The 105,062-nt window shown below is 36.7% G+C and overlaps 1 protein-coding gene across 1 annotated transcript; it reads left to right on the top strand.

Annotated features, from left to right (window-relative positions):
- The first annotated feature begins 18,523 nt into the window (after positions 1-18,523).
- LOC145994992 (TWiK family of potassium channels protein 7-like) lies at positions 18,524-88,501 on the top strand. Its single transcript, XM_083131525.1, has 8 exons — positions 18,524-18,638; positions 42,474-42,637; positions 56,715-56,859; positions 57,614-57,752; positions 67,344-67,470; positions 70,901-71,064; positions 86,460-86,530; positions 88,172-88,501. Exons 1-8 carry the CDS (start codon positions 18,524-18,526, stop codon positions 88,474-88,476), a joined length of 1,230 nt encoding a protein of 409 aa, XP_082987651.1. The 3' UTR covers positions 88,477-88,501.
- The last annotated feature ends 16,561 nt before the right edge of the window (positions 88,502-105,062 follow it).

Consider the following 105,062-nt stretch of genomic DNA (forward strand, 5'->3'; position numbering starts at 1 on the left):
AACGATCTCTCGACAGATGACGTCGTGGAAGGAATTGTTGCGATCAACACTGCTAATTTATATATTTCCGTAAACCCACCCACTAGATTCGTGCCCAGTAGATAATTTACAATCTCAATTGGTGTTTTCTCTGATCCTTCAGTGGAAGCATACCAAACATAAAGTTCATTCTGTAGTTTCGTTAAATTAAACAGACTGCCATAAATTCCCTGCAATTTATGTACGAGATGGTGAGGAAAGTTTTCTCTTTTATTGAAGTTGCCCCGTTTTGTGGGATTTAGTAAATCAAAATATTGCAATTTTTCAAATGATGCCAATCTAATTGTTATCTGGTTGCTGATATTATCAATGATTTCAAAGTAAAGCCTCCGGCAGTGGTCTTTCTGTGATTCGTTGTTCAGTCGCCTCCTTTTCATTTCAACAACCTCTTCCTCTTCTATTGCACCAGTTATAGAATTCCATAGTGTTTCGAAATTCTCCCTTTCCTTTTGCAGCTGTTGTTGAAATTCAGTTATTTTATTACTGCAATACAAAATATCAACATTTTTAGACTGCAATATACTGAATAATACGTCTGAAAAGGCAATCAAGTTGGATAAAGCCTTTATTAAAAATATGTTTTCGAAATCCTTCAGGAAGCTAGAAAATCCTCTTGAAGTCATTGCAGTCAAATGATCGAAGTCTCCACTTTCACTAACATGTTGAAAAAACATAAGCAGTGTTTCTCTGTTGTCATTGACTGTCCACACTAGCCTAGAGGTAAAATTCCATCTGGTAGGAGCTAATGACGGGAGCTTTCTGGACATGAAAGCAGAAAGTTCGTGTAACCTCTTTGGGGAATGAGAGAAAAACGTAGGCAGTGATTTAAGACCACAAAAGAACACCTTAAGCTCTTTGTTACATTCTAACGATTGTTGCAGCACCAAGTTCATGACATGAGCATAACAATGCGTAAAAAAAGCTGTCGGATACTTTTCCAAAACTTTGCTTTGAAGGCCATTCAAATGGCCACTCATTACCGAAGATCCATCGTATGTCTGGGCAATTAATTTATCCCCACACTTATATTTATCCACTATTTCAGCCACGTGACTAAAAAGAGCTCCTGCAGTTTTATCGGCGCTCATGTCATGAAATCCAAGAAATCTTTCAATGACTTTTTTCTGAGGCCAAAAAAAACGTAACACGGTTGACGCCTGAGGTTTATTGCTAATATCTGATGTTTCATCGACCATGATAGCCACAAAGTCTGTGTTTTGAATTTCATTATAGATTTCATCTCTCAGAACATCCGAAACTGAATTTATTAAATCATTTTGAATGCCTGCCGAAGTACCGCGAAAAACTGTAGAATTTAATAAATGTTCTTTTAATGAGGGATCGAACTCGGCACTTTCCATGTAATTGCCCTTATTTAGAGATTCTGCATTTTCCTCATGGCCTCGGAATGGCAGTTCTTGCTTTGCTAAATAGCAGACGGCGTTAATCAACCTCTTTGATATTTCCCTGTTCTTTTTTACTTTTTCATTGTGTAGCTCTATTTCAGCTTTTCGTTTAGTATCCAAAAGAACGTCAATTCTAGTAGGAGTAACAACAAAACTACTAAATTTAAAGGAACTAGAAAGATGCAATTCAGACTCACTGTGTTTTTTCGCTGCAGTATTGAGATGATTCAAATCCGCATGCTCTTGATAATTCCAAACATTTTTTTAGTCGAGAATAATAAACATGTCCAACAGTAAAATTTATTCACCACATCACACCCGCAAAGCCAGTCTGAAATTTCATAGAGTTCTTTTCGAAAATGTCTCTCAAAACCTTTTCCAGCAACATTTTTTCCTTTAACACATGTTGACATCGTGAGATTCGGACATGGTCGACCATTGTCGATCACTTGTTGCTTCTCTGAATACGAAAGCGAAGAAAAGGATTTATTTAAATACTTTTGCACAACACTTTCACTATTCTCCATCTTAAAATAATCACATCACTTCACACCACACGTTTAAAAAATAATGCACAACAATCACGAGCAAAACAACGCGGAACGCGGGGTGAATGAAAGACAAACCGTTGGGAACAAATACAACGCCTTGAGAAGCTAACCAGTGCTAACCATGCTCGTGGGTGGCAGGGTGCGCATGCGCGGTCATGCTATGTTTTGGCAGTGGTAAGACGTTGGATTTCCTCGCAACGCCCTGCCCGTCACAGACCGATCTGCCTGCCTGACAACAACTGCGCGCTGCGCCGTGTTCGAACACTACCGGCCGCTCGAAACTGAGAATTAAAGAAAAACGTTCAAAATCGTAATTTATAAAAGTACAGATACTTTCTTCTTTATTTCATTTTCCTTTGGGCGTTAACACACGACTTACACACCCAGAGAAATCGCCACTGGTTGATGTACATTAAATCCGGATATCATCTATAACGTGCCGCTTCGGTTGTCCAAATTTCATGTAGATCCGTCGACGGGAAACGAAGATGTTTCATAAAGTCGATTTTCGTACAGGTGCAACGTAAAGAATAAACCTTGTTGACGATCATTGTCGTGACTCAGAACCTGTCCCTCAACTCTCGTTGTCTCGCTCGAATTTCATTTTCACAACAGATACTTATGAACTATTCAAATGACAAAACCATATCTCACGCCTTACATAAGTCATATTATGATTAATTATACATAATGAAAAATATTGAACAGTGATTTACATGTTATTGAATACCGTGACAAACCTACCAAAATGATGGCACGTGAGTATTTTGTCAATGGAGGGAAAAGTTACCGTATTCCCTTATCAGACTTGAAGATGCTAGCCTTCTCAATATGTAAAGGGTGTCTCAGAAATATTTTCGTTTTTTGAAACTATTAAAATAAATACTTAAATTTTTTGTATAATGATAAATGTATTATCAAAAGAAAGCTTCAACATCAAATTTTTATTTGTGAAAAGAGTATTGGACAAATGGTGACCGTTCATGTTTTCACATTCAATTATTCTTAAACTAAAGTTCCTCAAACTAACTAACAATGATATAAATGGTCTGCACCGCTGGTGTCAAATCGGGACTTCTCGGTGGCCAGTTAATGCGCTTGGGACGTCTCTCATTCCTGCCCAGGTTAAAATGATGCCGGTACAAACAACGCACAACAACATAAGAATCATTATTTTCATAAAACGCACGAACACAAGAAGCACGTTTCTGCCCCGCAAAGCGCTCCATGGCAACTAAAGATTAACAATGTTGCAAAGTGTTTGCGATCTATCTCATTTCTCCGTAATGTGCGAATTGCCCCAGAGGGCGGATTCAAAAACGAAAATATTTCTGAGACACCCCTTATATATCCAGTAGTATATTTAATGCTATTATAAACTCAACAAATGATGAGCACTCCTCCAGCAGATTTGCTTACACTTAAAACAAGCTCAACATGCCCATATGAGCTTTTTGCTCTAGTGTAGAACCCTGCCTAATCCAAGATTTTTGTAAAAAAGCCCTCATGGATTCCATGAGAAAGGAAGAGCCCCTCGGATTGATGTACCTATACTTACAAAAGGTACTTCTGTGAGATTGTTGTCCATAAACTTGTCAAAAATATGCCCCTCTTGATATTTTTTTTGGCCACACTTAAAACTATGCTAAGACACACACACACACATATTTACTTCTTGTTTAAGTTCAATTGGATACCAGGTTCAAATTGTATATTAAAACAATGTAATTCTTCTAGAATTGCTCCGTGACTCTCTCATTTCTTACATCATAAACATATGATTTTTCTCCTATGAGAATAACACTACATATGGTGTCATCAGGTAATGCCTCATGAAATTCACAGATAATTTTAATGTTTGTTCTGTCATTTACCACAACCTGTTTCCTTTTTGAAGTGTTAATTACAAACATGGGTCTCTGTGCCTTGAATTCATCTGGTGTGTAGTACATGTCAGTATTGCCAATTGTAGAAAACAGTAAACAAAATTTGCTTGTTTTAGAGATATTCCAAAAATATTTGATAAGCAACAACAACAGGGCCATCTATGTGCAAATGTCTGAACTCGGTGAACACTTGGGAACAAATCAACTTTTTTCAATACTACATTATTTTATACCCTCTCTGTTAGTAATAGGGAATGGTAGTAAGCATTAGACAAAGTACTTTGGAGCCGAATATGCCTTTCTTAAGACGTCGTATATTGCTAAAATATCTTCAATTCACATATTTCTCATACCGCCATATCTTGTTCTATTAGGCCTCTTCAAGAAAATTGCCAATTAGTGAAAATTAATTGAGCACAACAGCAAAAGAGGTGCTATTGGGGCAAGCATACAATGATATGGGGATATGTGAATTGTTGGTTTCTTCGATTCAGATAAATGGATCGAATTGAAACTGGGATATTTTGCATTTTTTTATACAAAATCTGATATTTGTCACATCTAGCTTATTTGTTGTAATCCACTCTTATTTAGGGTCGGGCCTATACCTGTCACAGCTTGTTATACAAAAATCAATACACATGGCATTAGGTCAGTGCCTTCTGGGACATGCATGTTTGTGCAGGTATTTGTGCTAGGTCAGTGCCTCTGAAGGCCGCTGCTTTCTTCTCAAGACCCAGTTCTCAACCGGCCTGGGAATCAATATATTGATTTGTTCTATTGCCTTCAGCAATTGCCTTAATGGATTAGTTCCTGCGAGCGCCAGGGCATGGCGTGCAGTGTTGATTGCATGTACACCCAGCAGAGAAACGGGAGGTACGCACAGGAGAAAATACTCCAGCTATGCAGTTTTTTGTCTGTACTGAACCCAACTGATTAAGCATAGAGATTAGATTTAAAACCCAGGAAATTTTATATAAATACCAAAGCCAGAAATATTAACACACACACACACACACACACACACACACACACACACACGCACACACAGCACAGTGTTGAACCCAACTGATCCAGCATAGAATTTTGAATTGAAACCCGGGAAATTGTATATAATAAACAACAACAAAAATGCCGAATCAAAAATATTGTAATCAATGCAATAAGAATATATCCAGCCCCAATTGGGCCAGGCACCAAAGGAATTGTAACCCAGACAAACACAGAACTCCCACAAAAATTTGCCCCAAATGCCATAGAAAATATAACATGCAATACTTCACATATACACATAAAGATACTTGTTCTGCACAGTCATCAACATTGCCCCCACAACCATCCACATCTGGTCTGAAAAGGAAGCATGAAGCACCTCTTAATGCCAGAGCAGCAAAGCAGCCACGCTTTGAACCCATCCATAGCAGTTTTAATGCCCAATTAAGAGATTATCGGTTTGTATCAGAGCCAAGATGTGGTATTCAGAATTTTTTGAGCAGTGTAAATCCTGATCTGCAGGCAATTCTCAATGCACAAAATGGCTCTTATAAGCTGTCCCTCAAATTGTATACACAATATAAGAAACCAAACGGCACAAAATTTACACAGCCCCACATAACAGCAACTGTACCGGTATATTCAAATGCAAATTCAGACACAATAATAAGCAGGTTGATAGATCAATTGAATATCAAACACTCTGAATTTGAGGCAAAAGAGTCTGGATGGAGCCTATGCGGCTCTCCACACAAGTTATATGTTAATATTTCTGAATTCACTCCATTACAAGGATCTACATATCTGCCATTACCTGCCAATATTAAAAACAGAAGAGCCGTGGTTAATATAGAAAATACTGACCAGAAATGCTTTTTGTGGTGTATATTAGCTGCTTTGTACCCAGTTTCAAGGAATCCTCAGAGAATAAGTTATTACAAACAACATGAACATGATTTTGACGATGCAATGGAGGGTTTGGAATATCCAATGTTAGTTCAGAATATTGATAAATTTGAAAAAAAGGCCCGGGATATCAATGGCAAACAATTATCTATTAATGTATATATTTGCTCCACTGGCAATTGCTTGATAGCACCTCTCGGAATCAGTTCATTTGATGATGAATCTGCTGTTCCGATTGATTTGCTCTTAATTGAAGGGGATGATACACATCATTACACTCTGATACATAATCTTGAAGCTTTAGTGAGAACACAACTAGACAAATCTAATAGAATATTTAAGTTGTGCAGAAGATGTTTAACTGTACTTGATGGTCAAAAAATGGTGAATGGGGTTCAGGAAAAAAATGCAGAAATTGCCAAAAACAAGTTAATTGAACATCTGAAATATTGTGGCAACCATAAACCTGTTCATATGGTGATGCCTAATCCAAGTGAAAATGCCAAATTCAAAAAATTTGAAGCCTTGTTGGAACACCCAGCATATATAGTCTGTGATTTTGAATCAAATCTCAAACCTCTTGCATTCTGCAATCCAGATCCTGAAGAATCTTCTATTACACCATACCAGCTACATGAACCTTCCAGCTTTTGTTATGTGGTTGTACAGGATGGTGTTGTTAGTAAAGAATATTCATACATGGGGCCAGATGCCATCAAAATATTTGCACATAGAATAGAAAATGAGTGCCGTGACATAGCATCTAACATCTTATTAAAATCAAAGCCTATCTTGCCTTTAACAGAGAAACAGATTGAAGATTTCAACAATGCAGAAAAATGCCCGGTATGTGATTCTGAATTTTCAGATACAAATATCAAGGTGAAACACCATTCTCATACAGATGGTAAATTCTTAATGGCCCTGTGTAATAGCTGTAATATTAAGATCAAGAGACCAAAATTTGTCCCCATATTTTGCCATGGAGCATCCAATTATGATTTCCATCATCTGATCAGATATGAGGGGTTTGAGAAGCAGAATTTAAATATTTTAGCTGAAAATGATGAAAAATATATATCTATTAGCAAAATCATTAAAGTTAATGGTGTTCCTATTCACATAAGATTTCTTGATTCTTACAGATTTTTATCTGCTAGCCTGGATACACTGACCACTCAATTATCTGATGATCAATTCAAAATCACACGTGCATTGTTTCCAAATCAGGACCTGAAATTAATTAGGCGGAAGGGTGTATATCCATATGATTATGTCACAGATTTTTCTAAATTTGATGAATGTTCTTTGCCTCCACAACATGAGTTTTACAACAAAATCAGAGGTTCTGGAATCACTGATGAGGATTATCACCATGCCCAATTGGTGTGGAACAATTTAAAATGCCAGACATTTGGTGAATATCACATGGCATATTTGAAACTTGATGTAACCCTCTTTGCTGATATAATGCAGGCATTCAGAAAATCTTGCATGCAAAATTATGGACTGGACCCAGTGTATTTTTACAGTGCCCCGGGCCTAGCATGGTCTGCAATGTTTTTAAACACTAAAATGCATTTGGATCTTATCCAGGATCAAGATATGTATCTGTTTATGGAGGAAAATATAAAAGGAGGTATGGTGCAATGTTCTCAGAGATATGCCAGAGCAAATAACAAATATATGCCTGATTATAATCCAGCACGGCCATCAAATTATATATTGTATGTGGATGCAAACAGCCTCTATGGTCATGCCATGATGCAAAAACTGCCATATGCAGGGCTTGAATGGGTTGAAGATTTTAATATTGAGGATCTTAAGGACTTTGATGATAGTAATTATGGCCTATTCTTAGAGGTTGATCTGACAATTCCTGATGATTTGCACAATAAATTTTCTGATCTGCCCCCAATTCCTGAGGTTCAGTGCTCACCTGGCTCTAAACAGAAGAAGCTCATGATGACACTGGAGCCAAAACAGGGCTATGTCTTATATTACAAAAACCTCCAGTTCCTAATGAATCATGGTGTTCAAGTGACCAAAGTTGGAAAAGTTTTGAGATTCAAACACTCAGAATGGTTGAAACCATACATTGATACAAACACGGAGCTTCGAACATCTGCAAACAGCCAATTTGATAAGGCCTTGTTTAAATTGATGGTAAATTCTGTATATGGCAAAACAATTGAAAATGTCAGAAAACATACTGATGTTAAAATAATTACTGACCCCAGCCGGAGCAAAAAATTGGTTGCAAAGCCTAATTTCAATTACAGAAGAATTTATGATGAAAATATGGCACTTTTCAACATGAAGAAAACAAAAATTAAGTTTGATAAACCTATTTATGTAGGGGCTGCAATATTGGATTTGGCCAAATCACATATGTTAACATTGTATTATGATGTGTTGAAACCTTTTTATGGTGATAATATAAAATTGATGTACATGGACACGGATAGTTTTATTCTTGATATTAAAACAGAAGATGTTTATCAAGATATGACACAGCCTGAATTGTTTAAATATTTTGACACCAGTGAATTGCCAGGCCATCTGAATATTCAACCCCACAACAAAAAGGTGCCCGGCAAGTTAAAAGATGAGACACTTGGTGATGTTATTGTGGAATTTGCTGGGTTAAGTGCCAAGATGTACAGTTTTAAAACATGTAGTGGTGTTGCTGCCAAAAAGGCCAAGGGTATTGGCAAAGTAGCTGTGGAAAAAGAGCTCCAATTTGAAGATTATAAAAATTGTCTCAAATTTCTGAATTTAATCAGAACATCAGAATCCAGAATCCAGAGTGTGGATCACTTATTGACTTCAAATGTTGTAAGAAAAGTGGCTCTGGACCCACATGATGATAAGAGATGCATTTTATCATGTGGCATTCATACTTTACCATGGGGTCATTGTGATTTGAAAAATGGCAATCAATGCCCAATTACAGAGCATGATTTGAAATAAATAAACATGCCTATGAACTTATTTGGGTTCAAAAAACAGGCTATTATGGACCTGCCAACACCACAAGCCTCTCCTGATATAATATCTAAACTGAGTGGCTTGTTAATTATTCATCTGAACAGCATATTTACAGATGTTGATGATGAAACAGGCAAAATATTGTACATATTTAACAATAATTTAAATCATTACCAATTACCTGTAGGTGGGCAATTGCAATTTATTACAACCCCTGAGGGTGATGTTAAAATTTCAGTAGGGAGAAATATTTACAGAATTAAGCACTCAAACATGGTTTCTGGCACTGTTTATACTGTTTCTGCTGGTGACTGCTTATATATTGAGGTCCCTGGATCCTATGACAAGCTTATACCTTTTTTTATAGAATTAAGAATCAGATACTCTATAATAAATAACTACTAAACAAAATGCCTAATGATATATTTGGCCATACAAGACATGAAGATCACAGTGATGAGATTCTGATGCTTGATGTCAGAGTCAAGAAATTAAGAAGTGATTTACAAGCTTTACAAACCACACTCAATGCCAGTCTTCAATTAGAAATTACAAATTTACAATCACAATGCATGGACCCTCTTCTTAAAATTGATTCTGAACTCAAATTGCTGCTTCAGAAATATACTGATTTGGCCACATTGGATAATTTTCAAAGTTTGGAAGAGGCTGTAGCAGCTCTTCAAGCCAAATTTAAGACCCAGGCCACCAATTCTGAGCAATTGAAACAACAATTAGAGGAGCAGATAAATAATGTCCAGGCACAGCTCCAAACAATTGTCAAAAGCATAAAATCACAAGAAGATTTTGATCTAGTGATTTCCACTCTAAAGGAACAGATTCAGTCACTCCAAATACCTAATCTGGACCCTCTGAACAATGCCATAGCCGAGGTTAAAGAAAAAATTGAGACACTTGAAAATTTTATGAACAATTTGCCATCTTCTGATGCTTTGAATGCAATAACTCGGAGTGTAGCAAATATTAAGCTGCAACTTGAAACATATGAAGATTTTGGAAAAATTCAAAGTTCCATAACCCATCTTGAAGGTACAATAGCAGCAGTGCAAAGTGATTTGGCAAATGTACTCGAATCCCGATTGCCTGGGATTGTAGATACCCTTGTCAGTGTCCAGCAACAAATCACAAAGCTTGAAAACCTCAACACTGAATCTGAACTATCTCATTTTCATCACTTGATAGATGATATCCAAACAAAACTTGAAATTTTACAACAATCCACACCCTCTCAGGCAGATATAGCTTTGCTCCAAAATGCTATGCAAAATGTGGCTGATGCTTCTGAATTACACAATGTGAAATTGGCACTTGAATCTTTGCAAAATACAGTATCAAATCTTCCTACATCACAGGAACTTAAAAATATTAAGAGAGCAGTGAATAGGATATTGAAATCAGAAGATATCAAGAATATCCAGGCAGAGATCAAACATCTCACTCAGACAGTGGCCACTCTACCAACCAATCAACATATTAATGAATTGCATGCCCTGTTTGAGGATATCAGAAGACAGGTCCATGATCTTACAGCTCAAAATTCAAAATTGGCAATTGTTGAAAATTTGCAACAAATTGTAGCTAATATCAAGCAGCAGCTAGGGACCATGGAATCCAATCAAGCAAATGCTCTGTCTGTTTTTGCCACCCAGCTACAAGAAATTGTGCAGCAATACAAGAGACTTGCTGTTGACATAAAAATCAAGCCAGGCCATGATGATGTTGTTAGAACCATCAATGAGCATCTTGAATCTGTAACAAGCAGATTGCTCACAGCAGAAATGGAAATAACAAGCATAATCGAGAATCCAAAACATACAGTAATTCTTGAATTGTACAGCATCCCCAACAAAGAATATGATTCTCCATTTACACCAGGAGGCAAAATATATATGCTGTCCCCTGCACAGTTTTATTACCAATTTTTTGTTGGGGGCACATTGAGACCAATCAAGATCAAATATTGGCTACAGCCACAGGCACATCACTACCCTACCTTATCAATAACAAATGCTGATAACAAAGTGAAAATCACCAGTGTAGAATTGGAGGATTTTACAGACCCCAATACATTAGAAACAGCCTATACTGAAGATGATGGCACTCTGGAATTTAAAATACAGATAGGGGACAAATTATATTTAGAAAATCCTGCAGTATCAGCTGCTGAACACCCCATAGTTGCAATATTCTTGTTTACATATTATGTCTAGACAAATTATTGTTGATGAATTACACAGACAGGCCCGACATAATTTTAAGAGACTCCCAGTAGTCACAAAGGGCATAGATGATTTATGGCAGAGCGACTTGATTGAAATGGCAAGTGGACAGTTGAAAAACTTAGACAAAATCAACAAGGGCTACAAGTATCTACTCACTGTAATAGACACATTTTCAAAATTTGCCTGGGCTGTGCCACTCAAATCCAAGACTGGAAAATGTGTTACAGAAGCCATCAGGACAATCATCAATCAGAGTGGAAGATCCCCGCGCTATTTGCAAACAGATAATGGCAAAGAATTTTATAATTCAGTGTTTCAACAATTTATTAAAAGCCAGGCAATAAAACATTATTCGAGTTACAGTGATCTCAAGGCCTCAATTGTAGAGAGATTCAACAGAACCTTAAAAAATCTTATGTATAAACAATTTACCCTTCAAGGTAATTATAAATGGATTAATATTCTTCCAGAACTTCTACATAAATATAACAACTCTGTCCATTCCACAATCAACATGAAACCCTCTGAAGTAACTTCATCTGATGAGCAGAAATTGATCAGCACTGTTTATTATCCTAGATATCAGCCAACAACAAGAAAGGCCAAATACAAGGTGGTGGATCAAGTAAGAATCAGCAAATATAAGCACTTATTCAAGAGAGGCTTTACAAGAAACTGGAGCACTGAATTATTTACAGTGGTTCAAGTTAAACCTGGGACCCTTAACACATATATAATAAAGGATCACCGAGGAGAAATTCTCAAAGGCAGGTTTTATGAACAAGAGCTCAGCAAAACTAAACAGCCTGACACATATCTCATAGAAAAAATTATCCGCAGAAAAGGCAACAAGTTGCTTGTCAAATGGCTAGGACTTCCAGAACACAGCTGGATCGATGCAAACAAAATAATAATATGAGCACCTGGGATGTTATAAAGAGGCTGCCAGAACCTGAACAGCAGAATAAAAGAAACGGCAAATTGCTACCTGATAATATTAGGTGTCTTATTGTTGGGCCATCTGCTTGTGGTAAAACTACACTAATAGTTGATAATTTTTTATTGGCACCCAACTGGTTAGACTGGAAAAACAGGCACTTGTATATCTTCTCTAAGAGCTTGGAACAATTAAAATATCAGCAGCTGATGAAGCTATATGATGGATTGGATATTGCCACTTTTGAACCAGATGTTAAGCCACTTCATGACTGTCTCGATAATTCTGTTGTTGTGTTTGATGACATTATACTGGATAATCAAAACAAGGTTAGGAATTTCTTTACACAGGGCCGGCACAAAAACATTGATTGCTTCTACCTGGCACAGACTTTTTCAAAAATACCGAAGCAACTGATCCGGGACAACAGCAATTTTATATGTGTGTTTCATCAAGACCATACCAACCTCAAACACATACATGATGAATATGTAGGTGGGGACTTGAGCTGCAATGATTTTTCCAAGTTTTGCAGTAAGTGCTGGAGCCAGGACAGTTATGGGTTTGTCACAATTGATATGACAAGAACACCTAATAGTGGCAAATACAGAAATAAAATCAACAATTTTCTAGACGTAGAGACGTATATAAATAAACATGAAAAGGCCAATTATTGATGATCTTAAATTAAGAGATTATCTTGTAAAAAGATTTAAGGGATGGAAATCAGAGAACCGTGGAATTTATGAAAAACATAAACAAACAGAACAGCCTGTAATTGATGCTATTAATAATTTAGGTAAGAATATCAAAACTGTTACAGAGCAGAATCAAAATTTGCTCACAGAGCTTGTACCTGTAGCTGCTAGGAACATATTAGATTATCCACTCACCCCACTTTCCAGTATTCATACACCTAGTCCTATTGCTCCTAGAAGAATTGAGGCTAGTCAGGATCCTATTGAATTGGGTCTTCTTGCTCAAAAATATTTAACCACACCTAAAGACAATAAAGATGAGGTGTTTGGCTTATATGCTGACACAGAGCTTGATGGCAGCATCATACATAGAATTGGCAATTTCAGAGTAACATTTATGGGAGATGATATAATTGTATATTCAGAATCTCGACTTGGAGAAAAGGGTGCTTTTGTTAAGTACACCGGAACGCCTGGATTGTGGGAACTGATGACCAGGAAAAGACCTGGCAGCTATACAGATCAGGATTATGAGGATTACAAAGAAATATTAATAAAATCAGATGCTCTATACCAGAACAATGATCCCACACAAAAAAGAGTCAAGTCTAGCAGTGGGGCAAAATACAACAATTTAATCAAGCCCATATGGTCACAGATCAAGACTGGCAGTGGAATCAAACAATACAACACCCTGCCTAAAGAATTTGTGTGGGTTGATGATGTCAGGAAACTTGTAGATAGGTTATTGGTGATAGCTGGGGAGGAAAATGCTGGGAACCACAATTTTTACAATGAAAAGGTTGGAATTATGGACATGATAAGCACAAAATTGTCTAATTTTATAGTGAATGACACTAAGGGGATTGGATATCTCATAAAAATTATTAATACTCTACCACCTAAATTTTGGAATATTTCTGAGGGTCGGGGCCTTGTTAATGACATTATAAACAAGCTGCCATTTGAACTACACATTCCAGGCTATCAGTATTGTGGTCCAGGCACAAAATTGGATCATAGATTAAACAGAGGTGATCCTGGTGTCAATCCCCTAGATGCTGCTTGTAGAGACCATGACATAGCATACAACACACATTCTGATCTTGACAAGAGACATGTTGCAGACAAGAAATTAGAAGAGGCTGCATTTGGCAGATTTGTAAGCAAAGATGCTTCTTTAAGTGAAAAAATTGCAGCATTGGGAACCACCATAGCTATGAGCACCAAACAAAAACTGGGGTGAGGGTTGTGAATATGTATATAATAAACCTACAATGAAGGCCAAGGGTGTTATGTATCAGGTACCTTATGCAGGTCTCAAATCTCTTAAAACTATTGACAGTCTTTTGACCAAAAAGCAGCGCAAGAAAAAAAATTCTTGTCTTGCAAAGGGGCATGGTATGAAATTGTTACTTAGTACCCCCCAATTAAAAAAATTACAGCAATCAAGAAAAAAATCACATGTGGGGGGATTTATATTTACCATCCCTGCCATCTTAGCTGCTCTCGGGGCTGTGGGGAGCTTGGCAGGAGGATCAGCTGCCATAGCAAAAACAGTAATAGATGCCAAGAAGAATAGGGCAGAATTAGATGAATTGAAGCGCCACAACCTGGCAATGGAGAAACAGGGCAAAGGTGTTAAGAGAGCCATGAATAAGTTTAAAAAAAACAAGAGCCGCTTACAAACCAAGATATTGAAGCTTTAATCAAGCCACTGGGCATCAAACATTTTAGAGGTGTGTACATGTCTGATTCTTTACCAGAACAACCACTCAACAAAGAGTGTGGCATTGTTAATTTGGATAAGTACAAAAATCAGGGCACTCACTGGATCTGTTATCTTAAATATTTAAACAATCAGGCATTTGTGTTTGATTCATTTGGAGGTGTTCCACCTGAAAATTTAGTAAAATATCTAAAATCAGCTAATGTTTATTACAATAATGCCCGTGTTCAAAACTTCAAAGATGTTAATTGCGGACATTTGTGTTTATCTGTTCTTAGATATATGTCTCAAATAAATAAACCATCAATTGAAGATTTTCAAAAAGCCTTGTGGTATCTGAAACATCATGGGGGTATTCCATCTCACCAGCCAAAATTCAATATTGAAACTCAAATTGCATGATGACATTGTGTATCCCAAAACAATAGCTCTCAGAGCACTTTATGGCATGTACCTAATCCCTAATATTACACACCATAACAACAAAATTGCAGTAGGGGATGAAAAAATTGTTATTACTCCAGGGCAATATAATCTCTCCACTCTAAATGCTCAATTACCCAGAGGTATAGTGTTAAGTCAAAATTCTGTCACTCACAGAGTAGAGATTGTATCTGCCACAGAAACAGTGGATCTGGCTACTATAGGAGAGCTGTTAGGATTTGAGAACAACACAAAACTTGAAGCAGGCATCAAACACACTGCTATGAATATACCTAAATTCTTGGCCATAGAGACTCTAAATATTCACTGTAATGTAGCAGAGGGTATGATCACCAAATCAAATGGCATAGGCACTCACAAACAAACAGGCATTATTGCAACATTCAAACCTAATTCTGAATTCATGGAGCCTATTATCTACAATCCATCCCCAACATTATATTTTCCTGTGTGCCATAATAGAATAGATTATATTGAATTGATGGTCACTAATGAAAAAGAAGAATTAGTTGATTTTGCTGGAGCCACAACAACTGCAATCATAGAGATTAACATTTAAATAAAAATACATACAAGAAGAAAATGGAAAATATTGAGAGTTATGAGCTACAATCATTCCCCCCAAACAGGAGGACATTTGCAAATTTAAATCAACCCAACACAGAAATTGAGGTTGATCTTGATGTAGGGGATGGCTTTATACACCCTCACAGAGCAGATCTATACATCAAATTTGATGTTGTAAAGCTCGATGGTGCAGATTATCCGGCAAATTCTAATATAAGATTGGTTGATAATTTTGTGCCGCATCTATTCTCTGAAATTGAGATCAGAAAGCATGGCGTTGTTATAAACAGAGTAGATTATCCCGGAATTACCTCCACAGCTTTGGCCACATTAAAATTATCCAAAACCGAGGCTTCATACTACAAAATCGGTGGATTTGAGGCTGGTGATAAGATTTTATCTAAAAACCACACTGTGCTGTTCCCCATGCGCCTGTTGCCAGGATTCTTCTCAGATTACAAAGATATTATGTGGAAGGGTGGGTTAAGAATCACATTTAGAAGAGCTGCAAATGATAACAATGCTTTGATGAGGTACAGTGCAATAAACCCTACAGGAGAAGCTCTGCCCAATACCCTACCAGATGCAGGCAAATGCATTATTCAGACTATGGAGTTAAGAATCCCTGTTGTTGAGTATGAAGCCAGTTATGCTCTTAAATACAAAGCTGATATAATAAAAAATCCACAGATTCCTCTACAATTTTATACATATCAATGTGTACAGAAGCCCGCATCTGGTTCTTATTATGAATTTGATGCCACAAATTCATTCTCCAGCATACAATTTGACATGCCTGATTTTGTAGTGGTACTGTTTCAGACTGGAAGACACAACAATCAGGAAAAAAATTCAAGTAAATTTGATAGCTGCAACATCAAGAACATATATCTTAAAAATGGCAGAAATGAGGTATTTCCTAGAGAGAATTACAATTTAGACATGTCCAAGAATGATTTTCTTAAATTATATGAAGCCTTTACATCCTTCAAAAGAGTCACTACTGGCAATACTGACATGTACTACACACCAGATGAATTCAAGGCACAGAGACCCATGTTTGTAATTAACACTTCAAAAAGGAAACAGGTTGTGGTAAATGACAGAACAAACATTAAAATTATCTGTGAATTTCATGAGGCTTTACCTGATGACACCATATGTAGTGTTATTCTCATAGGAGAAAAATCATATGTTTATGATGTAAGAAATGAGAGAGTCACGGAGCAATTCTAGAAGAATTACATTGTTTTAATATACAATTTGAACCTGGTATCCAATTGAACTTAAACAAGAAGTAAATATGTGTGTGTGTGTGTCTTAGCATAGTTTTAAGTGTGGCCAAAAAAAATATCAAGAGGGGCATATTTTTGACAAGTTTATGGACAACAATCTCACAGAAGTACCTTTTGTAAGTATAGGTACATCAATCCGAGGGGCTCTTCCTTTCTCATGGAATCCATGAGGGCTTTTTTACAAAAATCTTGGATTAGGCAGGGTTCTACACTAGAGCAAAAAGCTCATATGGGCATGTTGAGCTTGTTTTAAGTGTAAGCAAATCTGCTGGAGGAGTGCTCATCATTTGTTGAGTTTATAATAGCATTAAATATACTACTATATCCCATTTGCTATTTTTATTCTCCAAAAACAACAGAGGTTGATGAAAACCTGAATAAAATATGGAACACAACAAGAAACTGGTGTTATAAATGACAGAAATATTCTGATTTCGTACTGTATACCTACTCCTACTGGTCTTCATACAGTGTATAGCAGTAGGCCATTATAATTTGACACACGCGGCAGATGTACTGTGTAGAAATTTAAGTGAAAAATGCAGGTCCAGATCAAGTTTTCATCGAGCCTGCAACTTTTGCCTTAATTGTATACAGTAGGCCATCGTTTAAAAAAAAAAAATATCGAATGATTTCTCAAGATCTAAAAGTGTTACGCAGGATGCTTTCGAAGCTTTAAAGTGGTTGTACACTCACCTCAACTAATACTCCGGCAGTTAGTTTCTTTATACAGCATATTTGCAGAAGATGCAATCGATGGATGCAATTCAATCTACAGGTGTATCAATATACGCTTACGCTGTATAAAACACACCTTATTACTAACTTCGTTGATCCTGTATAGCGTGTTCGAAAAGTCACGCAACCGAGATTTTGAACGTCCGTAACTTTTTCGCAAAAAGTGATAGAGGCATGAAGCTTACACTGGATATTAACTCTGTCTATGTGGATGGCCGCTGTGGAGTCGTTTGCAAAAAGTGTCTCGAACCAAGTGCTTCAGAAATAATAATAATATAAATGTTTATAGTTAATATATTAATATAATTTACATGTATATTCATAATATGTAAATTAATTAATATTGTTGTTGTTGTTATTATATGAACAGTAAAAAGACGCTAGAAGAATAGAGGTATAACAGTAGATACATATTCATTATCTAGCAGACCTGGCAAGGAAATTACTGTCAAAAAGTTTTAAAAAAGAATATTTGTTGAATAACAAAAATATGTTAGGTCCATTTGATGAAAAGTAAAGTTCCTGATTAATAATTTATACATATTATTACATATAGTAGTGTGCATAAATATTTGGTACTGTCATTTAGAGCCTTATGATCTCAAACTAAACATTGGCTTCGTGTAAGTTGGACGGATTTAAACAACGCTCGATTGCAAAATAAATGCTAAGCAAGAATATTTTGCTTATTTAATTTTATTAAATTACTTGTAAAAGCCGTTTAGGGTGAATCCTTTGGACCCTGCTAACACGTCCTTGAGGCTTTACTTTCTTTTTTTGGTGCCATTGAGAAGACAAGTGAAGGGCACAGACAAGATCGAAGAATCATTACCGTTGCCATTTCGAATGAGGGAATCCATACTTTCCTTAACCACTGATTTGTTTCCGTGAGGCTCGCTCTATGGCGACTACAAAAACAGCACTCATTGCCCTGACAGCGTCGTCGTGTTTTGACTCGTCGCCCAGCGCCAGTTGCCATAGAATGCCGACGCTTATCGGCCGCTTTCGTGCATTCGACGCTAGATCCGTGACGTGACAAGGCGCCGGTGTGCGAGTGGTGCTTCAGCAAATGGATTCGTGACAGACTCGAGAGGTTGAAAATGGATTCCGAAGCACCTGCTGCACCGAAGAAGAAATCATGCTTCAAAGTGTTGATCAAGTACCTCTTCTCCCATATTGGTCTTTTCATTCTTGTGTGTCTGTATGGAGTTTTGGGTAAGTGTAAATTAAGGTTGCGATAAATGACACAATTTTTTTTACAGCCGACCTACGTGGCGGAGTGTTTAGCATCGGGCTACGATGCCAGGTGTCCCGGCATAGGCGAAACTTGAGACCTAACTTTGAGGGGTCAGAATCGAACTTGGAGCTTAACTTTTGGGAGTGGGGGAGGGGGCAGAATAAAAAAAAAAGCGGATAAAAATATCATCCAGGACTAATTTCATAACTGTTACCTTTCCAAAATCATAAAAGCTACCTTGCTCTCAGTTTCCAGGAGGCTAAAAAGTACCATTAACTTGTAAATTTTCATAAACCTGAAAATTGTGTGGGATCAAGTGTGGGACGCCTATGGGTCCCGGGATAGAATCCAGGCTTGGGTGCTCCTTGTGAGTGTCCCTTCATCAATTTCATAATATCATCACTCATCCTCATCGTCGCGATTAGCCAAAAGTGGCGGAAAAACATGTCAAAACCATTTTTCCGTTGGATGAAATGTTACCTGGGCATTATCCATTGTCATAAAATTTGTTAACGTATGTTTTGAAGTCCACTTTATGCTCAGATAGGATAATAGGGACTGAACCTCAAGTTCAAAGTGGGATCAAACCTAGGACCCCTTGATTACCACTACAGCATCGGAAAGGGGCCGCATTATTCATTGCCTAGCGCTTTTACGTATTATAGCATAACTTCGAGAGAGCACATCTTACCTTGTCTTTTGATGAATATATTTGTTTTAGCCAGTGTAAGGTTGAAACCTACGATTATACTTGTAGTTTACTATAAAACCTGGCCCTAAGCAACTACTCTATGGCATCCGTCTTCCTTGTGCAGAACCTACTTCTACTTCTACTTTTGTTATTTTACGCAGGCCTTATGGATAGGGTATTGGTAATTCTAGTGCCTTGTTATCAAGAGCTCCCAGGCTCGATACCTGATGGAGGCACGTAATGGGTTTGTATCCCAATTTAAACTGAAGGTCCACTCCTAATTAGCCTGTCTGCGTATATCGTTTTTTCTGCCACTTTTTTGGCCAATCGTAACGCTGAGGATGAGTGATGATCAGATGAAATTGATGAAGGGACCCTCACATAGTACACCCCTATCGAGGCCGGCACTCTTAACACATGCAAAAGTCGACCAGCCTCAATGCAAAACCCTAATGTGGGTATAGAAAATAGGTTATAAATATTAGGGTATGTCACGATTCTAGAAAAGCACATACGCACAAATGTTCACCTAATTAGAAGCATACTTAGGTATAAGGTCTAGGTATATTCCTGCATAGAGGGGCATTTATCCTGCCCCGTTAAACAACGAAAATTGTCCACTTATTCTTCACTCTCCAGTATTATTTATAAACCCTTTTTTATCCTGGTATGTAAGTGGTGACTGCTGAAACTCAAGTTTCAACCTCACTTCCAAATATTACCCCCCTGTAAACTGCATCACTGGAGGCCAACAAGGTTCTGGTGTCCGGGCCTACAGTCAGTATAATCCTCTGTACTTCTGTGTTGTCCTGTGTTTTTTCCTTATATGTGCAGAGTGCCCCTTTACAGCCTCAGCTTTTAACGTGGGCAAGGAGATTTTGGTCCTTAGAGAGACGTGTTCATTTTAGTTATGGTAAGAGACTTGGTCCCGCAGAATGATATGAGGCAAATAGCCTAAGTGCTGATGCACCCACAATTTTTGTTTCAATCAATCAATCGAATGATGATAGGAATCTGCATTTGCTTTCTTACTAGCTTATACGAGGGTCACTATTTATATTTTGAGCCTTGGCAACACTGATTAAAGTTAGGCGCGATTTGACGTTTGCACGGAATCGTCTGGCATTATTGACCATTACGTACTTCAAATGTTTTGTCAATAGCTTCATTTGTGTTGTTTATGTTGCCTTGGAGATTGCGCGACAACAATAAAATGGAATTAACTCGTGAACATTTTCGTGCGATGATTTTTTACGATTTTCGACGTGGATTATCAAGACAAGAGTGCATCGATCAACTTACTTCCACATTTGGCGATGAAGCCCCATCCTTTGCCACTGTGAAACTCTGGAATAACTAATTTAATCGTGGCCGCCATTCGCTCACCGACGAGATTCGCGAAGGTCGTCCAAAATCAGTTGTTGTTCAAGAAAACATTGATGCTGTGCAACCTAATACTGCAAGATCGTCATGTGACATACTGTGAGATTGAGGCAACCATAAAAATTAGTTCCACCAGCATATATAAAATATTACATGATCATTTAGCTGTGAGAAAGGTATGTTCTCGTTGGATCCCACACAATTTGACAAAAACTCAAAAAGACGCTCGCGTCAATTGGTACAAACAAATGCTCAATAAATACAATCGTGGTGCTTCAAAAGACGTATATAACAGGTGACGAATCATGGATATATGCATATGAGCCGGAACGTAAACAGCAGTCGACTGTATGGGTGTTTCAAGATGAACCCAATCCAACAAAAGTTGTTCGCGCTCGAAGCACATCGAAACAAATGGTCGCCTGTTTTTTCTGGAAAACTGGTCATGTGGCAACTGTGCCTTTAGAGGAACGTAGAACGGTCAACTCTGAATGGTACACAACAATTTGTTTGCCAGAGGTCTTCGGTCAAATACGGAAAACAAACAAACGCCGTCGGATCATTCTTCATCAAGAAAATGCCAGCTGTCACACATCTCGTCTAACAACCGACTTTATGAACAGTCAAAAAATCGAATTGATGGGTCATCCGCCGTACAGTCCTGATTTGGCACCCAATGACTTCTTCTTGTTCCCGAATGTCAAGAATAAATTGCGTGGACAACGATTTTCGTTGGCGGAAGATGCCGTTGATGCGTTCAAAAACCATATTATTTATTTAATTGTAGTTGTCTCCAACAGAGAAAGCTTCTCCAATTATGGGAGACTTGCATACAGTTTAAATATACATACATAATTAATAATATATAAAAACACACATACACACAAATAAAGAGATACTTCACACAAATAGATATTTACAAGACAAAACAATACAAAGCCATACCTACACTCATAATAAATGGTAACAATATACCTCACCCATGATATATATACATGTTCAGAAATCCCTAGATGTCTGCACTTACAAGACAATAATTTCTATAATTTCTTGCGCAAACCATAATGATTGAAATTTTGTCTTGCAAACATTCAGGGAGTACAAAACAATACAAAGCCCTACATACACTCATAGTAAATGATAACAAATAAATACCTCACCTATAACATATATTTATATTCAGAAATCCCAAATATTTGCACTTATAAGACAATAATTTCTATAATTTCTTGTGTAAAACATAATGATTGCAACTTTGTTCTATAAATATTCAGGGAATACGAAAAGTCTAACTCATTATCTATCATTGATAACTTATTGTACAAATCTAACATTTGCTGTAACGGAGAGTTTTGATACTTCTTAGTTTTAGCCATTTGACAATTCAGCAAGTTTCTATTTCGAAGATGACAACATGTAGTATTAAAAGATATTTTGCTTAAAATTTGAGCATTATCAATAAGACCATTAATTATTTTATACAAAAATAACTGTTGCATAAAAATTCTCCTTGACCTTAATGATGGCATGTCGATTTCTCGTTGAAGTGTATTGGTAGATAACATTTTAACATTACAATTCTTACCATGTTTTTTGGAATACAAATAACGTTGAAAGCGTTTTTGTATTTGTTCTATTTTTTCTATATATATTTTAGCTATTGGTGACCAGATTATAGATACATATTCCAAGGTACTCCTTCTTGAGGTGTCTCAAGAAGATTGGAAAAACTGCTTTGACAAATGGTTCGAACGAATGCAAAAGTGTATTGACCATAAAGGAGAATACTTCGAAAACAATAAAGCAGTTTTCAATGCCAAATTCCTGTTTTTTCATTGTTAAGCTCAAAATATAAATAGTGACCCTCGTAGTTTTACATCTTTTCTACCAAACATAGAAAAAACAAAAACCTAAAATTCCAAAGGGTGGGTTTCAGAATCAACTTGGAGCTCTACGTTAGGGGAAGGACAATTTAACACATTCAAGAGAGGCACATTTTTTTACTGGGTGGAACAAAAATTGATTGATTGATTGATTTGTTGTTTTAAGTCGACTTTATGCACAGATAAGCTAATCGATAATGGACATACAGTTTAAAGTGGGATACGAACCACTATGTGCCTCCACCTTGATTACAAGGCGACGACGTGACCATGAAAATCTACCATACACTGTTAGAATTTACCGTACAGTTTACAATATTCTACCGTTAAAATTTAAGTCTGCGTGTTTACAATAACAGCACGCTTAATTTAAATTTGAATCTTTTATCATGCTTTAAATAGATAATGATTATAAATTACAGTTGCGTGCATCATACATATATTTTTAAAACTGAATTATCATTAATTTGGCTATGCAATGGACATTAATACGTTAAAAAAGGCCATAGTCATTTTCTTTTACAGTAGTTGGATAGCAGAGAAAATTGACGGTTTTACAGTGTATGAGACGAACTTGCCTGTCAGTCGTGCCAATTACCGGCATTTCAGAAACTACCACACCTACAAAGACTGAGAAGTATTAAGATTTCAGTGCTGAAAGTAAGTGTATCCCAAGTTTCAAATTCTTGCTCATAGAAGCACCACTAAGTTTGTGCTACAACAGCTAAACATTTAAAGTAATTTAAATGTGCCTTTTCTCTCGAAATTTGTCTTGAATTGAGTTATGTCACTTGCGCTATGATCACCTCTTATATAGGAGGAAGAGCGAGACCATGTGCGGTGGTCAATCACTGCACAGCCCAAACGGCGGCCCTGTCATTTGGTCTCAAGCAAAAGTCAATCCGGTATTGACAAGGTATACTAATTACACAAGTATACTCGTGCAGGAAAATATTGAACAATTCGAATTTTTCCCTTAGCATGCGTGTTTCAGCCTAAGCACGTCAGATCGGACAATAAAATGACATAGATCGTCTAAGTGATCCTTCGAGGACGAGTGGGCATTTAATATATGATACGTGTAGAATGTTCATGTGGGTGGGCGTGGTCACTGTGGCTACTGAAGCTTCAAGCTGTCAGGTCTCTGTAGCTTCACGCCTAGCAAATGCAATTCCTCGAATAATGTATACAATGACGTTTCAGCGGCACGTGCTAAGTTAATATCGAAGCTCTGGAAGGGTAAAAATAGATATTCCGTAATTGGCACCTTCATGTGGTATTTTTCTAGTTCTCATAGGCCTATTGTATATTTGTTTATTTTGAATAGTATTTTTGCGCCTACGTATGTATGTGGGATCTCCCGGATGGCATAGTGGTAACGTCGTCGCCTTGTAATCAAGGGGTTCCAGGTTTGATACCCGGTGGAGACACATAATGATTCGGATCTCACTTTTAAATGTAGGTCCAGTCCCAATTAGCCTTACTATGCTTTAAGTGGACTCAAAACACCACCTCAACCAATCAACCTATGTATGCGTTAATTAAATATATAGCATTGTACTCTACTTTTCGCGACAGATACGTGGAAGCTAGAACTAACTATGCAGGAATACCGAGAGCAATGTAGACCTCCCCGACGACGTAGTGGTAACGTCGCTACCTTATAATCAAGGACAAAGTGGCTGTACATACTGGTTCGGATCTCACTTTAAACTGTAGGTCCAATCACGAATAGACTAACTGTGCATTACGTGGATTTAAACTCAAAACAAAACCAAGAGACACACATACGTATAAAATAACTAACAAGTAGTAGAAGAAGTAAGGTAAAAGCAGCTCAAACTCCCCACATACTTAATGCGCCATGCTACTTGGCTGGACTGGACTCCAGTGAACACGAATGTTGAAAATGTAAAATTGGTCTATTAATACTCTCCCAAGTGAAATCTACGGGTATTTAAATACACCAAGAACTAACAAGGACCTCTAACTCGAGATATCGATCCTCGTGTTATATATTAGTGGAAGTTAAGTTATGGAGCCATGAGCTGAAACAGCCATAAATATTCAAATGATATATATATTGTTGTTATGGTAACTTTTTAATTTTTTGTACATGTGTTATGGAGTTAAATATAAAAATGTTCGAACCCAAGTGTTTCATTGAATACAGTGGATGTGCATGAAGATTTTTACATAGTATATACAGACGCATCAAAGTTCGCAACTGGTAACACTGGAGCTGCAATGTATTGCAATAATCTAATGGAATACAAAATCTACCCATTATCAGCAGAATTTTCAATATTCACGGCGGAAGCGTTTGCTATTCGTCAAGCTGCAACTGTCCCCGGTGTGGAGCAGTTTGTCGCAATATTTTAAATTAAAAATAACTTTTCAAATGTTACTTAACAAAATTAGTCTATTAACCAAATTTTACAGTCACTATAGTAACGAATAATAAACAAAATAACATCAAAATTAAACAGAGTAGCACAACAGAATTTTCTTCATTCTTTTCAGATTATGCTCACAACTAAATAACAAAATATAATTGTAAAATGTCTTTGAATTAAAGAACTGTTGCAATAGCCTCCTCCTCCGGTTGAAAACGTTGACATCATACTTTGATGTAGAAATACGTATATTTTTCAAACTTAACATCTTCAATGTATCATCTTCACTTCTTCTTTTACTCCTTTGGCAGCAATCTCATTCTTTTCACATCTTCTTTACTGCCATCTTCAGTAGATTTCTTCTTTACTGCAATCTCATTACCATTACTATTTCATAACCATCTTATGTCCATTTAAAAATGTTTTATTCTTCACGAGTGCACTTCTTCCTTTTGAAACTACATGTGCAAATGAAGCCATTCAATAAAAATGCGAACCACATTACATTCAACTTACATTATATATATATTCCTTCTTATCATTCTTCTAGAGAGACACTTTGTATAATTATCCCTATGTTATTCGTGTCAACACTCTTCCTCAATACATTGACATACACCATACTGATGAGAATAGAAGCCAAACATAAGTTCTTACATAAAAGATAATATGATGATCAACAGAACAGAGATAATAAATTCATGCTGGTTTACACATGATAATAAAATACATAATGCAAACAACTGAACTCGTTTTTGCACAAAATTACAACAAATTCAACCCTTATGTAAAATTAAAACATAAATCAGTATTTCTTAACAACTCCTTTCTTTTCTCCTCCGAACAATTAAAAGGTTTAATGTTTTCTAGGTTTTGTCTACCTTTTGTTCCCTTTCCATCTAGAGAAACTACAGTCGCACAATTGTTTCTTACTTCTATTACCAAGAATGGGCCAATAAACAAATCATACAATTTGTAGATAGTTTTGTTTAAAGCAGAGCTCTTAGCATGATTTTTAATCATGATTAAATCTCCTTTGACAATATTTTTAGTACCAGAGCTTGTTTGAACACCTTTAGAATTTCTTCGATGTTTAAGTTTTTCTTTTAGCTCCAAGTATTTTGCCTTCCAGGATAATTCTTCAATATTCTCAGGCCAATCGACAATATTAGTTATATTATCTTTAACTTGATCGTGTAAAAATAGTTCCGCAGGTGTAAAACCAATAGATTCAGAATATGAATTGTTCAACAATTTGACAACGTTTGTCAAACATTTAGCCCAAGATTTATGATTATCCTTGCAAAATAACCTCAGTAAACGCACAATCTCTTTATTGTAGCGTTCGATTGGATTAGCGTGTGGTGAATATGGCGAAGTAAAAATATGCTTGATGTTCTTGGAGGTAATAAAACTTCGCCACTCCTTAGATTTAAATTGTGAACCATTATCACTTAATATAATTAGACATGCAGGATAATGATGAAAATACGATTGGTTTAGTTTATTGATAATTTCCATAGATGAAGCTTTACGCAAAGGATAAACCATAATAAACTTACTTGCAAGATCCACTATACTTAGTATATATTGATAACCTTGAGAAGCTGGTAACGGACCAATCAAATCTAATGAAAGGAATTGATGTATTTTAGGAGTTAATATGTGAAGATCTTCTCGTGTGATACGTTGCACTCTCTGCTTTGACTTGGCACATTCAAGACAATTTCTCAGATATAATTTAATGCTGGCTTTCATGTTTGGCCAAAAGAAAAATTTTGAACACTTTCTGAAGGTTTTTGAATAACCAAAATGTCCACATAAATCATGATGATCATACAGTACCTTTTCCACAGCTTTTTTAGGTACAAATATTCTCCAGTGTTCAGACGCAATAGATTTATAGAATAAGATATCTTCATGCATTCTAAAATGTCCTCTGATTTCGAACTTAGAATCTCCTTTGTTTATCGCAATTCTTAACTTTTGACACTGCTCATCGTTCTGTTGAGATTGTACCCAATATTGTGGAGTATCTTGGGATAGGAGATCGATATTTGTATTATTAACGTAGAGTTTCGATGTGAATAAATCTCCCTGTGACCTTGCAGGATATCTGCTTAAGGCATCAGCCACAATATTGGTAGAACCTTGAATATGTTCAACAGTAAAATCAAAACTTTGAAGTTTTAATGCCCAGCGGTTTAGTCTTGGGTTTAAACTTCTAGCCGACTGCAGCCATGAAAGTGACTGATGGTCACAATGAATAACAAATGTTCTTCCACTAAGATAAACACTAAACTTTTCTACTGAAAAGAGGATAGCAAGACATTCAATCTCATGAGTTGAATAAGTTAATTCTGTACCACGCAATACTCTACTAACATATTGTATTACTAACGTTTCATCTTCATCTGATAACTGCCATAAAACTCCTCCAATTCCAACTTTGCTTCCATCAGTGTTAAGATGGAAAATTTTACTAAAATCCGGTTGAGCTAATACATCAGGAGATGTAACTAGCTGTTTCAAATCATTAAAAGCTTGGTGATGATTCTCCTTCCAGTCCCACTTGTTATTTGATTTTAGTAAATCATACAAAGGAGCAGCTATCATTGCAAATTTGTGAACAAATTTTCTCCTCCAATTTACTATTCCTAAAAATTTCCTTAGAGCCTTCTTGTTTTGAGGAACTGGAAAATCCATGATTGCTTGGTTCCTTTCAGGATCAATATGAATGGTTTCTCCAGAAATCACATGGCCTAGGAAATGTATTTCAGTTTGGAAGAACTTGCATTTCGACAATTTAATAGACATATTAGCTGTCTTCAGAGTTGATAAAACATAACGTAAATGTTCTAAGTGGTTTTGAATTGATGGAGAGAAAATTAAAATATCATCAATATAAACAATCAGGAAAGAATTTGTATGATTGCCAAATATTTTATGCATTCTATCAACGAACACACTCACGGCACTTTTGATTCCAAAAGGCAAAAAATGGAACTCCATCAAAATACCTCTATAAGAAAATGCCGTAAACTTAAACGACCTTGGTGTCAAAGGAATCTGAAAATAACCGCAACTAAGGTCAATAGATGTGAAGTATTTTGCTCCCTTCAATCTTTGTATAATTCCGAGATAGGCTCTACCTGTGTCATCGGAGAAATTACGTGTTGGTTTAATTTACGGAAGTCGACCACTGGTCTCCATAAACCTCCCGCCTTTGGGACTATGTGGAGTGGATTCCTATAGGGAGATGTGCTTTCTTGTATAACGCCCCACTGTTGCCATTTTAACTCTCTTTCCATATCATCCCGTCTAGCATAAGGAACAGGGTAAGTGGGTGCTATTATTGGCACATCAGTATCCAATTGTATATCGTAAGCTTCCACATTTGCTTTTTTAGGTCTGTCAGAAAATAAAACTTGGTATTCGAGAAGAAGATGAAATAACTGATCCAAACAATCAGATGGAAGAGTATTGTTCATGTACGCTGCACGCCGAATATCTTCCTCCGAAGCGATGTCAGATGTTCCTTCAATTTGTGAAGTGGTTGAAATTGGTAATTTGCAAGAACGTACTATTCCCTTCATTGACGGAAGACTTTCTTCAGATTGCACTAAAAACGGAGTAATTATTTCCTGACCTAATGAATTCGAAAGCATGACGGTTGCGTTGCTGTAATTTATAATCGCCTTATATTGCCACAAAAACGGCGAACCCAGAATTAAATCAGCGTGTAACTGTTTAACAATATACAGTCCCATGTGGAAAAACTCATTTGCTATTTGAACTGTTACATATTTGAAACCCATTACCTTTATACGTTGATCTCCTGCAAAGCAAGCCAATTGTATTCCTTCTAATTGTTCCAATTTTGCTCCTGGTATAATTGAACTTAGAATTGTCCAGATTTTATAATCTAATAAATTACACTGACTTCCAGTATCAATTAAACAATTTAAAGACAGATCCGCAATTTTACCTTGTATTTCTGGATTCTCAATTTTTGGTATTGGAGTACCGTTTTCTGACATAATCCACTCTGGTTCAGAATCGTACCATTCTAATAAAAATGCTACAGATAAAACTTTATCTCTGGTAACGCCTAAAGATTTAATTTTATTATAATCCTTCAGACATTCCTTAACATGTACTAAATAAGGGTTATTAACTCTACCATCCAGCTCCTTTGCATTTATTTGTGGCAAGGTAAATCGGAGCATATCACCCTGCCTTAGTTGTTTAAGTAGTTAGAAGAATGTGCACTTGTGGTAGTAGTAGCAGTCGGAGTTAGGTGTTCCATATTTGCAGAATTACGCTGCAAGTTGGTGATGCCTACTGTAACACTATTTTCCTGTGAACTATGAGATGCATTACCATACTCTATTGGTTGTTCATTGTAATTTCCAGTTCTACTATATCTTCTGTTATCAGATGTTGGGGTATTGCCAAGTCTGAAATTCGAATTATTTACGTTATTATTAATTCTTTCAGACCTTACAAACTGCCTTCTTGAGGGATTGCGTTCAAATCTTCTGGGAGATGGGCGATGATTTACATTGATTCCTGCATTTTCGGTCTGTGTTGTAGAATCATAAGAATTCCGCTCCACATTTACTTGCCTGACGAAGTATTTTGGTCTGTCGAAACTTCTCTTCTTATTAGCCTTGTCATCAGAATCTGTATTATCACCGGGCAAAGATAAACTTTTATTCTTTTCGCTCGAATACAAATCAATAGTCCTTAATTTCTGCGTCAGTTGCTTAAGATCTGTAATGTTATGGCAGCCCACATTCTTTGAAATTGACTCAGGTAGCTGTTTCAAAATCATCCGTATTACTTCAACTTTGTTTGGAGTTTCCACAAGGTTACAATAAGCAGAATACGTTTTTAAAGCGTATGCTTCCAATGACAAACCTGAAGCTGGGTTGTATTTTCTTGATCGTAACAATGTCAACTGACTTTCTAATAACTCATTAGATGCAAACTGATCAAGAAATTTATGTACAAAGTCCTCATAAGAAATGAAACTCTTCTTTTCACTGTTGAACCAGTAAGCGCCTACGTTATAAAAACACTTACGAATTATACATAATTTATACTTGGGACGAACACCAATTATGTTTAACATTGTAGTTAGTTGTTCGATAAATTCTCTAGCAGACTGTTTTGAAACATCTCCTCCAAAACGTGGCAATTGACTAAGTTCACTAACTCGTGAAAATCTATTAGAGCATGTATCAGACTGATTATAAGAATTCCATGTAGAATCATTATTCAGCCACATCGGGTTATAAGTACAGTTTGTTCTAGTACAAGGTCTATGATTTACATTTAAGCCATCAGGAAACTGATCATGGATTAAGGAATGACATGTACTTTGACGTTGGCAATCACATACTGAAGTTTCAAGACCTGTGAAATTGTCTTTACTATCACAAGCAACATAAGTTCTAGAAGGTATGGAATTTCTGTTAGATGTAGAACAAATTTGCTTTGATGTGTCTGTAGCACATAAAGAACTAGGTGCATTATTTTCAGTATCACAAGTATGTACGTGCTTATTATCATACAGTAAAGAGTTGTTCAACGAAGAAAGACATGAATGGTTATTGAGTGAACATGTACAATGGATTTTGTCAACAGTAGGATTGCTATTACTAAATTCAGTATTATCTAAAACACAATGCCGCAATGCATATGTATTCTTGCCTTGTGAAGTGGAAGCTTTAGCAAATTTATTTCTACTTTTATTGTGAGCAGATTTGCCCTTGCACAATTTGGTTACATTTTCCTTTACAGAATTCACTTCAGCATCAGATGTATCATAGCCAGAAGAACCTGTATGAAATGTTTCGCATTTATTGTGTTCACTAAAAACAACATGCTTTATTTTAGAATTTAATCTTGTATCAGTTTGGCATGCTATGTGCCTATGTTCATTAATAAGTGCATCATCATTACTTAGTTCTTTATCTGGTTGTAGAACGTCTCTAACCATACTAGTACAAATAACATCGCTTTGCTCTAAGTTAATGCATTTCTCATTTAAATCCTTAAGCATAGAATCAAATTCTTGCAACTTTACCTGAGTAGTATTCATATTTGTTTGTAGTGTACTTATAGAAGTTTCATGTTGGCACAACTGGTTTGATAAGTGTTGTTTTAACTCATCATCATGATGGTCTAGTTTTGATTCAAGATCACTGACTTTCGAATTTAATAAAGTTACTTCATCATTTATACGTTCATTTAGTAACCTATTAGCTGATTGACAAGAATCAGAAACCTCCTGCAACTTATTTTCTACATGTTGGAGTCCTTCGTTCAGTTTTTCAGTACTTTGCTGCAACCTAACCAATTTTGTGCCCCAAACTTCACAGTTTGTTTGTAAACTTTCGCGCAGCGTTTCAGCGTTCTGATCAAGTCTATCTTGTAACCTATTCTCCAAAGCTTCAGTATTCTGGAGCAACTTCTCTTGCAACCTATTCTCCAGAGCTTCAGTATTCTGAAGTAACCTATTTTCCAGAGCTTCAGTGTTCTGAAGTAACCTATTCTCCAGCGTTTCGGTATTCTGTAGCAACTTGTCTTGCAACCTATTCTCCAGAGCTTCAGTGTTCTGAAGTAACCTATTCTCCAGCGTTTCGGTATTCTGGAGCAACTTGTCTTGCAACCTATTCTCCAGAGCTTCAGTATTCTGAAGTAACCTATTCTCCAGCGTTTCGGTATTCTGGAGCAACTTGTCTTGCAACCTATTCTCATGTTGGGCCAAACTCAAGTGAAAAGCAGATAAAATTTGGTCAATATTGGGATTTACTGTATCCAAGTATGATTTTAGAGTGAATGGATTGAATTCTGGTTTGCATGCCTTACAGTAATAGTCTTCTTTCATAGAGCTGAATATTACCCAGTGAATAAGTGTAAGACCCCTACAATTTACGTGTTCCCATTTCTTGCATGACGTGCATTCAATCATGCGAGTGTCAGAAAATCTGTCCTTGCAACAGAGTAAATCCTCCATTTGCTTACCAGAATTGTCCTCTTCGTTGCTTACTTCAGCAACATCACTGAGATCCGGTTGAAGGCACACACTACTTCGAAGCACGTAAGGAACTTCTCTTTTCTTCATTGTAGCATTATCAGTTCAGTTCTTATCAATTTACAATTTTCGAATCCTGGCTCTAGGTCGCCAATTTATTGCAACTGTCCCCGGTGTGGAGCAGTTTGTCGCAATATTTTAAATTAAAAATAACTTTTCAAATGTTACTTAACAAAATTAGTCTATTAACCAAATTTTACAGTCACTATAGTAACGAATAATAAACAAAATAACATCAAAATTAAACAGAGTAGCACAACAGAATTTTCTTCATTCTTTTCAGATTATGCTCACAACTAAATAACAAAATATAATTGTAAAATGTCTTTGAATTAAAGAACTGTTGCAAAGCATTGTTGTATATACAGGAGAAAAACCTCAAGAGGGTAGTGATCGCCACTGATTCAGCGTCAGTCTTACACTCCCTGGGATCGATAACAGCTGATTACTATGTAGACTGGTACATTGTTAACATAAAAATTTTGTTCCACACACTAACCAACTCAGGATACAGTATTTCTTTTGTCTGGACTCCTGGGCATACATCCATAGAAGGGAACCACATTGCAGACGCATTAGCCAAGTACGCAGCTGAAGAATCAAGTCACCGATCGCTTCGGATCATATTTTCTGCAAAATCTCTAGAGTCGCATGCTAAAACAGAATTGTTGAAATTGTTGAATTATGAAATTGTAAAATTATGAAATTGTAAAATTATAAAATTGTAAAATTATAAAATGTAAAACAAATGTAACTCGTGCATAGCAGCAAAACTACAACTAAATATACATTTATATAAAAAAAAATACAGTGGATCCTTGATAACTCGAACTTCAACATCTCGAATTCCTTGATAAGTCGAATTTTTTGTAATCCCCTTGAATTGTCCATAACACTCAATACTAATTTTACCTCAACAACTCGAGTAAAACCTTGATAATACGAATTGTTGTACAGTTTATGGGATGCCGTTCCAGCTCAATAACTCGAAGGTATAGTATGAAAAACCTCTATGAGTCGAAGTTAAATTTTAATTCCATCTATGAGTCGAAGTTAAATTCTAATTACCTCTATAACTAGAAGTTTTAGTCGCACGGACCTCGATAAGTCGAAGTGTAGGGTGCGTACGTACAATGTCAGGTGATCAACAATCGTGTCGGGAATTGAACTCCCCCACCCTGCCGTGTATGTAACCATCATTGTTAATGTGTTTAGACCTCTATATCTCGAAGTCGGCGATTTTGGCCCTCAATAACTCGGACCTTGGTAAGTCGAAATCCTTGATACCTCGATTTTTTTCTTTTTACCCTCAAGTTCGAGTTGCCAAGGTTCCACTGTATTATACCAATTGTGATAGTTATCCAGAATATATTTGAAAATGCTAAGAACATAATAAGTGGCGACGATGGATTGGATGAATTTGTGAGTTTAACAATTTATAAGATTTTTGTAGTGGAATAGTAGATTGTTATCTTAGAAGTTCAAAAATGAATACGTTGCCATTCTTCGAGTCCTATGACGTAGGAAGTAATATTAAAGGTTGTGTACGAAGATTTGATTCATTTCTAAAAGCGCAAGAAGTTAAAGAAGATAAAAAGGTTCATTTATTGTTATCAGTGATTGGAAATAATGCGTATGAGGCATTGTATATTAAATTAGCTCCAAATGATCTAAGTAGTTTTCCTGTCGAGGCTTTGCTGACAGAACTCGTTGATATTTATGAACTTAAGACGACAAGTTACCATAACAGCAATATTGAATACTTATGGCTGTTTCAGCCCATGGCTCCCTAACTTAGCTTCCACTAATATGTAACAATATTCCCCTTGGTTGCAAAATGAAACATAATAATAACAACAATCATAACCATTCTAAACTGGTTCATATCAGAACATACTAGAAGGTAACTAAAATGATCTATTAGTAACAAAAGTAACAAATATGATTGCTAAACCTGAGACAAGTTATCACTTCTGAAAGGAACAGAGCTCGAAACAGCATGGATTTATGTGTTTTTTTCTGGACATATTTCAGTAGCATGTCTTCAATAGAAAATTTCAGTATTGCGGTAAACTTAAGCAACACACGTGCAAGAAAGCGAGTATATGAGCATCTTGGTGTCCCATCTTCATTGCAGGCGACCAGGCTATCACAACCAAACCGTATGTAATATCTGTTTTCAAGCAATAAGTATAAACTTGACGTCAGTTTACAGAAATGGTTACATTGCCGGCGAAGCTACAATAAATTATTTTGGATCAATTTCTTTGTGCAAAATTACAAAATAATAATAATAATAGGACACCATCTTGTCAAGACGATTACTTTTTTCAAACTTTTTGTTTCTTTAGTCGTTCGTGCTCTCTTAGCCTCGGTGCCCGGAGCACCCGCCTCTTTGGCCCTTCTTTGCGAAGAGCACTATTGATTTGCAAAATAATGCAAAAAAAAAGCTCGCTTGTGTCTCGAACACTGCTGTCAGCCATGATCATAATTGTCTAGCTTATCTTCCGCTGATTATCCTGACCTTCAAAACGTGTTAAGTAGCTTGTGCGATTAATCTCCTGAGAATTCTCTTCTTATCGGACGAGTCAAGGGAAAGGTAATTCCAGACACGTGTCGGATCAATATTAATGACCTGCTCATGATGACCAACGGCGGTTACAACTCTTTTTTGGTTCTCGCTTTAGAAATGAACACCAGAAACATAATAACATGCCCACAATGATCAAGTTACTCTGGCAATAGACTGTGGCGACGGAACATGGTGTTAATTTTTGTCTGAAAATTACGTATTGATATTGGTGATGCTAATATATGTAAACAAATATTGCCACATTTCATTCTTCTGAAAAAATTCACGAATTCTAAATATAGGACTGCGTACTTGAAAATATAAGTCATGATGTATCCTTTATGTTCCTATGCCTCTTCTATGTCATTCCTGTGAAGTCATTGACAATATTAACTCAATTACAATGTTGTCATTATTAACAATATTGTCAATATTGGTGTTAACGGAGTAGGAATTATTAGTAATCCCAGGAATGTTCTTGGCGTGGCGTGCCTTTTTAAAAGTGCTCAAGGAATTTGTTTTTTTAACCTATATCAGTGTATTCTAAAAGAAAGCAAACACTATTAAATTGTCATAACTTCTTTATTATTATAGTTGCAACAATGTAGGCCGTCAGCCCGTTGCCAAGACACACGACACACCGGCTCGGTCCCCTCGACAGACAAAGACCGGGCGTCGCTGCCTACCAAATATCTTTCTGTTATAAATATATAAATGCCACGACTACGCTCAGTTCCTGCGGGGCATGAGACCCCGCATCCCAAAGTTCGGGTAAAGGTCTGCTTTTGAATAATAATATAATTAAAATTAAATTTATGCTTACTTATCTAAGACTTCAAAATAAGGTAACCATTCTCATGCTTGAACCTCCATCGTGATCGCACCCGCATCCCACTGACCAGTGAGGATACGCATGCGAGTCGCAAGCGAAATCAGCATAATCGAATCTGACGTCCTTTGGATTGATAAAGCCTCCGCCTCACTGACCAGTGATGGCGGGACACCTCACCAAACCCAAAGGATGCCAGTTAATTTATACTTATGAGACAAATTTACTATAAGGAAATACCAATTAACGATTATAAATTTATTTACAAATCCAAACATAGTTAGGTTGAAAGAAAAATATACAATCTTCTGATCAAGAGAAAACTACAATGCCAAAATTAAATTTTTGTTCAAAAATGACTTCCGTAACATAGACTGAAACTTGCTTTCGAGTAAACATACAATCCAGAGAGCTCTCTCTTATATATATATATTGTCCATATCCCATCATAGAACTAACCCAGCTTAACTTGGTTTCAATAAACAGGTGACAAATTATTCAGTAATGATCGACAAAATTTCAATTAACCAAAACCAAAGAAAAATTTGCATAACATCTTTCCGTAAATATCTATTCGTGCTTCTGTCATATATTTTCACATCTGCATTGTGTTCTCTAGAACTCATGAGGTATACTACCCCCTTCAGGGCCAATCTCCAATAACATTCATAACAAAATATAAGGGGAGCCTTATTGTTATTGGAGATTGGCCCTGAAGGGGGTAGTATACCTCATGAGTTCTAGAGAACATAATGCAGATGTGAAATATCAAAGCCATATCTCGGCCACAAATTACAAATGTTCACGTGGAATTCCTTAACATAATAGGGGACTCTGTCTACCCTTTTTGGCTACTCACATTGCAAAAGCAAAACAATAGACCTTTACATTAAATGAATTTCTATAAAAACATATACTCGACCGATCACCTATTATAACTGTTTCAAAATTACATCTAATATAAACCTAAATAAGATAAACCAATAAACGTTCCGGATACTCAGACTTTAAAAACGGACGTGAAACTATATAAGCTATCAGATTTAAAAGACACCCTCTGACCAGAGGTATGCTCTCGGATTTAAAGTAATAAAGAATCAAATTTGTTTAAATGAACCTCCTGACCAGGAGAATTCAGAATGATTTAGAATAAAAAAATTAACTCGACGAGAAGGATGTATATCTTGAATTTATATCGGAGTCACACTGACCAGTGCCAACTTCGATAGAATTTATGAATCAAAATTTTAAATTATTAAGATTAAATATGTATGAATCAAATTATTCATAAGCCTGCCAAAATCCCCTTTAAGGATCATGCTGACCAGCACAAATCCAGAAAGGTGGCTTACGGAAAACTCAGGACATTGTAGAAGGGAGAGCTGACCAGCCACTCCCCTCACAACGCCTGTGTTCTCCCAGCCCTGGACCTCGACAAGCGATTTAATCACCTAACGATTCCGGAATCTACTGCTATACTGATTATTTTGCCAGCGAGACTGCTGGTATTTATACTTGCGGGATTGCGCAAATCTATTCCCCAACAAAAGATTTGGACAAACTGAAAAGTTATTTTTAGCATCCAACAATTACCCCTTCCAAAAAGGCATATCGAGAAACACAATGCAAGCTAAACTTATTTACAAACCCGCGCAGCGCCGAACGAAAAAGAACCCATTGTTGTTAAGAAAGAAAAATAATGCAAGCTTCAACTTGCTTCGCGTTCTTTTTCGCTTGGCAGAAACTGCGTTACAATTTTAACAAAGATAAAATATACATTCAAAAGATTAGAACTCCAAAAGAATTTATACGAGGGCTATCGAAAAGTAATTTGAATAATAAAGAAATTTACCAAAATTTATCAATCGTTACATAGTCAATATAAAAAAAAACTTGACTGCATTACGAGTCACGAGAAAGAAATGATTGAGTGGTGAGGCAGAAGGGGTGGGGAATATTTTCTGATGAGCAGTCACATTTAATGTAGCTACATACCCATACACAAATGACATTTGAGCTAAAAAATATTTATTTTTTATAGTTTTCCTTGTGATAGAAGGGTCGCGGGTTCAATTCCCCTGGTGGACGCACTTTGCAAAAAGGTTTGGATCCTACTTTAAGCCGTAGGTCGAGTCTCGATCAGGCTATCTCAGCATAAAGTGTTTGCCAGGGGGGAGGTAAGGGGGTTGGACTGGTCTACCCCCTAATCTGACTCCTTCAACGCTTTACAATTTCATGTAATATATTATATTTATATTGAGCTTTATACAGTTGTTACGCAATACAACTTTCAATTTGTAAAGGATATACATTTTTGGCCAGTGCCATAATTTATCCTGAAATAAGGGATCAACGACCTTTGAAGGCAAGACATGTGCTATCAACCAATAAAACGATCGATATTTATAATCCATTACCTTTTTGTTTCTTAATCTAAGATCTGTCACGAAGATTAAGGGAGGAATGAACCCTAATTTTGAAAGTAGATGAAAGATAATTAATCTCCTGAGGAAAAAAAAACATTCATTTGTCGACAAGGTCATATGTTTAGAGCATGACTACGAAAGAGGCAATCGTATAATTCTCAAAGCCATAATAGCAGGGAGTAAGAAATAAAAGATCAATATCGCAACAAAATGCTGTAAGAAATAATATTTTTCTCGAAATAAGAACGAAGCTAGCACACAGCAGTAGAAAGAGCGCAAGTAATTATTAATCACAACAGATAAAATGTCGAAAATACATCAAGTTTCGATGCATGAGTAACAGAAAGGTTTGTTTCAATTTCACATTTACGATCAAGTAGAAAACTCGGGGAAGGCCAAAAGCGACTTAACTCCACAGAATTCTAGTTTTATAGTTTAGGTAATATTCACTTTATCGATGATATCCACGTCATCTATTTTGACCCAGCATTCCATAAAAATAACATAAAATGCATTAAAATATAGTAAAATATAGCAGTGACTCTCCCTTAATCATATCATCTTACGAAATAGCTTTATTGTTATATATATATTTATTATTACTGTCGTTATTATCAACTTTAACTATCGATTGTTACGATTGGTCGAAGATCAATAAGTCTTTCACTTTATCATCTTGAACAACTTGTAGTTTCTGAGTGATTGATAGCTATCGAATATTTTCTATTGTTGACTCATCTAATAATAGGAACTTCGAGATAATTTATATTGCATGAATTTGAAACTTGGTAAATATTTCACTAATCCAAGTTTTATCTTCGTTACGCTAGTAGTCTCTGAGAAGTGGATTGGATTTGACAATTTTTGAATGAACGGATCAATCGACTAAATTTCGCCGTGTAATGCTGAAATTTGGTGAATTCACTTAACCAAATTTTATAGTTTTACCTGTAGTAATGTCTACACCCGAAATACATCAAACCAAGGTTGATGCACTTTTGATACATCAATTTACAGTTAAAGTTTAATTTTAGTTTCTTTGAAATAATGGTGCCTGATCTTCTGAATTGATGTATTTCAGTGCATCACATATAACAGCAGCAAATAAAAGTAGACTTTGATGCATTTATCTGTGTGTATTTTGATGCACTAAAAAGTGCATCATTAGCAGTTTATTGGCTTTAATGGATTTCTCGAAAGTCAAAATATTTGTGTCGATTCACATATTTTGGGTTTTGTTTGCTTGACATCATTTCAATTTCTCACTTTTAAATATTATTTTGCTCGTTTGGACAGACAGACAGTAATTGATCTTGCCTCAATGAAGTATTCCAGAAAGAAGTTCACACTAGGTGGGTTTCTGAGTTACCAATGGGTCACATGACGTTAATTGTTGTCACATTGAGCTATTCTTTGGTGGATCTTTTTCAGTCCACAAAATTTTGTCTTTGTAGTCCCTTTGGGAATACCATTAGGTGACAGACACCAGTTGCATAAGATTTTTTTGTTTCAGCCTTTTGACTAGTATCTTGTGCTTACGTAAGGATTACAATTTCTTATCCTAAGAGTTTTCTGAAGTTCGTTCCTTTTATCCCTCTTTCCATCTCTCTCTTTGGCTCCCTTCTTTCCTGCTACGCCTTTTTTTCTTCTTCGATTCTTAATCTCTTTGTTCTATTCTCAAGTTTTACCTGCTTTTCACTCCACTCTCTACCTGTTTCTCTTCCTTCTCAACCTCATTCACTCTTTCTCCTCTCCTTATTTTATTTTTCGTTCTTCTTTTTCCTCGTCCCTACTGGTGCATGAGTTCGAACTGGGGAAACATCACACCCTCTCTTTCTACCATCGAATGTGACTTCCTGCCCACAAAATAGGCAATGCTTATTGAATTGAAATTTTCCCACTTCTGATCGAAGCACAGGTTCATTACTAGTACTAACAGCTGGTTTTGTCCTTTTAAATACTTCAATGTTGTTTGGTTTACACCATGTTTTCCTACATTTAGAATGAACAGACTGTCCTTCTTGAGTTCGTATATCACTTTCTCTTAATTCACTTGCTTGTGTATTCCATAACTTCCTTTGCTTCGTAATGTCACTCTTTGTTCATCAGATAAGTTCTTGTCACAAAGGACAATTTCACAACTAGATTCTCATCCATGATATAATTACATGAGCTTACAATAATGATATATTATGTGCTGTGTGGCTTTTAACTCGAGTCATGAAAATGCTGATGATATTGATGACCTGACGGAAAACTGGTCATGTGGCAACTGTGCCTTTAGAGGAACGTAGAACGGTCAACTCTGAATGGTACACAACAATTTGTTTGCCAGAGGTCTTCGGTCAAATACGGAAAACAAACAAACGCCGTCGGATCATTCTTCATCAAGAAAATGCCAGCTGTCACACATCTCGTCTAACAACCGACTTTATGAACAGTCAAAAAATCGAATTGATGGGTCATCCGCCGTACAGTCCTGATTTGGCACCCAATGACTTCTTCTTGTTCCCGAATGTCAAGAATAAATTGCGTGGACAACGATTCTCGTTGGCGGAAGATGCCGTTGATGCGTTCAAAAACCATATTATTTATTTAATTGTAGTTGTCTCCAACAGAGAAAGCTTCTCCAATTATGGGAGACTTGCATACAGTTTAAATATACATACATAATTAATAATATATAAAAACACACATACACACAAATAAAGAGATACTTCACACAAATAGATATTTACAAGACAAAACAATACAAAGCCATACCTACACTCATAATAAATGGTAACAATATACCTCACCCATGATATATATACATGTTCAGAAATCCCTAGATGTCTGCACTTACAAGACAATAATTTCTATAATTTCTTGCGCAAACCATAATGATTGAAATTTTGTCTTGCAAACATTCAGGGAATACAAAACAATACAAAGCCCTACATACACTCATAGTAAATGATAACAAATAAATACCTCACCTATAACATATATTTATATTCAGAAATCCCAAATATTTGCACTTATAAGACAATAATTTCTATAATTTCTTGTGTAAAACATAATGATTGCAACTTTGTTCTATAAATATTCAGGGAATACGAAAAGTCTAACTCATTATCTATCATTGATAACTTATTGTACAAATCTAACATTTGCTGTAACGGAGAGTTTTGATACTTCTTAGTTTTAGCCATTTGACAATTCAGCAAGTTTCTATTTCGAAGATGACAACATGTAGTATTAAAAGATATTTTGCTTAAAATTTGAGCATTATCAATAAGGCCATTAATTATTTTATACAAAAATAACCGTTGCATAAAAATTCTCCTTGACCTTAATGATGGCATGTCGATTTCTCGTTGAAGTGTATTGGTAGATAACATTTTAACATTACAATTCTTACCATGTTTTTTGGAATACAAATAACGTTGAAAGCGTTTTTGTATTTGTTCTATTTTTTCTATATATATTTTGGCTATTGGTGACCAGATTATAGATGCATATTCCAAGGTACTCCTTCTTGAGGTGTCTCAAGAAGATTGGAAAAACTGCTTTGACAATATTATAATATTAACAAATGAAAATTATATTAAAGAGGAAATAAAAAGTAGGCTCAATTCAGGAAATGCATGTTACTTCTCTCTTCATAAACTTTTGTCTTCTCGTTTAATATCTAAGAAACTAAAAGTTAAAATATACAAAACAGTAATTTTGCCTGTAGTATTATATGGGTGTGAAACTTGGTCCCTTACACAAAGAGGAACATAAATTGAGAGTATTTGAAACTAAGATCCTTAGGAAAATCTTTGGACCTAAAAGGGATGAGGAGACAGGTGAGTGGAGAAGGTTACATAATTTAGAACTACATAATTTGTATTCATGTCCAGATATTATTAGAATAATTAAATCAAGAAGACTTAGGTGGGCAGGCCATGTGGCACGAATGGGAGAGGAAAGAGGAATTTACAGAATTCTTGTTGGGAAACCTGATGGTAAGAGACCTGTAGGAAGGCCAAGACAAAGATGGAGGGATAACGTTGAGATGGACCTAAGGGATATCGGTAGGGATGGGAAGGAGTATATAGATCTTGCTCAAGATAGGGACAGATGGAAGGCCTATGTTGCTGCAGCCATGAACCTTCGGGTTTAAGAAGGCTAGAGAGTTAGTTAGTTAGTTTTCTTCTTTTTCCTATTCCTCTGCTCTCTCTCTCTCTTTCCTATCTCTTTACTCCTTTTTCTCTTTTTCGTCCCTCAGTTTTCTTCTCCCTTTCCCTTTACCCCCTTCTCTCAGTCTTATCCTATGCATCTTTCTTCTTCTTCCTTCTGATTTCTCTCTCTCTCTCTCTCTCTCTCTCTGCCACTCTTCTTCACTTCCCATCTATTTCTTTCCTGTTCTATCTTCCTTCATTCTTATTTTCTTTCCAATTACTTTTCTCTCTATTTGTAACCCTTTCTCCTTGTCTTTACTTTAAATTTGCTGTAATTGTATAAGGAACTGCTGCTACTGACACATTGTTTTTCCCGCCAGGCGCTTACGGCTTCACCCAACTGGAATCTCCGCTGGAGGAGCAGAAGTTCCACACGAAGCAGGTGAAAACCAGGGAAGCAGAGCAAGCAGTGCAATACTTGACCTCGAAACTCTATTTGCTCCGAAGTATGAACAACATGACCGAAGAGGAATGGAAAAGAAAGGTAAAGAAACAATTTCTATGATTATGTACAGGTGGCGGCAAAGATGAATGGTAAAATATCCATCGTAAAACCCCCCTTCAGGAATAGAAACATAAATATGAATGGAAACGAGGACAATCACTTCTCCAACATGTGTTCACTTACGTATATTCCTTAAAAATACATGAAAAGTAAAGGAAAAAAATTAAAAAAAACTATGCATCTTTATTTGTTTGCATTTATCTATACTCAATGTTCGAAATCAAGAAAATATAAAACGGGAGGAATCAGAATTTAATAGAATTTAAAGTCGCATTGTTTTAAGGATATTTGTACAAGACGATAGTCCATTTTCAGACATCACATTTAACATGTCAGCGCCCTCCCCATTTTAACATAATGCACTACATAATGTAGTAAATTCTTGATGAATGGCGCAAGGTCAATCGCAACAAAATGTGTGCAATATTTGTAAAATAGTAAAGTTTTATGTTAATATAAATATTTATAAAATTTTCCCACACCATTGGTACAGCGGAGGTGAAAAATTAAACAGTATCGACCTTTTCAAAGTTTTCAGTTTTCGCCTACTTATATATTTTTTGCTTTCTGCTAATTGCAGTACGTCACAATAATATACAATTCAATTATATTGATTGCTTGTTTAAATCTAGGCTGGGATTCGAACACGATAACTTTTGTGGCGAGATCAAAAGTCGACCGCTTCATGCGCTCGGCCACTTAGCCGGCCATAGATGATTCATTATTGTTGTGACTCACACTTAGTTTCATATGGTCAATTGGACACGACATGGAAATTAGTGACTCTCAAAGGAAAATTTGCGTGATAGACTAACGTGACGGCAAGGGTATCGTTATCATTATCCTCAATCGACTGCTATTCTCCGTTTGCAGAAGTTAATACGAGTGAAAGTTTTCGTACACTTAGATTACGAGATATCAATGGCTCACAAGTCATCGATTATTAAGATGTACCGTATACAAGATAAACTACAAGAGCTATTATTTGCTAGGCATATCAGTCAAAGTTGAGCAGTTTTCTCGAGCAAAGTTTGAATCGAATTTTTTCGAGAATGCTGCATAAAAGAGAAACGAGAAGGTAAAACGTTTGTTAAATTAAAACCATGGATCAAATGTTCAATGTTCAGAGTAAATAATATTTATTTCTTCTGCAGTTATTAAGCTGTTGCCGTGCATTCGATTATTGTTTCATGATTAGTCAGATTTATTCATCTTTCTGAAAAGAAATATTAACTTATTTTCCTTGGTAGGGTTGAAAAATGTACCATTTGGCGTCCTGACAATTTAATTGCACGTAATGAAAACGTTAATTATTCGCAAAAAAAGCAATCCAATGTCACCTGGACTCCTAAAGTGATAAATTCAGACTATAACCTCTGTACTTCAAATAAATTTGTCCAAAACTTACGTTTTTGCCAACCGGTTGAAAAAAGGAAATAATTGGTTGTTTTAGAATCAAATTCACGTTATCCTCCAACGTCATTCAAATAGCGAGAGAAAAGAAAGAAATCAGATCTCAGTGTGGTCACCTCACAAAAGTTATAACCGAAATTTGTATGTAGGAGATTCTCAAAATGTTGTCGCCCCCTTAAATTCAGGCCTGTACAGAACCGCCATGGGAATAATCACATTTTTTATATACATGTAAAGTGCATCTCTAAATAACTGTAGATACGAGGAGCCTGTTTTTCTCTTACTAACAATATAAAATAGCATGAAAAATAGTGCATGTAGTAGGTTGGAATTAGGATGAACCCGAAAATAATTACTACAGAAATGATCTTTGGGGTGTTGTTCATCTACTTCAGGGTAACTAATAGCCAGAATGCTAAAACCGTACGCTTTGGGGAAAACTAGATATCTAAGGAACAATAATAGGGACTAAATAGGCTTTGTCATGAATATTATGTAGAATACTTTTTGCCACAAAACCTTATCACAAGATTATTACGTCCATATATTGTATCAGTCTATGAAATGTATGAAGGTATAATAGAGCTAAAAATTCGAATTGTAGAAGTACAGGGTGGCGTGGAAGTCACCTTACACATTTCACATGGAACTAATGACGGAATGAGGAAACAATGATCGAAAGAGTTCGGTGATAGTGATATTCGTGATCACTGATAGGTTGGGGGGTGCCATGCGATTTTGCCTTGTGGGACATGGTGTACTCCTCACAACCGACAGACGTGGCGTGATTGTGACTTATTGGGTGAACCGAAATTGGGGCCACCCTGTATTAAAGTGAAAAAAAAAAATATATATAGGGAACGTGTATGCTGGTACGTTGTAATATGAATGTTTTGAAATGTTTGAAGTCTATAAGGAAATATAAATGTCTATGAGCATAGGCGTAACTTGGCGGTGGCGGGGGGCACTTGACCTTCACCACCAAAATTTTCAGGTTTGTGAAAATTTACGAGTTAATGGCAATTTTGTTAACCTCCTGAAACCTGAGGTAACGAGTATTTTTTTATATATATAATTTTTCAAATGCAACAGTAATTTATCAAAATAGTCATGGATGATATTTTTATGGGTTCGAAAACTTTTTTATTCTGCCCTCGAATGTCAAGCGTATTACATGAAACAGACTGTGTGGTCTTGGTGGTTCAACGGTTGTAGCCTGGTGTCGAGCCCCATATTAATGGGTCTCACTTGCTAGTTGATAATTTTTTATACTGTTATACTTGTATGTATTCGGGTAAACTATGGTAACGAATTGTTTTGGGTGATGGAGATGAAACGTTTGAGGACATTAAAACCTGCATATTTCATAAGAATGTGCTGAACATTTAAAATAACATTACACGGAAGAGCGGGGGTCCAGCTCTTACAACAAATGACTATGGATGAGACGGCCGTGTCCAATGAGAAGCCGATTTAGTATTATCCTTTCTCTGCCGGAGAGACCGTGTGGGAAACGACATGCACCAATGATGGGGTGTGACAGGGTGGAGCTTGTTCCCCATTATCACATCCTGCCAAATCCCAAGGAGGAAAGAACTGAACACATTCTGAAGATTCCTGGCTGATGCAAAGTGGAAAGCACTTTGCTGTCTCCATCAGCAGACTTTGGCAGCACCAGCAGCTGCTTCGTTGCCTTTGAAGCCCACACTGAGAGAGAAGGACGCTAACCGTCGAAAAATTCACTGCACTGTAGGGTGTCCGGATGAGAGTGGTTCCAAACTCTAGAGCAACCCGAAGGAATCCGAATACATGATGACTTTCTGTAAAGTGTGAAATTCAGCAAAGCAGAGCGCCTTTAGTATTGCACAGAGTTCTGCCATGTAGATGGAACAAGCAGAATGTAAAGCAAAGCTGTAACTGTGCGAGTTGACAACAGGGCACAGCCCATTGATTCAGCCGATATGGACTCATCCGTACAAAAAACAGTAAAATTGGTTATTGCGATCGAAACTGCAAAAACCCTTAGATTCCCCTGCCTTTGGGAGAGAAGTTATGAGACAGGTTAATGGGATATGCAAGCAATTCCCAGGTAGAGAGAGACGGGAAAGCGGAGGGGCAACAGGCAGATCGCTATCAACATAAAGTGCTGAGTTCATCTGCACGAACACATACAGAGTGGCCTTGTGGCACGAGGATGAAGACGGTACACAGTCAACTCTCTCTCGTCAGAGACTGTGCTAAGATGGATGGGATGGTATCGAGCGCAGATGGTGGCAATAACGAAAAATAAGTTGTCTTTGTAAAGACAATAAGGGCTCCGATACCTCCATAAACAAGTAAACGACTGAACCGGTACGAAATGCACCGGAACACAGATGAATACCAGCACGACGAATAGCTTTGAGGATGCAAAGTTGAGAAAAACGGGCAGTGCAATGCACAACTCATTCAAAGTCGAGCTTCGACCTGATGAGAGAACAATCAAGTCGAAAGAGAACAATGCGATCAGAACCTCAAGATGTGTGACCTAACACGTGGAAAAAGTTGAGAACTCGTAGACAAAGTACTTCAGCTGGCAGAGATAAGATGGCCAGGGGCCGAAATCGGGGAAGCGCTAACCACGACAAAGTGTGTTCGAATGGATTGAGAAGTTCAAAAACGGTCGGACGTGTTAAGCGCGAAGGAGCAGTAGAATGGCTATTCACATCCACTATTCACGACAACATTGAGCAAGTCCGTGCCATGATTCTGGCACACGAGTAACTATCGATTAAGTGGCAAGTCATCTGCAACATTAGTCCTCTATATTGTGATGCAAGTCTTCGGCAAATTTCGGTCCCTGATACACCTTCAGACCACAGAAGAGAGATTACTGATCACCGTTCATCTTTGGTATAAATGGAGTGTGCCGTGGCGATTTTTATCCTGGAAACAAGAATGTAAAGCTTATGGGACAAATACTACATTACAAGAAAAGAAAACAATAATTGTGAATCTCAATAATACACTAAATCAATGACAAATGCACACTTCATTGACATGCCTACTCAGAAAGCATTGTGGACAACCTAAAGAAAATTACGGCAAGAGTGCAGATATGACCGACCCTCGTATGTAGAATGATTCCCCCCAAGATTCCATCATTTGGCATTATGGATTTGAGTTGTCCTAACATTGGGGAACATTCCTATAAAAAAATTATTTTCTGTAGTATTTAATTACGGGTTGGAGCAAAATTTTAGTGGTCGCTGTTCTTATTTGGTATAAATGGATGCTGCTTAGGCCATTTTTACCCTGTAAACACAACGAGAAAAGAAAAAAAATGATTGTGAAAGTCAAATATACACTAAGTCAATGACAAATAAACACCCCATTGATATACCCGCACACAAATCAGCATGGCCAACATAAAGAAAATTACAACGAAAGTGCAGATTCTTATTGACCTACCCTCGTAGGTAGAATGATTTCCCCAAGCTTGCATTATTTGGCATTTTGGATTTGAGTTGTCCTAACATTGAAGAACATTCCTATATAAAAATGTTTTCTGTAGTATTTAATTCCGGGTTGGAGCAAAATTTTAGCTAATTCCACCCTACTAATTAGAAACATAATTTTTACACCTGTCTAAGGGTGGTAGGTAACATTTCAATATTACATAAACTGTACTCTGACCCAGCACCCAGGCGTATGTGGAGCAAGCGAACGAAAACAAGTCCTCTGCGCAGGAGAGGACTCAACCAATAAAAGCGTGAGGGAGAAAGGGATCGCATGGAGGGGAAAGTGCGACTACAGCTACCAGCAGCCCGTGCTACTTCGTTCTTTCCACTCGCTTGCTACCCTTCTCTACCGTTATGCGCGACGTTGCTCCACAGAATCCTGGGACAGTATTTGACTTGGACCCCCCCCCCCAGTCAGAAGAGAAATCGTCGCCTCTTCATCAGAGTATGCCTTTTGGTCATCCATTAAAATTAAAATGCTCCTAAATAATGAAAATAATGCCACCTTAGACTTACTTTTTATTTTATTTTTATCTTAGTGTTCTTTTTATTTTCCCCCTTTCCATTGTTAATGATTTCAGCGTTAAGTGTTAATTACGAACTGAAATGTTGTTAATTACGAAGTACGAATGCTACAAGGATAACATCTTGTGTACTGGAATCGATTCAAATGCTACTTTATAACTATGTAAATTATCTACATCAACAGTTCATTAAATATCTGTAAAATGAACTGGGGATATGTCAATGTTATTAGTAGCCAAGACGCATATCGTGATCACGTATAAAACGCAGCTTCGATTAATACGAACGCTCCATGTAAAATCAATAGCATGTTCTCCATGGGCGTAAAATATAACGCCACCACTACAATGGGTAAGTGTCATGTCAGTGACAACCTGGAATGAAGTACTGGTTATTGAATGAAAGCTAAGTATTCAGGACAATTGATAAACCTATAAAGAGGTCACGGCAAATCAACTGCGTGTCTCTTGATAGTAAAATTAGAATGTGATAATGACCTGAAGCTAATAAAAGGATCGTTAAATAACAACAAAAGAACAGAAATTGACACTTCAGTTTTCATAGTTTTCCTTTTAAGGTTCAAACTGCAAAGCTGAGAGAAATATGTGATCGCCTTGTCCGTCAGTATCAATGTCTCTGTAACTACTAGGTCTGTGGAAATACAATTAAATATGTCAAATAGACCTCGATTCGTCATGTCGGTGAGTTTCTAGAGTTTTGTAACTGGTGTGTACTGCAAGAATTGCAGCTTCCATATGAGTACATTGTCTTGCCTCACATTCAGTTTTAAATCCATTTCATGCACCGATAGGCTAATCAGGACTCAGTATCAATGAAAAACTATGTTTGAATTTCATGTGAGTTTGATTCTATATTAATTATGATGGAATAATAAAGACCAGGCCACCATATTGGAAAATTCGACATATTCAACCTACACACTCCTACACTATTCTCTTTGGAAATGATTTCATGTCATATGCAATGCAACTGCAGAGATGTTTGCATTTGTGATGTATCTTTTTTTTATTTTTTAGTTTAGGGCAATAGTTTTTGTTCATTGACTTTATTTATATTCCTCTTGCAGAAATAATGTTAATAACACAACTTCAATAACTCGACGTCGACAATAACTAGCTCCTCTGGATAAATTGTATTACTTGACCATGCGTTGGCGAGTTTATTCATTGATATCGATCACGCTTACCGGTAACCTTGCATATGCGTGCTGTGTATGTCAGCACACGTGCTTAATTACTGCCTCAGAAACTCATATTCAATTATCAGGAGGATGGAAGAGCACTTTGGAATATCTTATATATATTTACAAGTTCGTATTTTTCCGTACGTATTTGGCAATTCATTCTCAAGGATAGCAAATCTACATGCATTCTCTTCAACTGACGTCATGAGAAGCTACCGAATTGATAGTTTCTTGCAGCGGGGTAGTAGTAATATTACTACTTACTGTACTACTAGTACTAATGTTGATGATATAATTGTATTTCTTATTTTTCGTAGTTTTCTCTTCACTCTTGGCTAATGGAGATGATGAGAATGAATATCGATTAGGTGAAATTGACGAAGTGGCATTCACAAAGAAACAGCCATGCCTAGTCCAGATCTCTAACCCGGAACTCGGTGGTAAGATCATAAGTCGTTCACTGAAGACAGAGGCTGCAGTTATGATGATGATGATTATGATGATGATAATAACAAAATCAACTCTGCGTTTATTAGAGTGGGTTTTTCCGGAGTCTTTTCAAACAAACCATTGTCTCGGATAATAAATATATAAAAGAACGTCACTGCAAAATATGTAATACATATGTAAAATTTGATATTGATATTATATATTGATATTAATTCCTGAGCTTCGCGACGTTAATCTTTGATAATTTGTCTAATTTATTGTGTCAGGTATTATAGTGGATAAAATGAATGACATTAGGGTGAATACTATTCTCCAGCCACTGTAAGAACGAAATTGATATAAACAAAGCCACGTGATTTCTGAGAAATAGTTATTTTCCTATGTGTTAGTTCTGGTGTTATTTTGCCCATGAGTATTTTGTTCGTGGCTGTACAACTTCAATATTGCAGCTATGTTGAGCGATGTGGTTTATCACACGCACTATATTCCTACGCGCAAGATTCTTGCACAACTGCCATTCGAACAACCAATAGGGTATCTCAGAAGTCAAATGTATTTGTTTGTATTGATTTCGTATTGACTGCGGACACATAATAGCTCCGATAAATGTTAAAACAGAAAAGGTTGAATAAAACGATCTAGACATACAGGCAATGAATGATACAAGCAGGAATGAAAGGGATTTCCAATCTCCAGTAGCAGTTACAATCCTAGTGGAGTAACGTTCTGCCGCCTTTGCAAAGAACTTTGTTTCGAACTGATTTGCGGCAAGCCTTGGATTATAAAGAAAGTATTATTTGTGTGCTCCCACGAGGGAAAATCCCTAGCTTTGGGATCCCCCTCTCTCATTGTAATGTTTTAACCCTCTGGAGATGTTACTTGTATTTATGTTACTTGGAGTAGCTGTTCCGCTACTTTTGTCTGATGGGATGGGTGATTATTACATGAAACTGACGAAGGGAAAAAAGTCGCTTTTCTACCTCTTGAATCAATCGCCACGATGATGATAAAATGGACAATGGGACAAATACAATGATGTATCGATGTCTACCCCATCTGACTTTACATGTTGTCGTGAATTTTTCAAATACCATACTCAATGTACTAATATAATATTGCATGCATGTGGGTTTCTAATGTCTCTTAGATGGTTACAAGAATTGAGTGCTACATAACCGCTTCCTTTTATGACTAACCACTAAGTTGATTGCAAAAACAGAGTTCTTTGGAAAAATCGATCGTTTTGTTTTAACGGAAAAACACTACCTTACCGTACATCAATACGCGCTGCTTTCCGCTAATCCACTCACAGCTCATTAAGCTGACTTGCCCTCATATAGAAGCTCTCTGTTATAACTAACCAATAAAGCTCACTTTTAGTGCGGATAATAAAGATGTTAATGGAGCTCTGTAGCATATTTTCCCTTAAAATAGAACTGTCATTTCGCCAATATAGCACTGCCCTTCAACAATGACTCTTCAAGATCCAGAAGACTGGAGAAAATTATATATGAAAAATAATGGCGTCTCAAGTCTGGGAAGAAAGAAGCATATAAAAATGGTCCATCCGTGCTTTGAAGGTCGAAACTACACTTACTTAGAATACTAATCACACACCTATCACCAAAGACACCAAATACTTTTATGTCAATTTTATTTCTTCCGTTAGCAGATAGTCGGACAGATCCATCGAAATATTGAATATACCAATTACTACAACTTGATATTTCTTCCTGTCCACGAAATTTTTATCTCTGTTATTTGTAGTTTCGGAGCTATTAACAGATATCAAATTGTTCATTTATTGACATGAATGAACAACAGAACGGATCAGTCGGGAACATTTTGCAGAATTAATTTAATAGATCTATACAAGCGATATTGCTTCACTATCAAAGACAGGCAAGCGTTCGGAGCGAGATGCTTTATATCACGTTAGATTAATATTAAGTATATATTTCAGTCCACCAAATTTTATGTTTTCATCTTTAGTAGTCTATGAGAAATCAATATGTATTGATTGGTTTCGATTTTTCAGTAGAACAAACATTTACTACCGATAGAGATGTAGGCTATATTGCGTCAAGTAAATAATTCACAGTTTTAAACTCTTCAATTTATAGCTTGATGGTTTCGGAGATATCAAAGCATTAAAAATGTATCCATTGTTGATTTTCAATTTATTTACCCCCATAGACAGAAGGACTGGTCATTCAATTGTAATGTAATCGTGCATTTTAAGAGTACAAATTTGCATCTCTCAAAGGTAAAAATAGGTACCACCCACAGAAAGAAGTTGTAAATACTCCAAGAGAAGCAGTGTTTGATATTCGATACACCAGTGTTATTAAGGATATTGAATGATTGTTTCATGAACATATCTTAACGAAATTGATCCGTTTGACACAAACTTCCTGCTGCTAGTATGTATACACATATAATTAAAAAAAATATAACGCTCATGTGTGATTGATTTCCTGTCTCGAATACAAACAGGAAGTACGTCATGGGAAAAATGTATGTGCGCAGTATGAACCTTGGGATGCTTGTAATATTGCGCTGTACCTTATCTGACGTAGATTATGCTTGCTGCTTGGGAACTCGTTAATTATTAAAGGTCGCGTGTCAACCTTTGAGAATATAATGTACAAAGAATAATCAATAAGCTAAAAGGAAAGCACGAAAAAATGACATGTAAATTCGGCCTGTTGTTACACGAAAGCTCATAGTCGACAGGAACTGCATTAACTTGTCTCTGCTATGATATTCGGTTCGTTTTCCTTTTTGAACTTCTGCAAATATAATATAATTTATGTCAACGAACAGTATTATCTTGTTGTTTTCTGTTGTAGGGTATCAAACCTATTTGCTGATATACCGAAATATTTTTAAACCCCATTGATGTCCAAGACTTTTGAATTTCAGACTAATGATTTCTCCACAGAAATTTCAGTTTTTCAGTCGCGGCTGGGGGATAGATATTCCTTCATATATTTTCCTTCTAATCATCATCCAGCTTCAACGCTCCAGTTGGCTCAAAGTAACTTCAAATTCAGCAAGTTCAAACAAGGATTTTTAAAGTTTTCTATCTAAAAACAAAAAATGGATCTTTTGTGCACAATGTTAATTGGCAAAATTTCATTTCAAAAGGTTGAAGCAGAAAGTAATTTAAACAATCTATTTATCTTCTAAATATGCCAACCCTGCCTCGAAAATGCACCATTTTGTAAATGAAATACAATTCGGCAACGATTTAGGATGGAACAGAGAATAGAGAACAGGGAAATTCAATTTGAAGATAAAACAGTTTAATTAAAAGTAACAGTACAAACAAATCTTTATAAAACATTTGAAGTACCGCATGCAAAACGTTTAACAAGTACGCAAAAAACAGAGGAATTTGTTTAAATTTTTTAAACATGTCATGTTGTTTTTAAGATTCCTATTGTAAGCTGGAAGGAATTTGCTATTAAGGTTTTGAAAGCTGTGTTGAAATTAGCAACAGTACTTCCCGTTCACTTTCCTCCATATCCAAATAAAGAAACACGAACGTCAATGTCAAATATTGTGAATGACTTATTTATGGAATATGTACAGTGCATTAAGATTTTTATAATATACAGATGCATCAAAATCCGCAGCTGGCAACACTGGAGCAGCAATATATTGCAATAATCTAATGGAATACAAAATCTACCCATTACCAGCATCGCAGCCCAACGCTTCGGATTAAATTTTGTGCAAAAGCGCTAGAGTCACATGCTAAAACAGAATTGGTGGAATGTTGGTAGAAACAATGGACAATTACTGGGTAAACTTATGGGAAAGAGTACTATTCAATTCAACCACATATACCCAAAGAACCTTGGTATCAAGATATTAATCTTTCAATAAATTCTTTAACAACTCTTATTAGATGTCGGTTAAATTACACACTTGCCTCCAAAGACTTGTGCACTAGGAAGATTGTGCAATCCCCAATCTGTCAGTGTGGTGCAACTGAAGGAACATCTGATCATATTAGACCTATATTTGAATGTGGTCTCAACAAAACTATGCGGGAATATTTCCTAAAAGAACTAAAACAAGCAGGACATAATGAGACATACGCTTTGTCAACACTTTTGAGGAATCCGACTAATACAATAATATACCATACGTACAATACTTACAAATTATATTAGAAGAGAAAATATTGTGTTATAAAATTATGAAATTGCAAAATTATGAAATGTAAAACAAATGTAACTGTCCATAACTGAAAAGCTAAAACCAAATATATATTTATACTAAGAAAAGAGCTGTGATGTGACTTGATTTTTACTCATTGCCCTTAAATGCCACTTGGTCAAGCAATTTATTTTGAGTGAATTTGAACTTTGGTTGAGGAATTACGAGGGAATAGAGGAAGAAGTGGCATGTGATACGAAACAGGATATTTCATTAATTGAAGAAATTAATAACTACAGAAGTAGTTGATAGAAATGACTACAGGAGCGGCAAGGCTAGGGAATGCAGGTAGTTTCAACTCGGTCGAATTTATTTTCTGAAACTCTATCTGATTGGTATGGAGAGAAAAGTTGAAACACGGTTAACTTCCTTACTGCAATTAAAAGTTGCGGTAAAGCTAATATTGTTATTGTTATTATTATAAATATTAATAGTGATATGTAACTGTTATTAGTAATTTTTGCTAACTGGGGAACAAAATCGAACTTTCTTTTGGCAAACAAAGGAAAATAGCTGATCCTAATAGAACTTTTCGCACTGAATTCAAATATGTAAGTAGTTTTTCTCCATCACCCACAGTTTTTTTGTGACGTCCAGGTTGAGTGTGAAACATTTTTGTGTATCTTTATATACATATATGACACTATTCAACTTAACTAAAATGTGAGAGTTGTTAATTTGCTTCTGTATTTGCACGTGGAACATCCCTCTTCAGCATCCAAGAGTAATCAGCAAGCATTCTTGAACTCCACTGTCTCTGGCATGGTGGCATCTCTTTCCCATGACAGAGATGTCTTGGTAGAAACAATCCCCGTGTTCGCCACCAAGATTGTCAGGGAAGAAATCCAAGTGCGAGTCCAAGAAATGTATTTTAAGGGACATATTACACCTCATATCTTTGTATGACTGCAACAGTTCACCCATAATCTCACGGTAGTTCGGAGCTTTATGATTTCCTAAAACATTTATACACAATGCTTTTAAATGAACTCGAAGCTGATCTATCAGCTTCGATTAACAGACCTTTGAATTTTTTATCCGTTATCAAAGCTTTAATGTGCACACAAGCACACAAAAATTCCTTTCTTGATTTTAGCATCCCAACGCGATTATTTGCTTTAAATGATGAAACCCAGCATAAATTTTGTCCATCGTCTTAACGGAGTTTTTGAGAAGTTCTAACTTGATATGAAGTGGAGGATTGATTGATTGATTTAGTTTATTTTACTTCGCGTTTTGTGCCTCTTGGCTAATTTCCGAAGATGGGGATGAGTGATGAAATGATGAAATTGATGAATGGATATTCACAAACAACCAAGCCCGAGCGGAATTCGAACCTGGGACCCTTGGCGTCGCAGCGCGATGTGCTAACCACTCGGACACAGGGTTCGGCAATATGAAGTGGAGGAAGAAGAATCATATATGAGTTGGCTAGTGAGGGATGTTCAATATTTTTCTGTTGATACGTTTGTGATTTACGGTTTGGCCATTCTTTCTTGATGTAATGACTATTCTTGTCCCTACTGTCCCATTCGCACAAGAAACAAAAGCATTTAGTATAGCCGAGCTGCAAACCCTTTAAAACGCAATTACTTTTCAATCAAAAAGTTCGGCCTGTTTCTTTCCCAATTTCAAATCCTGAACAAGGTTGTTTATTTCACCTTATGTTGTTCACCAGAAAAGGCTTTCGAAAGTAGAATTATCTTGCTTCTCATTTTGAACTCCGTTAGCTGCCTCATGTTCCCACTCATCTTCTATAGTTAGATATGTAGGGCGATGGGGTACATCTCATAGCAGATGGCAAATTTGGGGGTACTTTACTGTATTATTTGCATTTACTATTTATTCCTTTTATCTATGTAATACACAAATAACAGTCGGATGATTGATCTCGTGGTTCGAGCTACATCAGTCACATCAAATACGAGCTTTCTCCCCCCGCCAAATGTAAGTCAGCTCTCCCCCGAAATAAAATCCTTCATGCGTCGTACTTTCTTAAAGGTTATTCTTTGTGTCCACCTTCTGTTCGAAATCATTTAAAATATTGTTTTACATACATTACTTATCACAGAAAAAATACATAAAATTCTGAAAAAGCAATACTAAAATATGTTATTGCCCAAAAACAGTGGGTGATAGAAAAATTCTGAGTGCACATTTGAATGCAGCATAAAATTTTACATTAGAAATACAATATACGTTTCATGTGCCAAAAACTGTGTTCCCCAGTGATAATTGGGAGAAACATGAAAATACAGCTACTTCGAACTTCCCATTTCGTTTGTAACTTCTACAAAAACTACACCGCCTGCTTTTCAGTTTTACAAACACACACACATACTCACATATCGTACATGACGATGTCGGTTATCTCATGTAGCAAGGTTTCGGCATCACCTTCTAAACCTGGACAGAGAGACAGCCTCTAAGATGGTCTTGGTTGGGGTATATATATATATATATAGGTAACGCTATCCCTTGTGCATTTGCCCCGTGGCATGGAAGCACATACGGAGTGCGGAAGTAGGAGAGACCTCACACATTCTCGATCTCGGATTTCGTGGAATTGAGTAAACAATTCAAATTCCAAGATGATGTTTCTTTATTACTTGATATATATATGTTCTTAAACATACCTATGTTCACTGTAGAACACTTCACCAAATATTTTGTCCACAAAAGAGGTCGTTATTATAATGACAAACCTCATTAATTTTTTTTTACTAACTTGCAGGTTCTCAATCAACTACGTGATTTTAGGAGCTATATAACGGAAATAACAATAAAATACAATTATGATGGTAACATTGATAGTTGGCATTATGAATGGACTTTTACAGGTGCTCTTCTTTTTACCTTCAGCCTGATCTCTACTATTGGTAAGTGTAATCGTAAATCATTATTAATTAAATATTTATAAAAGATAGAAGAAAGAAATCAGAGCTATTAATATCAATCAAAATGTGTTTGATCTGAATCAGAAGTTTTGAGACAAATCCATAGTCATTAAAGAGTTGGTTGGTGTTTTAAGTCCACTTTATGCACAGTAAGGCTAATCGGGACTGGACCAACAGTTTAAAGTGGAATCCGAAGCACTATGTGCCTCCACCGGGTATCGAAACCGGGATCGCTTGAATGCAAAAAGAAATCAAAATTACAAATAAAATTCCGTCCACAGGTGCAATCAAACATATGATAACTACAAAACCTTATTGCAATTCATTGCAATGCACTACATTGTAATAGACTACTTCATGTTTAATACCCGAATATCATTTGGTAATTTTGTTTACACCTTTTATGTGAATAATGCCAAAGTAACACTGCAGATACAAAAACTATAGAGTATGTGTTACATGAACATATAATGATTTCATGCCAAAACTACTTCAATATGTGAGTACAATGCCAAACGTGACTTTTTCTGGATGTGTATAATCAAAGTCTTTTTTGGCAGGTTTGTGCAATTATTACAAGGTTACAATGCATTTTTTGTCTATACTATCGCCTTCCTTCCTATTAATGGTTGAATATTAGCCTAAAACGTTACATCCTATGATCAAGATAATGAGCTGATATAATCTAATGTCTCATATTAACCATTTACGATAATTTATATTTTTTTCATTATAGGCTATGGGCATGTTTGCCCTGAGACTTCAACCGGGAAAGTATTAACAATTATTTATTCCCTTGTTGGCGTTCCATTGCTTTTCCTCTTCCTTGCAAATATTGGTGAAAGTATGGCATCATCCTTTAAATATTTATACAGGTGAGACATGAGCAGTCATTTGCTAATTTATCTAAACAAATAGCTATTTATTTAACTGAACCCCTGTAGAAAATTATGAAAATAGTTATAATTACAGGAAATCTTAATGTTTCATTTCATCAAGAAAAGTACACTATACAAAAGTATAATATTATACGTTACGTAAAAGTTGTGAATTATTAATTTGCTTTGGACATGGGTGCAATGAGTTTGGTGGGAATGTACGAGGTATTGCCAAGAAATAATACAGTAACGTCCACGAGTTTTTGTGAATGAATCATTCTTTTCTTACATAAAGACCACCCAGAGTGGCACACTTGTCCCATATTTGTACCAACTATACCACTTTCTGTGCCACATTTGGACTGGCGCCAACAAGCGCGGGACCCAGCGGGTGTCAGTCTTCGTCATTTGCAGCTCATTGTGCATTATGTTAAATACTGAGCCCTGGCTAATGTTCACCTCCCTTACGATGGCTGCAATGGTAAGGACTCAACTTTCTTCACAATTCCGCGTTCCTCCGAGAGAGAAGGCTGCCCGCTGTGTTCTTCATCTTGCAGACTTGTTGCACCACACAGAAAACTTTTACGCCACCTCACCACTGTGCCATATGATGAAGAATTCCCTCCGTACATCGCCACAAGTTCTTATTTTGCAATTTTTCCTTTCAAAGACAAAAGCGAATAACGCCTCGAACTTCAGCTGGCTCCAAGAGCTGCGCCATCTTGGTTTTCTGGCCCTCTGGTGGTGTTCCGCAGAAGTACTATGAGCGGAATGTTTATTTACCGATCCATTAGCTTGAGAACATAAGGCTTCCTCACAGTGAAAATTCTTGAAGCAAATTTTCAAATAAAAAGCAAAAATTATTACTTTATGAATGCCCCTCGTATTAAAGACAGAGAAGGAAGAGAAATAGGTCTCCAGAAAAGTAAGATTGTCATTGGAACGAATGGAAAACTATAAGATGGGCTCTGACTATCAGTTCGGTGAATTTAGGCAATTGTTGGACTAAACCTGTACAAGGCTAATAGCAAAACGCAACCTTCTAGGATAGATGACTGTCCCTGAAACTATCCTGAAAATTCTCGAAGATTTCCCACACCAGGAAAATCCGTGATCTGCAAAAATCGTCAGCCATTTTGGGTTGCATGCATCGGTTAATTTTTCGATCACGACTACTATTCAACATATACACCTAATTCCTTTTTTAATCCTTCCTTACATTATACCCAATATAAAATGTTATCAGCTCAGCACTTTTATATATGAATACCAGAGTGAAATATTACACTGACTATCTTTATGATCTTGCGAATTATAGTCTATCGAGATGTATCGATCATAGTGTATGTGGGTGTATGTGTGTGTGTGAGGAGGTGACAGCGATGCTAAATTCTTGATTTATTGCGGATGAAAATTTTTACTTAAAATTCAGGTGCACATAACATATATTTTGGAAAAAACCTGAGCAAAATTAATAACAAATAAAACTTCTTGGGATGCTTTCATCAAGTGTCCCTGGACTCATCCTGAATATTCCCATGACTTCCCGCTCAGGGAAAATTCGCCATATTGAAAAAAAACTTCCACCATATTGGATATTTAAGAGTTTTGTTGTAGCGACCTTATTATTTGTCGTAGATTATTTGTACACATTGTCACGTGCCAGTTTCGCACGACACAATGAATGTTGCAAGGAGGAATGGTTTCTCGGAATCGACGAGAGATGGCAGCACGCTATATAAAAGGAGCAAGGGAAATTATAAAAAACTTAGAGCGGAGAAGAGGGATTATATATATTATAGTAAATTGAGAAATATATAAAAGAAGAGTTCAAATACTATAATAGAAGTAAATAGAATGATGTATATAGTAATTTAAAAGAATTAAGAATATAGCCGCATATCAAACGTTTAGGAAATTTATTAAGCGAGCAAATGAATTCAGAAATGTATCTCAATTTCTTTTTGATTCTCTGACGAGGAGAACATCGTCAGCTTTTGCATTTGTCCGTTCCCCGGTGGCGCTGTGTCAAATTAGACGCCCCGAAGCACTTTTCGGTTGCGCTTTTTATTAGTCGCACTGGGCCATTGGCAGCGCTCGTTATTAGCGATCCTGGTTATTCCCCTTTGGTCGTCAAATAGGAGGTGGCGCTATTGTCAGTTTAGTCGACCCTACTCTTTCTACAAGTATAGCTTGTATTGTTTGACAAAGAAGCGGGGGGGGGGGGAAAGCGAGCACATAAATAAGATTACGCTTTAATAAAAGAAGAAGAAATTCAAAGAAAAAGAAGAAGAAGCCGTTTTCATAATAAAAGAAGAAGAAGCTTTTTCCATATTAAAAGAAGAAGAAGCCTTTTAGAAGAAGAAGAAGGCTTTTAAAAGAAGAAGAAGCCGTTTCCATAAGAAAAGAAAAAGCTTTTTCCATATTAGAAGAAGAAGCCTTTTAAAAGAAGAAGAAGCCATTTAAAAGAAGAAGAAGCCTTTTAAAAGAAGAAGAAGCCATTTAAAAGAAGAAGAAGCCTTTTCGATTATACATATACATATATTTTCTCTGTATTTTGTCAAGTTCTCAGAATATAGATCCGCATTTTACTATATCCTCTTGGCTATAAAACGCTTTCTTATTTGGAATTCTCAAACAAAGAACCTATCCCCCTGAGATTAAGATATCTGTAGCCGTGGTAAATAACATTTAAGTACGTACCCACAAGGGGCGTAGCATTAGTGGCGACCAACGTTGCGGCTAGCAGAATTGTGACTAAGAAAGCGAAAAAGGAAGAAAGCCAAAATGGAGGAAGAAAATAAAATTGAAGGCGAGAACAGAGAAACTATAATGGAGGAAATGGAAGACAGAAAAGAAATATTAAACTGCTGTGGAAAAGAGGGAAATAAGGAAGAAACTATCCTATGCAGCTCATGCAAAGAAATGAAACATTGGCTATGTGAGAAAATAAGAAGAGAAAAATACATAGGAATAAGTGAAAGAGGAGATTACGTATGCAAAAATTGCAAGGAAGAAAGGATAAATGAAAAAGAAGAGAAGAAAAGGGAAAAGGAAGAAGAGAAAATGAAGGAAAAACCAAAGAAGACAGAAGAGGTGAACATGATAGAAATGTTCCAGAAGTTATCGATGCAGATAGAAGAAAGTAATAAAAAGAATAGCAGAGAAGTAAAAACACAGATGGAAGAAAATAGCAGAAGATTAGAAAGAGAATTAAAAACACAGATGGAAGAGAATAACAGAGAAGCAAAAGATAATAATAGAAGACTCGAAGAAAAGATAGATGAAAGTAGGAGAGAATTAAAAGAGAATAGTAGAAAGTTAGAAGAAAAGTTAGAAGAAAGTAATAAAAAGATGGAAGAAAGGCTCGAGGAAAACAGCAGGAAATTGGAAGCATCGAGGTCCGAAACCCACGAGATGTTCTTGAGATTGAATGAAACTTGTGAAGGAAATAGAAAGTCGCTGGAAAGTAAGATAGAAGAAACAACGTTGTTAATCGAGAGTACAAGTTTAGATACAAATAGAAGAATAGAAGAGGAGGTTTCTAATCTCAGAGAGGAAAATAAACAATGAAACGAAAATTTGGAGAGAAAGCTGGTTGAAAGTAAATCTCAAATAGAATTAGCCGTTTCAAGAATAGAAGAAAACGAAAGCAAGATAGAGGAAGCTAAGCTCATGATAGAAGATAGAAGTTTGGAAGTAAATAATAGAATCGAAAGGGAAGTTCTAAAACTCAGAGAAGAAAACTCGCATGGACTTCAAGAAACTCAAGAAAAAACTCTGAATATAGAAAAGGAGATTGTGGAAAATCGAGCCAAAATGAGTGCAGCAGATAAGAGAGGAATGACAGGGATGGTCGACCTTATTCAAAGAGGCGTTATGATGACGAAGATAATAGCAACAGGCAAAAGTTCCGAAGACAAGAGCTCGAGGTTAGAAATCTGGATTTGAGAGGTCAGGACCAGGATAGAGGAAGAGGAACCAACTTAAGAAATAGGAACGATCACGTCAGGAATCAAGAGTTTGTTGGAGATGGACGGTACCAGGGATATGATAGGACATATAGAGGTCGAAATAGGTTCCAAAGATATGGCAGAAGGGGAAGTCCTAGATGGAGAGAGGAAAGAGAAGAAAGACAGCAGAATGGACGAGCATCCAATGATGAAACTGAGAGAAGAAATATATCTCAGGACGAAGAGAGAAACGAGGCAATGGAGCTAACAAGAAGCTATTGTAATGATGGAAGAAGGTTCCAAGAAAGATCGCACGGAGGGGAACATTTGGAGAACGCCCAAAGTAATCGAGCGTCAAACATGTAATGCTCTTGCAGCAATCCCCAGGTGTGAGAGCTAATGAAAAGGAACATGAAATGAGGGGAGAAACAATAGAGAAACCCAGCGATAGTCTAGAATTATGTTTAGTAGGAGAACCAGACTTTGGAAGACTAAAACCTGGAAGGACGTTTTATGTTAACGCTAAAATAATAGAACTGGAAGTTAAATGTTTGGTAGATTGTGGAAGCGTAGTGGAAGTCATGAGTTACGAATGCTGGAAGAAAATAAGAGAGAAGTACCCGCAAGCTAGATTAGATACATGCGAGAAAGACAGGATTAGATTGGTCATGGCAGCCGGCAAGGAAGAAATACAAGATAAAGTGAGCGAATGCATAGAAATCTCGGAAAACGAGAGAAGAGAATTGAGAAATGTACTTGTCAAACATAGGAACTTATTTAGCCAACGACCTGGACTTACGAATGTGTATTCATATGAAATAGAGGTAGACACAAATCAGCCCATAGTATCTAGGCAATATTCTGTACCTTTTACCAAGAGGAAAGCTGTTGAAGAAGAACTACAGAAATGGCTGGACTGGGATATCATAGAAGATTCGAATAGTATTCACATAAGCCCCATGCACGTAGTGGATAAACCAAACGGAGGCGTGAGACCTGTTTTGGACCTGAGAGAGCTAAATAAGCATGTATTACTACCCCGAAATCAAGTTGAAAAAATTAATGAGTTATTGCATTCATTTGCGGGAAGTAAGTACTTCACATCTTTTGATTTAACGCTAGGATACTTCCAGGTGGAGATTGAAGAAAAGTCTAGAAAATACACAGCATTTAGGTATGGGTCCAGGTTATTGCAATTTAAAAGACTACCTTACGGATTAAATTCATCGGTGTCGGCGTTTACAACAGCGTTAAACAGAATATTTGGTCTAGAAACAAAGTCATGGTTAGCAATATATGTAGATGATATGTGTATACATTCAAAGGACTGGATGGATCATATAAGCAAAATAGACTGGGTTTTATGTAAATTGAAAGAAGCAGGACTTACTGTTAAGTTAGAAAAATGTTCGTTTGCAAAGAAAGAAATCAAGTTCCTAGGGCATATAGTGTCTGGAGGAAACGTAAGACTTTGTAGCGATAAAAATGAGGCTATAAAATGTTTTCCAAAGCCTACAACCAGGAAGCAATTGCAAAGATTCCTAGGGATATGCAATTGGAGGAGCAAATTTATTAGGAATTTCGCTTCAAAAGCCAAGCCTTTATACGATCTTTTGAGAAAGGATGTGAAATGGAAATGGGCACAAGAGGAGGAAAAGGCTTTTAATGTATTAAAAGAAGACCTGACATCTAGTCCAGCTATAGGCCAGCCAGATTTTAAAAGACTTTTCATCTTAGGAACAGACGCATCGAATATAGGTCTAGGGGCCTATCTCTTCCAGAAAACCGAGGATGGAGAAGATGTTGTAATTCAATATGCGAGTCGTGCACTGAAAGCGTTTGAAAGGGCGTATACCATTAGCGAACTGGAATGTTTGGCCATCATATTCGGCATTGAAAAGTTTGCTGTTTACTTGAAAGGAAGAAAATTTAAAATTCTTTGCGACCATAAGAGTCTTATATGGTTAAACTCTGCAAGGCAATGGAATCCTCGCTTGACAAGATGGGCATTACTTCTCCAGGAATACAGTTTTGAAATAGTGGACATTAAAGGAAAGGACAATAAAATTGCAGATGCCTTAAGTAGATCCCCTTTACATTTGATGCAGGAACCAGAGGAAGTGCTGAAGTTATCCATAAACGCCATCATGGATGAAGAACTCGGGAACATATCCAGACAAGAATGGATAGAAAGCATGAAGAAAGACGAAGAATTAAGCGGCATCTTAAATGTCTTGAATGGAGATAGAAATGAAAACGAAAAGAAAATGAGAAGAGCGAAGATAGAAGGAAAATATGTAATTAAGGAAGGAATGATTTTTAGAGTAAGCATAGAGAAATCCAATCAAGTGCAACTCTGCGTACCTGGAGCACTAATTAAAAAAGTACTCGCAGAAGTGCATGAGAAGTCTGGACATTTCGGGATTGATAAAACATTGAGGCTTGCCCGGAGGTTTTTCTTCTGGAAATGTATGAAGAGAGACGTGGTGGATCATGTAAGAAATTGTATGTTATGTATAAAAACTAAACCTTCAAAATTGAAAATGGAAAGAGAAGAGTTACACGTAACTGCAAAAAATCCTCTAGATATGATATCTATTGATCTGATTGGACCTCTCCCAAGATCGCGAGGATTTACATATATTCTCACATGCGTCGACGTGTGCAGTAAGTTTGTAATATGTTATAACCTCAAGAAGGCTACAGCAAAGGAAATAGTAAAATATTTAGAAGAAGGATTTGTCAAACACTATGGAGTTCCATTAAAAATTCTAACGGATAATGGTACACAATTTGTATCGGAATATTTTAAGGATTACATGAAGTTTAAAGGAATTAAGATGATAAACGTTACTAGGTATCATCCAGGTTCGAACCCGATAGAGAGATATAACGGGGAAATAGTAAGAATTCTAAGAATGTTATGTCATGACAATCATACGAAGTGGTCTACAGCAGTTAACAGAGCCATAAGATGGATAAATAACTCTATATCGGAGGAAACAAAGAAGAGTGCAGCTGAATTGTTTCTGGGATATATGGAAGAACGCGGAATCTTCAAGGAATTTGATTGGCCGAGGGAAGTAATATCCAAAGAAGAGATTAAGGAAGTATTACTAGACATATACATTAAGAGAATGAAGAAAATGAACAAGAAAGCAGAGAATGGTACGAAAATAAAATTAAAAAAGGGAGACTTGGTATTTTGTAAAACACACCCAATGAGCAAAGCATCAGAGAAAGCAATCAAGAAATTGTTCTTCATATATGAAGGTCCATACGAAGTCCTGAATTTGTTTCGGAACACAGCAGTAGTAAAGCATACAGAAACAAATATAGAGAGAAGGGAGAACCTGGAAAATATCAGGAGGTACAACTGCACGGAGGAAGTAAAAAAGAGCTTAGTTAATGAATAAAAGAAACAGTAAGAGAAGTCGCATAGAACGAGGGAAAAATTTATCTATTTCCAAAAGATTTTTTCCAATATATAAATTTTTATCCTCAAGGAGGGGGATATTGTGTCACGTGCCAGTTTCGCACGACACAATGAATGTTGCAAGGAGGAATGGTTTCTCGGAATCGACGAGAGATGGCAGCACGCTATATAAAAGGAGCAAGGGAAATTATAAAAAACTTAGAGCGGAGAAGAGGGATTATATATATTATAGTAAATTGAGAAATATATAAAAGAAGAGTTCAAATACTATAATAGAAGTAAATAGAATGATGTATATAGTAATTTAAAAGAATTAAGAATATAGCCGCATATCAAACGTTTAGGAAATTTATTAAGCGAGCAAATGAATTCAGAAATGTATCTCAATTTCTTTTTGATTCTCTGACGAGGAGAACATCGTCAGCTTTTGCATTTGTCCGTTCCCCGGTGGCGCTGTGTCAAATTAGACGCCCCGAAGCACTTTTCGGTTGCGCTTTTTATTAGTCGCACTGGGCCATTGGCAGCGCTCGTTATTAGCGATCCTGGTTATTCCCCTTTGGTCGTCAAATAGGAGGTGGCGCTATTGTCAGTTTAGTCGACCCTACTCTTTCTACAAGTATAGCTTGTATTGTTTGACAAAGAAGCGGGGGGGGGGGGGGAAAGCGAGCACATAAATAAGATTACGCTTTAATAAAAGAAGAAGAAATTCAAAGAAAAAGAAGAAGAAGCCGTTTTCATAATAAAAGAAGAAGAAGCTTTTTCCATATTAAAAGAAGAAGAAGCCTTTTAGAAGAAGAAGAAGGCTTTTAAAAGAAGAAGAAGCCGTTTCCATAAGAAAAGAAAAAGCTTTTTCCATATTAAAAGAAGAAGAAGCCTTTTAAAAGAAGAAGAAGCCATTTAAAAGAAGAAGAAGCCTTTTAAAAGAAGAAGAAGCCATTTAAAAGAAGAAGAAGCCTTTTCGATTATACATATACATATATTTTCTCTGTATTTTGTCAAGTTCTCAGAATATAGATCCGCATTTTACTATATCCTCTTGGCTATAAAACGCTTTCTTATTTGGAATTCTCAAACAAAGAACCTATCCCCCTGAGATTAAGATATCTGTAGCCGTGGTAAATAACATTTAAGTACGTACCCACAAGGGGCGTAGCAACATAATTGAATTTATTTACAATACATACTTGTATATAAAGGAAATGCTTCTCTTTGTTGTCTGTTTGATTTGGTGTTTTAAGTACACTTTATGCACAGAGAGGCTAATCGGGACTGGACCTACAGTTTAAAATGGGATCCGAACTACTATGTGCCTCCACTGGATATGAAATGCGTTTCTTATTAAGTGTTTGCAGTTTGTTTGTTAAATATCGTCCATGCTCCTTTGCTACGAAAAAGTTTTACGATGTGTTCAGAATTGGAAAATTCCCATGTTTCCTTTTCTGGCAAAAGCCGCAATTTTGGAAAATGTCCTTCCTATTAATTATTTGTTTTTCAGTACAATAGACGTATTTTATGCCCTAGGAACATACATTTTATGTCAAATTAATTGTAGAGATTTTATCCAATCATTAGAAATAAAAATAAAACTATTATATTCATACTAGGAACTGATTTCAAAGCATTTTATTTTGGAAGCTTTTAAAAAGCTCTAAAAATACTTGGTTTTTTTGTTTGTTTTTTAAATATGTCTATAAAAAGACGATGAAATTGTGATCTTAAAGGTAACTTTTCCCAATTAGAAAAGTGCATGTGTGTCTGTGTGTGTGTGTGTGTATATACGCATACATACTACTTACATCTTTCAGCACCATTGCAATGAACTGAGAGGAACATCACCGGTCTTTACACGCAATTTTAATTAAACGTTTTCCATTGTTTACTTTATTTTTCTTTCTGACACTGCGTTGCGAGAGAGCACTTGTTTTGTTTCGCTTCTCCAGAGATTCCCAGGACAGAATGTAAGGGTGCAACGTGTGTTGTCTAGCCTTAGCTCGTATTAAAAATCCTCATGGAAAACTATTTGTTTCTAACATTGTACTTAAGTACTGCCCACCATATGTTTCCGATCGACCAAGGAGGTCATCGCTAAGGCGGGAAGGACAAACCCTTAACTAGACTAAGTGTGGGTTTAGGTCGGACTTACTCTGTTATTATTCTTGTATTATTTTATTATTATTATAATTTTTTTTTATTCAACAGTCGAATATGCTGCAGATGGTGCAGAGCTAGACGTAAACACCACGAAGTGTCCTTAGATGGAGAACGAAAACATAACCGCCTGGGTGATGAAGATGTTGGGGAAGAAGACTATATGCCAACAAATATTGTGAGTGGAGTTGAATAGGTAGAAGATATATTACACTGTCCAACAAAGTTTTTGTCTGTGCTGATTTCAAATCTAATTATAGAATTTTTCCATCACCCATGAAATTTGAGTAACAGGGTACATACAAAATATCAGGTACATCAAATCTTATATAGCCTTATAGTGATACGATGCAATATTATTTACAATGTCATATCTAGAATGTCTTCGAACTTGATTTTCGGCTGTACTTTGCCTGAGGAACATCTCTTTCTAGTGTCCAGCAATAATCTGCCAACATATTTGGCGCTACCATTTTCTCTAGTAGCGCCTTTCCATTTCATCAATTTCCTGGTGGAAACGTTCTCCGTGTTCGTCGCTCATTGTTCCAAGGTTTTGAGGGAAGAAATCGAAGTGGGAGTCTAAAAGTGTATCTTCAGAGACATGTTACACCCCAGAGCATGATGGTTCAGAATCAAATTACTGACAAGTTCTCTGTATTTTCTGACTTGTAGTTTCCGAGGAAATGTATGCAAACTTACTTGAACGATTGCCAAGCAGCCAATTCCAGCTCATTTAGGCTCTTTTCAAAATCATTATCTTTCATTAGTTTCCTGATTTGAGGGCCAACAAATATTCCCTCTTTTAGTTTTGCCTCAGTAATTCTCTGAAACTTCTCTTCGAGGAACATAAATCCACTACCCTCACGGTCCATTCTTTTTACAAAATTCTTTATCAGACCAAGCTTTATGTGGAGAGGAGGCAGTAAGATTTTGTCTGAACTTAAAAGTGGTGGATGAACAACATTCTCCTGTCCTGCGATGAGTGACTTTCTCTTCGGCTAGTTCTTTTTAACATAATGATTTTTTCTATCTCTGCTGTCCCATTTACACAGGAAACAGCAAAATTTGGTGTAACCTAGTTGCAATCCCAAAAAGGATAGCAATAACTTTTAAATCTCCACATACTGCCAAGAGTATTTACAGTACTGGATATTTGTTAACAGTTTCATGTTTTCATACCTTTCCTTCTTGCCCCAGGAATATGCTACAGGAATGCTTGGATATTTATTTCCATTGTGTAGTAGCACTCCTTTCAAACTTGTTTTCAAAGAGTCTAAAAACAGACGCCATTCTTCACTTTTATGGGCAACACCTAGTGACTCTAATAGACCATCGATGTTACAACAGAAAACAAGGTCCTTATCTTCAGCATACATATCTACAAAGTCTTTTTGGCGTTGCCGGAAAAAAGTAACTCTAGTGTCACTCTCCAACAAATGACATTCTTTTAATCGCGATGCAAGCAGTTCTGCTTTACCCTTACTTAACTCTAGATCTCAAACTAAATCGTTAAGATCCTCTTGAGTTATTAAGTGAGGTTCAGCTGTTGAAACACTCCCCACAAAATCAGGATCATTATGCAATTCACTACATGTGTTAGGAACACTTTCACTTTCTTCCCTTACACTTATGTCATCTGGTGGAGCAGGTATGGGAACTCCAGGTCCATGAGGCACCGGTCGAGTTGCTGATTCTAGTGATGGATATTTAACTGTACACCTTGATTTCGAATTTATCCCAGATATATTTGTCAAGCAAAAATCCTTAGGTTCCCGCCATATCATAGGAACTCCAAAAGGCATATGACGAGATCCTTTCAGCCAACCACTCAAAAGCGTTACACAGTTCACACAACAGATATCAGGGGTCCATTTCTTGTTTTCGTCTATCTTGTTTTCGTCTATCTTATTGTCAAAGTAATACTCATATGCTCTTCTTATACGAGGAGTAAATGTTCTACTACTTGCTTTTAAGGTCAACTCACCACCAAAATAACATAAATTGTTCCAGTCATTTACGCAACTTCTTGACACGATTCTGTCTTTGCTTCAAAACGCTCACTGAAACTGAAGAACACTCAGGAAAAGCTTCTTTCCTCCAGACAACTTGCTACTGAAATGAGAAGTAGACATAACAGTCAAATCACAGCATTGTGTTGAAAAGTTAATTGTTGTCATTCATGTAGACATCAATGGCCTAGAGTTACTAGTGCATTGTTGGAGCAAAGACATAAAATATTTTAAATATTGCCTACTAATCAGCTTATTATGGACTGCATGCTGCAGTAATAATGCAGAATTATATTTTTATTGTTACAAAAAAATGGTCGGTGATTGACAATTTCTGAATTTATTTTCAGAATATGCAGGTGGCAAAACATAAAGAACCATTGAAATTTTACTTTTAACAAAACCATTGTTGGACAGTGTTATCAGTGTAGCGTGTTATATGTATGCTCCATTTCTTATGTAAATCAAATGCGATAGCAATTTGTTTTCTTGAAATTAAGACCACTTTTGAGAACATTTACAAGAGATTGGAAGTTATTTCAGCTAGTATATCAAGTTGTTATACCTAAAATATATACTAAGGTGATATAAGGTTATTTTTTAAAAAAGGGGCATTCTTATAACAACGAACCAAGCGAAATTATAGGTGATTCACAGAAAACTAACACATTTCTTTCCTAATTTATTTCAACAAGAATGTTGCTAAAAACAATTTCTTATGCCACGAATGTAGAGTAACTTTTGGAGATTACTACCCTCTACAGCAAATGCTGAAAATGTCCTCCCTGCTGCTCCAAGCACAACGCAACACGTCGTTCCATGTTACAGTACTGGCCGCTCGTTGGAGAACGCTGTTGTTAATTCCATTGATCTCGTGTACAATGTTCTGCTTCAAATCGTCCAAAGTCTGGGGGCGTGTGGCGTAAACTCTGTCTTTAAGTAACCCCATAGGAACAAGTCCGTGGTTGTCAAATCCGGAGATCTCGGTGGCCACAGGTTCTTGGAAATTATCCGGTCGTCAAAAAAAGTTTCAATGAGCTCCATGGATTTGTTAGTTCGACGTATGGCATGTGGCGCCGTCTGGATGAAAATATCCTTGACTCACCTCTAGCCTTTACGTAGCTCTGTGTCATTCAGTTGCTCAAACCAAACATCATGAAAATATGAAACACGTACTGTATCCTTGCAATGACTGAGCCAGTTTCAGCGACGAAAGCTACCAAATTCTGCACAGTTGCGCACTCTCTTGAGGATATATGAATCTCCCAGATGTCCTGAATCATGTGGAACTAACTTGAAGAATTACGAGATATTCTTGTAACAATAAAACGGCAAAGAAATGTGTTAGTTTTATATGAATCACCCTTTATTATGTTTTGTAACTACCAAGATAAGTACATGGCAACGTTGCTCAGTGATCACAGGGAAAATTATCGAAGTGGTGCTTTACCGTACGCTTCACTATATCACTAGTTTTAAATTTGAATCCAGATTAACACCCACTGTGACTGACAGAAGTAAAGCATCAATATTACAGGACTATTTTTATGTTGAGATATGTTTATCTTAATAATATAACCCTGATATTTATTTTTACAGATATCAATACCTATTGTACTAAATTTGTTGTTGATTGCTGTATATATGTTCCTTGGAGGTGTGTTGTTTTCAATATGGGAAGACTGGGATATAACAAGTTCAATATATTTTACATTCATTACTTTGTCCACAATTGGCCTTGGAGATTATGTTCCTGGGAAAAGGTATGTATTTCTAATAATTTCATATTTTACTTTAGTTTATAACATTGATAATAAATTGACGCAGTGTGTTTTACATGTATCAAAACATTTTTAAATGTTGTTCTTAAAATTACGGTACTGCCATGCATACTAAACATATAATACAAGCCTTACATCTTCTATTCGATAGGGTCGAGAAACTAGTGATGGATATACTGAGTGAAAGTTAGGGAATGGGGTTTCTATGCAAAGCTTAACAAAGAAATAAAGTAATCATTAAAGCTTAACTTACGGCTAGTGTTAACATATTTACGAGGCAAAATAAGTGACTTCTTAAACTTAATGTACTGGGCATCCCGGCACATATTCATGTTATCACAATGTTTCAAATATTTCAGTCTTCACCAGGTGAATAACAATAATGACAAGATGAGAAGTCTGATGCTGGCCTGGAAACCGATCAGTTCTAGTCCAACATCAAAGTTGTCATTCTTGTCAGTTCACCTGAAGTCGGAATAACAAGGAATTATATTAAAAAATATGAAAAATAGAATAACGCTCACTTCAGAAGACAACGTATTGTTTCATAATTAGTAGTTGTATTTGTACTATAACCAGCTCAGGAAAGGAAGAGCCCCCCTCAAGCAGAATTGTCTATACTTAAAACAAGCTCAACATGCCCATATGAGCTTTTTGCTCTAGTGTGGAACCCTGCCTAATCCAAGATTTTTGTAAAAAAGCCCTCATGGATTCCATGAGAAAGGAAGAGCCCCTCGGATTGATGTACCTATACTTACAAAAGGTACTTCTGTGAGATTGTTGTCCATAAACTTGTCAAAAATATGCCCCTCTTGATGGCCACACTTAAAACTATGCCAAGACATACACACACACCCATACCCACCCACACCCACCCACACCCACCCACACCCACCCACACCCACACCCACCCACATACACCCACACCCACCCACACACACCCACACCCACCCACACACACCCACACCCACCCACACACACCCACACCCACCCACATACACCCACACCCACCCACACCCACCCACACACCCACCCACACACACCCACACCCACCCACATACACCCACACACACCCACACCCACCCACACCCACACCCACCCACATACACCCACACCCACCCACATACACCCACACACACCCACACCCACCCACATACACCCACACCCACCCACACCCACACCCACCCACACACACCCACATACACCCACACACACCCACACCCACCCACATACACCCACACCCACCCACACCCACACCCACCCACACACACCCACACCCACCCACATACACCCACACCCACCCACACACACCCACACCCACACACACACCCACACCCACACCCACCCACATACACCCACACCCACCCACACCCACCCACACACACACCCACACCCACCCACACACACCCACACCCACCCACATACACCCACACCCACACCCACCCACACACACCCACACCCACCCACACCCACCCACACACACACACCCACCCACACCCACCCACATACACCCACACCCACCCACACACACATATTTACTTCCGGTCCACTTCCGGTCCACTTCCGGTCCACTTCCGGTCTACTTCCGGTCCACTTGTGGCCAAGTTGTGGCCTATTTCTGGTTTATTTATATTGCATCATGCTGTGCAACATCCAATAAATTATTAGATACGTGTTGTTTTCTGATTGGTTGCTTATGACATAATATGATTACGTGTTATATTCTGATTGGCCTATTGTTTCAGATGTGTTGTTTTCTGATTGGTTGCTTATGACATAATTTGATGATGTGTTATATTCTGATTGGCTTATTGTTTCAATGCGGTCTGTGCTTAGGGTATATAAAGAGATTTTGCATTGCATATCAGCCAGTATTGTAAGAGCTGTTGAAGAGTAAGGTTGTATTGTTCCAGTGCTGCTTATATTTTTTAATTGCAGATTTGTATAAATTGAATTACAAATCACACTGCTGAAGCCAACTGATATTTTTATCCAGTATAGAGTTTTGATTTGAACCCCAAGAAATTGTATATAAATACCAAAGCCAAAAATATTGACACACATACACACATACACACACACACACACACACACACACACACACACACACACACACACACACACACACACACACACACACACAAAGCACAGTGCTGAACTCAACTGATATTTTTTATTCAGTATAAAGTTTTGAATTGAAACCCAGGAAATTGTATATAATAAACAACAACAAAAATGCCAAATCAAAAACATTGTAATCAGTGCAATAAAAATATATTTAGCTCTAATTGGGCCAGACACCAAAAGATTTGTGACCCAGACAAATACAGAACTCCCACAAAAATATGCCCCAAATGCAATAGAAAATACAGCATGCAATACTTCACATATACACATAAAAATACTTGTTCTGCACAGTCATCAACATTGCCCCCACAACCATCCACATCTGGTCTGAAAAGAAAGCATGAAGCACCTCTTAATGCCAGAGCAGCAAAGCAGCCACGCTATGCACCTATCCATAGCAGTTTTAATGCCCAACTTAGGGATTATCGGTTTGTATCAGAGCCAAGATGTGGTATTGAGAATTTTTTGAAGAGTGTAAATCCTGATGTGCAGGCAATTCTTAATGCACAAAATGGCTCTTATAAGCTGTCCCTCAAATTGTTTACACAATATAAGAAACCAAACGGCACAAAATTTACACAGCTCCACAGAACAGAAACTGTACCTGTATATTCAAATGCAAATTCAGACACAATAATAAGCAGATTGATAGATCAATTAAATATTGAACACTCTGAATTTGCTGCAAAAGAGTCTGGATGGAGCCTATGCGGCTCTCCACACAAGTTATATGTTAATATTTCTGAATTCAGCCCATTACAAGGATCTACATATTTGCCATTACCTGCCAATATTAAAAACAAAACAGCCGTGGTTAATATTGAAAATAATGATGATAAATGCTTTTTGTGGTGTATTTTAGCTGCTTTGTATCCAGTTTCAAGAAATTCTCAGAGAATAACTTATTACAAACAACATGAACATGATTTTGACGATGCAATGGAGGGTTTAGAATATCCAATGTCTGTTCAGAATATTGATAAATTTGAAAAAAAGGCCCGGGATATGAACGGCAAGCAATTATCTATTAATGTATATATTTGCTCCACTGGCAATTGCTCCATAGAACCTCTCAGAATCAGTGCATTTGATGATGATTCTGCTGTTCTGATTGATTTGCTCTTAATTGAAGGGGATGGCAAATATCATTACACTCTGATACATAATCTTGAAGCTTTAGTGAGAACACAACTTGACAAATCCAATATAATATTCAGAATATGCAGAAGATGCTTAGCTGTATTTGATGGCAGGAAAATGGTGAATGGGGTTCCGGAAAAAAATACAGAAATTGCAAAAAATAGGTTAATTGAGCATCTGAAATATTGTGGCAATCATAAACCTGTTCATATGGTGATGCCCAATCCAAATGAAAATGCCAAATTCAAAAAATTTGAAGCCTTGTTGGAACACCCAGCATATATTGTCTGTGATTTTGAATCAATCCTCAAATCTCTTGCATCCTGCAATCCAGATCCTGAAGAATCTTCTATTACACCATACCAGCTACATGAACCTTCCAGCTTTTGTTATGTGGTTGTACAGGATGGTGTTGTTACCAAAGAATATTCATACTTGGGGCCAGATGCCATCAAAATATTTGCACATAGAATAGAAAATGAGTGCCGTGACATAGCATCTAACATCTTATTAAAATCAAAGCCTATCTTGCCTTTAACAGAGAAACAGATTGAAGATTTCAACAATGCAGAAAAATGCCCGGTATGTGATTCTGAATTTTCAGATACAAATATCAAGGTGAAACACCATTCTCATACAGATGGTAAATTCTTAATGGCTCTGTGTAATAGCTGTAATATTAAGATCAAGAGACCAAGATTTGTCCCCATATTTTGTCATGGAGCATCCAATTATGATTTTCATCATCTGATCAGGTACGAGGGGTTTGAGAAGCAGAATTTAAATATTTTAGCTGAAAATGATGAGAAATATATATCTATTAGCAAAACAATTAAAGTTAATGGTGTTCCTATTCACATGAGATTTCTTGATTCTTACAGATTTTTATCTGCTAGCATGGCTACACTGGCCACTCAATTATCTGATGATCAATTCAAAATCACATGTGCATTGTTTCCAAATCAGGATCTGAAATTAATTAGGCGAAAGGGTGTATATCCATATGATTATGTTACAGATTTTTCTAAATTTGATGAGTGCTCCCTGCCACCACAAGAAGAGTTTTACAGCAAAATCAGAGGATCTGGAATCACTGATGAGGATTATCACCATGCCCAATTGATGTGGAACAATTTAAAATGCCGGACATTTGGTGATTATCACATGGCATATTTGAAACTTGATGTGACCCTCTCAGCAGATATAATGCAGACATTCAGAAAATCTTCTATGCAAAATTATGGACTGGACCCAGTGTATTTTTACAGTGCCCCGGGCCTAGCATGGGATGCAATGTTTTTAAACACTAAAATGCAATTGGATCTAATCAAGGATCAAGATATGTATCTGTTTATGGAGCAACGTATAAGAGGAGGCATGGTGCAATGTTCTCAGAGATATGCCAGAGCAAATAACAAATATATTCATGATTATGATCCAGCACGGCCATCAAATTATATAGTGTATGTGGATGCAAACAGCCTCTATGGTCATGCCATGATGCAAAAACTGCCATATGCAGGGCTTGAGTGGGTTGAAAATTTTAATATTGAGGATCTTCAGGGTTTTGATGATAGTGAGTGTGGCCTATTCTTAGAGGTTGATCTGGCAATTCCAGATCATTTACACAAGAAATTTTCTGATCTGCCCCCAATTCCTGAGGTTCAGTGCTCACCTGGCTCTAAACAGAGGAAATTGATGATGACATTGGATCCAAAACAGGGTTATGTCATATATTACAAGAACCTCCAGTTCCTGATGAAACATGGTGTTCAAGTGACCAAACTTGGGAAAGTTTTGAGGTTCAGGCACTCAGAATGGTTGAAACCATACATTAATACAAATACAGAGCTTCGAACGTCTGCAAAGAGCGAATTTGATAAGGGCTTGTTTAAATTGATGGTTAATTCTGTATATGGCAAAACAATTGAAAATGTCAGAAAACATACCGATGTTAAAATAATTACTGACCCCAGCCTGAGCAAAAAATTGGTTGCAAAGCCTAATTTCAATTACAGAAGAATTTATGATGAAAATATGGCACTTTTCAACATGAAAAAAACAAGGATTAAGTTTGATAAACCTATTTATGTAGGGGCTGCAATATTGGAATTGTCCAAATTACATATGTTAATATTGTATTATGATGTGCTGAAACCTTTTTATGGTGATAATGTAAAATTGATGTACATGGACACGGATAGTTTTATTCTTGATATTAAAACAGAAGATGTTTATCAAGATATGGCCCAGCCTGAATTGTTTAAATATTTTGATACCAGTGAATTGCCAAGCCATTTGAATATTCAACCCCACAACAAAAAGGTGCCTGGCAAGTTAAAAGATGAGACACTTGGTGATGTTATTGTGGAATTTGCTGGGTTAAGTGCCAAGATGTACAGTTTTAAAACATGTAGTGCTGTTGTCAAAAAAGCCAAGGGCATTGGCAAAGTAACTGTTGAAAAAGAGCTTGAATTTGAAGATTATAAAAATTGCCTCAAATCCCAGAGTTCAATCAAAACATCAGAATCCAGAATTCAGAGTGTGGATCACTTATTGACTTCAAATGTTGTAAGAAAAGTGGCTCTGGACCCACATGATGATAAGAGATGCATTTTATCATGTGGCATCCATACTTTACCATGGGGTCATTGTGATTTGAAAAATGGCAATCAATGGACAAGTACAGAGCATGATTTGAAATAAATAAACATGCCTATGAACTTATTTGGGTTCAAAAAACAGGCTATTATGGACCTGCCAACACCACAACCCTCTTCTGATATGCTGTCTAAACTGAGTGGCTTGTTAATTATTCACCTGAATAGCATATTTACAGATGTTGATGATGAAACAGGCAAAATATTGTACATATTTAACAATAATTTAAATCACTACCAATTACCTGTAGGTGGTCAATTGCAATTTATTACAACCCCCGAGGGTGATGTTAAAATTTCAGTAGGGAGAAATATTTATAGAATTAAGCACTCAAACATGGTTTCTGGTACTGTTTATACTGTTTCTGCTGGTGACTGCTTATATATTGAGGTCCCTGGATCTTATGACAAACTTATACCCTTTTTTATAGAATTAAGAATCAGGTATTCAATAATAAATAACTACTAAACAAAATGCCTAATGATATATTTGGCCATACAAGACATGAAGATCACAGTGATGAGATTCTGATGCTTGATGTCAGAGTCAAGAAATTGAGAAGTGATTTACAAGCTTTACAAACCACACTCAATGCCAGTCTTCAATTAGAAATTACAAATTTGCAATCACAATGCATGGACCCTCTTCTTAAAATTGATTCTGAACTCAAGTTGCTGCTTCAGAAATATACTGACCTGGCGACATTGGATAATTTTCAAAGTTTAGAAGAAGCTGTAGCAGCTCTTCAAGCCAAATTTAAGACCCAGGCTAACAATTCTGAGCAATTGAAACAGCAATTGGAAGAGCAAATAAATAATATCCAGGCACAACTCCAAACAATTGTCAAAAGCATAAAATCACAAGAAGATTTTGATCTTGTGATTTCCACTCTAAAGGAACAGATTCAGTCACTCCAAATACCTAATCTGGACCCTCTGAACAATGCCATAGCCGAGGTAAAAGAAAAAATTGAGACACTTGAAAATTTTATGAACAATTTGCCATCTTCTGATGCTTTGAATGCAATAACTCGGAGTGTTGCAAATATTAAGCTGCAACTTGAAACATATGAAGATTTTGGAAAAATTCAAAGTTCCATAACCCATCTTGAAGGTACAATAGCAGCAGTGCAAAGTGATTTGGCAAATGTACTAGAATCCAGATTGCCCGGGATTGTAGATACCCTTGTCAGTGTCCAGCAACAAATCACAAAGCTTGAAAACCTCAACACTGAATCTGAACTATCTCATTTTCATCACTTGATAGATGATATCCAAACAAAACTTGAAATTTTACAACAATCCACACCCTCTCAGGCAGATATAGCCCTGCTCCAAAATGCTATGCAAAATGTGGCTGATGCTTCTGAATTAAACACTGTAAAATTGGCACTTGAATCTTTGCAAAATACAGTATCAAATCTTCCTACATCACAGGAACTTAAAAATATTAAGAGAGCAGTGAATAGGATATTGAAATCAGAAGATATCAAGAATATCCAGGCAGAGATCAAACATCTCACTCAGACAGTGGCCACTCTACCAACCAATCAACATATTAATGAACTGCATGCCCTGTTTGAGGATATCAGAAGGCAAGTCCATGATCTTACAGCTCAAAATTCAAAATTGGCAATTGTTGAAAATTTGCAACAAATTGTAGCTAATATCAAGCAACAGCTAGGAACCATGGAATCCAATCAAGCAAATGCTCTGTCTGTTTTTGCCACCCAGCTACAAGAAATTGTGCAGCAATACAAAAAACTTGTTGTGGACATAAAAATCAAGCCAGGCCATGATGATGTTGTTAGGACCATCAATGAGCACCTTGAATCTGTAACAAGCAGATTGCTCACAGCAGAAAAAGAAATAACAGGCATAATCGAGAATCCAAAACATACAGTAATTCTTGAATTGTACAGCATCCCCAACAAAGAATATGATTCTCCATTTACACCAGGTGGCAAAATATATATGCTGTCCCCTGCACAGTTTTATTACCAATTTTTTGTTGGGGGCACATTGAGACCAATCAAGATCAAATATTGGCTTCAACCACAGGCACACCACTACCCTACCTTATCAATAACAAATGCTGATAACAAAGTGAAAATCACCAGTGTGGAATTGGAGGATTTTACAGACCCCAATACATTAGAAACAGCCTATACTGAAGATGATGGCACTCTGGAATTTAAAATACAAATAGGGGACAAATTATATTTAGAAAATCCTGCAGTATCAGCTGCTGAACACCCCATAGTTGCAATATTCTTGTTTTCATATTATGTCTAGAGAAATTATTGTTGATGAATTACACAGACAGGCCCGACATAATTTTAAGAGACTCCCAGTAGTCACAAAGGGCATAGATGATTTATGGCAGAGCGACCTGATTGAAATGGCAAGTGGGCAGTTGAAAAACTTAGACAAAATCAACAAGGGCTACAAGTATCTACTCACTGTAATAGACACATTTTCAAAATTTGCCTGGGCTGTGCCACTCAAATCCAAGACTGGGTCATGTGTTACAGAAGCTTTGAGAACAATTATTAATCAGAGTGGAAGATCACCGCGCTATTTGCAAACAGATAATGGCAAAGAATTTTATAATTCAGTGTTTCAACAATTTATTAAAATCCAGTCAATAAAACATTATTCGAGTTACAGTGATCTCAAAGCCTCAATTGTAGAGAGATTCAACAGAACCTTAAAAAATCTTATGTATAAACAATTTACACTTCAAGGTAATTATAAATGGGTTAATATTCTTCCAGAACTTCTACATAAATATAACAATTCTGTCCATTCCACAATCAACATGAAACCCTCTGAAGTAACTTCATCTGATGAGCAAAAATTGATCAGCACTGTTTATTATCCTAGATATCAGCCAACAAGAAGAAAGGCCAAATACAAGATTGGTGATCAAGTAAGAATCAGTAAATATAAGCACTTATTCAAGAGAGGCTTTACAAGAAACTGGAGCACTGAATTATTTACAGTGGTTCAGGTTAAACCCGGGACCCTTAACACATATATAATAAAGGATCACCGAGGAGAAATTCTCAAAGGCAGGTTCTATGAACAAGAGCTCAGCAAAACTAAACAGCCTGACACATATCTCATAGAAAAAATCATCCGCAGAAAAGGCAACAAATTATTTGTCAAATGGCTAGGACTCCCAGAACACAGCTGGATCGATGCAAACAAAATAATAATATGAGCACCTGGGATGTTATAAAAAGGCTGCCAGAACCTGAACAACAGAATAAGACAAATGGCAAATTGTTACCTGATAATATTAGGTGTCTTATTGTTGGGCCATCTGCTTGTGGTAAAACTACACTAATGGTTGATAATTTTTTATTGGCACCCAATTGCTTAGACTGGAAAAACAGGCACTTGTATATCTTCTCTAAGAGCTTGGAACAATTAAAATATCAGCAGCTGATGAAGCTATATGATGGATTGGATATTGCCACTTTTGAACCAGATGTTAAGCCACTTCATGAATGTCTCGATAAATCTGTTGTTGTGTTTGATGACATTATATTGGATAATCAAAACAAGGTTAGAAATTTCTTTACACAGGGCCGGCACAAAAACATTGATTGTTTCTACCTGGCACAGACTTTTTCAAAAATACCCAAGCAACTGATCCGTGACAACAGCAATTTTATATGTGTGTTTCATCAAGACCATACCAACCTCAAACACATACATGATGAATATGTAGGTGGGGACCTGAGCTACAATGATTTTTCCAAGTTTTGCAGCAAGTGCTGGAACCAGGACAGTTATGGGTTTGTCACAATTGATATGACAAGAACACCCAACAGTGGCAAATACAGAAATAAAATCAACAATTTTCTAGACGTAGAGACGTATATAAATAAACATGAAAAGGCCAATTATTGATGATCTTAAATTAAGAGATTATCTTGTAAAAAGATTTAAGGGATGGAAATCAGAGAACCGTGGAATTTATGAAAAACATAAACAAACAGAACAGCCTGTAATTGATGCTATTAATAATTTAGGTAAGAATATCAAAACTGTTACAGAGCAAAATCAAAATTTGCTCACAGAGCTTGTACCTGTAGCTGCTAGGAACATATTAGATTATCCACTCACCCCACTTTCCAGTATTCATACACCTAGTCCTATTGCTCCTAGAAGAATTGAGGCTAGTCAGGATCCTATTGAATTGGGTCTTCTTGCTCAAAAATATTTAACCACACCTAAAGACAATAAAGATGAGGTGTTTGGCTTATATGCTGACACAGAGCTTGATGGCAGCATCATACATAGAATTGGCAATTTCAGAGTAACATTTATGGGAGATGATATAATTGTATATTCAGAATCTCGACTTGGAGAAAAAGGTGCTTTTGTTAAGTACTCCGGAACACCTGGATTATGGGAATTGATGACTAGGAAAAGGCCTGGCAGCTATACAGATCAGGATTATGAGGATTACAAAGAAATATTAATAAAATCAGATGCTCTATACCAGAACAATGATCCCACACAAAAAAGAGTCAAGTCGAGCAGTGGGGCAAAATACAACAATTTAATCAAGCCCATATGGTCACAGATCAAGACTGGCAGTGGAATCAAACAATACAACACCCTGCCTAAAGAATTTGTGTGGGTTGATGATGTCAGGAAACTTGTAGATAGGTTATTGGTGATAGCTGGGGAGGAAAATGCTGGCAACAACAATTTTTACAATGAAAAGGTTGGAATTATGGACATGATAAGCACCAAATTGTCTAATTTTATAGTGAATGACACTAAGGGGATTGGATATCTCATAAAAATTATTAATACTCTACCACCTAAATTTTGGAATATTTCTGAGGGTCGGGGCCTTGTTAATGACATTATAAACAAGCTGCCATTTGAACTACATATTCCAGGCTATCAGTATTGTGGTCCAGGCACAAAACTGGATCATAGATTAAACAGAGGTGATCCTGGTGTTAATCCCCTAGATGCTGCTTGTAGAGACCATGATATTGCATACAACACACATTCTGATCTTGACAAGAGACATGTTGCAGACAAGAAATTAGAAGAGGCTGCGTTTGGCAGATTTGTAAGCAAAGATGCATCTTTGAGTGAAAAAATAGCAGCATTGGGAACCACCATAGCTATGAGCACCAAACAAAAATTGGGGTGGGGGTTGTGAATATGTATATAATAAACCTACAATGAAGGCCAAGGGTGTTATGTATCAAATACCTTATGCAGGTCTCAAATCTCTTAAAACTATTGACAGCCTTTTAACAAAAAAGCAGCGCAAGAAAAAAAATTCTTGTATTGCCAAGGGGCATGGTATGAAATTGTTGCTTAGCACCCCCCAATTAAAAAAATTACAGCAATCAAGAAAAAAATCACATGTGGGGGGATTTATATTTACCATCCCTGCCATCTTAGCTGCTCTCGGGGCTGTGGGGAGCTTGGCAGGAGGATCAGCTGCCATAGCAAAAACAGTAATAGATGCCAAGAAAAATAGGGCAGAATTAGATGAGCAGAAGCGCCATAACCTGGCAATGGAGAAACAGGGCAAAGGTGTTAAAAAAGCCATGAATAAGTTTAAAAAAAACAAGAGCCGCTTACAAACCAAGATATTGAAGCTTTAATCAAGCCATTGGGCATCAAACATTTTAGAGGTGTGTACATGTCTGATTCTTTACCAGAACAACCACTCAACAAAGAGTGTGGCATTGTTAATTTGGATGAGTACAAAAATCAGGGCACTCACTGGATTTGCTATCTTAAATATTTAAACAATGAGGCATTTGTGTTTGATTCATTTGGAGGTGTTCCACCTGAAAATTTAGTAAAATATCTAAAATCAGCTAATGTTTATTACAATAATGCCCGTGTTCAAAACTTCAAAGATGTTAATTGCGGACATTTGTGTTTATCTGTTCTTAGATATATGTCTCAAATAAATAAACCATCAATTGAAGATTTTCAAAAAGCCTTGTGGTATCTGAAAAATCATGGGGGTATTTCATCTCACCAGCCAAAATTCAATATTGAAACTCAAATTACATGATGACATTGTATATCCCAAAACAATAGCTCTCAGAGCATTTTATGGCATGTACCTGATCCCTAATATTACACACCACAACAACAAAATTGCAGTAGGGGATGAAAAAATTGTCATCACTCCAGGGCAATATAATCTGTCCACTTTAAATGCTCAATTACCCAGAGGTATAGTGTTAAGTCAAAATTCTGTCACTCACAGAGTAGAGATTGTATCTGCCACAGAAACAGTGAATCTGGGTACCATAGGAGAGCTGTTAGGCTTTGAGAACAACACAAAACTTGAACCAGGCATCAAACACACTGCTATGAATATACCTAAATTCTTAGCTATAGAAACTCTGAATATTCACTGTAATGTGGCTGAGGGTATGATCACCAAATCAAATGGCATAGGAACTCACAAACAAACAGGCATCATTGCAACATTCAAACCTAATTCTGAATTCATGGAGCCAATCATCTACAATCCATCCCCAACATTATATTTTCCTGTGTGCCATAATAGAATAGATTACATTGAATTGATGGTCACTAATGAAAAAGAAGAATTAGTTGATTTTGCTGGAGCCACAACAACTGCTATCATAGAGATTAACATTTAAATAAAAATACATACAAGAAAAAAAATGGAAAATATTGAGAGTTATGAGCTACAATATTTCCCCCCAAACAGGAGGACATTTGCAAATTTAAATCAACCCAACACAGAGATTGAGGTTGATCTTGATGTAGGGGATGGATTTATACACCCCCACAGAGCAGATCTATACATCAAATTTGATGTTGTAAAGCTCGATGGAACAGAATATCCGGCAAATTCAAATATAAGATTGGTAGACAATTTTGTGCCGCATCTATTCTCTGAAATTGAGATCAGAAAGCATGGCGTTGTTATAAACAGAGTGGATTATCCCGGCATTACCTCCACAGCTTTGGCCACATTAAAATTATCCAAAACCGAGGCTTCATACTACAAAATAGGCGGATTTGAGGCTGGTGAGAAGATATTATCTAAAAACCACACTGTACTGTTCCCGATGCGCCTGTTGCCAGGATTCTTCTCGGATTACAAAGAAATTATGTGGAAGGGTGGGTTAAGAATTACATTTAGAAGAGCTGCAAATGATAACAATGCTTTGATGAGGTACAGTGCAATAAACTCTACAGGAGAAGCTCTGCCTAATACCCTACCAGATGCAGGCAAATGCATTATTCAGACTATGGAGTTAAGAATCCCTGTTGTTGAGTACGAGGCCAGTTATTCTCTTAAATACAAAGCTGATATAATAAAAAATCCACAAATTTCTCTACAATTTTATACATATCAATGTGTACAGAAGCCCGCATCTGGTACATATTATGAGTTTGATGCTACAAATTCATTCTCCAGTATTCAATATGACATGCCTGATTTTGTAGTGGTACTGTTTCAGACTGGAAGACACAATAATCAGGAAAAAAATTCAAGTAAATTTGATAGCTGCAACATCAAGAACATATATCTTAAAAATGGCAGAAATGAGGTCTTTCCTAGAGAAAATTACAATTTAGACATGTCCAAGAATGATTTCCTCAAATTATATGAGGCTTTTACATCCTTCAAAAGGGTCACTACAGGCAATACTGACATGTATTACACACCAGATGAATTCAAAGCACAGAGACCCATGTTTGTAATCAATGCTTCAAAAAGAAAACAAGTTGTGGTGAATGACAGAACAAATATTAAAATTATCTGTGAATTCCATGAGGCCTTACCTGATGACACTATATGTAGTGTTATTCTCATAGGTGAAAAATCATATGTTTATGATGTAAGAAATGAGAGAGTCACAGAGCAATTCTAGAGGGTCTCTGCATATAATATTTTAATATTAGATAAGCAAGTTGAGGCTGGGGTCCAATTGAACTTAAACCAGAAGTAAATATGTGTGTGTGTGGGTGGGTGTGTGTGTATGTCTTGGCATAGTTTTAAGTTTGGCCATCAAGAGGGGCATATTTTTGACAAATTTATGGACAACAATCTCACAGAAGTGCCTTTTTGTAAGTATATGCATCAATCTGAGGGGGCTCTTCCTTTCTCATGGAATCCATGAGGGCTTTTTTACAAAAATCTTGGATTAGGCAGGGTTCTATACTTGAGCAAAAAGCTCATATGGGCATGTTGAGCTTGTTTTAAGTATAGACAATTCTGCTTGAGGGGGGCTCTTCCTTTCCTGAGCTGGTTATAGTACAAATACAACTACTATAATTTAATTTATTGTGACATGTTTCCGGCAAAGTAAGTAATATTATAATCTGTTCCGGTAATCTGTGGAGCAAAACCGCGGAGAAGCGGAGAAAGCTAGTGGGCGGAGCGAAGAAGTACGCGCTGCTCCTAACAGCTGGTAGTTGCAGCCGCATTCATGCACTCGCTTCCCCTCTCACACGTTCATTGGTCGAGTCTCTCGTGTCACTACTTGCGCAGAGACTTGTTTTCGTTCGTTTGCTCCAGAGATTCCCGGGATAGAGTATAAGTATTTAATCTGCATGAAGATATAATTTGTATTGAAAGAACAATGATATAATGGCTCCTTTAAGTTGTCACTTTTAAACACTACGAAAGGGAAGTAGCACATTATTTAATTTTTTCTAAAGTGTCCGTCTGAATAAATATTACATTTTCAATGCAACTTTTCTCTTACATTTCCTCTGAATAAACCACACTCTCAAGAGTTGAAATTCGATATCTTTGACATTTGCTGTCTCTACTGCAATCTTGGAAATATTTTGCCTTACGTCGCTTTATACCTCTCTGGGTAAATCGTGATCATGAAGACGAATGGTGAATCGACGAAATAAATTAAAGAAAAAAAACATAATGAAATGTCCATGCTTTATCCAGTATTGAACCTAGGATCCCCTAGCACACTATACTCAGGTATAAGAATTGGCAAGTTTAATGATTTCAAGTATTGTTTTCACTTATGCTATGTACCCATGTTATTCGACGCTGGGTGGACGCCGGATAACATGGGTACCCGGGGGAAACCCTGGGGGGTAAAGGCGGTCAGGGGCGTGGTGCTGATCACATCACCCCCACTCACGACCGAATCAAGAAAGTGTGGGGCGTTACCCCCACACCCCTTATAAACCTTCATGGCGTGGTGCTAAGCACAGGGGAACACTTTACTTCTTTATCTTCTTATGCTATGTATCAAAATTACGAATACACCTCGTAAAATTACACCCTACAAAATGGTTTGAACCGTGATTATTTCGTTTTTTTCTTACTATTATTCTGTGAATATATTTATTGTGTCATGTAATTATGAATTCCCAGGCAAGGAGGTGTCATTTTCAGATCAAAGTTCAATTACAGTAATTAATTTCTTTCAGCTTTGAAGGATCTGAAAAGAATCTGGATACAGCTCTGAAGATGTTGGCAGTCGTAGTTTATATTTTACTAGGTAGGTAGTTTTTACGTTATCTGAATTACACTACTAAAATTATGTCAATTCAAGACATTTGTCAAGGTGGCTTTACGTTGTTCTATGGATTTATGATTTTCTTGTGGAAAGAATGGGGGATTCATTTTCAATTTAGCAACTTCTGGCAGAAAGTATATTGTTAGCAATACGATTATATTGCATTTGTAAAATGTGTTTTTAGACTTTTTCCCAAAAGAAAAGTGATCCAAGTTGAAGATATGCATTCATTGTAATAATATAAAACAATACTGGTCTCTTTCTCTTACTTATTTCAACAGCTGGTATCCTTTTTCTTCAAATAAAAAATATTTTTTCTTCAATAAGAAACTTATTACACAGAAATGGGAACCGTTTTACGTGCATTTGTGCGCGTTAAGATGACTTATGAGCAACAGATTCAGAAATACCCGACCTTAAGAAAAATCTTCAAACTTTTAATAACAGCAGTTTAGGTATTACGCATATGACAACAGAAGAAAGAGGGGTGGGTGGATAAATCACTGGCGAAAGGATATTTCCCTTCTTGAGCTCTTTTGGGAGACAGAAAGTGCCTTGCTCCCTTCCCAAGTATTCATTCAGATTATCTAATTGTAGCAAACGTATTGATGATTCAGAGAATGAAACTTATCAACGTTCCTTGGCATATCTTTCTGCTTGTAAACCGAGATTTAATATTGTGATCGATTCCTTGAGGAATTGCGTGGGGACAGGTATTATGCCCCCCCTAAAGAAGGCACCTACGACAGTTTGTTTTAGTTTTAAGTCCACTCTATGCACAGATAGGCTAATCTGGACTTAACATACAGTTTAAAGTCGAATCTGAGCCTCCTTCGGGTATCGAACCTTGGATTACAAGGCAAGAACCAACCACGACATCGGGGGAAGTCAGATGGTGCCTATTATCACAGGCGTGCGCAGACTAATTTATTTGGGAGTGCCTTAAGGGGAGTTTCAATTGCCTATTTGGACAATATTAGCCTAATTGTCGCAACATCATTTTCTTTTTTCACAGAAACTATTTGATAATATGAAGATGAAATTTTAACATTGTAGTCTGTATCACTTCAGCACAGGTTTTCCCATCATTGGGACGATATTTATATTATTTAAGTAATGAAAGAAAACAAGTAAAAATCATTATTGGTACAGAATAAGCAACTCTAACAAATGTAATATAATACAAAGTTATATCCACAGGTAATATCAGCTGAATTCCACCCATCTAATATATCTGTAGGTTCAATTATTTTCCACGTTTTCTAATCCCATTATTTAATTAAATATAATATTGTACCTCGTCACTTGATATTTAATAGATACCATGTGTAATATTAATAGACCTATCATTTTAAACGAACAATCTTCTTGCCTTATGAGTTGAAGAAGATTGCATTAGCAATCGGGGCTGTGCTAGGAAGAGGGATAAGTGTGGGCCGATTTGTGGAGGAGCTCTGTGCTATTTACAAAGTAAAAAACATCTTCTTTATTGCGTGATTACTGATTATTACAGTAAACTATTTTTTTTCTGGCACCCCCTTGCGCACGGCTATGCCTATGATCGTTAATCCTATATGCAGGAAACTTTAAATTTAGTGTTGAACTTTCTTCCTTTCTTTCCAGGCATGGCTTTAGTATCAATGTGTATCAGCTTGATGCAAGAGCAAATAGTCGAAAAATTTAATTGGCTAGCTCATGAGATTGGCTTCAGTGAAGATTACGAGAACAAAATTGAACATGCACGGCCTGTGGGTGGCCTCAAAGGAATCAGACGAAGCAAGGCTCGACCCCGGAAAGTGATAAAACCTGCAAACAGTCCCACGCATGGTAGAGCAAGTGCAAGACAACCCTTAAGCAGGCCAGTCTCTGTGGCTCACCAGCCCCAAGGAAGAACTCAGTCCGCCATCCCTGGAACACCTCTTGACTGATGGCTCCTAGAACCGTACCATTAAAATTGTAGCCTAATTATTGTATCATAACTAAAATATACTGTAATTGAGGCAAACTACTTTATAAAATATGATTTTTTTAATGAACCTGTGCATGATTTTTTTTCATGAATGTTATTTTACTTCAGATGTTTCGTTTCACAGAATTTCATTCTTGATATTTTCAATTTTCAGTTTCTAATATCTTGATTTCACTTCGCTTTTCTGCCAGTTTTGGCTAATGCGAAGATTAAGATGAATGATAAGATTAAACAAATAATAGGACAAACAAGAACACAAATCACCCTGGCGCCGGACCACTAGTTCGTATTACTAAGGTTACTTTTATGTTACTCTTATTACCATTATTCTTATCAATTTGAAGTGATTAACATTTAATACATTATTTAAAAAATAACAATATTTCCCAAGTTCAAACGAGGCGACATTATAATAAACAACAGAGATTAATTACATTTTAGGAATTCAGAATTATTTACCATCTTTTAGAAGAAATTTTAAAAAAAAATATTTGACACATTTTATTGAATCAAGTAATGTAATGGAAATAATATATTTAAAATCATGTTGCATTTCTGTACATATCAATATCTAATGCATTCAGATGTGTGCTTGAAGCTACAACTCTGTACACTTCTTTGCGTTATTTCATTTTCTGTGTGAATGGGAGCCAGACATGTAACTTAGCGTACCGAGAGACATACCAAATAACAATTTCATTCAACAAAATATTCTTGATTGGGCAATGGTTACCAGAGAGGTGACCAGGTTGTCAAGGAAAGGAACTACGAATTTAACCCTGTACTTTACAGTAGGGCACAAAACAAGGAAAACACATTTGTAGCCTGACCTCTATGCAGCATCAATAACTTTGTTATTATGAACTCTAACCTACGTATAATCATAAAATTGGCTACATTGGGGGAATTATCCCTTAAATCAGAGCAGGAAAGTGGATATGGATTGCGAAGAGGGAAAACTCTCTATAAATCTACTTCAGTTTCCGCTAAACTAAATTCTTACATAACCTCTGCAAATTTATCGTAGGCTACAATAGTTTAAAAAGTTATCTTCTGAAGGCTGTCAATACATACCTACATTATGAATCCTTATCCTACAAAGAAAGCAAATTAGTTCTATATTTACTGTAATCGCAATATGTGTACTAATGAGAACATTGGCACATCCCAGGTAGATTAACGAACTGTCAATGGAAACAATTTACTAGTATTTGCATTCGATCTCATTACACAAAATTTTATCTTTGCAGCATTCGTAGTTTCCCAAATAACTATATCGAGTTTATTCTTTTAAATACAGTAGTAGCATCTTATTTGTAATGAATAAGTTTCTTTAATGCCATTGTTGATGTCAATTGTTTACGCACACTTGCGGACAGGCGAACACCTGGTAGCCTATTTATTAATATACAGCCCAAGAAATTATCTTTCTATTTGTGGTAGTAGTTCCTGGTAGTAGTTCCGATTGTAGACATGAACAAACAGAGGAGCCAGTCGGGATTTTTTGTGGAATTAAATATATCTTTCAATACACCAAATTTAAACTTCCTCTCAAGAGTTTATACTTTTATCTATGGAAGAATTGCTATTGAGGAAATTAACTAAACACAACATCTAGGGATAAAAGATTTGCCAAAACCTACGTCATTTAATATTGTTAGCATTTACTTCATATTAAAAAAAAGTTTTCCTCGGTGAATTGTACCGTGTCTGGAAAGTGCACAGCGTGTCTGAAGGTAAGGCTCCACTCATTCTCGTTAGCGGCCCCAGTGCAGATGGTGTGGTCAAGACCACATTTCCATCGCTTCTATCCTCCTCTCCTCCTGGGGTCGCCCCCAGGTACATATTAATAAGAGAGCTTCAGCAATTTAAAAAAAAAAATCCTCTCCCTAAAATCGAACCATGGTCTCTATGACGGTGACGTAACAAATTAATTTTTACGTTGGAGATTAGAAAGACAAAGTTAAACTCTCCGCTCCAACTTTAAAAAATCCATATCTACATGATGAGAGACATTTGAAACAAACAACTTGAGCCGATCCTTCCTGTCTTCATCTTGGTCGCCACTGAATTGTAGTAGGGTCATTCTATACCATTTCGACCAACCCGTGTAGCATCACTATTTTTAGAAATATTAATAATTTAACCGCATAATTCCACATCTTTGAAGTTTTCAAAACTGACATTGAAATTTTTTTGTAGGCTTGCGTTTCGATCTGGCAGCCATTTTCAATCAGCGGCGTGCGGTGATTTTACAGTTTCCAAATATAATGATTCAAAAACCATTTTCTTCAAACATAAATGATCTTTCATTTTGTTTATTATCAGTTTTACATCCAGATTAGTAGTTTCCATGCTATACTACAATAAATAAGATAGATTTTTTTCGTAATTTCTCATCTTTGGGGCACAACATATGAGGTGTCTGGGTCCCCTTTTTTTGTATAAGCTCCCAAAAATTAAAAATTTTGAAAAAATCAAAAGTGTGACACTGTATCCCCAAATGGGGGACGGAGGAAAAATCTGGAATTTGCATGAGATGAATGATGACTAGATGACATTGATTAATGGACACACCCTGCCCAGGCCAGGACTTGAACTTTCTGGAACCGTCAATGTATAGCTGGTTCGTGAGTCCAGCACAAAACAATATATTTCTGGTAATGCCGCTATAAAATAGGGAAACAACTTGAGCAAAATGATACGTAAAAAATAACAATACCTAGTATTTGCAATCCTATTTATATACAGGGTGATTCAAAAGTCCCTTAATACCCCCTACAAAATGTAGGCTGGGAGTTAGGTTATATATATCACATCACCCCCTTCCCATTTAAAAATTTTGAGTTGAATTCAATATGGTGGACGTCCGCTTGGAACCCACCAATATGGTTCCCCCTAGGCCTAACCTGTTTCTATCATGAGTATTTGTGCCCAGCCTAACTCCTTTACATTTTATATGGAGTGACAAGGGACTTTTGTATCACCCTGCTGTATTCTAAAATATAATATATAAACTTTTGAGCACAATTACATTACTTTACTACCTCTGAGAAGTTCCTGAAAATATGCACGCTGTTTTAGGTTTTTTTTTTTTTTTCTCTTTTGCCAGCTTATTTTTGATAGAAACAGTTCTAATATTATTCACTTCGGAAATGGCTTCAGCTGCTCTAGTGACATATCTACTCCTTGATTCCAAAGATGTTCGCGTGAACGCTTAATACACAATACAAGGGGAATCTGAACCATTCAAATATAAATACACCCTACTGGGAATGGAACCGTAGGTTATAGAATACTATGCTTTGGGAAAGGACAACTTGAAAAATCTACAGGATGGAAGAATCACAGAAGGAAATCCTCTCATTTTGCAACGAAGTTGTCGTTACTATAAATAGATACGTGCGCGTGTCCTACTGGTGGAGGAGAATACAGTTTCTGGTTTCTTCAGGTTGCATCTCTTCCTCACAAAACTTCTCAACCAATAAAGAAACGGTGATAATGGAAGTCTGAAGTTCTATTGCATTTCCTCATTTAAGGAAAGAACCTTCTGATCGTTAAGAACATCAATATGTATTTTAATTACAGTTGCAGCTGCGTTTACAGACTCGTATGTGGATGCATTAATATCACTGTTCTATAAAGGCTTTCTTTCTTGTGTCAAAATAAGTTTTTCTGAAGGAGCTTGGTATGAGAAATTCAAATCCGTAATTAGAATTTCACTATCAGGGAAAGTTTTTTAGTTATAAGGAAATAAGAGACTCATTTTACCCAGATTCACTGTTCCTGATAAATGCAGGGAATTGTCGGATGAGCAGTTGGCACATCTGCTTCTGAGCTTTTGTTTCAGATGTTGGCAGTTCTGTCACTAAGCTACATGATGTACCTGCAAGTTATTGTCAAAATACTAAGCATTGTGTTTGTAGCTTTTGTTTAAGTTGATATAGTACTTTACCTGTCGAAATCAACCAGGTCGTTTCCGCTACATCTTTGGAGTGGAGAGTTGGTCTTTGCAAAGCAGAAGAAGAGGATTCGATCTATCATGAAGAAGTACTCCAAACATTACCTTGGAGTCGACCAATATAATCTCCACCCCAGCACAAACGTTACTAAATTTAGGCAAACGTGCCTATTTTGAAACTGACCCCGTACTGACTGATCACAACGACGTTAGTGGTTTAATGAACGTTCATATGTTCTTTTAATGTCACAAAGAAACCTGTGAGATATTAGAAGCTAACTAACTAACTCTCTAGCTTTCTTAAACCCAAAGGTTTATGGCTGCAGCAACACAAGCCTTCCATCTGTCCCTATCCTAGGCAAGATCTATCCAATATTTTCCATCCTTGCCGATTTCTTTTAGGTCCAGAGATATTAGAAGAAATCCATGGAATATAATGAGCATAAGTGGAAGATTGGCGACTTCAGGATAGTTGAAATGATATTGGGAATGCAACATGGCTACAGAAAGTATACATGCTTCCTCTGCAAGTGGTATACCCGTGACAGAAGAACCACTACACAAAAAAGAATTGGTCTCAACGAAATTGACAAGTGGGAGAAAAATTATACAGCGTGTGATGTTCCTCTTCCCCCTCTTCACACCAAGCTAGGCTTTACGAAACAAGTTGTAAAGGCTATGGACACAACTGGAAGAAGATTTAAGTGTATTTCAAACAAATTGCCTCGTCTTTCACCAGCAAAGGGAAAGGAAGATATTTTCTGGGACCTCAAATTAGAGAATTTCAGCAAATCCAGAGTTTGAAGCATGTCTAACAGACAAAGGAACAAGAGCATGGATATAATGTTATATGCAATATAAATTGCAAAAATTTTATTATATTTTTTTATTTTTGGAAAATAAGTATTATATAACAATTCTCTGTGCGAATATTGTGTCACATATCACATTTATAACTTTTAAGCATAATATACTAGGTTTTGAGAAAGGGTGATTAAATTGTTCCATTAGTTCACTCGGTATTCACCTTAAATTTCCAAGAATTTCAGAAAAAATTTAAATCACGATTACTCGAAAAGTATCCCTGACAGAGAAATCTAAATACAGATTTGAAATCAGCGCAAAATTTGCAATAGGAATCAGAGCTTTTACCTACAGCAAAAAGAAAAAAGTTTTTTTTGTGGTTTTTTTGTTTGGTTTTTTATCAAATTCTGGTACAGTTCTCGGGACTGCGATCTGTTGCCTGCATGTAGACCTTGCAAGATAACTTGAGGGATTCCACATTCCACTCACACACATTGAAAGTGAGATAAGAGCTTCGAAAACATATAGGCGAAGTCAACACAAAAGTACAAATAATAAGAATTTCAGTTATTACGTGAGCGAAATTGCTGCTACCGAAATTGTAGTTCGGCTTTAGAAGGTAAAATAGAATGGCAGTGGCGTCGCGTGCTGTTCACATACGGGTGTTCACAATAATTTTTTTATACTGAATGGAGATTTACTCCTCTCCCTTGTAACTTCATCTTCAATTGAAAAAATAAGAATAACAGTTCAACTTATTTTCAACTATTTCCCACAAAAATCACGCTATATTTGAAGTAATACATTTTTTTTATTCAATTAACACCCTTTTAATTACGCAATTTACAATTAGTAATGGTTAGTGCAACCTAATTAGTATAACATGCAATCTCAGGTATGTACAATGCAAGACTACCATACTTCGCAATCTACTTTCTATTACACCGACCATATGTTAACCAACCACATTCATTCAGCATTGAAAGCACGTGCATCGTTAGCGGGACAGAGGGGAGGACGCGTCCAGTCCAGAAAAAAAATATTTTGTATGTAAGATATTTGGGAATTATACAGAATGACCTCGCCCGGCCCACAATAACTCGGTTGGGATGCTTATGATTGACGTATCAGTCAATGTGACATTCCATATGTTCCTTCTTCCCTCGTGTTTCGTATTTTCCCTCCTAGCATCATTTTGCCATGGTTCAGAGAGATTGATTTTTGACCATTTAATGCAAGTGTTCTCAAATTTCTTTGCTTCACGGGGCCCTTAGCGTTTCAAGATTTTTCCACGGCGCCCAGAATGTAGCCCTCTCTAACACTTGCATCAGTCAGTTACTTGTAAGATTGCATGCCTTAAGTTAAAAATTAAACACGTATTTCAAATTCAGAAACATTTCATATGTAAAAATGTACTAAATAAGCACATATTTGAAACATCCATAGCACTGACTAACAATTCAGTGAAAATATTGGAACATTTCGCAGCGCCCCTGCGCCCCTCAGGATGCCGCGGCACACTCTTATTATTAACATATTTACCCATCGTTGCCTTCTAATCGAGGGGTCCTCGGTTCGATACCCGTGGAGGAACTTAGTTATTCGAATCCCACTTAAAACTGTAGGTCCAGTCCCGATTAGTCTTACTGAGCATAAATTGGACTTAAAACACCAAAAAAATCAATCAAACATATTTACCATCCTTGATCTTATGCATTGCACGAAACTAATCGTTCCAGAGGCAGTCTTTTTGTATAGCTATGTGCAAATGGTAACAAACGCCCAGAATGTGTCCTTTGCCCATCCATGCTTCGAGTGAATTGTTCAATTACAAGAACTGTCCGATGAAAAAAGAATAACAATTCTCTTTTAGATATATTAAAATATTTTTTAAATGTATCTATTACAAACAAGACTACTTACTGATTTGTCCGAATAAGTGGCCAAAGAACACACTCTAAATATGCACTTTCAATTATACATTTGCACATGAACTCCCTCCTGAAGGATAACCGGCCGAAGCCTATAATTGAGCTCTAGATATTACACAGGAAAAAATAAAAATTCTCACTGTGGGTCGAGTAATTGAACGCCACACACCGACGCACAATGCACTTAATAATGATATCAAGAGAAACTAAATTCTACATTATGCTGGCACTTACCTTTATAGAGGATACAGTTCCTTTAGTAATTTCTGTTGCAACCACTGTGGTGAATTTTACTTGTATTCTACCTCTTGTACAATGTAGAGGTCCGGCTGGTGAGGGCCCATCCTTTTTACTTCAGTTCTTTCTGCTTCGCTCATTCGCGAAAATGGAGTTTCTTTCAAACTCCTAACAGTATTCATAGTGTACAAAACACAACACTACACTACACACACACACACACGGCACAACACACACACACACACACGCACGCACGTCTGAAAGCCAATGCACATAAGGTCACCCAACCGCTTGCCAATAGATATCGCGCTCTCCAACAGTCGACCCCACTCTAACCGCGTTTTGCCGGTTGCCGCCAAAGAACATAGGCTTTTTTATTGCCCCGCAAAAGGAAGGGAACTTGACCTTTCCAAAAATAACGTGTCCCTTGCAGGTCTCCCACAGCAACAGTGTTGCCAACAACTGAAACGCAGAAGTTGCTAAATCTTCAACATGCGCTAAAAGTTGCTGAATCAAATTTACTGGTGAAAAATGCAAAATATATTTTTAAAAAGTGCTGTAAAGAACAACTTACATCAGGTTTATTCCAACCAATAAATTAAATTTCAATGTTTGTGCGTTTATATGTACATTAAAAAAAATACTTAATTTCAAATGAGAATTTATGCATATTTCATTTTAACTTTCTAACTTAAAAGAAGAAAATATTATGTGTAGCAAAAATGCATCTCTAGTATTCTGAAAGTTATATTTTGTTCTTCACAATAAGCATATTCCAATAACGTAGAGAATAGTAAAAATAATTTACTAACATCAATTAAATTTTTTTACGGTAACAGCTATTTAGGCCTAGGACTCCATACTATTCTGAGCATAGTTACCATAAAAATGCGCGTTCAATTGATGTAAATGTAGTCGGCACTTTCCTTTGCAATTTAATTCGGTGAGAGTTCTTCTTTTTTTTTTTGCATTAAAAACGTCGATTACTAAAAAAAAGTTGCACAGTCTGAATGGCCCTTAGCCGCACGTGCGCAAATCATATAAGCCTTGAAAGATATGTAACTCCTGCAGACTAGTTTCTAAAGAAAAGTCGCTCGTCACTCTTCCGTGAACTTTAGCGCCCACTGGAATTTAAAATCCGCCAGGTTTAGCGACTTCACACTAAAGTTTGCAACTATGTAGTGCAGCCCGTCTCGAGTCCTCCTAGGCATGCCTTGTATATGCTGCACTCTGGTGCCGAATGCAAGAAGTATTACCGCTTGAAAATCCGGGCTCCCAGCACCATATGTTCGCACAGACCAGTGAACACTTCCGCGGTATAGTGGCCAACAGCCCGTTAGCTGCCAGTTCACAACACACAACACAGCAATTGTGTTCATCGCAACCGTGCAACACAGGAGTCAGTGTTACCAACTATCTAAAAAAGTTATCAGACGTGAAAGACGTCAACTCCGAGCAAATTGTGTGTATATATTCGAACATCAAAAAAGTATTTTTTTCAATTAAATATATGTGTGTGTGTGCATTTAATATGTACGTAATTTAAAACATATACATGAGTGTTCACGTGCTCATGCGAACATTATCACGCGACGCGCCTGTAGAATGGAATCTTATAGATTTCTATCTTTGCATGTATCGGCCCCCGTGGTGGAGTGGTTATCACATCGCGCTACGACGCCAGGGGTCTCGGGTTCGAATCCTGGCCTGGGCATGGATGTTTGCGAGTGTCCATTCATCGATTTAATCATGTCATCATTCATACCCATCTTCGCAAATTAGCCAAAAGTGGCACCAGAAGCGAAGTAAAATAAAGCAAATTAGTCACTCAATCAATCTTTGCACGACTAATGGCACGACCGATTGCGTTATAATGATATTACTTCGATTGAATTGATTGGTCTATTTTACTTCGCATCCAGGACTCGTCTTCTCACAGTAAAATAAAACACTTCTTGATTTTAACATTTTGGGAGTAGTTCAAGAAGCTGACACTACGTGGCACACCAAAGATCTTTCAACAGAGTCATCTTGTGGCAAAATTGTGAACTTTCTGGAAGTCTGGATAGATTTTCCGTAAGTAGCGTCACGGTCAAGGCCTCATTCATACATAAAAGTGAATAAGTAGCGAGTGACCATGAAATAAGCGGACAGAGCAGACAGGGAAATAAGGGAACAGTTTTATACATGGTCCTGACCAGTTGAGATTTCCAGGTAGTAAATAAAGTTGGAAAATAGTGAAAACTGGTTTGATACATTCTGTGAGGAGCGGACAGTCAAAGGAATTATAATTTCGAAAAATTCTGATAATTCCCTTTTATAATAACACTTTTACCATTCATCATCACCGTCATGATTATCCTGGGGTGTATGAAGACGTAAAATAGCGGAAAGGAAAGAAGGAAAAACATACGAGGAAATGAAAAAAGAATAGAAAAATAAAGGGATAGAGACAGTTAAGTAGATTGGGAACAGACAATAGAGGAAGAAAAGAAGAAGGGAACTTGGGAAGTAATATTTGAGATATAAGGAGTGGAGTGGAAAAGAGAGACAAGGGGATAAAGACACTGGGAAGAAAGTGCCTCCACCGGGCATTGAACTAGGAACCTCTTGATTAGAAGACGACGACGTTACCACTAAGCCATTGGGATGGTCCGAGAATAAAGTCAAAGAGAGAAAAAAGGAAGAATATAATCTCACGAACGCAGAAACTAAGCGCACCAGAAAATAGTTCATTCACTCTAGAGCACACACGAAATAAATTATCTGTCAACCGTATACTGTTCGAAAAAAATCAGTATTTCCTGGTTGTTAATTTATGTCTCTCGATCTGTCTAAATCCCGTTCTAATTCTCGTCTCGGTCTCGAAAGGCCAGACGAGGCAGATTCGTCTCGGATACAGAGTTTCACCGCACAAACCTTACAATGTATGCAACCACGATGCACAAGCTCACAGGTACCAATAATAAATTAACTCTGCCTGTGCAATAAACAAAATATCTATAAATAATCAGGTAAATATATGATTGGTGTGTGTGATTGATTAAGTTATAGTAAATCACAGTACAGTAACCTTGATATATTGAAATTCTTTAATATCATATCGCGTACATTAAAGTTTGGACACTCGGACAATAAATTCTGTCTTGTCTTGCTCTTTAAAATAACATTTCGATATCACAACAGTTAATGGTATATAGTTAGTTACCTTATCTGTGGTATCACTTTCGTCTCGAATTTCAAAACCAGACCGAGATTTGTATTGTATCGGTACCATCCCTAACCAAAACACAATTATTTATAAAAGATCATTATTGTCTGCCAGCTTATGGGATCATAAACCTACAAGCATCCGCATTCGAAAGAACTAATTATAGTCACAATACAGTTCTTAGTTATTTTTATGAAAATAAACGTAACTTCTTACGGACTACAAACCTACAAATCGGTAGTGGGCTCGACTGAAAGCCATAACCTTTGTTTATACGTTTGGGCATAATGTGTCATGTACTTGATGCTAAAAATCAGTGCTCCGGTATTTTATGAAAATATGTATAGGCATAAATGAGTTGACATTATAGTAAGTCTTCAGTTAAGAGCTATTTTTCAGTGACTAGCATATTAGCCTCTTGACTACAACAACAGCTATTTAAGATTATTATTACAGCAGACACACAAATATATTTTTGTAATGGCTATTATGAAGAGGTGAATAACTGCTTTTGTCAACTGACTTCTGGGTTACTCTGTATGCAATGATGGATTCAAAAATAGAACAAGAGTTGCTTTAAAATTAATTTTCTGGGAGAATAACGTTTTAATAACTTATTTGTTTCCTTCTGGGGTGTTCTATTGTAATTTTGAATTGAATTGTTGTTTTTAAGTCCACTTTATGCACAGTAAGGGTAATCGGGACTGGACCTACAGTTTAAAGTGGAATTCGAACCACTGTGCCAAGTGCCTCCACCGGGTATCGAACCCGGGACCCCTTGATTACAAGGAAACAACGCTACCACTTTTTTTCTTTTTAAATTTTCTTTATTGAAAGAAGCTATTACTTACACAGATTTTACATTTGGACGTGAATTTCAAAGCATCACATGTAGGAAATTTGCATACAAGGCTTTACAGGTTATACCACTGAGCTATCGAGGAGGTCCTTCTATTGTAATAAACCGAGTAAGTCCATTTTAAAACTTAACTAGATTCTTTAGAGATAGAAAAGTTGCCAGTATTTTTCCTTAAATATATTTTTCTCTCCATTAATTTAATTCCTGTTCTTAATGCAAGCTGAGCGTGAAACCTTGAAAGGAGGGGCGGGGGAGGGGCAAAAAGAATTTTCCCCCATGACAGGTTTTGGAGGGAGCAGAAATTGTAATACTACTCAAAAGTTAAAAGCTATGCTGCAATAGATGTAACGACTTAAAAATCGACAGTAAAAGGAAAATTTGAAGAAGGAAGTTCTGTTTTTTTACGATGAACGATGATTTGCCAAAAATAATTACATGTTTTGATCTTGTTGGTGCAGCAAAATACAGCTTCCGTTTTCTGTACCACTCTTCCTCAAAGGATAAACTAATAGAAGGAGATTACACAAGAGAAGACTGATATCGGATTAAAATTATCTTCCTCGTTCACCAGCAAAACTTACAGATCAATTGTTGCTGTTGTGCCAAATTTGACCAATCGCTACGATGGAAATAGATGATGATTAGCTGATGTTGATAAAGGGGCACTCCTACTCAGGCCGGAACTCGAACCCGGAACTCGCTGGCGAGGTCGAAAGTCGATCAAGCTCGGCTACCGACTCGACACTTCCTGCTTTGTAAATTTTTTATTATTATGATGATGATTTGCTTTATTTTACTTCGCTTTTTGTGCCACTTTTGGGTAATTTGCGAAGCTGGGGATGAGTGATGATATGATGAAATTGATGAATGGACACTCACAAACATCCATGCCCAGGCCAGGATTCGAACCCGGGGCCCCGGGCGTCGTAGCGCGATGTGCTAACCACTCCGCCACAGGGGCATACTTTTGTAAAATTTAATTATAGTTATAATATCAGACTAGTTTGAGCTTTAATAACGTTATGGTTTAATCAAAGGGCGCCGCAGGATTTTTTCTCAAGGGGGGCAGAGTAAGATTTCACATCTTGCCGTTCAGTCAGAAACTTATTGTTATTATTATTACAATTATTACTGCTATTATTAATTATTATTATTATTATTATTATTATTATTATTATATCACTTTACAAATTATAAAATTCAAATTGAATTTAAAACACTTTGGCATTGTATACAAGTTCACACTCGAGTCTACTATTTAGATAGAAATTGAATTCGCCTTGCTTCCTTTCCAAAAACATCTATCACTTTGTTTATCAACACTTCTTGTCTTATTCTGCTTTTTCACAGTTATCAGAGACCACGTAATCTACTGTCCTTCATGGTAGTACTTCTGATCCATGAGTTTACGTGCCGAAAGGTAGTGTAAAAGAAAATAATAATTTAAAAAAAGGACGGGGTGTGAATTATCAAGGTCAGATCCTGACTTTGGGAAATTATTTCCCGACGAAATTCCAAAGGATCTTATTTAAAAGAGATATTCTTGATATTTTCCGCACTCTGTCTAAATTTTCTTCACATTAACATTTTTTATTCCAAAAGTGCAAAAACAATCACTCGAAGGATAAGTAGAGTGAAGAAATAGAGATTTCCACCGCATCGAAAAATTTCGAAATTTTTCAGACCTGCTTCGGAAATGGAGTATTTTTTCAGTTTCTAATATCATGATTATTAATTCTTGCTTCCCAATCACGTCCCGCACGACCCTAGTTACGGTAGTCAACACCAGTCTAATGTCTCTTGTGAAAACATTCTCCCGTTATTTTGTTGTACAGTCACCGGCAATAAAAATGGGATACCTAGATCTCACTTTCCTGCAAGGTGTTACGTGTGCTGCCTAACGCTACGGCGGTGGTAAAAGTTCTACATAATCTCGATCTAGTCCCATGTGCTGTGATCATTACCGCTTTAGCGGCCACCTATACAAGGGCACCCATTACTAAGAGCCAGGCGAGACCTAGAGGCACAAGTAAGTATTCAGCATCCATTAAGATCAGATCTGAGTTCTTGCTTGTTGAGACCAGCTAGCGCTCCGTGCGGGCACTAACGCGACCGACGAAGCCCCTTCACTGCCTCCTTTCCGCACCTCTTACAACGATACAGCACATCTGATCGCTCTGCGGTGCACACTGATACATTCAGGCCAATGACGCTCCACTGTCCCCCAGATCTTGTCATAATCCCAATAAAGTATTAGTGTCTACTACTATAATATTACTAAAAGTAACTTTTGTTTAGCTTTACTGAACACTTTACTTGATCTGCCCTTTCCCCCTTATTTCTTTTCTCTTCTTTATCTAAAGGGTTAAATATGGTGCACCTAGTAGCAAAAATGACTTGGAACCAGCCAAAGTAATTACTAAGGAAATATATTCTGACTCCCTCTCCCCCTGCATATATTTTAGAAAACTATGTTAAATTTTATATTATTTTAAGGAACAACCCCCTCTAAAAATTTTGATTGCGCTCTCCGTGACAATACCCCCACCGTGAGCAACCCTGGATACATCTACCTAGATAATCAACAGAGGTATAAACGGGCAACAAATGTTCCATATCAATAAATACTACAAAAAACTTTAATCCACAAAATAACTTATATATATATATATTTGTGTTTATCGGATCACATTAGCAAATCATTCAATAACAATAATAATGAAAATATGAAAAAATATTAAAGTGTGACACATGAATATTTAACTTAAATACGAAAATTTGAAGAGGAAGTTACATGATTTTTTAAACGATCGTTCCTGGTTGGAGGTTAGAGGTTAGAGGCAGATATGAAACACTTTGATATGGACAGACTCTTCTTGCGTTGCACCACTTTGCACAACCAGGAAAACTGTGTTAATTTGTGGATGAGGAAGTATGAGCCTACACTCATCTTCGGCACGTTCTCCTGTTAGCCGTCGGCTATACTATAGGCAGAAAGGTGAGTGGGTGCGAGGTGAGAGGTAAGGGAGCGATTTGAGCGCAAAGCATATGTAAATTTTACGTACGGTAGTGTTCTAGGGTTAAATGGAAATTTGCCGAAATGCAAATTTACCATCCACAAATAGAGCTTTCATTCTTGGTAACAGAAAACATTTCTTGCCTACGTAGGCCTGGACACTGTAATTTTTGTAATCTTATGTTAATTTTTGCGGACAATGCTGTTATATAACCTAGTGAAGGATCATTCTGTTATTTGAGTACAAAATAAGAAGGCAGCGGAAACTAAGGGAATGATGAAGATATGAACTATGAGCGTATTTTATTCTTAAATTAGACATAATAAAAAAATACAATAACTTTTTGCAATTATGTCTGTCAATGGATTGCAGCTAAATATTCAAACAACATACTGGTGAGGATTAAAAATGATTTTTGGGCCATTTTCTTCACGAAAGTAGTAGTGATTTGAAGTCCTAATTTTACTATTAAAGTAATTGGAAAGAGAAAGATGGTAAATAATAAATAACCCGCGGCTCCGCAGCCCTTGAAGGGCCTAGACCGGTCTCCCGACTGCCAGTCTCCCTACCACAATCCTACCCAGAGGTGTGGAGATCTTCAACCGGTAATGGGGTGACGTGGTGTCAGCACGTCGAACCCCCAGTCGTTATAGGAGATTTCCGATACCGGGTTACGGTACTCACTCGTAGCTCCCCAATTTCCTCACGATGGTGGGTTGCCACCGGTCCTATACACAGGCCGAAAACCCAGAGACTGAACCCAGGCGGACTCGAACCCATGTCGTCCTGCAGTCAGTGTCCCAAGGAGAAAGATGGTACTCCTATAGAAACTGAGATAGCGTCCTTGAGATTTGTGTACTTATTGATATATTTAATGCCATTTTTATGGGCGTATAATACTGTCCCTGGTTTTGATTTAAAAAAATGTCACAATTATATCTCGTATATAACCTGCAACACAATTTATGATTAAAAAAATGCTTTTATTATTCTTTTGTGTATCGTTGTGCATTATTTTCCATTAAATCTCACGTAACAAATAGCATTTCTTAGACTCCAATGTTACGGTAGGTGCAAACCACAGATTCATAGCGCAGACAGTTTGCTGCCTGAGTTCAGTATCTTTTTATAATACATTATTTATCTCTGTGCGAACTCTATCGCCACCAGAACCGCACATAAAATGTAGCAATCCAGCATTGCTTCATTTGATTTGATGGTTAAGGTGATGGATTCACATTCGGAGTGTTTGCAAGTTGAATCCCCGCACTAGGCCATCTAGATCATTGTGATCTGAATCTTGATTGATTGATTGAGTTGGTGTTTTTAAGTCCACATTATACATGGTAAGGCTAATCGGGACTGAACCTACGGTTTAAAGTAGGATCCAAACTACTATGTGCCTTCATCGGGTAACGAACCCGGGATCCCTTGATTACAAGGCGACGACGCTACCACTGACCCATCGGGGTCTGAATCTTAAATGAAGTATTAAAAATATAGTAAAATTTCGTTGATAGTTTTGAACGGACAAAGATTACATTTTTTTCCTCCTTCGTCCATCCAATCTCTATTCGATATTGCTCAAAAGAAAATAGTGGCATGGGAAGTTGAGAAAGCTGAATTGGAGAAGCAGCTTCCAGAAACCCAGGTTTGCAGTTCCTGCGACGGGTGAATTCGGTGTTGCAGTGGGAACCTGCCTCTGTATTCCACAACTGAAATTTTATTTGAAAATTATGAATGCAGAGATATCTATTTTACATGAGGATATCAACACAAGAAATGAAGCAAAAAAAATATTGTCCTGTGCCATGTTGTGAAATGGATAGAACATTTTCAAAATACAGAGACTTACTTTCTGACAATTGCAAGATTCTGTTACCTGCCTGAAAACATCCATAAATAATTTCTAGTATATTGAAATGCTAATATAAAAGAATAATATATTGATTAGCGAAACGAAAAGAGCATAGTGTTTCCAACAATAAACAAAGGAAGCATGCAATATAATCATTTTGTTACATGAAGCTAAAAACATTTGTAAATTAGTACTTTTTGGTCATCGCAAATAGCACAATTTATCACACTTTCATTTCTATAATTGCGTTCAGTGAGTTACTGATACATTTACTTCCCATGTAAGGCGTAGATAACCTTAAAATAGGTTATTTTGAACATTTTTAGTGCATATTTTGGCCTTTTTAGTGCATATTTTGGCTATTTTTAGTGCATGTAGTTGTGATGATATGATAAAATTGATGAAGGGACACTCAGAAAGAACACCCATGACTAGACCGGGATTCGAACCTTGGACTCATTCCAATCGAATCCCATCTCCATGTTCATGTGCCAGTACGGCACATATAAATAACAATATGTAATACTGTACAACCAACGCCATACAAATATTTTTCTTGATTCGCTTTATACTGGAAAGCAAGGTTGTTAAAGGTCCAGGAATTGTAAATAAATAATTACTGTAAAATAATAATTATTATTATAAATAATAAATAATAATAATTCAA

Source organism: Lepisma saccharinum, chromosome 11, assembly GCF_977018435.1.
Source record: "Lepisma saccharinum chromosome 11, izLepSacc3.1, whole genome shotgun sequence".
NCBI lineage: Eukaryota > Metazoa > Arthropoda > Insecta > Zygentoma > Lepismatidae > Lepisma > Lepisma saccharinum.

Coding starts and splice junctions, on each gene's coding strand:
- LOC145994992 (XM_083131525.1), top strand. CDS start 18,524: ATGGATTCCGAAGCACCTGCTGCACCGAAGAAGAAATCATGCTTCAAA. Junction 56,860..57,613: donor CAGCCTGATCTCTACTATTG/GTAAGTGTAATC, acceptor TTTTCATTATAG/GCTATGGGCATGTTTGCCCT. Junction 57,753..67,343: donor TCCTTTAAATATTTATACAG/GTGAGACATGAG, acceptor TTTATTCAACAG/TCGAATATGCTGCAGATGGT.